Source organism: Chiloscyllium punctatum, chromosome 5 (genome assembly GCF_047496795.1).
Source record: "Chiloscyllium punctatum isolate Juve2018m chromosome 5, sChiPun1.3, whole genome shotgun sequence".
Taxonomy (NCBI): Eukaryota; Metazoa; Chordata; class Chondrichthyes; order Orectolobiformes; family Hemiscylliidae; genus Chiloscyllium; species Chiloscyllium punctatum.
This window is the reverse complement of record NC_092743.1, coordinates 45,905,368-46,027,263: the sequence shown is the minus strand read 5'-3', so window position 1 is coordinate 46,027,263 and position 121,896 is coordinate 45,905,368. Positions and strand designations below refer to the sequence as shown.

At 39.8% G+C, this 121,896-nt stretch overlaps 1 protein-coding gene across 4 annotated transcripts; it reads left to right on the top strand.

Annotated features, from left to right (window-relative positions):
• Positions 1-4,053: 4,053 nt before the first annotated feature.
• LOC140477044 (epithelial splicing regulatory protein 1-like) lies at positions 4,054-86,198 on the top strand. Of its 4 annotated transcripts, XM_072570214.1 has the most exons (16): positions 4,057-4,423; positions 4,597-4,725; positions 6,192-6,305; positions 6,638-6,752; positions 13,230-13,328; positions 13,407-13,461; positions 20,862-20,972; positions 27,820-27,952; positions 30,270-30,312; positions 31,484-31,785; positions 38,995-39,213; positions 43,745-43,943; positions 54,907-55,081; positions 67,442-67,586; positions 82,190-82,312; positions 83,964-84,112. In XM_072570214.1, the coding sequence occupies exons 1-15, from the start codon at positions 4,286-4,288 to the stop codon at positions 82,277-82,279; spliced, it is 2,067 nt and encodes a 688-aa protein (XP_072426315.1). In that variant the 5' UTR covers positions 4,057-4,285; the 3' UTR covers positions 82,280-82,312; positions 83,964-84,112. The 4 variants fall into 4 exon arrangements, with proteins under 4 accessions (XP_072426316.1, XP_072426314.1, XP_072426313.1 ...); XM_072570213.1 differs by lacking the exon at positions 82,190-82,312 and having other exon boundaries at positions 4,055-4,423; positions 43,745-43,931; positions 83,964-86,198; XM_072570212.1 differs by lacking the exon at positions 82,190-82,312 and having other exon boundaries at positions 4,055-4,423; positions 83,964-86,198.
• Positions 86,199-121,896: the final 35,698 nt, after the last annotated feature.

Here is a 121,896-nt window from a genome sequence, read left to right as displayed (position 1 = left end):
GAGATTTACTATCAAAGACACCTTGGCAAGTTATTATAGTGGATCCTGAATATAATACATTCTACAAACACAATACACCAAAGCTGGAGAGAATAGATGTTGAAATAATATTACTCTTATTTATATATAACACTTTTAAAGTAATATAAAATGCTGAAAAAATCTGGAAATGCTTCAGAAGAGTGTTATAAAGCACCACTTGATACTTAGCTGTGTGAGATATTAAGGCAGATAACAAAGACTTTGCGAAAGAGGTGCATCCTAATGGGTAAAAGGGATGTTTAGACGTTTAAAAAGGGAATCATCAAAAAATTGTTACAGAACAGAACGAGGTCATTTGAAGACTACATATCTGCACCAGCTCTCCAAATGTTCATTATGACTTAATGCTATTCTCCCACTTAATCCGTGAACCTCTGCACATTCTTTCTGTTAAAATAATATTCAATACCTGCTTAAATGTCTTAATTGAACCTACCTCCACATTTCCAAACACCTATTGTGTGAAAAAGCTTTTCTCACATCACATTTGCTACTTTTGCAAATCACTTTAAATTTGTTCTCTCTTGATTATGATCCTTTTAGTAATGGGAACAGATTCTCCTTCTCTACTCTATCTAAACATTGCATAATTTTGAAACTTCTATCAGATTTCCTCTTAATTTTTGCTCTCCATGGAAAATACTCCTAATCTAAGAAAGGAGTGGGAGAGGGGTGCTAGTGAATGGGTAGGGGATGGGTTTGAACAGTGGGGTTACTGCGAATGCCTGCCTAATAGGAGAATTGGTGAGAGATAAGTGTGTATATTGGGAAGTAGTGTAAGCAGTATCAGTGAAGTGAGGTAGCAGACTATAAATAAACTTTTGATATGTGAACCGTTTGTAAGGGATTTTGTATTGAAGTTGAACAATTATTTTATTTGGTTAATAATTATCAATCCCCACCACACTCAGGCATCCCCACCACCTGATCTCTGGCCTTGCCAGCTCCTGGAGTCCCTGATTTAATTTCTCTGATATTACACCCATGTACATCTCTGTGTCACTCAATCTGTATTTGGTCTTTCCAGTATAGAAGACACCAAACATTGAGCATCTAATATGGTGTAGCAAATGAAAGAATTAGAGATAAATCATTTCAGCTGGAAGAGTGTTTAGAATCTTCCAGTGAGGAGAAAAAGATAAAAAGAATTGCATTCATATATTACTTTCATAACCCATCAGACCTCCTGTAGAACTTTGCAGCCAATTAAGTATTTTGAAATGTAGTCACTATTGTCCTTTCTTCTTAGTCAGTCGCTCAAGATTGAGGATATTTTCTTCCACGCCAGTATTGTGGCTCCTGGGGTTACTAAATGTCCAATATTGAATCCACAAACATTGCCATGGGTGTGGCTGGTGTTATTTTGATGAGGCAATTGGGTGGGACGCTTAGGATTGTACACACTCCTCCCGATGTACTGGGCCTATGGAAGATTCTCAAAACTGCATGTGTCATTGCACATGCTTCTTCTCCCACTTGGGCAGTCTTGGATTAGAGATTCCTATATATTTTTTACGATATTATTTTTCTCAGAGAGTTTTTATGGACACTCCTGAAGTGTTTTGTCTATGCTATTGGTAGTCACTAGCCATGACAAAACTTGGATTAGACTGCTTGAATTGGAAATTTGTGTTAGGCCCACAGATGATGTAGCCTACCTGTGCAGCTAATTGATGGTAACCCATGCCTTGATACTGGAAATTTTGGCTGGAAGAGAATACTGAAATTGGACCATTTGTCTTGCCAGTGCATTTGCAGGATTTAGCAGAGGCATTGCTATTGATATTTCTCAAGGTGTTTGAGATGCCAACTTTATGTTGTTCATGTCTTTGCCTATAGAAAAGCTGTATACTTTGCTGCCCTCATGTATATTGGCAGTTCTGTGGCAAGGAAGATGGAAAATGTCATTGGTGTGATGATATAGTCTTGGTTGACCCTTGGTTTACATATGTATTGGATCTTTGGTGGATCCATTGGTGAAGATCATGGCTTGAATGCCCTTATTCAGTCGACAGGAGAAGGTGATAAATTTCTGCAGGCGGCCAAATTTGAGAAGGACACTACAGAATCTCTCCAGGGTGTTAAGAGTCAAAGGTTTTGTCTTGTTGAAGCTACCTCTCTCTATACTTTTTCTGAATTTGTCTTGCTGTGAAGATCATGTCTACTGTGCTTCTTGATGGATTGAATCCACATCTTGACTCCATTAAGAGCTTTTTATCTGGCAAGAATGGTTGAGGAAGGGTTTTGCAATGACCTTCCCTCTAGTGGATAGCAGAGATCACCCTTGTAATTTCTGCAATCAGCCTTATCTCATTTCTTAAACATGGTCACAGTTGTGGCATCTCAAAGATATGCTGGCATATGCTCCTCCTTCCAGGTGAGAAAGGTCAGGACTTCAGTGGGGTTTTCAAAAGTGTTGGAAGTCTTGTTGGTTCTCAGTTGTCAAATGGCTTTTTCAATCACATGTCAAATTGATTCTTTGGTGAGATGGTATTGTGCAGCATGCTGTGGGATGTAATGCAAAGCTGTTTCAGCTAGAAAAGTGTGGGGCATTTGAAAGTGAGGTGCGAGAGAGAGAAAACACAAAAAGTTTGCATTTATGTAATGTCTTTCACAATCTATTGTACCTCCTAAAGTGGTTTGTAGCATTTACTACCTTGTAGGGAAGCAGGAAGCGCAGCAGTTAATTTACACACAGCATGCTCCCACAATCAAGAAATGTGCTGATGACCAGGTAACTTGTGTATTAATAGAGTTACCCCTATTGTTTGGGTGGAAGAGGGGGGCAAGAATAACTCCTCAGCTCTTTTACAGAGTAATGTCAAGGAATCTATTATGTCCTCCTGAAAATGTAGGTGGAACCATGGATTTAGGTCTCCATATGGAAGATGACAGCTCTAACAGTGTACTGAAAACGTCTTGATAGTCACTTTTTTGTATTATTTCTTTTGTAAATTTCTCATCATAAACCAGAAAAGCCGCTCATTGTAGCCATCCAAGTGTCTACTACTCAAAGTAACTAATTCACCACTCCCAGACCCCAAAACGAAAACTAAAGATGTTATTTTTTTAATCTAGCTGACTTCGTTATTCATTCGTGGTTCCGATTTAATATTTTTTTAAACGGCTCCCACAGTTTGCCCACCCATCGAACATTTTTAGTGTACTGAATAATAATAAAATGGTCAGTAAGAAGCTTTGGAAATGATTTCCAAAGCGATCTCCGGGAAGTAGGCTTCAAAATTTGGGTATTTAAAATGAACACTTTTCTTTCTTCCTTATTCGGATACTTCCGGTGGGGAATAAAACAGGATTTAAAAAGAAAACACATCAAACAAAAGATCCCGTCGGTTGTGTCAATCGGCAATCATGCCCTGTGACTGATTTATAACCACCTCAAATCTGCCCGTATCCTCTTGACCTTGAGACTGTAATTAAAGGTGTGGACACACCTTCCCACGGGATCCAGTGAGGAAAGATCACGCCCGCCTCCATCATCCGGTCGGAATGCCTGGCACATTCACATTCACCCTGATCTTGCGATTCCTTCTGCACTCAAGACTTTTCCTCGACCCATTTCAGATCAAACCCCCCTGGAACTTGGTTCAATGCAATAAACGAGCAGGTTAGAGCTCACGATAAGATCCAACATCTCCGTTTTTGAAACGGTGTTCCCAAAATTGTTAGGTGGGAAGAAACGAAAACAGATCAAGTTTTGACAACTGAGACTTTTTCTTCGATACATGTTTAATTCAATGTGGATATTTAATTTAAATACCTATTAGCTTGTGTGGCAGAGAAGTGGCATGAAGTCAGCCCGAGGGTGCATCACTTTCCTGCCCACCTTGCAAACAGAACAAATATGAGCTTTCCACTGACTGCCACTGAACGCTGCTGTTCCGTTCTGTTCAGACATTGTGCCACGTACCTGTAGCAGTGCAACCAATGGCTCCTGTTCTGCTGGAGCCAGGTACGTTTCTCAACTCACGTGGTTGTGGGCAGGTAAATGCAAAACAAAACGAGCCCACTGAAGGTGGAGCAGCGTATTTGCATGGATTCTCACGCAAACAAAAAAAAGTGGAGCGACCTCCCCCCCTCCCCGCTGTGTTTTAGACGGTTGTATGGTGTCCTGGTCTAGGTGTGGGGTGGCTTCGTCTGCTTTACTGGGGGGAGGGGAGCGTTTAATTTCGGGTCATTTCTCGGGGTTTAATGGTGTTTAGAGTTTAGTGGGTCTCTTTTCCTCATGAGCATGACGGCGCCTCTTGATTATTTGGTGGTTTTGTTTGGGGCAACTGCCGGGGCACATGGGAAAAAGTTGGGATCTGATGAGAAGGAGTTGGTGCTTCTGTTGTGGCAAGTGGTGGATTTGGTCAATCAAGAGGTATGGAACCATTTTATTACTGACACTCTACTATGAAAAGCTGTGGGGCGGGGGAATAAAGAAAGAAATCGTTACTGTTAGAGATAGAGAATGACTGGTCTCCCATCCCAGTCCCGAAATGTAAATACAACTGACTCGGTTTAATAGTTCTTGTATTTGTTTATTTTCCCCAGGCGGGGAAAGTGCACAAAGTATTTATAAAGCCGAATAACTTGGAGCTCACAGAGCAATGTACGGAGCACACTGACATCACTGTGGAAGACCTGACCACGGCAGAAAGTCTGGAGCAAGTCCTTCAACAGGTGAATGTACCGCCTTCGCTGAACACTAACTTTGTCGAATTGTGTGCTATTGGCAGACGGAATCCGCGCTGCTCGCCACTGATGCTGCTGTTGGCTTGTTTTTCTCTCTCTTTGCCACTTAGACGAATTCTGATGTCACTACACCTGGGGGGGGGGAGGGAATTGTTTCGTTCTACTTTTGCAATAGTTTTAGTTTGGGAAACTTAATATTTTACGAGTAAAAGTAAAGGTAAAAATTGGCTCATTCGACCTCCTAAATACAGGACTGTAAATAGAACTCGAATAACGCTGTCAATAAATTCGATCTTCAAAATTCTGCTAATTTTCCTGAACAAGACATAGATATTAAGTTGCCATCGGGCAGAAACAAATGCAAGCTGTTTATTTACGGCATTCAGGAGATTGAGAATGACAGCTGAAGGAGCAGCTCTCCGAAAGCTAGTGCTTCCAATTAAACCAATTGGACTATAACCTGATGTGTGATTTTTAACTTTGTACACCCCAGTTGTGGGCAGGTAAATGCAAAACAAAACAAGCCCACTGAAGGTGGAGCAGCGTATTTGCATGGATTCTCACGCAAACAAAAAAAGTGGAGCGACCTCCCCGCTGTGTTTTAGACGGTTGTAGGTTGTCCTGGTGTAGGTGTGGGGTGGCTTCGTCTGCTTTACTGGGGGGAGGGGAGCCGGCATCTCCAAATCATGACTATTTAAATGATTTCAGTAAGGCGCTTGACAATGAAAAAAGTTCTTTAAAGATAATGATTGAAGTGTTTTCAGGCAGTGTGGTGCGGGTTATCTTAAATACAACTGTTGACATCTGAATGCTGTTCGGGGACTGAACAGTTAAGTGTTTGGAGCGTATTTGGAATCTATTAAATTATGTTTTTTATACCGACGTGTCTAACCCACAACACAGCTGAATGGCACTGTCGGCCTGTAGGATGAATAGAACATCACAGACTCCCAGCAAAACCACTGTGCAAGTTCCTTGGAGCACAGGACAAACTGAACCGACCCTTTCAGCTGACCCTGGTAACAAGATGACTGTCAATTTAACTGAACGCGGCAAGATTAACATACTTGGATGGCAAGATTGGAAAAGTAAAACGATTGATTGTACAATCAAATCCGTTTTTGAACATTGTTTCACATTAAGTCATTTGAGCAGAAGGGATTCCGTACAATGATCAGTAATAAAGTTTCAAACATAATCATAAAGATTACTACATAGATAGGCAGACATCAAAAGCAACACCCCTTCAGTGAACAGAAGCTGTCAATAGTCATTTGTGTTTCATAATGTTCAAGTGGACCACTTTGCGCTTATTTTAAAGGTGCGATAGAGGTGTAAGTTTTGGTGGTGACATTTCATGCTTGGTTTATGTTCGGCGGGGTGTGAGTTTCATCGTTTATTTTGTAGAATTCACAGGCAGGTGCTGATATTGATCACCTATTGTTCTTACGCAGTTCAATCGATCTGTGAGTACTGAGTTGAACATCGGAGTGGGCACTTCCTTCTGCCTTTGTACAGATAGCCAACTACTAATCCGCCAAGTCTTCCACCCTGAGGCTTCCAACAAGGTCAGCACATTCACAAATGAGTCCCTTTTTATATATAAACAAGCAAAATTTTCTAATGTCTACTCCAAATAAATTATAACATATCAACTTCGGCCTGATGATATAGGGTCAACCCTGATATCAGACCTGTGTTTAAGATCAGTTTAACCGACATGTTTAAATTGTGTAATGTTTTGCTGTCGATTGTCCCCAGTAACTTCACTGTGCTCCCTACTGGTGTTAGAAATTGCTTCTCTCTGTCACTTCTAATCTGCGAATATGGTCTTTGTTGTGAATTATATTTTTTAAACAAAGGGTTGTGATTTCCATTTCGTTCTTGCTTCCTCTGGCAGAATGTCGTGTTACCAGAGTGCTTCTATTCCTTTTTCGATCTACAAAAAGAATTTAAGAAATGCTGCCCAGATGCTCCTGTTCTCCAGGAACTTGATCTCAGTGTTATGTCCAAACGTATCCTTTGCAATTTTTATTTTGCTCTTTCCACCCCGCCCCCATCACGAGCAGGCGGTGGTTTATGTTTGGTTTCACATGCGGAAGTGAATTGCTTCGCAGTTTCCCGGCGGGGCTGTGTTTCAAAACCACGTACAAATTTTGGAACACTTGCCATCCAGAAATACCGTGCAGGAAGGAAAGAAACACAACCAGCTGGACATGGTGAAATTCAGTTTTCCTGGAAAACCAGATCTATTTAAAGAGACATCGTGTTTAGCAAAACGCGTGTCCCACTTAGTTTATAAACAAAGACGTCCCATAAAGTGTCACACTTTAGGCTAGTCATTAAGAACCCATGTGTTGGAGGTAATATATTAGCACTAATAAGGGACTTCTAATAATTGAAAACTGAGAGTTGGATAAAGGGGATGTTTTCAAAATGACAATCTATAACTAGTGGAGTGTCATTGGAATCAGTGCTAGGGCCACATTTATGGATTAGGGAAGTGAATATAATATTGCCATGATTGTGCATGAAATAAAATATGTAAGTGGGAAGGCAAGTAGTGAGGATGACAAAAACAATCTGCAGAGGCACATAGATAGGTTAAGTGAATGGGCAAAATAACATTGGAATATAGTATGGGGAGAGGTGAGTTTATGTAGTTTAGCAGGAATAATAGAGAAACTGAATATTATTTAAATGGAGAAAGCCTGCAGAAAGCTACATTACAAAGAGATTTGAGAGTCCTTGTGCAGAAGTCAAAAACAGAACTAGCATACAGGTTAAGCAGGCAATAGGAAAGGCCAATGGAATGTTGTCTATTATTTCAAAGGAAATGGGTCTTACTAAACCTATTTGAGGAGCTGGTCAGATCACAGCTGGAATACTTTGAACAGTTTTGCTTCCCTTATTTAAGGAAACACATACCCCCATTGGAGGCAGTCCAGAGAAGGTTCACCGAGTTGATCCCGGGCATGGAGGATTTTACTTATAAGATGAGGTTGAGTAGGTTGTGCTTGTATTCATTGGAGTTTGGGAGAATGAGACGAGACTTTATTGAATGGAGTAAGTTTCTTGGAGGCTTGATAGGGTAGTTTTGGAGTGGTTTCTTTTTGTGTGAGTCCAGGATTAGAAGTCATAGTCTCAGAGTCTCATAGTCACCCATTTAAGACAGTGTTTAGATGAGAATGGTGCTGGAAAAGCACATCAGGTCAGGCAGCATCCGAGGAGCAGGAAAATCAATGTTTCGGGCAAAAGCACTTCATCAGGAATAGAAGAAGGAAGCCTCCAGGGTGGAGAGAAGTGGGGGTGGGGTGGTGGGATGCTGGGGAGAAGGTAGCAAAGAGTACAATAGATGAATGGGGGTGAGGATGGAGGTGATAGGTCAGAGGGGAGGGTGGAGCAGATAGGTGGGAAGGGAGATTGGCAGGTAGGACAGGTCATGGGGACAGTGCTGAGCTGGAAAGTTGGAACTGGGGTAAGGTGGGGGGGAAGGGGAAATGATGAAACTGGTGAAGTCCACATTGATGCCCGGGGGTTGAAATGTTCCGAGGCAGAAGATGAGGCGTTCTTCCTCCAGGTTGGGCAGTGAGGGAGGGGCGGTGGAAGAGGCCCAGGACCTGCATGTCCTTGGCAGAGTGGGAGGGGGAGTTGAAATGTTGGGCCATGGCGTGGTGTGGTTGATTGGTGCGGGTGTCCTGGAGATGTTCCCTGAAGTGTTCTGTGAGGAGATGTCCAGTCTCCCCAATGTAGAGGAGACCGCATCGGGAGCAATGGATACAATAAATGACATTGGTGGATGTGCAGGTGAAACTTTGATGGATGTGGAAGGCTCCTTTGGGGCCTTGGATGGAGATGAGGGAGGAGGTGTGGGCGCAGGTTTTGCAATTCCTGCGGTGGCAAGGGAGGGTGCCAGGACAGGAGGGTGGGTTGTTGGGGGGCGTGGACCTGACCAGGTAGTCACGGAGGGAACGGTCTTTGTGGAAAGCGGAAAGAGGTGGGGAGGGAAATACATCTCTGGTGGTGGGGTCCGTTTGAAGGTGGCGGAAATGTCGGCAGATGATGCGGTTAATGCGAAGGTTGGTAGGTTGGAAAGTGAGGACCGGGGGGGGGGGTTCTGTCCTTGTTCCAGTTGGAGGGGTGGGGTTTGAGGGCGGAGGTGCGGAATGTGGATGAGATGCATTGGAGGGCATCTTCAACCACGTGAGAAGGGAAATTGTGATCTCTAAAGAAGGAGGCCATCTGGTGTGCTCTGTGGTGGAACTGGTCCTCCTGGGCGCAGATACGGTAAAGACAGATGAGAAAACATATTTCTTTTTCTGAGGATAGTGAATTTGTCAAATTCTTACTACAGAAGGCTGTCGAGGCTGTGTCATAAAGTATATTCAAACTGAGTAGACAGATATTTAAATAGTAAGGAAATCAAGCGTTATGGAGATAAGGTAGGAAAATGGAATTGCAGAATGTCATCTCAGCCGTGATCTCATTGAATGACAGATCAGACTCAATGGTTTACTCCTGTTCTTGCATTCTATGATTTTATAAGAAATTCATTCTTCTCAACTGTATAGCAACGCAAAGGTGATCATTCTGTGCACAATGTGACTGTGACAAAAACCAACCCCCATCTCGTGAGTCATCTTGCCATAAACAATGAGAGCCCCATCTGCCTTTACTTTAATTGTCTACTGTTGTTGAAGTTTAAGTGACCCTCTCCTCAAGGACAATATACAATGTTACTCGAAGTGTGTGATGATGCTTGATGAGATAATCATGTAAAACATGCCTTGTCAAATTCTAGATGTAGGAAGAATTTTCTTGACTGCCATATGCTGCAATCTGCCTAAAAACTCAGCCCTAAGGCATAATTTGTTTTGCAGAGATCTATATGTAAGCAAGCAAATAAAAAGTGCAAATTTAGAACTCTCATAGGATCCATGATGGCTGTATACAAGTGCATGCTGCAGTGAAGCATCAAGTCCTGATGACCAAATTAGTTGTGCCTATCCGATTCTGTAATCTCTTGCATTCTGGCCTCTTGAGCATCCTGGACTTTAGCTTTTCCATTTTTGGTGGCTGTATCTTCAGACTGGATCCTAGACTCTGAAGTTGCCCACCGTGCAACTTCACTTACCACTTTTAAGACATCCTTTCAAACCTTTCTTTTTGGTAAAGCCTTGCCTATCTAATCTAGTGTCTCCTTGTGTGGCTTGATGTCATACCTTGGAATGCTTTTATTCCATTAAAGGCCCTCCCTAAATATAAGTGACATGTTGTGGTGATTTCTGTTAAATGAAATTTATTTGTGTTGATACTGGGTGAAAAAAGAATGAGATTCTGACCGATATTTCCACAATCAAAAAATCTTACAACACTCATTTTCTAGTCTTGTGCATAATGACTGGATGGGTGAGAACTTCCACAATGATCCAGTGGTTAAAGGCATCATCTGGATAGTCTGCTATAGGTTTGAGCCACAATGTAGAATGAATTTTCTGATATGGCCAACATTTCTGCTATTATTCTGGGTGTTTCTTGGTTAGAGAGATGATAAATCAGCTGTGGTTCTCATTGCTGATTGTACCCAGTGACCCATATTGGAAACTTCATATGTGTGAATATTGTGTTGAGACCAGGACAAAGATAGCCAATGAGGCACATCCAAATCTCCCATTTAAAGTTACTGGCTTAGTTTCACATAACCTTTTCTGAAGTCAACTACTCATACTGGGAAACCATTTCACTGATGACAAGTCAAATTTGAGGTTCAGTAAATGTTTTGCAGTTGTATGAGCCAAGGCACTCAAGTTTCAGCAAGCTGCTTTGATTGTAAGAACGTAATCACATCCTCATTTAATGTTAGTATATTCACTTTGCAAAATCTAGGTGTCACTGGATCTAGAGCAAGAATATTGACTGTTAAGCTACCAGGCTAGAGATAATGCTGACATATGTGTACACCGTAGCTCAGCCCTATTAAACGGGAACAAATGTGGTGTACTGGTAGGATTATTGCAGCAGCAGTGTCCTTATCTCAGAGTCAGGAAACCCAAGTTCAAGTTCAAATTACTCCAGAAGTGTGTAATAACATCTCTCATCAGGTTGATTTGAAATATCTAATGGATCCTGTTTATATGCCTCAATACAGTGCAACTCTCCATTAAATTGGCCTTGAACAGCAACTTGGAATTTAACATTGATTTTGAAAGTCTCTAATGATCCAAAGTAGAGTCTGTTTTTCTTTCTATCACCCACGCATCCAGCTGCGGTGTAGTGGGTGAAGGGTTCAATGGAGATGATTGGGTGGCATTTAATTTTTCTCATGAATACGTTTTCATGTGAATGATTCACACAGATATTTTGCTGTTAACTCTTTAGCAGATCAATCAGCTCACTACTCAATAAACCTTTGTAAGAGAGCTTAAAGTAATTTATGAGAAAAATGTTTTCCTCTAATGTGTAGTCTTAAATGTTTTGAGGCAATTGGGAATCTTAATCCCACATTGGTATACTTCAGATTTTTCAGCCTATTGCCCTCTTGTTTAAGTTCACGTTTGGTCCTGTGCTGATCATTTTTAGTTTATTTTCCATTGCAAATAAATATCGTTATATTGCTGATTAAACAAAAATGTATGCATTTTTATGGTGGCTTCAAGCAAACCCCTCAAGTTTGTAAATAAATAATTTTTAGTAGATGCTCCTTTATTATGCTGTTACATTTTACTAACCAGAATCGGTGATCCAATTATTTTCTGTGATACTCAAGGTTGATTTGACTTCAGTCAAGGATATTTTTAAACAAGAAATGACAAAAGTTCCCTGGGGTGGGTAATCCCAATGATGCATTTGGGTGCAAGCGTCAATATGTTTTCGTAATGAGGAATGGTGCAAAAATTAAGGAAGAACATTTTATCTTTGCCCAGGCTTAATAGCACCCAAATTGTTTGTTAAGAAATAGGGAAGTGATACGTTTGATAGTAAAACACAAAGGATCGATTGTGCATTTTGTCAAATATAAAATATTAGTTTTCTGCCACCACAAAGGATAAAATAATGTCAAAGACTTGATCAAAGAGTGGTCTTCTTTGAATGGGAATTAGAGGATAGTTATAGTCTTGGGCCTACACAAGACATTTCACTGTCCCCCACTCCCAAATATTATCTTTTATTACCCCTTTTTCCTATCTGAAGATAGTGTGATATACTCCAATAGCAGTATGACAATGTGGACAGGTTTCTATTAGCTCATTGAAATAGGTGTTAATGCGCAAACATTAACAATGGGTTGTCAGCAAACAAGAAGGATGTTGGTTGCCTCAGTGCTGCTCATATCTGTAGTCCAAGCATGTCCAATAAGGATCCCCAATAGAAATTTGAGCATAAATCCTGACTGATATGTATTCATTAGCTCAGGGTATTTAAGTCCATTATATCTATCGCACAAATTTCTCTGTCTGCACTAATACAGATTAAAGATAAACCTGGTACCTTTCCAGCCTGAATGCTCAGTATCAATTAATAGAATAGAATAACAGTTTATTGTTTACAAAAAAAATGCAGTGAAATATTTTGTAAGTCGCCATAACATGGGGCCTAAATTAATGACAGAAGTGAATATGAAACAAAGAGTAAAAATTGATCATAATTCAATTTATTTCAATGTTGACAGTACATCTGTATATTCAAGAAGTGGGAGTAAGAGGAACAGAGCATTGAGTAAAGGAGTTGGGACATCATGTTACGGCTGCACAAAACATTGATATAGCCACATCTGGAGTACTGAATACAATTTTGGTTGCCCTGTTATAGGAAGAATGTTATTAAATTGAAAAGAGTGCAAAAAAATGAGTTACAAAGATGTTACTGAAACTGGAGGATTTGCGTTACAAGGAGAGGCTGGATAGGCTGAGACTTTTTTCCTTGGAATGTAGGAGTCTGAGGAGTGACCTTGCAGATGTTAATAAAATCATGAGGGGCATAGATAAGATGAATAGCCAAGGTCTTTTTCCCAGGGTAGGGGATCCAAAACTCACGGGCATAGAGTAAAGGAGACAGGGAAAACATTTAAATTGGATCTGAGGGACAACTTTTTCACACAGAAGGTGGTGCGTATTTGGAATGAGAAGTGGTACCGGTGAGTACAATTACAACATTTAAAAGACATTTGGACAGGGACAATAATAAGAAAGATTTAGAGGGATATGGGCCAAATGTAGACAAATTAGACTAGTTCAGTTTAGGAGACCTGGCTGGCTTGGACAAGTTGGGCCGAAGAGTCTGTTTCTATGCTGTATGACTCTATGACTCTAGATGGGACGGCTTGGATTAGAGGTTTTAATTTGTATCTATCCCATGTTAGCCAATTTAGCAGTAAATTCATTGTTTGTGTGGTGGATAGACCTTACAAAATTTGCAATCAGTTTTTCAGATGTCTAATGCGATACTGTTAGACCATTATTTTTAAGCACTTCTTTCCTTGATAATTTCTGCAGATCTACATCTTGAAAATAGATCAGACTCCTTCCAGTTTGGTGTTTCAGATATTATGACTTCAAGTGACATTATATTAACCATTATAGCTGAACCCCACAGTAAGGAACATCAGATCAGCAGACTTCTGTTTGTTTTCATGTGAATAAATTGAATTTTTAACACTTTGCTCTGTTTAGATCACAGGTTTACCAATCCAGAAAGAGTGAATCACAAATTCGAAACTGGCACTTGGTAAGTCTTCAAAATCGAAAATTATGAAGCTCAGAGACATTCCATGATAATACTGGTTTAGTGTTTACTTCTTTATGCCTTATATTTTCTGCTGCATTTTTATTCCACTGGAACAATTGGAATTAGTGGCAAAATATAAAGGTTAGGCAATTATTTAGGAGGTGGGAGTTGCATGACAAGTTTTGTATTCCTCCAGTTATCTGTACTGAAGGGTCAGCTTTTCATGATATTTTTTCAAGACGTTTAGAAATACAGAAAATGCTACCCAAGATAACTAGTTTTAGTGGGGACAGAAGCGTATAACATATCAAAACATGAATAGATTCTGGATGTAAGTTTGCTCACTGAGCTGGGAGGTTCATTTCCAGACGTTTCGTCACCGAACTAGGTAACACCTTCAATGGCCTCAGGCGAAGCAGTACATGATTCCTGCTTCACCTGAGGCCCACTGAAGATGTTACCTACTAGGGTGACGAAACATCGGGAAATGAACCTCCCAGTTCAGCGAGCAAACCTACATCCGAAACCTCAACCTGAGCTACAAATCTTCTCAAAACTCACTGTGAGTAGTTTCTGTTTCGCCATTGAATACAATTATAAGACCACAAGACATAAGAGCAGAGAGTAGGTCATTCAGCCCATCAAGTCTGTTCCGCCATTCAATCATGGCTGATAAGTTTCTCAACCCCATTCTCCCAATTTCTCCCATAACCCTTGATCCATTTGATACTCAAGAACCTATCTATCTCGGTCTTAAATATACTCAATGACCTGGCCTCCACAGCATTCTGTGGCAATGAATTCCATAGATACACCACTCTCTGGCTGAAGAAGTTTCTCCTTATCTCTTCCCTTTAATCTCAAGCTGTGCCCTTAGGTTCAAGTCTGTCCTACCAATGGAAACATCTTCCCAAAATCTACTCTGTCCAGGCCATTCAATATTCTATATGTTTCAAATAGATCCCCTCGCATCCTTATAAATTCCATCCAGAGTCCTCAAACCTCCTCATATGTTAAGCTTTTCATTTCTGGCACCATTCTTGTACACACTACAAAACCAGTACATCCTTCCTGAGGTATGGGGCCCAAAACTGTGCACAATACTCCAAATGCAGTCTGACCAGAGAGATAGAGAGCCTCAGAAGTACATCCCGGCTTTTATATTCAAGGCCTTTCAAAATAAATTCCATCATTGCATTTGCCTTCCTAACTACTGACTCAAGCTGCAAGTTAACTTGAGAGAATCCTAAACGAGAATTCTCAAGTCTCTTTGTACTTCAGACTCCTGAATTTTCTCCCCACTTAGTAAAATTTAGTAAATAGTCCATGCCTCTATTCTTCCTTCGAAAATGCATGACCTCACATTTTCTCACGTTGTACTCTATCTGCCACTTCTCACCTCCACAATGCTATCTGTCCCTCTACTTGTCTTTCTATCATCTGCAAACTTAGCCAGAATGCTGTCAGTTCCTTCATGTAGATCGTTAATGTATAAAGTGACAAGTTGTGGTCTCAATACTGAGCTTTGCGGAACACTACTTGTCTCCGGCTGCCATCCTGAGAAAGACCTTTTTATCCCCACTCTCTGCTTTCTGCCAGATAGCCAAGCTTCTATCCATGCTAGCATCCTGCCTCTAATACCTTGGGCTTTTACCTTACTCAGTAGCCCCCTGTGCGGCACCTTGTCAAAGGCCTTCTTGAAGTCCAGGTAGATAACATCCATTGGCTGTCCTTGGTCTAGCCTGTTCATGACTTCATCAAAGAATTCTGAAAGATTTATTAGGCATAACCTCCCTTTGATGAAACCATACTGACTTTGCCCTATTGTACCATTCACTTCTGAATCTAATCCTTCTCAACAGATTTCAGGATCTTACTCATGACGGAGGTTTGGTTGATCAGTCTGTAATTTTCAATCTTTTGCATTATTCCTTTTTTAAAATTCGGGTGTCACGTTAGCAATTTTACAATCCCCTGGGACCCTTCCTGATTCTAGCGATTCCTGAAAGATTACCACTAACACCGCCACTACTTCTTCAGTTATCTCCCTTAGAACTCTGGGGTGTGGTCCATCTCATTCCTGATGAAGTGCTTTTGCCGGAAACGTCAACTTTCATGCTCCTCAGATGCTGCCTGACCTGCTGTGCTTTTCCAGCACCACCCTAATCTTGATTCTAATCTCCAGCAACTGCAGTACTCACTTCTGCCTGTAGTCCATCTGGTCTAGATGATTTATGCACCTCCATAGAGATGTACAGCATGGAAACAGACCCGTCGGTTCTACTCGTCCATGCCGACCAGATGTCCCAGCCCAATCTAGTCCCACCTGCCAGCATCCATTTCATACCCTCCAAACCCTTCCTATTCATATACCCATTCCGATGCCTTTTAAATGTTGCAATTGTACTCGCCTCCACCACTTTCTCTGGCAGCTCATTCCATACACGTATCACCTTCTGTGTGAAAAAGTTGCCCCTTAGGTCTCTTTTATATCTTTCCCTTCTCACCCTAAACCTATGCCCTCTAGTTCTGTACTCCCCCACCCCAGGGAAAAGACTTTGTCTATTTATCCTATCCATGACCTGTGATTTTGTAAACCTCTATAAGGTCACCCCTCAGTCTCCGATGTTAAAGGAAAAACAGCCCCAGCCTATTCAACCTCTCCCTATAGCTCAAATTCTCCAACCTTGGCAACATCCTTGTAAATCTTTTCTGAACCTTTTCAAGTTTCACAACATCTTTCCGATAGGAAGGAGACCAGAATTGCATGCAATATTCCAACAGTGGCCTAACCAATGTCCTGTACAGCTGCAACATGACCTCCCAACTCCAGTACTCAATACTCTGACCAATAAAGAAAAGCATACCAAATGCCTTCTTCACTATCCTATCTACCTGCGACTCCACTTTCAAGGAGCTATGAACCTGCATTCCAAGGTCTCTTTGTTCAGCAACACTCCCTATGACCTTACCATTAAGTGTATAAGTCCTGCTAAGATTTGCTTTCCCAAAATGCAGCACCTCACATTTATCTAATTTAAACTCCATCTGGCACTTCTCAGCCCATTAGCCCATCTGATCAAGATCCTGTTGTAGTCTGAGGTAACCTTCTTCGCTGTCCACTACACCTTCAATTTTGTTGTCATCTGCAAATTACTAACTATATCTCTTATGGTCACATCCAAATCATTTGTGTAAATGCTGAAAAGTAGTGGACCCAGCACTGGTCACAGGCCTCCAGTCTGAAAATCAACCCTCCACCACCACCTTTGAGCCAGTTTTGTATCCAAATGGCTAATTCTCCCTGTATTCCATGAGATCTAACTTTGCTAACCAGACTCCCATGGGGAACCTTGTTGAACGCCTCACTGAAGTCCATATGGATCACATCTACTGCTCTGCTCTTATCAATCCTCTTTGTTACTTACTCAAAAAACTCAATCAAGTTTGTGAGATACGATTTCCCATGCACAAAGCCATGTTGACCATCCCTAATCAGTCCTTGCCTTTCCAAATACATGTACATCCTGTCCCTCAGAACTCCCTCCAACAACTTGCCCACCACCGATGTCAGGCTCACTGGTCTATAGTTCCCTGGCTTTTCCTTACCACCTTTCTTAAACAGTGGCACCATGTTAGCCACCATGTTAGTCATCCGGCACCTCACCTGTGACTATCGATGATACAAATATCTCAGCAAGAGGCCCAGCAATCACTTCCCTAGCTTCCCACAGAGTTCTAGGGTACACCTGATCAGTTCCTGGGGATTTATCCACTTTTATGCATTTCAAGACATCCAGCACTTCCTCCTCTCTAATATGAACATTTTTTAAGATACCACCATCTATTTTGCTACTTTCTATATCTTCCATGTCCTTTTCCCCAGTAAATACTGATGCAAAATACAGATCATTGCTGATTTTTGATTTCTGTTCCACTTCTGTAAATGTGTTCATTATTACTTAATACTCAAAAAGCAAAATTTGTCTCTTACATTTAGATGTGATCAACAGCAAAACATCAGCAATCTCTACAAAATTCCATTGTAGATTAAATGACAAGTCAATGCTGTAACGGATGAAGTTCACTTGAAAACCTCTCGGCACCACCCCCACCCCCACCCCCAAAAATAAAACTGATCAATGGAAAGTTTCAAAACTGAGATGGATAAATATATTGGACCAGAATATTCACAGTTATTGAACCAAGACAGGTAAATGCAGGAGAGATCAGCAATGATGTAATTGAGTGGTACTCATAAAAGTGGATAGATCCCCAGGACCTGATCAGGTGTACCCTAGAACTCTATGGAAAGCTAGGGAAGTGATTACTGAGATATTTGTATCATTTAATTGAAGAGGCTAAATGATCTATTTCTGTTCTGGTTTTCTTATTTGAATGTAATGAATTCATTGCTGTGATCCCCACCACAGGCGCTTGTTATGAAATTTATATTACGGACTCAAGAATGATAGATTAGAGTATTTTAACCATAGTGTGAAATTAGGAAATAAGGAGTAATAGTGAGGTTATTTGGTCTCCTATGAAGATCAGGATAGCTAGACTAAATAATGAAGAAGTCTATTAATATACTGACTTTTTTTCTCAAGGTTTGAACTTTCAAATAGTTGAAGTTATTTTACACATATATAAAAACCTGATTAGACTCCATTTAGAGTATTAAGATCAGTTCTGAGCAATATGCTGCAGAAATCTGTTCTAGCCTTGGAGAGAGCGCAAGGCAGAATCACTAGAATAATACTAGGATGAAAAATTATAATTATAAAGAAGGGTTGCACAGATTAGCCTTTTATTTCCTTGAGTATGGAAGATTAATTAATAATATAGTTGAGATGATTGTGATAATTATAAGTGTTGACATAATAGATAAGGAAAAATTACATCCTGTAGCGGAGGTTGGCAGTGTGGAGAGGAGGATGGGTGTGTTGGAGAAGACTACAAACTAATATTTTTAATTAGTATTCTACATTCATGTGTGATATTAAGAAGCATTTCCTCACACCAGGTACTGAAAACCTGAAAATCTCTTTCCCCCCCCAAAAAAAATCAATGGAATATTTCAAAACTGAAATAGATAAATATGTTGGATTGGGATATTCCCAGTTATAGATCCAATTATGGTGGATATCAGCAATGATCTAATTGAATGGTGGGACAGGCTGAAAGGCTAAGTGGCTTATTTCTGTTCTTGTTTTCTCATTGGAGCGTAATGAGCCCATTGCTGTGGTCTGCACTACAGGCTATTGATATGAAATTTATATTGTAGCCAGGTACTGTACATACATTGGTGAAGGAGTTTGAGAAGAATTAATTCCATTCCTGTTCTTGCCACTTGCTATCATATGCACTTTGCAACAGAGACAAAAAAAAGATGGCTGTGCTACTCTGGGAACATGATTAAAATGACCTGTTGTTGACATGCCCTTTTTTGCATTTGATTTCCTTCCCTTCTCTTGGGGAAGCATTGAAAATGTACTCCTTGTTAGAAGACCATAAGACCATAAGACATAGGAGTGGAAGTAAGGCCATTCGGCCCATCGAGTCCACTCCGCCATTCAATCATGGCTGATGCGCATTTCAGCTCCACTTGCCAGCGTTCTCCCCGTAGCCCTTAATTCCTCTAGACAACAAGAACCTATCAATCTCGGCCTTGAAGACATTTAGCGTCCCGGCTTCCACTGCACTCCGTGGCAATGAATTCCACAGGCCCACCACTCTCTGGCTGAAGAAATGTCTCCGCATTTCCGTTCTGAAATGACCCCCTCTAATTCTAAGGCTGTGTCCACGGGTCCTAGTCTCCTCGCCTAACAGAAACAATTTTCTAGCATCCACCTTTTCAAAGCCATGTATTATTTTGTACGTCTCTATTAGATCTCCCCTTAATCTTCTAAACTCCAACGAATACAACCCCAGTATCCTCAGCCGTTCCTCATAGAGTGGAAATTTGCTTTATGGGCATTTTGAGTCCAAAGTCAGAAAGCACCAATGCGCACTGTGAACTAAGTTCAATGCATTGTCACTGTATTATACTGTCAAATGGCGTTTGTTTGTCATTGCACAAGAAGATTGTAATTTTAATTCCAACTCTGATTCCACCTACAATTAATTATCTTCAAATATTGCCTTTAGTTCCTCCACGAATTCCATATCCTTGCCACAAGCTCCCTTCCTAGCCACATTCTGGGTTAACCAAGCTCTTGATAATTTCAACATCTCTTAGCTGAATTTTTGATCTCTTATCTTCACCATCATAATGACTGCTCACTTACACCTAAATAACTTTGCCTGCCTACACTATTAAATGTTTGTTACTGAAATATTTATTCATGCTTTACACTCATCAAATCTGGATTAATAATGGTCTTCCTACTACCTTCCCACTTTCCAGCCTTCAAAGATTTGAGTTCATTCCAACTTTTCCAAATTGTATTCCATATCCTATTCCAAGATCGGTCACAAAACTTCAGGTTCAAATCTTATTCTAAGGCTTGAGTATATTTTTAAAAGCTGACACTGTGCAGGGCTGACGGAGCCACATTTGGATGAGAATTTGAGCTAAGGTCCCGTCTGCCTCCACTCCTCTGGCATTATTTCACAAATGAGCAGAGGGATAATCCCCAATGTCTTAGCCAATGGTAATCACTCAATCAGCAAGACAAAAAAAACAGACTATCTGACCAGTTTTACATTACTGTTTCCTACAGTACAATGATAGTTTTAATAAATACTCATTAGCTGCAAAGTGCTTTGAGCAATCTGGTTGTGAAAAGTGTAATTATAAATGCAAACCTCCTTCCCTCTTTTTTTTACCTTAGCTCCTTCTCTACTTCCTCCAATTTCAAATTCTTGTCTTTGATTTTTAATTTTTTCTTGCAGAACTTCATCTCTTCCAAGCATTTCAATCTCCTAAAACCTATAAATTCTTCTCCCTTAAAATTCTCCTCAGCTTTTTAGAACCTAAAATAAATGGCAGCTGCTAACTTCATTTGCACTATCCAGTCCAAATTATTCAACATTTCTTCATGATAAAGATGCTAATTACAATATCAAAGTAATATAGCTATTGTGAAATTCATTTCTAACTCAGTCGACGTACTACTACAAAAGCAGGACAATGAAACGCTAGACATGAAGTAAAAACAAAGAAGTACTAAAAATAATCAACAACCCCTCTTTCTATGGGGCAAGAAAGAGTTTAAATATTAATGTCATTCTCACCATGGAATGCTGCTTGACCTGGGTATTTCCAGTATATTTTGTTTTTATTACATTTGGCTAATTTTGTGTACATAACATTGACTGAGTGTTAATTGATTGGAAATTAAGACTTATATTTCTTGGATTTTAAAAAGTTTACATTTTTAAAATTTTATTGACAGCAGCAAGATGGAGATCATTGATGATAATACAGTAATCAGAGCGAGGGGGTTACCCTGGCAGTCATCTGACCAAGATATTGCTCGATTCTTCAGGGGTCTGAACATAGCTAAGTTAGTATCTAACAGAATAAGAAAAGATTATGATAACGGTACACTAATACTACTTTCCAAACAATTATCCTCTGATTATGTATTTTTTGAAATGTAATTGTGGTCTTGTTCAGGTTGGTCATCTTTTTCTTTTCCTCGGTCTCCACACGTCAAATTTCATCTCCACCCTTGTTAAGATAGTATGTACACTGAACCTGTTTTTACCTCACCAATGTCAAGTGCATAAATTTTCATAGAATCATAGAATCCCTATAGTGTGGAAATAGGCCATAAGGCCCAACAAGTCCACACTGATCCTCCAAAGAGTAACCCATCCAGATTCATTCCCCTACCCTATTCTCTACATTTACCCCTGACTCATGTACCTAATTCACACATCCCTGAACACTATGGGCAATTTACCATAGCCAGTTCACCTAACATGCACATCTTTGGATTGTGAGAGGAGCACCAGGAGGAAACCTACACAGACACGGGGAGAATGTGCAAACTTCAAAAAGACAGTCACCCAAGGCTGGAATCCACCCTGGGTCCCTGACGTTGTGTGGCAGCAGTGCTAACCACTGAGCCACCGTGCCACCCTAAAAAAAATTTTAGGTGAATATTTTTGTATAGGTTTGGCTGCATGATTCCGTATCGAAGAGGCATGGATGTTATGTGTTCTCACTAATTGTGTTTTCAGGGGTGGAGGGTGTGGGAGGAAGTAAAATAGGTAAGATAGCTAATTCACCATCTTCCAACCCATGAGTTCCCAGAATAATACTGAGGCTGGGCAGGAACTGAAATCAGCAGCACACCCACCATATATAAAGAAATAATTAGAGTAAAAAGCTTTTTAAAAAAGGCATGAAGGAAGGGATACATTTTTTGAAGCTACTCTTCTTTAAACTAACTCTGATTCCAATGTTCCTTCTAAGCTAAATGGTCACGTCAGTCAGTGTGCTGATGCCATTTGTGGGGTTGATTCTGGTTCTAAGTGTCGGCGACCTTAGAAGTCTATGCAAAGTAAAATGTTATTCACTATAATATTTCCTGCTACCACCCACAACTCGCTTCCTATAGGTCATCTCATTTCTCCCCCTCCTGCCCCATCAAATCCTGCCTAAAGTCCTTGATTCACCAGGCTTCATGGGGCTTCCTCTGAGTCCCAGCAGCACTCAGAATGGGATTCTGGCCGGTCACTGTGTTGCTTCACCAGGAGCACATTGGATTTTCTGGCAGCTCCAGATGATGGGCCTCCTGTTCTTTGAGGGGTGGAAGTTCCACTTTGCATTGATTTTTACCCATCCACAGCACTTTATTGCTGCAGGCTCGACTCATTCTTCAACTGTTAGCTCACTGACATATATCCAACTCTTGTCTTCCTTCACACCACCTAGATTCATAGAAACACAGTACTCAAGAGCCAAAGTAAGCCATTGTTCCTCTGAACCTGCTCTGCCATTAAAATTATCGCTGATCTGGTTGTGGTGTCAACTCAACTTTCATGCCTGATCCCCATAATCAGACTCCTTGTCTATCAAAAAAACCAACTTTTCTGTCTTGAATGAATTCAGTGAACTAGCCTCCACTGATTTGACTGTTTCTCTACACTCCAAACTGATCTCTCATATGCTATCCTCCAAAAGTTTGAGGCTATCTGAAACTGAACTGTTCATTTCTGAGCTCATAGCAAATCCATTTCACCTATTGATGTTAGCACCCAGTCAAGCAACATCTTAATTTTTAAATATTATCGAGACATCCAAGATCTTTAGAATCACAATAATGTGAGCTACATTCCTTCCAATTCATAGAATCCCAACAGCGTAGAAACAGGCCATTTGACCCAACAAATCCATGCTGACCCTCTGAAGAATATCCCACTCAGACCACTCCCCTATCCTGTTTCTCTGCATTTACTCTGACTCATGCACCTAGCTTACACATCCCTGAACACCATGGGCAATTTAGCCTTTTTTTAATCCTTGTTTTCAAATCATTCCATTGTTTCATCTCTTCTCCGAACTCTACAGCACTCCAGGATATCTGTCATACCTTCTTAAAAGGGTAGGAAACAGACTGATCAAGAAAATTCACCTGAACACACATTAGAAATATTTCCCTCCCCTATCCTTGGCAACACAGTGGCTCAGTGGTTAGCTCTGCTGCCTCACAGCGCCAGGGACCTGGGTTCAATTCAAGCCTCGGATGACTGGGTTGTGGAGTTTGCACATTCTCCCAGATTTCCTCTGGGTGCTCCGGTTTTCTCCCACAGTGCAAAGATGTGCAGTTAGGTGAATTGGCCATGTTAAATTTCCCATGGTGTTCAGTGATGTGTAGGGCTAGGTGCATTAGTCAGGTTAAATGTAGAGTAATAGGGTCGGGGAATGGGTCTGAGTGGGATACTTTTCAGAGGGTCAGTATGGACTTGCTGGGTCAAATGGCCTGTTTCCACACTGTAGGGATTCTATGAATTGGAAGGAGTATAACTCATTATTGACATTCTAAAGATCTTGGATGTCTCAATAATATTTTGTAGATCTACTCTTATACAGATGTACAGCACAGAAACAGACCCTTCGTCAATGCCAACCAGATGTCCTAAATAAATCTAGTCCCATTTCCCAGCATTTGGTCCACAGCCCTCTAAATCCTTCCTATTCATATACCCATTCAGATGCCTTTTAAATGTTGTAACTGTCCCAGCTTCACCACTTCCTCTAGCAGCACTACCCTCTGCATGTAAAAGTTGCCCCTTAGGTCCCTTTTAAATCTTTCTCCTCTCACCTTAAATCTATGCTCTCTAGTTTTCGACACCCCCACCCTAGGGAAAAGTTCATGTCTATTTACCCTATCCATGCTCCTCAAGATTTTATAAACCTTTATAAGGTCACCCCTCAGCCTCTGATGCTCCAGGGAAAATAGCCCTAGTTTATTCAGCCTCACCCTACAGCTCAAACCCTCCAACTCTGACAACATCCTTGTAAATCTTTTCAAGTTGCACAAAATCCTTCCTACAGCAGACATCCTTCACTTTATTTGGATGTCAGTACAATACACTAAGTAGCATTTTCACTCTTTTTCTTGACTTTTGCTTCCAAATAAAGTCTTTCACTCCTCATCCTCCCTTTTGAGCTCTGCAATATTTTATTTCCCTATCTTTGCTGATATCTATGGATATTAACCATCCAGTCCTCCATTTCTTCACGAGACAGATCTCACTAATAAGTAACTCCTACAAGGTACAAGTCAGGAGTGTGATGGAATACTCTCCACTTGCCAGCATGAATGCAAGAAGTTTGATACTATTATAGATAATGCTGCAAGCTGTCACATCTGCTGCCTTCAACATCCATTTGCTTTATCACTGACACACAGTGGCAACTGTGTATCATCCTCAATATGCAGTGCAGTGATTCACCAAGGCTCATTCGACAGCACCGTCTACCACTTAGAAGGAAAAGGGCAGGAGATGGAAACCTGCAAGTTCCCATCCAAAACATACTTTTCTTCATGTGGAGCCTTTCCTTTGCTGTCAATGGCTCAAAATCCTGAAACTCCCTCACAGCACTGTGCTTGTCTGTACACTGTAAGGATGTGTTGCAAGTGTTGAAGAAAGAGCACATTATCTCCTTCTTCAAGACAGTTGGGGATGGATAACAAATGCTGGCCTAGTTAGCAATGCCCACATTCCATGAATACATAAAAAAAAGTCCACAACAGTCTGGCTGTCCACTGGAATATCAAATTTCCACTGCATACCTGCTTTTGGCTCATAGGACCTGACACCTTGAGGTTTTGATTCCGTTAATAGTGTGCAATGCTCAATTTTGTTTGAGGAGAAAATGAGAACTGCAGATGCTGGTGAGCAGAGTTGAGAGCGTGTTGCTGGAAAAGCACAGCAAATCAGGCAGCATCCGAGGAGCAGGAGAATCAACTTTTCAGGCATAAGCCCTTCATCAGGAGTGGGGCGCATTCCTGACGAAGGGCTTATGCCCGAAACGTCGAATCTCCTGCTCCTTTGATGCTGCCTGACCTGCTGTGCTTTTCCAGCACCCCACTCTCGACTCTAAATTTTGTTTGAGAATACCACGTTTCCAAATGATTTGTTTGCTGCTATCCTCTTCCTCCTTTCTGATTCCCACTTACTTGTAACTTTGAAGCCCTATTGGCTGTATACTGACAACTTCCTACAGCCTTTGATCCAGGAAACTTTTAGCTGATCAAATGCTATGCAGTGAATCCAACTGCACTTCAAGCTCAGAAATCCCTTAGTGGGAGTTGAGACAGCTGGTGTTGTTTTCTGTAAATATAGGCCCCCCAGGACTCAAATTCTGATGTTGCTACTTGATTTTGGTAATGCATTTTACAGCTCATTTTGTCTTTTAACTCTACTTAGAAATATTAAAAGAAACATCTTAGATAAAGAATGATATATGTGGTTGTAGTTCCTCTAGGCATAAATCATATCAATTTTCAGTATCTTGCCCAGATTAAATCAATCAAAGGCCAAATTCTTTACTTAAATTTATCAAGAAACCATGAAATATTAAATACTCATATTAGAATCCATGGATTCTACTCATCGAAGATTCTCTGAGCAGTTGCAATCATAATAGATATTTTGTTACTCATTTGCGGTGTGGGTAATATTGATTCAGCCAGCACTTTTTCCCCATCCCTAATTACCTTGGGGAAGGTGGGAATGACCTGCCTTTTTGAATCACTGCTGTTTTTGCTGTGCCCAGCTAAGTCTTCAAAATATGTGTTTAGCCTTATTTTATATATCTTTCTGCTACTTTACAATATTTTCATTTCTATAATTAAGATTTGTGCTGAGTATGATTTTGTAAGTGCTGAGCACTCACCAGCAACTTGCTAACTTAGCTACTCTTATGTGTATTTGGGCATTTGAGTATGATCAAGCTTCATGACCATAAGACTAATTTCTTACCTGCACCCTCTTACCCCAATGTGTGCTTCAGGACACTTTCCAGGGGAAATCATTGGACAATGATCATAGATTCATATATCTTACAGTGTAGAAGAAACCTGTCAGCCTGTTGTCTCTGCTGACATTTTTGGAAAAGAATTGTGCGAAGTCTCACATTTCCACATCTTATCCATAGCCCTGAGAAGTTCTTCATTCCACTGTTTTCTGCTCCCAAGGTCACAGTTCAAACTTTGAAAGGTCAATTTCTCATCCCTGGCAATGTGTTTGTAATCATCCACTGTAACGTGGTTTTTACATCAGACAAAGCAAACTCAGTTGATGTTCTCCACCTTTATCTGCCATCCCATTCAACTACTAACTCTGAGGTGCTGAATTGCCTCTATCAGTGTTCTGGCAGCATTCATTAAACCTCAATGCAGACTAAAGATCAAACCCGGGACCTGTTGGTATGTATGACTTGCCTCCATACTGGATTGTGAACTTACAGCAAAGCCGTTTAAGAGTCTTACATTTACATTGTTTTATCTGTATTTACTGTTTATTTTCTTTTGATTAACTCAAAACAAAAATGTGTGAAGTTATATATTTGTGATGAAATAACCCATTGGTTTTTCCCCTTGTGTGTTGTCTGTGCCATAATGTTTAGACTGATTCTAATCTAAAAAATGAATTAACAAAATCTTACATGGATTCATGCAGTTTTACAGCAAAGAACAATGTAACTCTGCAAGTACAAATTCACCCTACAAACACATATTTGTATGTGTGCATGTGGGTTTGTGTGTGTGTGTTGTGGGGGGTGGGAGGTGGGAGGTTGTGAGTGTCTATGAGAGAGAGTGTATATGCATGTGTGTGAGTGTAAAGGGGTCTAAGTTTGTGAGAGGGTGCATGTGTGCGTGTGTGTTTGTAGGTGTGTGTGTGTGTGTGTGTGTGTGTGTGTGTAAGAGTGCCTATGTGTGTGTGTAAGAGTGCCTGTGTGTGTATAGTACAATGGTGGTCACCTGTAGTGTGACATGAACCCATGATCCCATTTGAGGCCATCCCTATGGGTACTAAACTTAGCTATCAGCCTCTGCTCAGCCACTTTTTCATTGCTGCCTGTCCCCATGTCTGCCTTGGAGGTTGGTTCATTTCCAATACCTTACCAATGGTACTCAAATCCAAGTTTGATATAATGTATGTTCCTCGAGATATGATATCCTTAGTGATTACCCACAATGTGATATCACAATGACCAAGAATACATTAATTAAAATTAAAATGATTAAGTAAAGAAAAAAGACAAAAAAGCTTTAAAAAAGAACATGATAATAAATAGTAATTCATAATTATTACAAATAGGTAACTGAAATAAAACTAAACTAATCAATGTTTAGATGGCAAAGATAAGTTTCTTGAATTTAGATCTTGCAGTTGCTTATCTCTTCAGAAGTGATCTGCTGAATAACCATCTACTAATTTGCTGGAAACGTCGATGTCCTCCTTATATTGTTTACATTCACTTTTAATAACATTCACTTTGAATTCCATTAAGTTCACAAGAAAAAAACTTTTTGGCAAGGACTTGAACTGAATTTAGCTTTTAAATGTTTATTATGATCTTTGTACTACTTGAGATATAGTTTCCAGTGGTGTTCTATTTTAAGGGTGATGTGTGATTAACAGTATTACACTAAATGCTCTGCTACTTCTGAATAACATTTGTTTGAGTAAATAACTGATACTTTAAATATAGTGATTGTTTTCACTTTGAAATTCTTTTTTTTCAGGCTTAAATACCTTACACGTAATCAGTCACATTACTTGTTTGGGAGGAAATGTATTTGTTTCAAATTTTGCAATTTGTCAATGTGTTTGTCTGAGTAGTATTTTTCAGCTGTTAATTATGAATGTTCCTATTCTTATTTACAGGGGTGGTGCTGCATTATGCCTAAATTCACAGGGAAGACGAAATGGAGAAGCTCTTGTAAGATTCATTAATGATGAACACAGAGACCTGGCACTGCAAAGGCACAAGCATCATATGGGAAACAGATATATTGAGGTATCTATTATGAATTCCTTGAATCTAGGATTGCTGAATTATGGATGATCTGTAACCTGTACATTTAGATATCATACGCACTTAAAACTCTATAACATTTCTCAACATTTTCCTGCACTATTGACATTTTCAATATATCTTTCAATTACAATTAATGTTGATAAATTTCAAAATATATAGTTTTGATTTATGGGTCTTCTTTGTCAATGTTTATAATTATGAGGAATATTTAATTTAGCACAAACTGATTCTGTCTGAACAATGCTGAAAGCATTGCAACAGTTTAGATATGAAATATTCATATTTACAGAAAAAGATACATTCATGACTAACGAAAGAGTCAATGATAATCAGAATTAAGTGGGAATGTGGAGTTTAGTTCATACTCCAATCAGGCAAGATGTAATTGAATGACCACTGCTCCTAATTCGGACGTTCTTTGTACTAAATTGTATGAAATGATTAAATGAACTACTTGAAAAATAATTCACATTTATTTAGAGTAAAACTGAGAAATAGTAATTTTTTAAGGGGCACATCGTATGCAATCTATATAACTAATGATTTTAGTGAAGTTTAACGATATTATATGAGTCATCAAAATCACCAGGGCAAATCTCTACCAATCAACATCAACTTGCCAACTAAACAACCCTCTCCTCTCAAGAAATTTCAATGTCTTTACCCTTTATATTGGCATTCCTTGAGATTGTCCTGAAGAGTGCAAAACGAAATGCTTCAAAATATGACTCTTTCCAGTAACACTTTAATTTGAAACTGCAAAATGATTATTTGTATAGTGTAGTACCTTAGGCAAAGGTTTCCTTTTACTTCATCAATGAATTCGCTCAAGTTAGTCAAATATAATCTGCTTGTAATAAATCTGTTAGCAGCTAACAATGGGTTATTTGTGGTCACAGTACATGTGATGACGAGGCCTGGTGTGGTTGGGTAAGGACATGGGAGAGATGCTCAGGCTCTAAATTATTGAACTCCATATTGACTCCTGAAAGCTTCAGGGTTCCCAAGTAGAAAATGAGATGTTGATCTTCCAGCTTGCGCTAAGCTTCACTAAAGCACTATAGCAAGCCCAGGACAGAGATGTTGGCCAGGAAACACGATAGTGTGTTGAAATGGCAGGCAACCAGAAGCTTGCAGTCATTTGTACAGAGGGAACTTGGAATGCTGAACTATATAGCCATATAACAAGGCTCAAGCAGTACAATAGTAATATAGAAGACTTGGGTTTAAGTTACATCTGCTCCTGGAATGTGTCATAACATGTCACAATGTTTAAAAATAATTATAACCAAAAGATTATAATACAATTTGTAGACGATAGCATCAGGATATAGTATGGTATGCTGGTCCTGTCACTGAAAACACACAGGAGAAATTGAGATTTTTTTCAGCACAATGAGGAAGTGTCTAATTAAAAACCTTGGAGATAAATGGGCATAGAGGAAATAACTTTAGAATAATTAATATAATTTTAATGCTGATATCAAGAAGTCACTCTTCATATAATGATCAACACACAGAATGAACTTCCAGAGAAAATAATGGAGGCCAAAATACTGTATTATTTAAGAAATATTAGATGCTGCAATGGGTAGCATTCAGGATATGAAAAGTAAATGGGCCAATTATCATCTTAGTTTTGAAAATTAGCTGGAGTGTGCAGTCTATTCTTGCTGATTTTCAATATTTTACACCTAAAAAGAGTTGTAAGTAGCCTTTTCTCTCTTCTTTCTATCTAAGTTATTTGTCTTGCACATTGCTCTAGCATATGTAATATTCTTATATTATCTGAGTGCAACACAGATTAACCGTGTGGCTTCCATTTAAGATATTCAATATGTTTATTTATAGCTAAACTAATAAATACAGCAACTAAACTAATATATACAGCGCAGAATAATTTCCATATAAAGCCTATGCATCGAGTGCCACAATGCAGACAGTTTGTAGACATGCGATAACATTTGGGTACTTCATTCCTTTGTACATTAATCTGTTAAAGGGACGTCATTCGAAAGTGATATCACAACACCATGCATCATTTTCATTGTCTCGTGTTTAACATATTGTGAATGTAGCAAATAGAGTGAGCTTCATATGATAATTTGCACTTTGAAATCTAATATTTACAAAACATCTATGTGTCAATGATAGGAAAAAACATTGCATTTGAGTAGTTATAATCTCTGGGCATTCCAAAGCACTTTACAGCCAATGAAGTGCTTTTCAAGTGTACTGTATACTGAAAACACAACAGCTATTTTGCACAATATTCTCATTGTTAAATCTTCTCCAGGTATACAAGGCAACAGGGGAAGATTTTCTGAAAATTGCAGGAGGTAAAGTTGGAGCATATGTTTCTTGTATTTTGATATTACTTTGCAATCCAAGAAAGTAGAGATGCGCACTTTATGGATTGAGTTTAACATTATAAGCTGATAACATGGAGGGAAATGTTAACATCTGTATAATCAAGATAATCTGAAGCACAGGTTCAGCACTGGAATGCAGAAGTTTAATACTGAATGGCAAAGAATCAAAAGAAGAAAAAACTATGTGTTCTAATGAAATCTGGGTGGGCATTTCTGGTTTAAATTTCAATCAGGTTACTTGGATTTGAAAGTTACCAACCATCAAAACAAAAGCATACAGATTTTAGGGTTTAACTAAGAGAATTGTTGATACTAAGTCAATCAGATTGTTTGATTTTCATAAACAGTCAGGTGCTGTGTTTCCTTCTTTATCATCCTCTATTTTTCCCTGACTCCTGATTGAGCTGACGAAAGTACAGTTCTACAGGAATCTGCCATTCTTAGTTTTCTCCCTTGAGTGATTTCTAAATGTAGGGTGGCACAGTGGCTCAGTGGTTAGCATTGCTGCCTCACAGCGCCAGGGACCCAGGTTTGATTCCCACCTCGGGTGACTGTGTGGAGTTTGCATATTCTCCCCATGTCTGCATGGGTTTCCTCCGGGTGCTCCGGTTTCCTCCCACAATCCAAAGATGTGCAAGTCAGGTGAATTGGCTATGCTAAATTGTCCATAGTGTTTAGGGTAAATGTAGGGAAATGGGTCTGTTTGGGTTACTCTCTGGAGGGTCACTGTGGACCTGTTGGGCTGAAGGGCCTGTTTCAATGCTGTAGGTAATCTCATCTAAATAGCAAAATAATCATTTCATCTCCAATACAATTGTGTACCCGTATTTGCCTTTACTTGTGCACATGGAGGCTGTGTTGTGACTGGCAACCAATCACTGATCTATTGTCCCAGATTAAATTTGAAGTAGAAGATTTCAAACTTGAAAATGCTATGCATACAGAAAGCATGAAAAATGCCCCAGCTACAGACATGTTCCAAGTCTTTGCTTCAGAACCTATGATTCAAATCATCTGTTTGGCTAAATTCTGCTGTTCTGGTAACTTGTAATTATGTGATATGCTTTATGTGGATGCACGTGTATTATCTTCTTTCTTCTATCAGCCACTTACTTAAAGTCACTTCGTATCTTTCTAGGTACCTCGAATGAAGTTGCACAGTTCTTATCGAAAGAGAATCAGGTTATTATTCGTATGCGTGGCCTTCCATTCACAGCCACAGCAGAAAATGTCTTGACATTTTTTGGATCAAACTGCCCAGTAACAGGTGGAAAAGAGGGAATCCTTTTCGTCAAGTATCCTGATGAGAGACCAACGGGTGATGCTTTTGTGTTGTTTGGCTGTGAGGGGTATGCCCAAAATGCCCTCAAAAAACACAAGGATATGTTGGGCAAGCGGTACATTGAACTGTTCAGGAGTACAGCAGCTGAAGTTCAACAGGTTAGTCATGCCATACTTTTGATGGTCATGTTAATTGATTCAAATCATGGAATGAAGAATTGAAAATGTCCTGACAGCACCTTTTTCAAGCTTTCTCTTTTTCATTACCAATTATTGTCTTTGAAGTGGTGAGTCACTTTTAATAAACTCCATCAACAAAGGTTATGTGTTGAATATCAGACCTACTCGTGGCTTTCCTGTTATTTGAAGTACTACAGTGAAGCGCAGCAGGAAACCTTGTGTATTTGCATGCTCTTTTTTGATATTTCTTTGAAATCATTTGCATGTTCATGTTCTATTTCAGCATTCCTGATTTCATTAGATGGCACAAAACAGAAAATCATCATATTGTTTGTATATATTTTTGCAATGGTCATACCCAGATACAACAATGCAAATAGTCAACATGGCTTTGTGTGTGGGAAATCATATCTCATGAACTTGATTGTGTTTTTTGAAAAAGTAACAAAGAGGTTTGATGAGGGCAGAGCGGTGGACGTGATCCATGTGGACTTCATTCAGGCATTTGGCAAGGTTCCCATGGGAGATTGGTTAGCAAGATTAGATCTCATGGAATACAGGAGAACCAGCCGTCTGGGTACAGAGCTGGCTCGAAGGTGGAAGACAGATGGTGGTGCGGGAGGGTTGTGTTTTTCAGACTGGAGGACTGTGACCAGTGGAGTGTCACAAGGATTGGTACTGGCTCCACTACTTTTTGTCATTTATATAAATGTGAACATAAGAGGTATAGTTAGTAAGTTTGCAGGTGACACCAAAATAGGAGGTATAGTGGACAGCGAAGAGGATTACCTCAGGTTACAATGGGATCTTGATCAGATGAACCAATGGGCTGAGGTGTGGCAGATGGAGTTTAATTTAGATAAATGCGAGATTTTGGGAAAGCAAATCTTAGCAGGGCTTACACCCTTAATGGTAAGATCCTAGGGAGTGTTGCTGAAAACAGAGACCTTTGAGTGCAGTTTCATTGCTCCTTGAAAGTAGAGTCATGGGTAGATAGGATAGTGAAGAAGGCATTTCCTTTATTGGTCAGATATTCAGTATAGGAGTCAGGAGGTCATGTTGCGGCTGTACAGGATGTTGGTTAGGCAACAGTTGGAATATTGCGTACAATTCTGTTCTCCTTCCTATCGGAAGGATGTTATCAAACGTGAAAGGGTTCAGAAAAGATTTACAAGAATGTTGCCAAGGTTGGGGGATTTGAGCTATAGCGAGAGGCTGAATAGGCTGCGGCTGTTTTCCCCGTAGGCTGAGGTGTGACTTTGTGGAGGTTTATAAAATCAAATATAAATATAAAATATTTATATTTTATATCAAATATAAAATCAAAAATAAATAGACAAGGTCTTTTTCCTGAGGTGGGGGATTGCAGAACTAGAGGGCATAGGTTTAGGGTGAGAGGGGAAAGATTTAGAAGAAACCTAAGAGGCAACTTTTTCACATAGAGAGTGGTGTGTGTATGCAATGAGCTGCCAGAAAAAATGGTGGAGGCTGGTACAGGTACAACATTTAAAAGGCATCAGGATGGATATATGAATAGGAACAGTTTGGAGGGATATGGGCTGGGTGCTGGCAAGTGGGACTAGATTAGGTTGGAATATCTTGTTGGCGTGAACGAGTTGGACCGAAGGATCTATTTTAGTGCTGTACATCTCTATGACTCCATATGTGATTTCCTGAATGGTATGTAGTGCAAGTGAATATTTGGCAAAGTTGAGATCCATTAGGCCAACTCCATAGTTAAGAGATATTGTGTTGTACTCTAGCTGAGTTTGCAGTACTAACCCACTTAAAATTAACTGAGTAACAATCAATGATACAATTGGGAAAACCTACAGTTTAATGCCTTTCACTTATATTTGGATATTCTCCCTGAGAAGACTACCCACACCATGATCAGGCATCAACACATGTCAGAAATGGGTCTAAAATAGGAGTTGGGCTCCCTGATCCGCATAGGCAATGGACAAGCTACATATTAAAGTGGATACATCAGCTTCAATTTCTTGGTCTAACTATCCAAACTTTTTATATGCAGAATGGCCATTTATTCAATGTAACAGATAACTGATATTACCCATGGAATTTTACAAAAGCACAAAGAACAGAAAGGAGAATATGTTGGTTAGAAACCAAAAATATAAACCTGTCTCTGTCTCTGTCCATAAAAAAAACAAAGAGAATCTAATTTTAAAACCCACTCTGGTTGGCACCGAGTTTTCAGTAAAGCATGATAAGGCAGAGGCATCAAGTAATGGATTTCCCAGTAGTGCTTTATTATGAATGGTTTGGATGGATTGTTAACCTCAATACCAACCCATAATTGCTTCGCAGCTATATGAATAACAAAAATCTGCTTGGCAGTGTTACACAAAAATCTTTGAATCTTCAGGAGTACAATGCATTATTGCTATGTCGTGAATAAATACCAGAAGCATGTTAAGTACGTCTAGTGACATTACCTACTTAGCTATTCTTCCAATAAGGATACAACTAACATAGGGGAACATGTAGATCCAAAGGAACACTGTTATATATTGGCAGTACCATGACATAAAGTAGTTATTGCAGCAGTCCTCCTTCCTGCTGTAATGATATGACAAAATATTTATTGCAAAATAGTTATAGTGTATTCTATAATCAAGAATTTATTGTCATTTAGACACCATTTCAACCAGTTAATTGTTACTTTAGTTTTTTACAATGGTAATTCAAATGCTGCTGACTGATAACAACAGATTGCACTGTAACAAAATGTGATGTTCATTAAAATATTCTCCATCGATCTTGCCAGTGGATTTGGTAATAATTTAACAGCAATGGATAAACATCCTGTGCAAATACTTAGTTTTGTTACGTCTGCGGTTGGTTAGTCATAAAATCCTGACGGTATGGAAGCAGACCATTCGGCCCATTGGGTCCACACCAATTCTCTGAAGACCTCCCCATCACTGTAACCCTGCATTTCCCATAGCTTATGCACCTAACCTGCTCATCCTTGGTCACTATGGGCAGTTTAATATTGCCAATCCACCTAATCTGCACACCTTTAGATCCTGAGAGGAAACTGCAGCACCAACAGGAAACTCACACAGACATAGGGAGAACATGCAAACTCTACACAGACAGTCACCCAAGGCTGGAATTGAATCCGGGTTCCTGGTGCTGTGAGACAGCAGTACTAATCACTGAGTCACCATGCTGCCTGACTAGTGGTTTAATATTTTTTGAAATGGGCATTGCACATCTGATTTTAATGAATGAGAAGTGTGGGTGTCCCATTTAATTTCACGAGGTGACCTGAAACATTAAAGAGTGTGCCTCATATTTGTAAGAGCTGTTTTGTTTTAATGCCTTAAGAAATCCAGAAGCTGTAAGGAGAAATAAAGAGCTGAATCCTTCAGCTGAGTCAAAAAGAACAGCTATGTTTCCCCATCCATCCAACAAATGTCCCTCCATGCCAACAGATCCCTGTGGTGTCCAACCTATGCCCTTTCACAACTGAAACAATAGGTGGAATCCTTTAATTTGGCTCATGTACACCTTTGTTCATTTAGATGGAATGCCCATCGGACCTCCTGCCTGCTAGGTACTTCTGAGGGCACTGGCAGGCCTTCTTCCCAATGGAAGATTCCAGTATACCATGTCCCACTTCCCAAAAAGCTGTCAGCCTATTAGAGACAAAGAGCTTTCAGTAAATGGCAGCATCATGCAAGCAATAGTGACCGCTGTCCATACTGCAATTTCTGTAGCCCCAGAATTGATGAGCATCCCAAGGAAAAGGGAAGAGTTAGAATAGAATCCCTACAGTGTGGGGGCAGGCCATTCAGCCCATTATGTCCACACTGATCTTCCAAAGAGCATTCCCTACCCTATAACTCTGCATTTCTCATGGTTAATCCACAAAGTTTGCACACCCCTGCACACTATGTGCAATTTACCATAGCCAATTCACCTAGCCTGTACATCTTTGAACTGTGGGAGGAAACCAGAGCAAACCTACACAGATACGGGGAAAATATGCAAACCCCACACTGACAGTCACCAGAAGGTAGTATTGAACCTGGGTCCTTCAGGCTATCAGGCATCAGTAATAACCACTGAGCTACTATGCCACCCCTTTGTTGTCAGTAGTCACCCGCCCATTCCATGTCCTTGCCCTCAATCAAGCAGAAATTTATTGCCTGGTGAGAGCCCCTGCCCCTTTAACTAACAGACACTCTATGCAAAGTAGCTGAAGTGAGGCATTTGGTATGCTTTTCTTTATTGGTCAGAGTATTGAGTGCAGGAGTTGGGAGATCATGTTGTGGCTGTACAGGACATTGGTTAGGCCACTGTTGGAGTATTGCGTGCAATTCTGGTCTCCTTTTTATCAGAAAGATGTTGTGAAACTTGAAATGGTTCAGAAAAGATTTACAAGGATGTTGCCAGGGTTGGAGTGTTTGAGCTATAGGGAGAGGCTGAACAGGCTGGGGATGGGGCTAGATTGGGTTGGGATATCTGATCGGCGTGGACAGGATGGACCGAAGGGTCTGTTTCCATGTTGTACATCTCTATGACTCTATGAATAGAATAGATGCATTTAAGGAGCAGCTTGGTTAGCTCATGAGGATGAATGAAGTAGAAGGACATGCTGATCATGTCAGGAGATTTAGGATAAACTAGCTATCCCAGTGCCCATTCGTTATAGTTCAAATTTCAAAACCAAGTACATAGAGTCACTTTACTTCATCAAGACAATTCATACATGCATATATTTTAGTTAAAGTTCTCTTTGTGCAGATTTTTAATACTTTAATTTGAACAGCAAAACCTAACTCAATAAGTGTACTGAACACTATCAAAGCTTGGAGGATGATGCGACAGGATGAAGGTAATTCACAGAAACCCTCTCCTTCTACTCCTATAGTGGGAATATTGGGATTTCAGCCAGGCTTGACTGACATTGGATTTAAAATTTGGGAGTCCAGAGGTATCTCCTGTTTGGGAGATCTGTTCAATGGGGAGGTCATGATGTCCTTCGTACAGTTGCGTCAAAAGTTCGCGTTGCCTAACAAAGACCTTTTTTGATATTTTCAACTACGAGATTTCATACAAAAAAAGACCACATTGATGACTAATCTATACACGTCAGATATGGAAAGGAGAGTGCTTCAGCCAATGGGTGCACCCTCGGTCAGTACTCTCTACCACTCACTAGATAATAAGGTATCGAAGGACATGGAATGATTATATAAAACCTGGAATCAAGAATTAGAGATGGAAATCTCCTTAGGGTGTGGAAGGATATCTGGGGAAGTGCTAGGAAGATCTTACCTGTAATAAACTCAGGCTATTTGATTGAAGATACTACATAGGGCTCATATGGCAACAGAGCGACTTGCAAAGTTCAAGGCAAGAGCATCCACAATGTGCCCTAAATGTAAAATAGAAGTTGGTACTCTCAGTCATTGTCTGTGGACATGCCATAAGATTTGTAGATATTGTGACAGTATAGCGAATGCCTTGGCGAAGATTTTGGGAACGGAGATTGGGTTGGACCCAGTGTTGTCTCTCCTTTTGGGCTTTCCAAATTTTCCTTCTCTCGATGCATACGGGAAGAAACTATTTACTATCCTTTCTGTTTGTGCGAGGAAAAATATTTTGGTAAGTTGGATATTGGAAAGCCCCCCGGGACTTTTGAATTGGCATCGGATTGTTATGGAATATATTTGCCTGGACTTCCTTACGAATATGGTGCACCAAAAAAATGGAATTATTTTACAGAACATGGCAGCCCTTTTTGAACTACACCGATGCAGATGTACTGGCCATAGTGTTTAGGGTCTTTGTTTTGCTGTAAGGATGATGTTTGTTGGTTCAGGGGCACCTGAACCAAAATACAGGTTTTGTTGGATGTGGTAAAATTTTAGTTTGAATGTGTGTTTATTTATTTATTTACTTTTTTTTCCCCTTTTTTGTTGTCAATAATGTACGACACTGTAGTCTTTTTTTTATACGTAGAGTTTTCTTTCTTATATCTTATTTTGTGTTTCGGTAGTTTGTAGAATAGATTAGTAGTTAGTTTTCTTAATTTTATATTGGTGCTGTTATTATATTATAAAGTGGATACACTATTTTGTATTAATTTTGTAATTTACTTAAGAAAAACTAAATTTTTTTTACGAAAAACATCTACTGGGAATATATTAAAAACATGACTTGAGCATGCTTTTCTCTGACACACTTGTTTTGGTGTTCAAGTTTGGTGCCATGAGTAGGAGGTGCCAGTATTGGACTGTGGTGGGCAAGGTTAAAAATCACACAGCGGCACTGCTGTTCCTTCATCAGGTGGTTGTGATGGGGTGGGGGGTGGGGGGGGCAGCGCTCCAGGGGCTGGTGCTTCCAGGTGGACCTGTTGGTCTGTGGCCTGGTGTTGTGTGGTTTTTTGACTTTCAAGTTTTGTGCAATAGCAAATAATTACTTCCTTCAGTATCACACTTAGACTTCACAAAATCTGTATGGCACTCATTAGAAACCAAAGGCAAATTATGTGTGAGGAGAATAGCTTGAAAGTTCCAGAGAGGAATTGTTGCAAAAATTTTAAATGTGAATCAAACTTGAGTGGTCAGCAAATTCCACCAATAAAATGAAGTTGAATGAGAAAAAAGAATAGGCTGGGGTTGTTTTCTCTGGACCATCAAAGGCTGAAGGGTGACCTTATAGAGGTTTATAAAATCATGAAGGGCATGGATAGGATAAACAGACAAAGTCTCTTCCCTGGCATGGGTGAATCCAGAACTAGAGAGCATAGGTTTAGGATGAGAGGGGAAAGATATAAAAGAGACCTAAGGGGCAACTTTTTCATGCAGAAGGTGGTACGTGTGTGGAATGATCTGCCAGAGGAAGTGGTCGAGGCCAGTACGATTGCAACATTTAAAAGGCATCTGGATGGGTATATAACTAGGAAGGGTTTGGAGGAATATCGGCCAGGTGCTGGCAAGTGGGACTAGATTGGGATATCTGGTCGACATGGACGATTGGACTGAAGGGTCTGTTTCTGTGCTGTACATCTCTATGACTCTATGAGTAGTTATTGAACTAGTTTTACCAGTTTCAGAAATTTGAAATTTAAGGGAATTTTCTTTAGGTTAGGGAATATATTTGCTTTAGAAACTTAATATCCTTTTTTTATGTTTAAATTTTCTACAGGTTCTTAACAGATATACATCCACTCCTCTCATGCCCATAGCTCCTGCTCCTATTATTCCTATGATACCCCAACCATTTGTGCCATCTACTAATCTGCGTGACTGTATTCGTTTGCGAGGCTTACCTTACGCTGCTACTATTGAGGACATTCTACAGTTCCTAGGTGAATTTACTTCTGATATACGACCTCATGGAGTGCATATGGTGTTAAATCAGCAGGTAAGAAAGTAAATCAAATTTTATTGAGAATCTCGCATTAATTTTAGGATGTTGTGGTTCTGTTCGCCGAGCTGGGAATTTGTGTTGCAGACGCTTCATCCCCTGTCTAGGTGACATACTCAGTTCTTGGGAGCCTCCTGTGAAGCGCTTCTGTGATCTTTCCTCCAGCATTTGTAGTGGTTTGAATCTGCCGCTTCCGGTTGTCAGTTCCAGCTGTCTGTTGCAGTGGCCGGTATATTGGGTCCAGATCGATGTGCTTATTGATTGAATCTGTGGATGAGTGCCATGCCTGTAGGAATTCCCTGGCTGTTCTCTGTTTGTCTTGTCCTATAATAGTAGTGTCAAACTCATTTTGCTTGTCATCTGTGTGTGTGGCTACTAAGGATAGCTGATCGTGTCGTTTCGTGGCTAGTTGGTGTTCATGGATACGGATCATTAGCTGTCTTCCTGTAGTAGTGTTTTGTGCAGTCCTTGCGTGGGATTTTGTACACTACGTTGGTTTTGTTCATGCTGGGTATCGGGTCCTTTTGTCCTGGTGAGTTGTTGTCTGAGAGTGGTTGTTGGTTTGTGAGCTGTTATGAGTCCTCGTGGTCGTAGTAGTCTGGCTGTCAGTTCAGAAATGTTCTTGATGTATAGTAACGTGGCAAGTGCTTTGGGTTGTGGCACGTCATCATTCCGTTGTCTTTCCCTTAGGCATCTGTTGATGAAATTGCGGGAGTATCCGTTTTTGGCGAATACATTGTAGAGATGTTCTTCTTCCTCTTTTTGCAGTTCAGGTGTGCTGCAGTGTGTTGTGGCTCTTTTGAGCATTGTCTTGATGCAACTTCTTTCGTGTGTGTTGGGGTGGTTGTTTTCATAGTTCAGGACGTGGTCTGTGTGTGTGGCTTTCCTGTATACCTGCAGCACACCTGAACTGCAAAAAGAGGAAGAAGAACACCTCTACAATGTATTCGCCAAAAACGGATACCTCTGCAATTTCATCAACAGATGCCTAAGGGAAAGACAACAGAATGAGGACATGCCACAACCCAAAGGACTAGCCATGTTATCATACATCAAGAACATTTCTGAACTGACAGCCAGACTACTACAACCACTAGGACTCATAACAGCTCAAACCAACAGCCACTCTCAGACAACAACTCACCAGGACAAAGGACCCGATACCCAGCATGAGCAAAACCAACGTAGTGCACAAAATCCCATGCAAGGACTGCACTAAACACTACATAGAACAAACAGGAAGACAGCTAATGATCCGTATCCATGAACACCAACTAGCCAAGAAATGATACGACCAGCTATCCTTAGTAGCCACACACACAGATGACAAGCAACATGAGTTCGACTGGGACAACACTATTATAGGACAAGCCAAACAGAGAACAGCCAGGGAATTCCTAGAGGCGTGGCACTCATCCACAGATTCCATCAACAAACACATCGACCTTGACCCAATATACCAGCCACTGCAGCGGACAGCTGGAACGGACAACTGGAAGCGGCAGAGACAAACCACTATAAATGCCGGAGGAAACAACACAGAAGCGCTTCACAGGAGGCTCCCAAGCACTGAGGATGTCACCTAGACAGGGGACAAAACGTCTGGAACAAAAATTCTCAGCTCGGCGAACAGAACCACAACAACAAGCACCCGAGCTACAAATCTTCTCACAAACTTTAATTTTAGGATGTTAGTAGAGGTATGTTAAATCTGATATATGTCAAGAAGTACACTCATTCAACATTAGTGAGTGATAAAATAGGATTACTTCTGCAATTGTGATCTAATGTTCTTTATCTAGATAGATTTTGTCTGGCTTATTCAGTTATGGAAAGTACTAATTGCTTGAAAATGTCATGCAGCAAACATGATTTGGAGACACCGGTATTGAACTGGAGTGTACAAAGTTAAAAATCACACAACATCACGTTATAGTCCAACAGGTTTATTTGGAAGTACTAGCATTTGGAGCACTGCTCCTTCATCAGGTGATTGTGGAGAACAAGACTGCTAGAAGTCTTATTCGATGTCTGTGCAAGACACAGAATTTAAAGCAAAAGTTTCCAGTGTGATGTAACTGAAATTATATATATTGAAAAAGACCCGATTGATTGTTAAGTCTGTCAACTTTTAGAATGACCATTTTGGTATCAGGTCTGTCATATGCAAATCGCAAAACTTTTTTTTATAAGTTACATTCTCCAGTGCACTTTAACAATTGATGTCATGTCGGCCCAGATAAGGTATTGAAGGTGTTAACTCCCTGTGAGGCTGTCTGTGCCACAATGGTCAGACTGATTATAATCTAAAACACGGATTTCCAGAATCTTACTTGGATATATGCAGTTTCTGAGTAAAGTAAAATGTAATTTTGCAAGTACAGATTCACCCCACAAACTTCTATGTGTATGTGCATGTGGGTATGTGTGTTTATGTTGGGGGGGGGGGAGGAGGGGGGAGGTTGGGGGGTGGATAGTGAGGGAGGTTATGAGCGTCTGTGAGAGGGTGTGTGTATGTGTTTGATTGTTTGTATGTGTTTATGTGTTTGACTGTGAGTGTAAAGAGGTTTAAGTCTGTGAGTGGGTGTGTGTGGGAACGTATGTGTGTGTATGAGAGAGAGTTTGTATGAGAGTGTGTGTGTGTCTGTCTGGCTGTGTTCATCTATCTATGTGTGTGCATAGTGGAAAGGAGTCACCTGTAGTGTGACATGAGGCCAGTTGAGGCGATTCCCATGGGTACCAAACTTGGCGATCATCCTCTGCTCGCCCACTTTTTCCTGATGAAGGGCTTTTGCCTGAAACATCGATTTTCCTGCTCTTCGGATGCTGCCTGACCTGCTGTGCTTTTCCAGCACCACTCTAATCTAAACTCTGGCTTCCAGCATCTGCAGTCCTCACTTTTGCCCACTTTTCATTGTTGCCTGTCCCGAAGTCCACCTTGGAGTACGGTCACCCGAAGGTCTGAGGTCAACATTTCTGGACCGCTGAAGTGTTCGCCGACTGGGAGGGAACACTCTTGTCTGTTGATCGTTCTGCAGTGTCCATTCATCCATTGCTGTAGCCTCTGTTTGGTCTCGCCAATGTACCATGCCTCAGGGCATCCTTGCCTGCAGTGTATGAGATAGACAATGTTGGCTGAGTCCAAGGCGGACTTCGGGACAGGCAACAATGAAAAGTGGCCAAGCAGAGGCTAATAGCCAAGTTCGGTACCCATGGGAACAGCCTCAACTGGGACCTTGGGTTCATGTCCCACTACAGGTGACCCCATTGCACTACACACACACACTTAACCTCCACCCCCCCCACACACACATACACACACATGCACGTAAAAGTTTGTGGGGTGAATTTGTACTTGCAGAATTACATTTTACTTTGCTCAAAAACTGCGTGAATATCTGTAAGATTCTGAAAATCTGTTTTTCAGATTAGAATTAGTCTGACCATTGTGGCACAGACAGTCTCACAGGGAGTTAACACCTTCAACACTGTATCTGGACAGATAATTCTCAAGTGCAATTGTTAAAGTGCACTTGAGAATGTAACATTTTTTTTAAAAGTTTTGCAATTTACATATGAAAGAAGTTAAAAATCACAACACCAGATTTTTAATTTTGTATACCCCAGTCCAACACTAGCATCTCCAAATCATATGAAAGAACTGATACCAACATGGTCATTTTAAAAGATGAGAGACTTAACAAATAATCGGATCTTTTTCAATATATAGTTTCAGTTGCATCACACTGGAAACTTTTGCTATAAGTTCTGTGTCTTACAATCTTATTCTCCACAATCACCTGATGAAGGAGCAGTGTTCCGAAAGCTAGTGCTTCCAAATAAACCTGTTGGACTATAACCTGGTGTTGTGTGATTTTCAACAGTGTGATTTAAGCAGAAAACATATCTCAATTTGTGGAAGACGCTTGGCAGGTCTTTAGAGTCAGCCTTTCTGTCTCAGCCTGAGGGCCAACACAGCCTCAGTAATTTAGTGGTCATAGTGATGGACTGGTAAATAATTTTCTTTACAGGTTTCCTCTAGTTTGAAGAACCCTTGTGTTCTTCCTGCTTTAGCATCTTCCAGTTCCTCTGGCTGGGCTGCAGGCAAGACTAATTGGCAAGTCCCCAAATTGTCTAATAATGGATGAGTCAACCAGGGACAGACCAGAGAATTGGTTGCCTCCAGTATGATTACAGACATGGATAAATAAGTATCAGCAGGGTTCAGGCCCACTTATGGTTTCAACTTCTGAAAATCTTTAAAGGAGGTAAGATTCCACTGTATGGAAAATGTCTCCCAATTGGTAAATATTAGATAGAAAGTACAGACTGACAAATTACCCAAAAGAACAACTTCTAACAAAATTAATTTTCTTCCAAGTAAAGAGTAGATTAAAATAGGTCTGAGTTTATTAAATTTCTTTTGTTTTCCTAGCGTGTGTTAATAAAGCTGTACTAGATCAGGGATTTCTTTCTGAGAAGGGAGATCATTGCCAGACTTATTAACAGGAGCACAATTACCTCTTAGGGCCGTCCTTCAGGTGATGCCTTTATCCAAATGAAATCATCAGATCGAGCATTCCTGACTTCTCAGAAGCGTCACAAAAGAACAATGAAGGACAGATATGTTGAAGTATTCCAGTGTTCAGCTGAGGAAATGAACTTTGTGTTAATGGGTGGCATTTTAAATCGAAATGGCTTGTCCCCACCGCCATGTAAGTTACCATGTAAGTTTGCTTAGCTCTTGATGGTGCTCTACGCTGCTTGCTGGTAGGTGCTGGAGCTTTATGACTCTTTACATTCCTGGTTCTTTGATTCGGAAGATTTGGTACTATGTTCTGAATTTCAGTAGCCTGACTTGTACTAGTTCGTTCTGCCTTGGTTGTGGTTGGCTAAATTTGAGAAAATGTTATTCACATAGGCTAGCCATGGAATTTGACATAACATGTACATTATTTAACTTTGTTCTTGCCAATTCAAATCAGGTCAGTTATATTGTTAAGTTCAAATACAATCATTAAAAATCATGATGACTCATTGAACAATCTTAATAGGTTAACAACTATTTCCATGAAAAAAATTAAAAACACAGAAATAATGCAGAGTGTTAAATATAAACAAGTGCTTTCTGACAAAAAAAAAATAACGTGCTGGTGTTAAATTTTATCAAAAGATCCCTAGCTGAGTTGATAACTGATTTGTACTAATGCACCTGGTCTCTACCAAGTAATCTTAATGTTATCCTCCTCCTCTCAGTACATACTTTCCAGAGATGAAGTGACAGTGCTTGACAGGCTGAACTCTCCAGCGCTGAGTATCATATTGGAACTACTGTACTATAATAGAGTATCAACGTGCCAGCAGTACAAACATCACACACTAAATATATTGCCACTAGTACTCTACAGCCGGAAGTTAATGGTGAATGGAAAATCAGTATTGCAAATCTTTTGGTCACAAATAATTCTCCTACAATTGCCTCAAATTTTATTCAGAAGTCTTGTTCAAAATGGGTGTTCTACTTGAATGAAACTTTTCATATCACTCAGAAACTTTTAAATTCTTTGGTGACATTTGTAACAGTTAAATGTTAACTTCCAAATTGGTCTTAATTTATGTTTACAGACACTGATGTTTTAATTCCATGGCAAACCTATAACTAGTACATCTTTTATTTCTGACTGGGCTTTTGCAATTCTCCTTTTTGAAGCAAAGGTAATCTTCTGAGGTAATGATTGCAGTGAGGGTTAGGTTGTTTCGTAGCTGTTCGGTGAAATAGCAAGAAAGTATTTAGTTCAAGATGGTCGGTGTAATTGGGAAGTGTGGGTGAGAGAGACTTCCCACTGTGGGACTGGGTAGGGGAGTCCAAAACTAGAGGGCATGGGGTTAGGTGATTGGGGTAAGATTTAAAAGGGACCTGCAACTTTTTCATGCAGATAGTGGTGTATGGAATGAGCTACTATAGCAGGTAGTGGAGGCTGGTACAATTACAACATATAAATGGCATCTAGATGAATAGGAAAGGGTTTAGAAGGATATGGGCCAAATGCTGGCAAATGGAACTAGATTAATTTCGGATACCTGGTTGGCATGGACCGCAGGGTCTGTTTCTGTGCTGTACATCTTTATGACTATATGACTGTTAAGGAATCTCATGTATGTGATTTCAGCAATTAAACTCATCCATAAGTATTACAGAAACATCTTGTTCTTTGCCAGTCAAATTAGCTTGCCAATGTTGATGCCTATTTTTCATTTACATGATTCCCATGGTCAGCATCATCCAAGAGCACTAGCTGTTATGTCAATCATGATGATAGCTGGCTTCCTCAACAGTACTTCTTTTTAATTTATTCTCTGTTGCTAAGTTACAAGAATGATTATCTAATATTTACTATTGGGTTGTCAGAATTTTTGTCCAATAAATATTTGGAAGACAGTGAGTATTATTTTCCATCCTCACATCAAACCTCGTCCCCTCGATACCAACTCAGTTCCTCTTCTTGGCAACAATCTGAGTTTAAGCCAGTCTGTTCACAAATTGGATGGCATGTTTAAACCTGAAATGACCTTCTGACTTCAGTCATGCCATCATTAAGACTGCCTCTTTTCACCTCTATAATATTGCCTGACTTTGCCCTGCCATCTCAGCTTATGTCCTGTTGAAACAAACAGTCATTCATTCCTTTATTACTTTGACATGCAACCATTCTGCTACACTCCTGGCTAGTCTAGTCTCCCACATTCTATCCTTAGTAAACATGAAATCATTCAAAACTCAGCTGCCCATGTCATAATCAATAAGTAGTCTCGCTGGCTGACTTTTGCTCACAGTCAACATCTGGATTTTAGAATTCTCATTGTTGTTTTCAAATGGGTCCACGGCCTGACCTTCCCAGTCAATAAAGGTCCGGGCTCCTATCATTCCAGCCTGTTGAGAATGTCCAATTTAAATTGCTGCATTATCGATGGCCATGTTTTTAATTGCCTAGGCCCCCATGCTCTGGAATATTTTCCTACATCTCTTCATCTTGATTTCTTCTTTTTAAGAGAATTGTTAAAATGTTCTTCTTTGACCAAACATTTGGTTATCTGACACGATACATCCTTATGTGGCCCACTGTTATGATTTGTTTTATAATATTCCCCTGAAGTGCCTTGACACATTCCATTAAGGCACTATAGTAAATGTAAATTGTTAGAAATAAACTAGATTGAAGCCACTAAGTGAATGGAAAAAGATAGAAATATAACATTTTTGTTAACTTGTTTGAATCCTTTATATCAGGTTTCTGACAATCTGACATCAGAAATTGCGCCAACTAAAGTGACAGATGTCATTCTCTGTGATGAACTGTAATGCATTAAGTCTCTTGTCGTCCTTGATTTCTCTACATCGTTTGGCACATTGGTTACACCAGCTTCCTCAAATATCTTTACTCCATTTTCCAGTTTTGTGAAGTGCAATCACTTTGTTCTATTATTGCTATCTAAATTGAATATTTTAACAAATGACATTCTACTCCCATGCTATTTGAAGTCCTCAAAAAATGTATTCTTGGCCCAATTCTCTTCCTGATCAAAGTTCTTCTTTTTGGTCCCCTTAAATCTCCAAACATCGAGTCATCATCTACCTCGACACCAACTGTTTGGATCCCTTTATTGTATCTGTTCTAGCACCCAGATTTGGGTGACCTATTACTTTCATCAGCTAAATATTTAGGTCAGATCATGCACTCATTGTCCTTACAATGGAATATTAAGAGCTTCCAGCAATTAATTCATAGAAAGAATGGACACAATACAAGCACGAACAGTTAATATTGCCTATAAACTATGTAAGTAAGTATAGACAAGCAAACTTAATTCATGCTTCCAGTCAATGACCTGACATCACTGTGACTTAGTTACTAAACATGTGTATAATTTGTATAGTTAACCCTTTACTCCATACTTTCTGCTGACTCCATTTCTCTCTCTGTATTGCCCCACTTGAACTGGACTTCAATAGAATGTTATGATTAATCTGTAATTACCTTACAATTAAGAAGCCTGCCAACATCCACCTCCATAACATTATGCACTTCCTTCCCTTTCTTGGCCAATCTGCTGTTGAAACTGTTCAATATATTGCCTTGTTACCTTCGCACACTCAATTGTTCAAATTAGAGGCTGATCTATTTTTCACATTGTGTTCAGTATTGGTCTCCATACTTAAAAGAAATACCTGCAAATTGATGGGGTGCAGCAAATGTTTGCCAAGCTTATTGCGGGGATGGTAGGCTTGTTATGAGGGAAGAATGGGAGTTTAGATGAATGAGACCAAATCTCATTGAAATGTACAAAATTCTCACGGGGCTGGACAGACTGGATATATGGCTAATGTTTGCCCTGGCTTAGGGGTGGGTGGACGTCATGATCTCATGATACACAGTAGATATTTTTGGCAGAGATAAGGGAAAATTTCTGCATTTTTAGAATGGTAAACCTACAGAATTGTCCATCATAGAAGGCGTTTGAGGCAAAATCACTGGATATTTTAAAATGTAAAAAGATTTCTAGAGGCCAAAGGTGTCAAAGACTAAAGTGAGTAAGCAGGAGGATGGGATTGTGATAAAGGATCAGTCTTGGTTGTGTTGAATGGTAGAGTGATGGGCCTCCTCCTGTTCCTATTTTCTATTCTTTATGATATTCAAATACATTAGGATTCCTGAATCCCCCATCATCAACACCCTGGTGGTTATCATTGACTAGAAAGTGAACTTGACAAATCATATAAATACTGTGGCTATAAATGCAAGTTAGAGGCGAGGCCTTTTACATGAACACACTTGTTTATCATCTGCAAGGCATTCATCAGTCGAGTGATGGAATGGTCTTCACTTGTCTGAGTGACTGCAGCTCCTACAACACTGAATAAGTCCAAAACTACATAGAAGAAAGCTTGACAGTCACTGCATCTAACAGTTTAAACATTCACTACCTCTAATATCAATACACAGTGGTGAAGGAGTGTACCTGAAAAAGAAAGCAACCTTGGTTTCAACCTCTCACTGTCCTTAAATGTCATGCACAGTTTCTAAGCCAAATAATGGTTTCCTGTATTAAGAGAGCTTGAAAGATTCACAATCAGGGCAACCGCTCTGTCTCACCTACCATGTTTTAAACATGTAGGATGCAAACCGTCTGGTTCTAGAGATTTGTCACTCTTTACTTGCATTACTTTCTTCATTGTTATTTTGCAAAACTTGAGTTGAGTTCCTATCTGTTATTCAGTATCAGTTCATTTGGGATGTATGGTGTGCTATTCTCTTCCTCTGAAAAGAAAATTATTTAATATATGCAAGGGCCTGTGCATGGCATTACAGTTCCTATTATTAAATTATATTTTCCACATAGAAAATAAAATAAAGTAGGTTTTAAAATCTCTCCAGTGCAATCCTTTCTTTTTAATTTATAGCCTATTCTGGTCTTCAGTAAGCCACCAATTTCTTTAAACTAGAGGTTCTCAGACTAGGTTCTGCAGAAGTCCTCAGAGGACCTGTGATGCAGTTGACAAGTGGGCAATCATTCAGGCTGCCCCAGTCAAGCGTCAGCAAGTGAATTGCAAGTGACGGTATAATCTGCTCCGCCTGTTCTCCTGCTGTTCCCTTTTTGTGCTGAATCTAGCATTCTGCTGTCCATGTAGTGTGCTTCCCCAGTGCTCTGCTCTCCTCCTGCTCCCTTGGTGTTGTCGAGATGCTCTTATCTCTATGTACTTTCAATGAGGATAGATAGACTTTACAGAAAAATCAGGTTCAACTGTTCCACTGATCTTTGTAAGTAAATGCTATCTGTTTTCCCAAAAGTTTTATTAATATAGCATTCATATACAGAGGTTTCATGTTATGAATTCCATTATTAGAGTTGAGGTGGAGTTTCTGTTTGAAATGGTGTCCTTCAATCTAAAATATTTGAGAATTATTGTTTTAAACATCGTAAAATCAAGCTGGAATTGGATTGTGAACAAGAGAGTAGGAATTGACAGGGAAATTGAGGGAAAGCAAGGGATGGCCCATGTTTCACTGATAGTTCAAAGATCTCGTGCAGGCATAATTCCTTTTTTTGTGCAGTGACAATTCTATGAAAATGTATCTTAAAGATATTGGCGTATTCTGATAAAATGTGCAGATGTCTTCAAATAACATCAACATTTAAATGATACTAACGTATCTCTGATTTCATTAGCCACAGTGAATCAAATGTAGCAATGTTTTCCCCTTCCCTCGATGTTTCATATTTAAAATAGTCATCTCTGCCCTGTTATGATCATGCCTGAACGATTGCACCATCACTGAAGTCCCACGATTCCAGTGCTTGTAACTTCTAAAAAATATTTTCTCATGCTCCAATTTTGGCTGAGCTAGACACTGTGATGCAAGAGCTAGGGGGAAAATGGATTATTTGTGCCAGGAAGCAGTCATACCCTTAGGGTTGGGTTGACTAATTTGGTTAGTATTCAGGCAAAGGGCCTTCAGGGATACAAGTGCATCAGACTTTGTATTATACAACCAGCTAATGGTACAGGGAATCACTTAGGAGGATGGAGTAAGAAAGAATGTGAAGGTATTAGGTGATAGTATAGTGAGGAGGATTGACAACATTCTCTGGAGCAAAGTACATAAGTCTAGAGCATAATCTCTGCATTATTACATGAGCCATGTGAAATCCCTTAGGACAAATCAGAGAGATGAAAGCACAGTTCAGAGACTGACTTAGGAGAAGTGGGCACTATTGCTGGGGCAAATGGGATTTAAACCAGTGTACCTGAGCCGTACTTGCCAGCAGTATAATTAGCAAAGTAGAAAAGATTTTAAAGAGTAATGGAGCAAGGATTACATTTGAGAAGATATGGTAAATCAAAATGTAGTGTCAAGGCCAAAGGAAAATGTGTAGGAAATTATAAACAGACTGGGACAGGATTGCATAATGAGTATGAACCTAAGAGTCATCCAACAGTAAGACTAAAATTTACAAAAGGAGTAAAAGGATAAAACTAAAATGTCTATATTTGAAAGATATTTGAAACATTCAGATAGAGTGCGGAAGGGCCAGTGTTGCACTGGGGTGGACAAAGTTAAAAATCACACAACAGGTTACAGTCCAACAGGCTAATTTGGAAACACTAGCTTTTGGACCATCGCTCCTTCATCAAGTGGTTGCACTCAGACAGATTAGATGAGCTGATGAGAGTGCAAATAGCAAAGAATAAATACAATATGGTCGCCATTAAAGAAACACTGCTGCAGGATGACATTAATTGGGACACAAATCTTTGAAAGGTACATTTAGGAATGACAGGAAAATAGGAAAAGATGGACGGGGGTTGCTCTGTTAATGTTAGCACAATGGAGAGGGATGACCTATGTTCAAGAAACCAAGGTGTGGAAACAGTTTGTAGAGAAGTGGGAAATGATAAGCATAAGAAATCAGTTGTGGGAGTGGTGAACAGGCCCCTTGATAGCAAGCACTGAGTACACTAGGTATAAAGGAAGAAATTTTAAGAGCCTATCAGAAAGGCACAATAAAAAACATGGGAGACTTTGGTCCATGTATCAATCAGAATAGTTAGATGGGCAAAGATAGCCTTATTAAAGAGTTCATAGACTGTCTTCAGGATAGTTTCTTAGAGCAGCATGTTCTGAGGCCAACCAAAGAGCGGTTGGTATTGTCCAATCAAATAGGATTAATTAATGATCTCATAGGGAGGGTACCCTGATGTAGTTTTACACTCAGTCTGTAAAAGACAGGAGTGGATCTGAGATTAGGAAGGGCAATTATGCATAAATGAAAATAAAGTGGCCAACATAATTGGGAAATTAGGTTAAAGAATAGGTCAATAGAATTGCATTGGCAGACATTTAAGGAGATTTCAGAATATAAAGAATTCTAAATGAGTAAGAAAAGTTCCAGTTCCTCAATTCATGGTTAACTAGAAATGTAAAAGATAGAGACTGAATGAAAAGTAATACAATTGTGCAAAGATAGGTAACAGGGACAAAGATTGGACAAAATATAAAATAAAACCACAAACCTAATTAAGGAAAACTTAGATCATGAGTGAAAGCTAGCCAGAAATAGAAAAAAAAGATAGTAAGAGTTTCCATGAATATTGAAAGATGTGAAAAGCTTTAAAAAATTGAACACTCTTGCTATAAAATGTGAAACATGAGCATTGATAGTGGCAAATTAGAAAATGTCAGAAAGATTGGGCAGGTATTTTGCATTTGTCTTCACGAGAGAATACAGATACCATTCTAGAAGCAGCAATAAATTGGAAAAGGAAATAAGGAGGAACTCAGGAAATCACAATCAGAGATGTGGTCGAAAGTCTTAAAATAAATAGATCATAAGATAGTTGATGCATTGCTTTTAACTTTCCAAAACTTCCTTAATTTTGGAAGATCCAATGAGATTGTAAGATAAGGAATATGACTCTTTCATTCAAAAAGGAGGGAGACAGAAAGCAGCAAATTGTAGACCAATTAGCATAATGTCTATCATAAGGAATGTGTTATGAACTATTAAAGAAGTTTTAACAGGACACACGAATAAGTTCAAGATAATCAGCAGAGTCACCACAGTTTTGTGAAAGGGAAATTAAAATTGACCAATCTATTGGAGTTCTCTGGAAAAAGGGGAACTGTACTTAGATTTCTACAAGGTATTTGAAAAAGTTTCATGTCAAAGTTTATTGCAGAAAATAAAACCTCATGGTGTGAGGGTAACTTATTGGCATGGATTACCGTCGAACAGGTTGCACCGAGTGGGTGTAAATGAGCCTTTTCAGATTGACACAATTCAATGAATAACGTGCCATAGGATTGATGCTGGGACTGTAACTGTTTACTGTTTTTGTAAATTACTTAGATACGTAATATTGGTCATCTTATTTAAGGAAGTAGTTCAAAGATAGTTTACTAGACTAATACCAGGAATGGGTTAGTTGTCTTATGATGTAAGATTACACAAGCTAGGCTTGCATCCACTGGATAGATAGATTCACTTAGAAAAGTAAGAGATGACTCAGTTGAAATATATAAAATTCTGAAGAATATTGATTGGGTAGATGTGGGAAGGATGTTTCCTGATATGGGAGAATGTAAAACTAGGGATCAAAGTGTAAAGTTACATGTTTAAAACAGAAATGAGATTATACTTTGCCTGAGTGTCATGAGTCTATGGAACTCTTTCCTGTGGCGGAAGCAGAGTCCTTGATTATTTTTTAAAGCAGAGATAGTTTTTCATTAAGCAAGAGTTTGAAAGTTATCAGGGTAGGCAGGAATGTAGATTTGAAGTTACAATCAGATTATTCATGATCTTATTGAATGTTGAATGAGGATCGAACAACAAATGGCCTACTCCTGCTCTGGATTCATATATCATATGTAACGTAATCACAAATTTAAATACCTTATCTATGTCAACAAAAAAGTTCTATGAATTAAATTCGTTAATATTTCTCAATCTTTATTATCAAACCAAATCTTCTCCAATAAAGATGCATAATTGGCCAATATACACAATCAGCAACATATAAGCATCAGTGCTTATCTCTATCAATATTTCCAAAACTCAAACACAAATGCACTCATTTCAGGTAAAGAGGAAGTAAAAACAGGCTTTTAGAAAACAAAAAAATCTGTTTGGCCAATGGTTTATTCTTGAGCACAAAAGGATAAAATGTATCACGTACTAGAGTCAGTTGCTCCTTTCTGCAAGTATGGTCAAACTACAAATCTCACACAGTCTTGCAGACACAGCTTGCTCAGAGAGTACAATCTTCACATGTTCTCTCAATCACTCTTTAAAAGGAACAAATAGCTTTCTCCCTGAATTGACACAGAGGGTTTATTTTCAGAAATGGGCAGCTTGTTTATAGCAAGGTTTTTTTCTAACTTAGTTTGTTCATAGCAGGTTTCCTCCAACTGACCAAATTAAAAGAAGAACCTCTCCAAGCCGGTCAGTATACAGTCCAGCAGTGGTCTTCACCAAAGAAACAATTATCACCAGTCAAATGATTTCGAGAAAACTTTGTTTAAAATAAACCTCTAATGTTCATGGTGAAGTTTCAAAGACCTCTTTTAAAGAATTCACTTAAGGCATGTCCAATAAGTTTCAAATGAATTCCTATTTCTGCAATCCTCTAAATCTCGAATCCTCCAAGCTGTATTAATTACGAAGCTTCTTCAAAACAGTGTTTAACTTTATTTCATGTCATCACATCTAGCATTCTGAACAATGTTAAAGTTTATTGTCTCGGAGACCCACTGTTAACCATGAAATTACTCCAATAGTATCCAATCTAATCTTCATTTTCATTACCAATAGACATCCCAACCAATTGTCCAGCATGCTTGTTCCCTCATTGTTTATTGGCAGCAGTAGTTTTTGACAGCTTCAAATTTTTGCCTTTCCCAAAGAGGCTTCTGCGTATATTTAATAAGAGTATGCACTAAATACAATTTACTCAATTACCTTCATATTCACTGCAAAACACTCGTCTTCTGTCATTAGCTGTCTGTGGCTCTGTATGGCTCTACATATCAAAGAAATATGGCTCTGAAGAGAACAAAATTTTGAAGGAAAATAATCTAAATTCTCTGTCTCAATTTTATACAAATTTATGAACTGATTCTATTTGATGATTCCGTTTGTGTGTAATTTGGAGTGACATGATGATCCCCAGAGGGATTTACATAATTTTGATATGGTCTAAATGAGAACTGCTTGACAAGTACTGAAATGTGTTGGCTTTACAAAGTAGCACAATGATAAGAATGCATCTTAACTGAGTTTCATTAGATTGGGCACCAAATCCTGGAAAATAATTGATGGAGCTTTGAATTTAGCTGTTTGTATTTGCTCACTCAGTAGTGACCATGAAGCAGACCATGTTTGCTTTAAATGTTAAATCTGAATTAAGACTTTCAAGATATACAGAAAATATGTTAGCAATTAGAGAAGCAATTAAAAAGCCTTTTTAAGAACAAAACATGTCCTTTAAAAGATGATATAAAATGTTAATATAGGATTTCAATTTTATTAATCAGAGTACTTCCAAGTTATCTATAAACACTGAAAGCTTTTTTTTGTTCATGAATCCATTTATTTGTACGTCATGTTACTGATACTGAGCCAAGTAAGGATGTTAGGGCCAGGGACTGATAGCTTTGTGAAACTAATAGGTTTTCGAGAATGTTCTTGAAAAGATGTAAGAAAAATTAAGTTTCTGGTGGAATTTCCAGACATTATGCCTAGTTGGCCATAAACCTTTCTTCCAGTGTTAGGATGAAGGTAAAAGAGAAATTTTGAGAGGCCAGAATTGGAGTAACATAGAGCTCTTGGAGGTTTGTAAGGTCAGAGGTGGTGATGGAGATGGTGAATGTTGAGGCCATGAAGGGATTGAACATGACTCTTGCATAAAGGTCTAGTGACTTGGTAAAAGTACTAGTGTTTTCCTTGTCGCCTAGAAACCCTACTGCTGTGAACTATTGACTTCAAAAGGGGTATGGGAGAGAAAAAAAAATTCTTGGATATTCACGAGGTGGCTAACTATGCAGTATGGGCAAAGTGATCTAGAAGTTTATGGCTTTTACAGCTCTTAACACATGAGCAAATATTATGATTTCTCTCTGTTTTCCTGTCTAGGCTTGTCACCCTCAACATACAATACATTTACAACACCGGCAACTATTATTTCAGCCGAATCTGCAGCTCTGTATCAGCAACCTATGTTCATCAGTCCCCGAGCTCTCCCACCTTCTACAGCATTCTACCCAGCTGGTGCCCAGTTCTATATGAACTGTTCTGCATTATGTCCAAGGTGAGAATTTACGTTGAGAATTTGTGATAAAGCAAATGGTGTAATGTCCAATTAATGAGTCACTTAATCATGTACTGTAGAATGGTTATTGCAAAACCAGAAAAAATAAGTTCCTTCTTCAGTGACACACTCAATTCAGCTGTTGCTGTTGTTTAGACTTAGTCAAAGCAATTTTCCCTGAACGAATAGTACATGTGTTCAAGCCATGTTCCAATGACATGAACACAATCTAGGCATATATTTCTGTGCAATACTAAACAAGTACTATACTGCTGAAAATGCTTTTCTTTGGATAAGACCAATGCCTGTTCTCTCCTCTGGATGAATGTAAAATATGACTCAAAAAATAGCAACGAAATATTCCTTGCACCCTGGCTATATTTACCATTCAGTTAACATCTAAGGGAGAGGATCTGGACATTTATTTTGTTGCTGTTGATGTGAGTTTGCTGTATGTAAATTTGATGCCTTGTTTCTTTGATTACAACAGTGACTGCACCTCAAAAATCTTTCATTGGCCATAACGCACTTTAGGACATCTTAAGTTCAAGTAGAGTGCAAGATTAACTGATATTTTTTCTTTTTTTTTCTTATGCAATAGTGAGGAAGTACACTAGCTCTGACAATGTGGAAGCTATATGGGAAGAGCTGAGAAACACTCAGGGCAAAACACATTAGTGGGCATTGTATATAGACCCCAAAACTCTAGGGTGTATTAGGGATGACATTAAATAGGAAATAAGAGATGCATGCAATAAAGTAACATCTTGTATTTATGTGTGACTTTAATATTGAAATAGATTTGGCAAATCGAATTGATAACAGTACCATAGAGGAGGAACTCCCGTATACAGGATGGTTTTCTAAACTAAAATGTTAAGGAACCAATCTATTAGAACAGGCCAGATTAGACTGGGTATTGTGTGATGAGAAACGAATAATTGGAAATCAAGTTGTGTGAGGCCCACTGGGGATGAGTGACCACAATATGATTGAACTCCTCATCAAGATGGAGAGTGATGTAGTTGATTCTGCAAATAGGATGCTTAATGTAAAAAGAAAGCGATAGTGCTAGGCATGTGATTTCCAAAAAAAAAGTCCAACCAATTAACTTAAACCACATGACTTTCAAGAAATATCTTTAAATCAGTATTTGAAGGGAAATGGTGTGGGGAAATTGATCAGATTAAAGGCCAATAAATCCCCAGGCCCTGATAATCTACATCCCAGAATACATAAGAAAGTGGCACCAGAAATAATTGATATATTGATGTTCATCTTCCAAGATATTATAGACTGTCAAGCAGTTCCTACAGACTGAAGGGTAGCTACTGTAATTCCTCTATTTAAGTGGGTGGCAGAGAGAAAACCAGGAATTCTAGTCCAGTCAGCCTGACATCAATAGTGGGGAAAATGCTAGAGTACGTTATAAAAAACCTAATAGCTGAGCATTTAAAAACAGTGGTAGGACTGGATAAAGTCAGCTGTGTTTACGAAAAGAAAATCGTGTTTGACAAATCTACAAGAATTCTTTGAGGATGTAATTAGTAGAGTTGATGAAGCGAAGCCAATGAATGTTGATTACAGTATTTGGTGTTTCGAAGGCTTTTGACAAAGTACCACATAAGAGATTAATGTGTAAAATTAAAGTGCATTGAATTAAAGTGTCTTGAGATGGATGGAAAATTGGTAGGACTTGGCAGAACAGGAAACAAAGCGTAGGAATAAACAGGTCTTTCACCAAATAGCACACAGTGACTGCAGTGAAGAATACTGCAGGGATTTGTGCTTGAACCCCAGCTATTCACAATATATATTAATTATTTGGATGAGGGAACTAAATGAAATATCTCCAAATTTGTAGATGACACAAAGTTGGGTGGGAGGGTGAGCTGTAAGGAGGATGCAGAGATGAAATGTGATTTTGACAAACTGATCGAGTAGGCAATGTAGTCAAATGTGAGGTTATCCACTTAGACAGCAAAAATAGGAAGATAGATTATTATCTAAATGGCTGTAAATTGAAAGAGGAGAATTTTCAATGAGGCCTGGATGTCCTTGTATACCAGTTGCTGAAGTAAAGGACACAGGATGCAACTGGCAGTAAAGAGATCAAATGGTATTGTTATGGTATTGTTGAAATCCCCTCAAAACATTTCAAGAAGGTAGCCCAGACCCTAACTTTTCTAGTTGTTTTAAGCAGGTGTATGGTGGATATTCCAGGAGTGATGCAGCTGGTCAGAGCACTCGGTTTTAAATAAAACAGAATTTATTTACAGATGACCGAATGAAACATAAGCAAAAGGAAACAGAATTTAGAATAACGACTATTTGAAAACCCGACCGACATGATATCCCTCGCAACTCAACAAAAAGGTGTTCCGATTTCCTGCAACATCCCATAAACACACCCCTTGGCCAAAAAAGTAAATTCAAACACAAGTTCTTACAGGGGAGAGAGATTGCAGAGACGATCAGCCAGGGATCATTGGCTAAAACATGGAACCTCTTCCACTGCAGCTTCTCAGGGTCCCCAGCTAAAACTAAACTAAACTAGAAAAATCCTCGAGTTGGGAGAATGGCCACTCCCCTTTCATTGTACAAGTGTTTACAAAGAAAAACCTTTTTCCTGATTATTGCCTTAGGTGGTATCTATTAGCTATAATAAGCTGCTCGTTGGATGCTGCCTGAACTGCTGTGCTCTTCCAGCACCACTAATCCAGTATCTGGTTTTCAGCATCTGCAGTCATTGTTTTTACCTTTATAATCAAAACGGTCTAATCCCAGACAAATCAAAACATCTGCCTTTCACACGCACTCTTAAAAAAAACCAAGACAACATAATCTTGTTAAAAGAGCAGCATCGTCACAGTATGTTGACTTTCACAGCAAGAGAATTCGAGTACAGGAGCAAAGATGTCTTGCTGCAATTATACAGGGTTTGATGAGACCACAACCTGGAATATTGCATGCTGTTTTGGTCTCCTTATATCAGGAAGGATGCTCTTGGTGCAAACTGATTCCTGGGATGGCAGGGCTGACATATGAGGAGAGGTTGAATTATTAGAATTATATTCACTGGAGTGAAGTGGAAACAAAGCTCTAAAATTCTACAGGTAAATGCAGTAAAGATGTCCTCGATGGTAGGGGATTCCAGAACTAAGGGTCACGTTCTGAGGATACTGTGTTAACAATTTAGGACTAGATAAGGATAAAGTTCTTCAGCTAGAGAGTTGTGAGCTTGTGGAACTCACTATACAGAAAGCAGTTGACCCCAAAGAATTGTATGATTTCAAGAAGGAATTAAATAGAATACTTAGTGCTAAAGGGATCAAAGAATATGAGGGAAAGTGGGAACAGACTATTGAGTTGTTAATTAATCATGATCATAATGTGTCTGTGTCTGTATGCTTCTTTGTTTGTAAATAGCGCACCCAGCTCAAGTCCAGCATTATTTACAAAAAAAGGATAATCTTTTGATGGGGGTGGAGGGGGGGGTGGAGGGGGGTGGAGGTGGCGGTGTGTGGGGGAGCTGCCAAACAGGGCATAAATTGATTTAATTGGCTTTGTTCTTCTTCTAGGCAGTGCATTCTTGTGGAATTTTGTCTTATGAGCAGACGTAATTCTGAACTTGGTGAATGGAGTGCTTTTTCTATAGGCCTACAAGGCAGGAATCCCAATTTGGGTCACTTTCCAAAGTTGTGATCTTGCCTCCTACCTGGGAAATTTTGGGAATGCTCATGCAACTGTCAAAATAGACAAACAGTCATTCAACTTCACTTGGGGGAAAGCCTTTAATTCTCTTAGGCGCTCATAAAACTGTTAAATCAAGTACCGTTATTCAAATAAAAGCAAATTACTATGGATGCTGGAAACTGAAACCAAAAGAGAAAATGCTAGAAAATCTCAGCAGGTCTGGCAGTATCTGTAAGGAGAGAAAAGAGCTAACATTTCAAGTCTAACTGACCCTTTGTCAAAGCTGACAAAGCAGTTAGACTTGAAACTCTTTTGATTACAGTTATTCAAATTTTTACTTGGAAATTTAATTCCTAGTCAGTGGTCATAAACTTGTCAAAGTAAACCAATATTCAAAAATGCTTCCAGAAGACATAATTCTCTTGTGAACTCATTAAACTGTTGATCAAGACAAACTCACATTGAAGCAATTCAGACTTTAGCCAAGTATTCATAATGTGATTCAATTACATAACTAAATTAACAAAACCTCACGTCAAAGGGTGAATATGTAAACACCTTTGAAGTAATTGAACAGATACTAATCTGAGTGAAAGGTTGACTCAACTCTTTCAGACAAAGAAAAGGTTCAAGCTTAGGTGTAATTGACAAGGTGGAATTAAAATTCCACGTTATTCAAAATAAAAGAGCACATTATCCAGTGGATAATTTAGTGTTACTTGTCCAAATACTTTTTGACAATTATGACCATGTTTTAAACAAAGCCCTACCAAAAATCAAAAATATTGACAACATATTTAACTTGTCATATAGCAATGCATTATGATGAAAGTTGACAACTTCTTTTGAATGCAAAACTAGAATGTCTCCCATGATTCATGACTCCTGAGTTGCTGTGAACAATGTTCCATCAACAGGCTCAACTTCCTGAAAATGCAAGCAGTCTAAAATGACTACCCCAGCAATGTGACCAAGGTAACAGACGTATCCAGTAAATACCCAGTGATGGAAATAGGGGTAGGAATCCCCACACCATTTTAAAGGCCACTAACCTCCATTCTGACACAGATGCAGACATGAAAATTTGGTCCTTATATCTGTATTAAGCATTTGGGTGTAAGCTAGGAAAGGTTAAATGCATTTTAAAGCTTTGTTTTGTATTTAACATCATACCTTACCTCCGACCTGTACTGAACCAGATGGAATTGTTTCCTCTCCAGTCAACATGTGATCTTTTGGATTGGAGGTGTCAATGCTGTGCACTTATCCCCACAATTAACTGAACTGAGAGAGTAACCACAATCACTTTATGTAGACTCGTTCAACCAGTAGTTTGTTTATTATTTTAATTAACTTGATTTGGATTTTTACACCTTCCATACATGAAAATGAAAAAACAATCTGTAATATAAACTTCAACTAGAACAATTAGTTTTATGCATATATCTCTGTGTTAGTGTATGTGTCAATTTTCCTGATAAGTTGCATGACCGTCTGCATTTACCAACTGCCATGAAGACACATTGACTTCTGTTTCCAGAAATCACTGCCTTGCACAAACCTTGCAGGTCAGCGCAGTGGCAGGAAAAATTAGACAGAACAGAGTTACATTTGTGCACCTCAGAGTATTAGCTCCAGTATTTACTGAAGTGTTTACAAGACTCAGCCACTGCTGGCAACTTTTGACTGGAAGATAGGACTGCTAAAATTAAGCCAAAGATTGACTCTCTTATATAAGTAATTTATTGTGACACACCTATTAAATTAGCTTGCCATTCAGCATTTTAAATAAAGAAAGAAACATACGAGTTAATTATTTTGGTCTGACTGTATCAGAATCTGGCTTAACCAATTAATGACCCCGTTATCTTGAATTAAGATCTTGAAATTCATGAACATGGAAAAGCAATAAAAGTATTTATAAAATTAGAGCAAGTTAATAACTAAACTGCAACCAATAAACTAACTGTGTTAGTTTTATCATAATGTCAAGAATGTTTTGACCCTTCATACAGTTGTGAACTACTTGCTTTACACTTACAAGATCATATATTATTGAGCATTGGTTCAGATTATCCTCAGCTCCTAATCTCTGGAAATAAGCAAGCAGCTTTCCTCAGTAAACTGTTTTTGTGTAGATGATTATTCTTTAAGTTGAGAGAATGTAATAGTTGATAAGTTTACTAAAGCTCAACATGCATGGAATGCTATAGTACAGGTCTGTACCTGTATAGCCCACAAAGTGACCTCAGTTATGTCAGTGTTGGGAAGCATCCAATTAGAAGCCAATAGGAAAATATAATGCAATTGCACAACAGTACCTTCTAAAGGCTAGTAATTGAACCAGACCAATGTGGCACATATTGCACATTCAGTCCTGAGGAAATTTTGCTGAAGGGTTGGGTGGTTGGTGGTTGATAAATACAGAAGAAGAGGAGAAAATAATATTTATTGTACAAAAATAGATGAAAATGCTGTGAAGTCTTTTCCAATGATTATAAGATATATGAGCAGAAGTAAGCTATTTAGTCCCTCATAAGCCTGCTCTCCTATTCGATGAAATCATGGCCAATCTGGTAATCCTCAACATCACTGTCCTGTGCCTTTTCCCCATATCCCTTGATTCTGATTAAAAATCTGTCCGTTTCAGCCTTGAATATCCTTAGCAACCCAGCTTAAACAGACATTTACAGTAAAGAATTCCAGATTCACTGCCCTCTGAGAAATGAAATTCCCCCTTAAAAGAGTAACACCTGATTATTTGAGATTATACCCTCTAGTCCTCGAATCTCTCACGGGAAAACTTTTCCAAATCTACACTGTCAACTCCCCTAAGAACCTTACATGTGTGAATAAGTCAGTTGTCAATCCTTCAAATTCCAATGCGTACAGGTCCAACCTCTTCAAACTCTTTTCACAAGACAGTTCCTCTATACCTGGGGTCAGCATAGTGAATCTTCTTTGCACTGCCTGCATTGATAGTATATCTTTCCTTAGAGAAGAGGCCCAAAATGGTATTCCAGCTGGGGTCTCACTAGTACCTAGTACAGTTTGAGTAAGGCTCTATTCTCCTTGAAATGAAAACCATTTCTATTTGCCTTCCCTTTATCTGCTGACCTCATATGCTAGCTACTTGAGAGTTATGCAAAAGGACTCCTGAATCGCTCTATTCATATCTTTCTATGGTCTTTTTCCATTTAAATAATATTCAGTTCCTTTTCTTCCTGCCAAAATTCACAATGTCAAATCTTTCCACATTACATTCCATCTGCCAAGTTTTTGTCCACTGCTTAAACTGTTTATATCCCTCTGTTGAGTCTTTAGTCATTTTCACCATTTGACATCCCATCTAATTTTGTCATCTCCAAATTGTCTACATTCACTTTCCTCATCCACATTATTAATATTTTATAAATAATTGTGCTCCCAACTGATCCTATGATACTGTCTTAGTTACAGTTTGCCATCCTGAAAATACTCCTCTTATTTTATAAGTATATCTTCTATTAGTTGAATGATCCTCTACCTGTGCTGATATGCTAGCTCCAATAGCATGGGCTCATCCTATTAAGTAACCTAACGTGCGGTGCTTTATCAAATGCCTTCTGAAAATCCAAGTATATCATAATCCCTCCTTCTCCTTTATGAAGCCTGCTCGTTATTTCCTCAAATAATTTAATACATTTGTCTTGCATGATTTCTCCTTTGTGAAGCATTGCTGACTCTGCTTGATTATATTACATAATCCTAAATGTTCTGCCATTGCATCCTTTCTACCAGAAATCATCATTTCCCAAGAACAGGCATTATCCTAACTGGCCTATAGTTACCTATTGTCAGTTTTCCAGTCCTTTGGGACTTGTTGGAATCTAAGGATTCTTGGAAGATTACCACCAGTGCATCCAGTATCTCACTAGCTACTTCCTCCAATATCCTAGGATGCAACCCATCAGGTCCAAAGGACTTATTGGTGATGTGCCCAATGGTTTCCTGAGCATTTGTTTTCTCTCAGGTTAGTTATTGAACCTATTTCCTCTCCTCCTTCTGCCCCTCAGTATTTAGTAATTTTGGAATACAACTGTGAAGCCTGATGCAATATATTTAATCAACACCTCTGCCATTTCCATTGATATTTCCCTGACCTCATTCTCTAAGGAGCCTATGTTCACTTTGGCTTCTGTTTTTCTTTAATATTTTAAAAAGATCTTGCTGTTTGTCTTGATATTATGTGCAAGTTTACTTTCAAAGTTTATCTTCTCCCTTTTTTGTTGATTATATGGTTTTTTCAAATTTTCCCAATTCTCAGCTTTGCTGTTAATTTTTACCACGCTAATACAAACAGCATAGAACAGTGCAGCATAGGAACACAGGCCCTACAGCTCACCATGTCTGCATTGACCATAGAGCCATTCTGAACTAATTCTATTTCTTTCAGTTTGATCCTAGCCTTAACTTCTCTGGTTAACCATGCTTAGTGCTTTTTTCCTTCCCACATTCCTTTTTTCTCCCTGGGGTGTAATTTTTCTGTGAGCAACACACTATTTTCTCGACATCTTTCTTTTTTGTCTCAACTCTTTGCTGCTAAATGCTTGTCCCCGCCCACTCCAGCTTGCTCTGCTCTCATTCCTTTGTAATTGCCCTTGTACAAGCTTAGCACAGTTCTTTCCAACCAAAGATCATTCCCACTGAATGCTAAATTCTACCATATTATGGTCACTCTTTCCAAGAGAATCGTTTATTTTGACATCATTTATTATATTTGCCTCAGCACACATCACCAGATCCAAAATAACCTGTTCCTCTTTGGATTCACAGCACTTTGTTTTAGGAAATGGTGTCAAACACACTGTCTATAAATTGTTCCTAATGTCTACCTCTACCACCACTTGTGAAGCATTGCTGACTCTGCTTGATTATATTACATAATTCTAAATGTTCTGCCATTGCATCCTTTCTACCCCCTCCCCGCCCCCCCCTCCTCCCATGCCACTCACTATCCTGACTTAGGTATATATTGCTATTTCTTCAGTGTCATTGGGTCAAATTCCTGAAATTCTCTCCCTCAGGCCATAGTGGGTCAACCTACTGCATGTGGACTGCAGTGGTTCAAGAGGCAGCTCACCATTGCCATCTCAAGAAAGCTCAAGATATGCAATAAATGCTGGCCAGCCAGTGACACCCACATCCCACAAGTGAATTAAAAAAAAACTTACAAAGCCTCATAACTGTTGGACAGTTGCAGGGACCAAGTCTCCTCCATTACAAACTCCAGGTCTCATATATGCCTCACCTGTAGTTACACCTTCCTGTTCCTATTCATCAACCAGTTTTGAATTACTTAGTCTGAGCCCTACTGCCCTCTGGAGCAAAGTGCTCAGAGAACTTGTCCCTCCTCTGAATGCTGAGAATGTCTGCAATGTCTACAACTCAGATTCCAATTCCTCTTCTCAGATCTGAAGATCTCTGGGCTGCAAGCACTTAGTACAGATATGTTCACTGTCAATCATATTGTTGTCCAGCAGCTTCTGCATGTTAAAGCCTGCTATCATATTTGATTTAATTTCCAAATTAATGCCTCTGAATTTTCAGTTCTTGACAATTACTGAAATATTTTACTTATAAAAGATTTTTAAGAAGTTACCAGTATCAATCTTATTCTTATGCAGCTATTTTTAAAAGAGAAGAAGAAAAACACTGGAGATTTAACCACAAACTGAAGACATTAGTTTTATTTTAAAGACTAGAAATATTCACCAGTCAGCTTCTTTCCCTGCACTCAAGTTGCATTGTGGATTGTACATCACTCCACAGCTGCATACTGTTTTGACATTTCCACTGAAACATTGCTTTGAATAAACCTTAAATACTTCGTTGAGTCAATAATCAATAGTTAACTAACAATAATTACAAAAAAAGGTTTGCGTATAATCACTTTTCAGTTGCGTAGCTGAACTGTATTGTTAAAACCATATCCAAGGAACCAAGACTCTGTTACTTTGCAGCATTACATTCTTTTTCTCTCTTGCTCTCTCTCCCTCTCTCTCTCTCTCTCTCTCTCCTTTTCATCTTTTTATCTTTTTTTTTTCAAGATGATGCATTCTTCATCATCTTGACGTCATGGGGAAGCTGGAGCAGTGTGTTGGCAGTGAGTCCTAGCTTGTAGGCCCGATGTGTGGACTCCTGAATGGCAGCGGGGTGTTGGTTGCAATGATGGCAGAGCGGAGACTCCTGGCTGCAGTAGGCCTGGAGTGTGGACTCTTTTGGGAGCAGTGGGTTTCCAACTACAGCGGTGTCTGTGCCTGGAGCGTGAGCCCTGGCTGTGTAGGCCCAGAGCAGACACCTTGCAGAAGTCCTGAAACTGCGTTTGGGACCCCAGTCAATGAAGATGAACTCTAGTTAAGTACTTTCTTTTTATCCTTTGGAGCCGGATTGTAGTGACAGAACATTTTTAAGTGTATCAAACAGTGGTCAAAGAGCTTTTTTGGGAATAAAACAAATTACAGCAATGTAAATATAAGCGCATTCAAGTAACATTTCCACCTTTTGCAAATTTAGTTATTTGACAGGATCCATCAGTGCAGGCAGTCTGTCTTTTACTGGCACAAAGCACAACTCTGCCCTCAGGTTTCAATTCTGCATAAACCCATCACCAGCTGCGTCAATGTAGAATATTAGGCTGAGCCTGTTTTCTCAAATTCTGATATGATACCATGAATACAAAGAATTGGGATCCAGGTGGCAACCTGCAAATAGAAACCACAGGAATCAGTGCTGCGATTCACCATTGTTTTCAATATACCTACATGATTTGAATGAAGAATGTGAATGCACTATAGCCAATTTTGCAGATGATGCAAAAATAGGTGGTGTGACAAGTAGTGAGGGAACACAAAGAGTCTGAAGAGAAATATAAACAGGTTAAGTGAGTGGCAAAAACCTGGCAGATAGAACATAATGTGGGAAAATGTGAGGTTGTGCTCTTTGGCAGGAAGAATAGAGAAGCTGACTATTATTCAACTGAAGAAAAACTGAAAAAAGCCACAGAACAAAGTTATTTGGGAATCCTGATCCATGAATCTCAAAAAGCTAGCATCCATTCAGCAGGTAACAGGGAATGCAATTGAATGTGGGCCTTTGGAGTAGTATAAAAGCAAGGAGGTTTTGCTCAAACTATACAAGGCACTAACCAAAAAAAACTGTAGTCAGACCACAGCTGGAACAGTCTTTTGCACTTTATTTAAAGAAAGATATACTGACATTGGAGACAAAGCAGAGAAGGTTCACTATGTTAATACTAGGTATTGCTTTCTGAGGAGAGGTTGAGTAGGTTAGCACTGTACTTGTTTGAGTTTAGAAAAATGAGAGTTGGTCTTATTGAAACATACAAGATTCAATAAGAAAGGGGTTTGACAAGGTAGACCCAGAGAATTTGTTTCCCCTTGTTAGGGAGTCTGGGACTGAGAAGGCATAATATCTGAATAAGGGGTTCCACATTTAAGACAGTGATTATAGTGATGAAATGATGTCAGCCAGGTCAATTTCATAGAATATGAGTTCCCTAATTGGGGCTGTTAACCTGGTCTAATAAGTGAGTCCTGGCTGATAAATATAAATGCAAGTGTCAGGGGTTTTCTCACTCAAGAAGTTGGGTCTGTGCCAGCTGGTTCAGTGTTACGTACTATATACATGTAAGTAAAGGGTGACTGGATACTAGCCTTCATGGAGTTATTCCAGAGATGAGGTGGAATTTCTTCACTCAGAGGGTAGTGAATCTGTGGATTTTGTTTACTGAAGAGCTGTATTCCAGGCTGTGATAGATAGATTTTTAATCAGTCAAGGAATCAAGAGTTATGGAATAAAGGCAGGAAAGTGCAGTCAAGGATGATCAAATCAGTCATAATTTCATTGAATGGCAAAGCAGTCTTGATGGGCTGAATGGCCTACTTCTGTTCCTACATTTTATAATCTTTTGACTTTAACAAAAAATAGCCTGGGCAAAGTAAAAGAAAGCTGTATAAAAACAAAAATGCAGGTATTTATTAGAAAACTTTCCAAACTACTCAGTTAAAAATCAGATCTATCATAGTGCTGTTACATAATTAAAAGCTAGAAACATAGTTGATGGAATCATTATTTAACAGGATAAGTATTTTTACAATTCAAAATGTTTAATCTATTGATTCTTAAAAATGCTGTGTCTCTGGGTGAATTGTTTGAGATTTGTAGCAGAATTGCTGGATATTTTGGGTGAGTTCTCAATAGTTTATACCTGCATTGTTACTATGCATAATCACCTTTTCCTGACTGAATAGGAAACACTTTTTTTAACAGAAATCATACACAATATTGTGGAATAAAAGAAGTATAAATGCTGTGAACTTGAAGTCAATGTATAATGTTGTGAATGACTGCGACCGAACAGGAAAAGAAAAGGCTTAGCATTTCAGATTTAATCTTTAGTCAGAACTGACATAAATAGCAAGGGCATAAATGTGGAAAATAAATATATTGCTATTTATTTTCATGAGAAATAATAGTTGAAATGTTAACCCGTTTCTAAGATGTCAGTCTGCCTGACGATATTTTCTATTTCTGTACCAATGTATGCTTCATGTAACCTCGTGAAGCATCTTTAATCTTTACTTGTCATCACTTTATTTCTAGTCCTCCTGGTTCCCTAACCAACATTGGCTATTTCCCATCGCCGACTGCCACTTTGCCAACCCAGCATGGCACCATCGTCAGGATGCAAGGACTAGCTTATAACACTGGAGTCAAGGAAATCCTTAATTTCTTCCAGGGCTATCAGGTTAGTAGCTTCATTATAAAAAAAGATCAGTGTACATATTTTAGACTGAGATAGACAGATTCTTGATCAGTGGAGAAATCAAAACCTACAGGGAAAGGAAAGGAAAGTAGACTTGAGGAGTGTCAGATCAACCATGATCCTATTGAATGATGGAACAGATTCCAAGGGACCGAATGGCCTACTGTTGTTCCTGTTTCTCATGGTCTTTCAATTCATGGGACTCACATTCAGTTATGTAAAGATAAATTTAATTGCTTCTGCAAACTAATTACAGGAAGATGTAGAATCTCCATCCCATAATTGGATCTATACAAAGTCATTGCAATGTAGCTAGTTGTACAAAATATGTTGAAACAATTTTATTGGTTGGCATTGGTTTCATCCTCAGTTTATTTTGAGATAACTGATCTCAGTTGACCACAGTAGGGTGTGTTTGATCTATAGTTTATACCTGCATTGTTACTATGCATAATCACCTTTTCCTGACTGAATAGGAAACACTTTTTTAACATAATCATACACAATATTGTGGAATAAAAGAAGTATAAATGCTGTGAACTTGAAGTCAATGTATAATGTTGTAAATGACTGCGACCGAACAGGAAAAGAAAAGGCTTAGCATTTCAGATATAGTCTGTACAGTTGAGTGACCTGTTAACACACTCAGTCCTGGAGTATTGGTGATAATAACCAGTTGGGTGGGGTACTAGAGGTTTGCTAGCTCTAGTGCAGCCGAATTGTATTAAGCTCATTAAGGAAAAGCGGAACAAATTGGGGACAGACAGAGCTGGTGAATCGTATTTGCCTTTTAAAAGTGTTCATTGGATGATGTGATATGGTAATGGGTTTATTCACTGTTTGACTATTGGGGCATGAACTCTTCACAGATTTTGAAACTGTAGCTTGGATTTGATTGTGCTGAAACTCTTTTGGCATTTTCATGAGCAAACTTTGGAAACTAGTTGCCAATGTAATAATCAGATTTTGTTGGTGACAAATGGCTTCTTAAACATTTTTAGAAATAGAATATTAAATTGCAACAGAACAAGAAACATTATAGCATTAGTGAACAGACAAAGGATAACCAAAGATTACCGGTCACAATGCTTGGATTCACTTAAATCTCTAATGACCGGTGATATATGTTACATTGGTATGTGTGAAAGTCAGTCAACAATAACTGTAGTAATACCATACCTTTTAGCCTGTTTACAGAAACATGATCATGAAATTGATATTTGCTATCAAAGTAGGATAATTTCATATTTACAGAGTACAACGTTATTGGAGCAGTATACTCTACTGATTACTTATGGCAACATGACTGCATGCATTATGTTTCTCTTATTTAAGAATAGGGTGGAATCCTCAATGAATCCAGTACTACACGTCTTAAGATTAGCTCAAACTGACAAAGAAAGATGCAGATGTTAATTACTATAGTGTCTCATTGACCCACAATTCAGGTGAAATAGCCACAAGAATACCAATTATTGCTAATAGCCTAAGTAACAATTCTTCATAGTGAATGTTGACTGACTTTTGGGTTTGTTGATATCTTATTCCAAAGTTTATTATTCAAATAAGCATTTCCAACAAGTTACTGGAAATAAACTAGAAGCAGAAACACCTGCTGACTGTCTATGTGTCACATCTGAGACCAAATATTGTATTTCTTTTGCACTATGCAGGTGAAATTACCTTGTATAAAACAGAGATTCTTCCCTGGTGTGTATTATACAGTGTCACCTCACGCAGTGCACATGCTCACTCTGTTTCTGATGTTGTTTGTGTCATCACTCTCACCCCACCTTTAAGAATGAAATTTTTTGATATACTTCAATGATAATATCTTGTTACTTATGTGGGATAGATTATAACATACTCATTTAATAAGAGGAGAGCAATGTCAGCCATATTATCTCCTCGCTGGACTGGCTGATCATGAAATGTGAAATGATTTTTTTCAATGATTTACATTTTATCTACCTTAAGTCAAATGAGTCCGCAGTAAGCTGACAAGATGGATACAAAACTGGCTTTGTCATAGAAGACAGAGTTGGGGTGGAAGGGTATTTTTCAGATTGGAGATCTGTGACCTGTGGTTTTCTGCAAGGATCAGTGCTGGGACTTTCTTGTTTGAAATGTATACAAACAACTTGGAGGAGAATGTAGGTGGCCTGATTAGTAAATTTGCAGATGACACAAAGACTGAGGGAGCTGCGGATAATGAGGAGGATTGTGAGAAGATACAGCAGGATACAGATAGGCTGGAGACTTGCGTGGAGAAATGGCAGGTGGAGTTTAATCAGAACAAGATGATGCATTTTGGGAGATCTAATGCAAAAGGGAAATACATGGTAAATGGCAAAACCCATAGAAGAATTAACATATGAAGGGATCTAGGCATACATGTGTACAGTTCCTTGAATGTGAAAACACAAGTGAATAAGGTGGTCAAGAAGGCATATGGGATGGTTGCCTTCATTGGTTAGGGCATAAGTATAAAAATTGGCAAGTCATGTTGTTGTATCATAGAACCTTAGTTGGGGCACATTTGGAATATCATGTACGCTTCTGATCACCACACTACCAGAGGATGTGGAGGCTTTGAAGAGGGTACAGAAATGATGAACAGGATGTTGTTTGGTTTGGTGGGTATTATCTATGAGGAGAGATTGCACAAACTTGGTATGTTTTCACTTAAATGTGAAAGGATGAGGGATGAACTGATAGAAATTGATAAGATTATGACAGGCATGAATAGAATGAATATTTGGAGTCATTTTCCCAGGGTAGAAATCTCAATTAGTAGAGGACATAGGTTTAAGGTAAAAAGGGATGGTAAAGAAATGTGAGATGCAGGTTTTTTTACACAGAGTGTGGTAAGTGCCTGGAATGTGCTGCCAGAGAAGGTAGTAGATGAGGATACAAGAGCAAGTTTAAGAGGCATCTTGGTAGACATATGAATAGGCAGGGAATAGATGGATGAGTAGATTAGATTACCTACAACATGGAAACAGGCCCTTCGGCCCAACAAGTCCACACTGACCCTCCAAAGAGTAACCCACCCTATATTTACCCCTGACTAATGCATCTAACACAATGGCAATTTTCCTCCCAATTCACCTAGGAGAAAACCATGGCACCCAGAGGGGACCCACGCAGACTTGGGGAGAATGTGCAAACTCCACACAGTCACCCGAGGTGGGAATTGAACTCAGGTCCCTGGCACTGTGAGGCAGCAGTGCTAACCACTGAGCCACTGTGCCGCCCCAAGTACTGCATCGTGGCAAAAGGTTTTTGATTTGGAAGGGCATCATGTGTCGACACAGTCTTGGTGGGCCAAAAAACCAGTTCCTGGCTGTACTGTTCTTTGTTTTTTATTACTGGGGTAATATTTCAAACAATCAGCTGAACTGAAAAAGTAACAAATGAAGTGTGAAGGAGAGTCAATAAATAAATTTGCTGAATGCATCTATGTAAAGGCAGAGAGCCTAGGAAAGACACAAGTTCAGAGGGAATGAACAAGTAAGATATATCTATGGAGGAAAGATTTTTTAAAAAAGGATTTTTTTCCCTTGTGTGTGAATCCAAAACAAGTGGGCTCTTTTTTAAGTTTATGTCCAAGCTTGATGGCTTGCAAACTGAAGAAAGTTATTGGAAAATGATAAGACTGGCACAGGATAGAAACAATGAGAAGACTGAGTTAAGGATCTATCTTGGAGGACACAAGAAAATGATGTTGTACAAACCATATTCTCTCCTCTTTCACAGTTCTTTGTCAAAGTATTTTGACATATTAAAATGCTTAAACTGCCACCCCAATCTCATGATAATTAGGATTTAAAACTATGTTTGGATAATTTCTTAGAATTCCAACTTTCTTGAGAATGGGAGCTCACTTCACTTTACTGGTAGCTTTACATTCATTGGCTCGTTATATCAAATCTTCTTTCCCATGCTGAATTGTCTTTTTTTTTACAGTTTTTCTGTGTTGTGCATGAGAACGTTTCTTGGTTTGACCTAGTTAACTTTAAGAATAACACTACTTATCTCTGATAATGTTTGAGGCTTTCAGGGACTAGCAACTGGAAATAGTAAATCCAGGAGAAATACTCTGTCATAATGTTTCTTGCCCTCTGGAGTAATTAATTCCCATTCTTTTTCTTTAAATTCAGACACTACTTTGTCATCAAGATATTGCCTTTTTAACACAATCTTTGAGCCACCATTACTCCTGACCTCCATTTGCTTCCATATTTGCAAGATTTTAAATGTAAAAATCTAAACAAATCTTCAAACAGCAACATATATGAATCATCCTCCTTGTATTTATATGTGGGATAATTTTTAACATTAAATTCATTTCCAAATTGTAAACTTTACATTCTTTTTCAGGAGACACTCGTTACTAAGGGGATCAAGAGTTACAGGTGAATTCAGGAGAATGGGGGTTGAGAAACATATCAGTCATGATTGAATGATGGAGTAGAGTTAATGGGGCCAAATGGCCTAGTTCTTTTCATGTATCATATGGTCTTAACAAACGGCTTATACAAAGGTAGTGTTATTTAGTCAAGGTAGATCCTCAACTGCTTTAAAAACTTTTGTTTTCAGGTTACATTAGTAAGATAAAATATCTTCATCTTTCTAGATAACTCATGAACTTGTTTAAATTTCTGTTGCTTTTTTGTTCACCCACCCAGCATCCGCATTTTTGTTTAGCAGTTCTTTTTGCACAACTGTTAAAGCTTTCTGATGAGTGGGTTGATTTGATAGAAGTGTATAAGATCCTGAATAATCTTGATTAGGTGGATTTAGAAGGAATGTTTTCCCTTGTGGGTGAGTCCAGAACAATGGGCTCTTTTTTCAAAAAGAATTAGGAGTCACACTTTTAGGCCAGAACTGTTTTCTGAGGGTTGTGTGATTTCAGAACTCTGCACCAGAAGGCACGTTCAGTGGGATCATGAAATATTTTTACAGTAGAGGCAGATAGATTCTTATTCTGGAAGCGGGTTATGTGGGGGTTGGGTGTGAATCGGAATATGGAATTCGAAACACACAATCAGATCTTATTGGATGGTGGAAGGGCTGAATAGTCAACTTTTGTGATAATTTTGTCTTTCATCATGTTCATATGTCCATCATTTTGAAGTTTTAATGTATTATTGAAGAATATACATCAGCAACATCTTTATTGATGCATAGCCGAATCTTTGGTTTCTATGCAATCCTTCTCTTTTATTTCATCATTAGCTTGGAAGATTGCTACTACCTGTCCTGAAACCTCTCAATCAGATTCTGCAAGCATATTTAAATCAAACAGGTTCAATTTGGCTCCAACCCTTAACCACTAATTGACAGTCTGAGGTTGGAATGTTCCTTTAAAATCAACAGCTTGAGCTTTTTTAACTCTGAGCAAATCAAAGATTGAAAATATTCATTTTCATAGCAGGAACACAGGAAGTCTTAGATTTTTACACATCACTTGATTCTCCCTTGAATGTTTTTAGTTTCAGCAATTTCATTGATCTTTTCTGAAACCATTTGAATGATAACACCTTACATCCAGCCAGGTTATATCCCAATATAAAATCAGCATCTTTCACGGGCTACTTAGACACAATCCCCATAATTGTAGTTCTGGAAAAATGCTACATGTTAAGTTTGATGTATGCAATAGAGCAGTTAAACAACTTCCATTAGTACACTTTATCAAATTTTTAATAGCTAATTTTCTGACCTGAAATCCCCTTCACCTGACTTTATCAACAATTGATCATATTCCATATCTGTAAGAATATTAATTTGCTTGCCTGTTTTTATTGGACTACTTATCTGATCTCACAGAAATTAGCTTTCATTCTTATGTTTTGTCACAAGCTCCCCCTACAGGTACAGCATGCCCTCAAGACATACTCTCACAAATGCAACTGTTTTGGCTTTTATTTTGCAACACTTAGTGCTTATATACAGTATTAAACAAAATTAACATGCTGATCCACGTAAGTTACCCTTATCGTCAATTCTGTCTTTTTCACTGTTTTAAGGAATACATGTCTTCGCTTCTGCTATTTTCCTCACTGCAACCAATATTCTGTTCATTATCAGATTGCTGAGCTCTCCAGTTTCTGAGTGGGTTTGCAATCAAAGGTTTACAGCTGCTCATATGTTTGAGATCATTCATAATCACCAGCCGTTATTGCAGTTTATACAATTTTTGCTGATTTTAGAAGTGGTATTGATTTCTATGTGGGATTTTGTTCCTAAAAGGATGCACATTTTTTCACATTATTCCATAAGCATTACCTAGCTAAGTGTTTCAAAATCCTGTTCAACCTTCACAGATCTTTACCACTTATCAAATATCATTTGAGAAAATGTCACAGGAGTTTGATTCTGTTCTTTAAATTTCTAAACTTTTGCCTTTAAACTTCCAGAATTCACTTGTGGGCATTGAGAACTACAGTTCTTACTGTACAATAAACACAAGACAATATATTTGAATGAAATGAGTATACTTCTAATACTTTGCCCAGAAACATAATTTGCAATGAAACTATCCAGAGAAGTGGTAGATGGAATAAACTGTGGGAAAAATGTGAAGTTATGCGCTTTAGTGGGAAGAAGAGAGGTGTAGACTATGTTCTAAATGGGAGAAGGCTTTGGAAATAGAGTCATAGAGATGTACAGCACAAAAACAGACCTTTGGTCCAACTCATCCATGCCAACCAGATATCCTAAACTAATCTAGTCCCATTTGCCAAAATTTGGCCCATATCCGTCCAAACCCTTCCTATTCATATACCCATCCAGATGCCTTTTAAGTGTTGTAATTTTACCAGCCTCCACCACTTCCTCTGCCAGCTCATTCCATAGACGCGCCACCCTCTGCATGAAAAAGTTGTCCCTTGGGTCCCTTTTAAATCTTTCCCCCTCACCTTAAACCTATGCCCACTAGTTTTGGCCTCCCCTACCCTTTGGAAAAGACATTAGCTATTCAGCCTAGCCATGCCCCTCATGATTTTATAAACCTCTTTAAATGTCAGCTCTCAGCCTCCAAAGCTCCAGGCCAAGTAGCCCCAGCCTATTCAGCCTCTCCCTATAACTCAAATCCTCCAACCCCACCAACACCCTTTGTAAATCTTTTCTGAAGTTCAAGTTTCATTTGTAGCAGTTAGACCAGAATTGAATGCAATATTCCAAAAGTGGCCTAACCAATGTCCTGTGCAGCCTCCCAACTCCTATACTCAATGCACAGTCCAATAAAGGCAAGAGTGCCACAAGCATTCTTCACCACCCTGTTACAACATAGAGAAGAACAGCTGACATTATGCTTCTCAATCCCATTTTCCTGCCTTCTTCCTGTAACCCTTGATTCCCTTACAAATAAAAAAATCTAATAATCAGAAACTTGTACCCAAACATTAATTCTGTTTTCTCTCCACAGATGCTGATAGACCTGCTGAGTTTCTTCAGCAATTTCTGTTTTTGTTTCAGATTTCCAGCATCCTCGGTTCTTTGTTTTTGTTTTTGTTTTTTTTTAAATAGGAAGCTCTGTTTAGTCGTGTAAACAAAAGCAGAATACTGCCGATTCTGGAGATCTAAAATAAAAATAAGTTCTGGAGAATCTCAGTAGATCTGACTGTTCCTCAGAATCATTCTGTAGTAATAGTTGGACTCTACATCAACTCTATTTCTCTCTCCACAAATGCTGCCAAACCTGCTGACCTTCTCCAGCACTTTCGGCTTTTCTATTATTAGTCTCAGTCTTCCAGTGTTAGTACCACAGAGTATTAAGCTCAAACCTGTCTTCTTCATAAACTCTATTTGCCCAGTGTATAACATGAAGAATAAATTGACTCTGTCAAGAAAGTTTGGTAAGCTTTCCTTCTGGAGGAGAACTGTGGTGTCAATTCACTGCAAGCAGAAACATGGTCTTGGAGAGAGGGGTGGGACATAAAAAAATTTACTGATAAACAGCAAAGTTAACTTTGAGAAAGTGAGGACTGCAGATGCTGAAGAGTCAGGTCTGAAAAGAGTGGTGCTGGAAAAGCACAGCAGGTCAGGCAGCACCCATGGAGCAGGAGAGTCAACATTTCGGGTATAAGTCCTTCTTCAGGAATGTGGGTGAGGGGAACGGGGTGGGGGGGAGGGGGTGGAAGGGGGTGCATCGGGGACTGAGAGATAAATAGGAGAGTGGGGTGGGACTGAGAGGGATGGTAACTGGGAAGGTGATAGGTGGATGCAGGTGGACGTTGATTGTGATAGGTCAGAGGGGAGGGTGGAGCAGATAGGTAGGAAGGAAGATGGACAGGTAGGACAGGTTAAGAGAGCAGTGCCAAGTTGGAGGGTTGGATCTGGGATGAGGTGGGGGGAGGGGAGATTTGGAAACTAGTGAAGTTGATGCTGCTGCCATGTGATTGAAGTGGCAGTGGAGGACCCCAAGATTTGCATGTCCTTGGGGGAGTTGGGGGGGGGAGTTGAAGTAGTAGGTCACAGGGTGGCAGAGTCGTTTGGTGCCGGTGTCCCAAAAATGTTCCCTGAAACACTTCACGAGTTGGCATTCTGTCTCCCTGATGTAGAGGAGACCACATCGAGAGCAACAGACACAGTAGATGAGGTGGGTGGATTTGCAGGAAAATCTCTGCCAGGTGTGAAAAGATCCTTTGGGGTCTTGGACGGAGGTGAGCGGGGAGAGGTGGGCGCAGGTTTTACACCTTATGCAGTGGCAGGGGAGGTGCAGGGAGTGGAAGGTGGTTAGATGTGGTGTGGGGGGGCATGGACCTAACAAGGGAATCGCCGAGGGAATGGTTTCTGCCGAACACAGATAGGAGTGGGAAGGGAAAACTATATTGCGTTCTGCAGAGACCATTCCCTCCGTGACTCCCTTGTTTGGTCCTTGGTGGTGGAGTCTGACTGTAGGTGGCGGAAATGGCAGAGGATAATATGCTATATCTGGAGATTAGTGGGGTGAAAGGTGGCGACCGGGGTAAGGGAGTGTGTTTAGGGGGTTCTATTCTTATTGTGGTTGGAGAGATGGGGTTTAAGAGTGGAGGTGTGGGAAGTGGAGGAGATGCACTAGAGAGCATTGTTGATCACGTGGGAGGGAAAGATTGCGGTCACTGAAATAGGAATCCATTTGGGATGCCCTGGAGTGGAATTGCTCCTCTGGGAGTAGATACAGTAGAGGTGGGAGGAAATGGGAGGAAGGGGTTTGTGAGGAGGTGTAGTCGAGGTAGTGTGGGAGTCAGTGGGTTTGAAATAGATGTCAATGTTAACTTTGAGTCTAATGATATTAATCCTGATCCCCCAACAAATGACTAAAGCAACTCACAAAGAAGATTAAAACAAACCTTTAAAATGCAAATCCGGGTATGACTGTAGAGTCTAAAAAATTATTTTGGATGGAGCCTCTGACTTATTTCTGTAGGTAACAACATGATTTACATAATTTTTCCAAAAAAGTTTAATTCTCATTAATCTACTATTGTAGTGACCATTTATTTTCAAAAGTATTTGTGGGTACATAATTCAGACATGTCCAATAATTCTTTACAGTTAGGTCTCTTCATGAGCACTCTGTTTTCTGTGCATCTCAGTGTCAGTAATATTGACGATATGGTTTACTCTGTGATATAATGTTCACCCCTACAAATCAATCATGCACACAATTGTGGAGTCATGAGGCTTCTTTGAAATCTCTGAACTTGAGCAGTGCAGTGCTAGAACAGTTCGAAATCTGGCTTCCTCTTGCCATGATTTTTGCTCATAAGAATATTCCAAGCAAAATCTTCTGATAGCTGAGTACTAAATGGTATTGGAACCATCAGTTGTGAGGGAATCTAAATTTTCTTTTGATGTCTTGTACTAGTTCTGGAAGCCCATGAGGAATAGGTAACCTGAATGCAAAGAGGAGTTAGGAATGTAATTAAATTATTAAAAATTGGAAAATAAAAGCTGCGCTTCGTAATATAAAATGTGCAAGCATGGATTTAGAATGATCATTAATGAAAACTAATATGGAAGTGTTTACAGTTTATACACTGTGACTAAATCTCGAATGTTATCACTATAAACTTTTTCTCAACTGTGTATGTGCCAGATGATATACTAAAAGATAATAAACTTACATTGAAGGAGACAGTACAGATTACTAATCCTCAGAAACCTACATTTACTGGTTAAAGGCACAACTTAGGTGACATGTGACATGGAGGAGATGAAACATTGGTCTTGGATGTATTGATTGTTTCAGGTCAAATGCTCATTTTCTAATTAATTCATCAAAGGCAGGGCACTGTGCCCTGGTGCTTTTTTCCTCAAATAGTTATTTTCTTCAGAGTGCCATTGTTTTTCAGAGCATGTTGCCATGCCATTGAACAAATTACTGCCTTGTGATTATCCGTATATGTGCCTTTTCCAAAATTTAACAGATGACCACTTTTATGGTTGTTCATGTGGAACACTAAAAATTCAATTGATGAGTGAAGGAATACTTAACTACTAGAGCTACAATCCTAGTGATGCATCTTGTAGGAGGTAAATTAAATTCATTTTAACTTCAGAACAGTGTTTTTAAAGCTCACTTATTCACCTTCTGTTACTGAATACAACATTAAAATCTTAAAAGTCCTTGGGCCAGAAGGGTAACCTTGCCAAGGTTTCAAGTTGCAGACTGCTATTCAGTGACTATGTTGGGATTTATGGGGATGTCTGTTAAGAGCAGGACCGTATTCAGCTATTAATGAATTTGACTGCATGAGATCCGTCTGCATCTGAGGATGCATCTGGGTGAACTGGGTGGAGTTGACCAAGAGGTGGCAAGCATCTGTTGGTCTGTAACTATGTAGAAATGACAATATTGAGGAGAGGTAAATTAAGTGAAATATTGATAAGTGCTTCTTGCTTAGATGTGTAATATTGATAATTTCAGCCATTCCAGCTGAGCACAATTTCTCAATCATATATTTTGATCTTACCAACAGAGGTACCTATCCACTTATTTATGTAGACCTGATTTGTATGCTAGAAATTCTAAAAATGTCTATGCTGTAGGTGCATGATTTTCCATTTTCTCTCCATCAGTTTCTAGATGAAAATAAATGCAATTCAATCTGGTACATTTCCAATGACTAATCTATTTCAGTGGCAGCTGGTGATATTTTTGACAAATGACAGATAGCTGTACATGCATAGTCAATACAGCATGTTACCATGACAATTATCCCTTCCTATAGACTTCTAGCACCAACCTGATTTATAAGTGATTTATACTGCTATCAAGCACAGGAAAATACTTTGTTACAAATGTGCATTTTTTACAGAGTTTTTGATATTACTGATGTATATGTGATTTTCAGTGTGTTTAAGTAAGGGCAAGTTGTAGGTTTTTAAATCATTTTTTCCCATACAGCCATTCCTTAATCAAAAATCTGCAGGTTGATTTAGAACTTATTGCTTACTAATGTTTACTAATGACCTATTCTTTGGAACCCTGGCACTCTAGTCTTTTGTTGCTTATCTGAGCACTTGGGCTTTTACAACTCCACCTCCAATTGCAGTACTAGTTGATCTTCAGGGAAAGCAGCTGCAATTTCAATTAATAGTCTCCACCACTATTCTGTTACCTCCTGAATCCTTCACTCTCTCCTTTTTAAACCGCAAAAAGAGCAGAGACTCCCTTATGCCTACCTCAGATTCAGATTTCAGATATCCAGGTTGTGTATCTGAAGTATCTGTTGGACTATTTGCAAGTAGAAAGGCCTAAGGCCTATTTTAGACTATTTTCCTAAGCTAGGCTGTACTAAATGCTGTTACTGGTGTTGGGCTTCAGTATAAGAAGGTCTGTTATACTATTTAAACAGCAACATCCGGGGGCCGCTGCCAGAAACTTAAGTATTGTTTGAAACACTTGCCTGATGGTGTAGACTAAAGAAATAGAGTATAAGTGTGTACAAAAATGTGGGGAACTAGAAGTGAAAGCGACCATAAAGTTTTGAATTGCAATTTAAAAACTAAATTGATGCACTTCTATCCTTGAGAAAGGAAACCTACTGTTCATATAAAAGCAAAATACTATGGATGCTAGAACAGTAAAACAAACAGACAATGTTAGAGAAACTCAACAGGTCAGGTAACATCTGTGAAGAAAATTAAAACGAATATTTTGAGCTTAGTATGACTTCTTCAGAACAAGAAAAGGTGAGATGAAGAAATCACACCAGACTCAAAGCATTAACTCTATTTCACTCCACAGATGCTGATAGACCTGCTGACTTTCTCTAGTTTCCTTTGTGTTTAACTTACTGTTCTTACCCATCCTGCCTGTTGTGTGTGTGTCTTTAGTCCCACACTAATGTATTGTGATTCCTTAATGTTCTCTGATGGAACCTCAATCCAAACTGCTGCCAATAATTCATGATGATTTATGATACAGGGTAAATCCCACCCACCCCCCACTAATTTTAAACCAACAACACAGAAAAGATCTATCCTGTGCAATAATTTGCGAAAATTTGAGTGGCCAAAGTAAAAATTAACAAATTTGTTTCTTAAAGTAAAGCAGAGAATAATTAACTAACAAGTATTTACAACTCCTTCCTCGAACCTATCTTTTACTTGCCCTTTTATAATTCTAGTCCAATGAAACACTCCAGTCAAGACTTACTGAAAAATTCAAATTTCAAAACCAGCCAGCTGTCAAATCTTCTTTTTGTAGATTTGCTGTCCAGGTGAACATTGATGTTTTTCTGTGTGCAAATTCCTTCTCTAGACAGGTACCTCTCAGAGAGTTCTGACTAGCAACCAAAGCCTACAATGCTTTGGCAGTTCTCCCTCAACTGTTCAATTTTTCCCAGTCTTATATCCCTAAAGCATTGGATTGTGTCATTGGCTTTTGATATTGTCAATGTACTAAATTTAAACTTGATTGGAGTTTGGTTGTTTTGGGGGTTATAATTTAAACTGATTGGCCTAATTCAAATTGGTTTTTGTCTCCAGGCAACCAGATCCCTGGCTGCTGGACTACATGTTCCATTGTATCTTAATCAGAACACTTGGTGCTGTCAGGTAGTTCTGCTAGCTTTTAACTCTCTTAAAGGTACAGTGCACCCACATCTTCATAACACCTCTACCCTTAAGAAAAAATGAACCATTATAATGAAAATATGGCTTCATTTCTTTCTATTCTTTAAATATATCACCCTAACATTCTGATAACTTTAATCTAAGTTCACCTTAACTTCTTGCCATATAACTGTGTGTGTGTGTGTGTATGTATGTTTATATAACATCTCATCTAAACTTTATCAGTTAAATCCGTGATAATGCATCTGGGATTATGTTCTTACAATCTGCAATGTGTATGATTTTTAACTTAAAAGTCTATAACATAAGACTCCAACTAAATAATCTCATATTCTTGCCTATAAAGCATTCTAAGAATGTAAGCGGATTGTGATCCCTGTACACAACCGTCTCTGACACTTTGTTCATGACATACATATTAAAATGTTCTAAGGTCAATACCAAACACATTAGTTCTTTTTTGATCGTGGAGTATTTCCTCTGGTGGATGTTGAGCTTCTTCGAAAAGTAACCAACTGGCGGTTCAATCCCATCCTCGGGTTCCTGTAGGAGTATAGCTGTAACTCCTATGTCACTAGCATCGATGGCAACTTTAAAAGGTTTTGAAATGTTTGGTGTAGCTAAAACTGGTTTGGTGGTTAATATCGATACAGCATCCATTCATGGTGATTAAGGAAGTTCAGTAATTACCTGGCACAATACCTAGATTTCAACAATGAATTTTTAAAATCTGGTTAAGAAACTGGTGTTTATTTTTGGAGAGTGTATTCATAACTTGAGATAATTGAGTACTTTGAAGTCTCAAAGTAACTAATGTCATTCAGAATGTTGTTCAGGGGCCCTATAAATATTCCCATGCAGACATAGTGGATGTAAATCCAAAAATCAGGCTAGTTAGGGTGGCATGGCAGCCCAGTGGTCAGCACTGCTGCCTCACTGTGCCAGGAACCTGGGTTCAATTCCAGCCTTGGTCAACTATGTTTGTGAAGTTTGCACATTCTCCCCGTGTCTGGGTGTGGGTTTCCTCTGGGTGCACCAGTTTCCCGCTACAGTCTGAAGATGTGCAGATTAGGTGGATTGGCCATGCTAAGATGCCCATGGTGACAAGGGACATGCAGACTGGGAAAAGGGGTGAGTCTGGTGGGATGCTGTTCAGAGGGTCAGTGTAGATTTGATGGGCCAAATGGCCTGCTTCCACCCTCTAAAGATTCTATAATATTTGAACTAATTTAACCTGACTATACATCTGTATAAGGCCTGGCTTCTGGACAGTGTTGCCAGTAAAATATGGGGCTATGGAATATTGTTAGGAAGTCATACAGATATAATATGTCCTAATTCTGACATTTCACCTATTCTTATATCTTCACTCAAAAGTTACTGTCTGAGAATTGAGAATTATTGCAGTTATTGCAGCAAAGCACAGCAGCATTTTAATTTTCTTTTTATTTGATGAGACAGAAGTTGTTTGAGTTTAATAGATATTTTATATATGTTCAACCTTGTATCAGTATCCAGCTGAGGAATGCCAAGGACTTGTACATGCGCATGACCAAGCCAGGACAGTGTTCACACATCCCAAAGAATGGGTCTGTATATAAATGGCTCATGAGCTAGACTTCTTATAAGAGAAGGTAGGTAAGGAAGTACTATGTCCACCTAACTGGGTCACTTGACCTGTATTAAGGATGCTTTCACAAATCATGTGGTGTTGGGAAACCTGATGGTGTACGTGTGTGTAAAGCATTGTGGATCAGCTGTCTGCTTTTTTTCATTTGTTTGGGTTTAAGGTTTTTCAAATATTTTTGTTGCTGCACTACATTAGGACATGTGTTTAAGTATCTGTTTCAAAATATACAGTTTCCTTTTTAAACCTTTTAGATGCTTCTAAATTAACATTAGTCACTGTAAAGTAAAATGTGAAGAATTTATTTTGAAAGCTGATCAGCAAAATAATCTTGAATACATTGGGTGTGGTCAGTTTAGAGGTACAATGGGAAAATAAGTCAGAATCCTTTGATTCTGTAAACTACTAGAACAACAACTAGGAATTTTCTCTGTCTTCTGATATTTATTGCTCAGTCAAACTTGCCAAAGCTGTTTGTGTACATTATTTAATTGCTGATCGTGGGACTTTGCTTAATGGAATTTAGTTTCCATATTTCCCTAATATTAAGACAGTAGCTACACTTCAAAACTGACTGTGAAATGAATTGGATATCCAGTGCTTCCATAATACATGTTTTTTTTCTGTGTACACACATATTGAAAAGATAAACAATTGCTTCAAAATCTTTACTAGTTCCAAGGAGTTGCACAGGCCGTTTGGAATGGCTTGGTCTTTGGCTGTCTTCTGTCACTCGAGAGAAGTGATATGCTTTACTTTGACTCCACAGTTTCTATTGCAGCACTTCTAGGATGAGCAATATGGCAAGCATAAGTCTTTATTTTTTAAAGTATAGCTGCCTGAGATAAAAGTAAGATGGCACTTGCACAGCACTGGCATATAATACAGAAATGCTGTATGAACAATCCTTATATACACTGTCTCTGAATGTTCACTTAAAATTCACTTAATTTTAAAAATCCCATTTCTTTTGTATTAGCTTGATTCTGATCTTGCAACCTATTTGATGTTTACTTGAACATTTCCCTGTTGTTCAAACTTTAGAGTTCTAATATGGGAAATGTGTAATTCAATCACAGCAGTTACTATAAAAATCATTAGCCATATTCAATAGTGATATTATAGGGCATTTTAGCCTACCCACAAGATCTCATTCCATGCATGATTCTGTAAATTAGGAGTTCCTCATTTTGTTTATTGTACAGTAAAGATCATTAGAAGATACCAGGCACTTTCATACAAAGAATACATCAGAAGCATTAACAGAGGCTTATTATTACCAGCAAGATTAAATCTGAAGCTCAGTCTTGGGATGTAACTGTGAAACTGTTTTGAGTTTGTCTTTCTTTCACAACTTCTGACTATGATTTTCCATCCTGACATTAAATTGTTGTGATTCCCTGTATACGTAACAGATACTTATCCATATGAAACACAATTGCAGCAGCACTTTGAAACAGACGTAGGGTTTATTGGAGTGTTCTAAATTAGCAACAAATATGGACAATAGCAAAATGAACCTTAAGGTGATGGGAATTGCAAATAACTGAATAAAAGAAACCTGTCTGGTGCTGGGTTTTTGTGTTGAATGGCTCATGTTAATGTGGGTTATGTCTCCAGTTATCTATTATTACGTTCCATTTATTTATTTGATGCAGATTCCCCCTGAGTCCGTGCTGATCATGTCCAACTTGTATGGACAATCTGGCGATGCTTTTGTGATATTCCCATCATTGGATGCTGCCAAGCAAGCTGTGGTAGAGAAGAACCACCAACACATTGGCAGTCGCTATGTGGAACTTTATTTGTTGTAAAATCTGATATGGCATACTCAATATGAAAACATAGATCATAAGCATGCAAAACTAATAGCATTTATAACAAAAATCAAGAATGAAGATGTTTCTTAAGATAATTTTTTATAACCACAAAATTAGAACTGTTCCATGTTCATTCTATGCTAAAGGTTAAGTGAAGCTGGACATTGAAAGAATTCACAATATCACCAAACAATAATTTGGTTTAGTTAGCACAACCAATAAGGCAAAGGCTTTTTAAAATTAAAACTTTGATGCCATTGTGACACATACATACAGGGTTCTCCACTTCAAACAATTTTGTTATGGATGATGTATATAGTAATGATCCAAGCTGACCCTTGCTATTGTGCAAAATATATTCGGCTCATCCATGCCAGACATTATTGTAACACCTCAACCATGCCATTTCCAAGTGATACAATAATACACTTGTGCAGAGTACTTCCTCACTAATTATTGCTGTAACATTCTGCAAGCTTTTGCATGTCACTTACTGTAGCTGTTTTATGGGAGGTCTGCTTTGACCTATTACACAGCAGTACAGGAATCGTCCATGCCAATCATTACCATAGCTTGCTGGTAAAGATCAGTATACTTAGTGTATACTTAGGGCTCTTCTCTATCACTTCCTATTGTAACATTTTTTTTAAAATGGCTCATTTATTAAAATCATTGCTGTACATAACATAAAAGATTCTTTGACTCTGGTAGTACACATACAGGATGATCCCAGAATAAGTGTTGGAATGGGTGACATTATCAGACACTGCTTCATCATTTTTCTAATCCAAATACAAGCCTCATATCTGCCAATGGTTACCCTGACAGCCCAATTCCATGCCAATGTTTTTCTGCTGTTGAAAGTTTATTTATCCTGCTATTTAACATTTAAAAGATTTAGTCTGTGAACTATCATTTTCTTTTCTAAGTATCATAAATGTATCTTTTAAGTTAAATGAAAGTCACAAATATAAATTTTATATGTATGAATAGTTTACAAACATAGTTCGCTCTATTAAAGCTGTGTGCCTCTTAAAATAATCAATATGAAGTATTGACTAAAATGTTCCAGTGTGCATTTTTTATTATCTTGGAACTTTGGTAGCCAAAATTATATACTAACACGCACACACTTCTGACTGGAATTTTATCCTAGTTACAGTCAAATCTGAATATCAATGTCAGTACAGACAAACAAATGAAATGGCCAAAGACATAGATAGTGTTAAAGCATAATTGTTTGATAGTACAAAGCTTAAACATTGCTAAGAAGAGACATAAAGCCAAAAAAACCTTTGACCTTGTTCTCATCAGGACTGGAATGTGAGAAACCAATTTTTGAAAGGGAACATCAATTTATACAGCACAAGCAACAGTGCACATAGGTGCTATTTGGTTGGCATGGAGATGCAGCTGGATCAGTTAACTTAGTTTAGTTCACTGATTAACCACAGATTAGGCAAGTAGACTATGATTAGTCAGTTTCTGTAACAATGCCTCAATTAAAAAGATGCAATATCGGCATTAACTCCTTTTACCTGCACAGAACAGGGTCCTGTGTGTGAAGGTATCTACCTTCTATTAAATGCAAATTAAATACACTGCAAACTCAACTGATAATTTTAAATCCATGCTAACAGTGATTCAGCCAATTACCACCCACAACTCATATTGTATACATTAGTGCTCCAATTTTAATGTGTCCTAGTCCTGATGAGTGCTATATGGGATGCTTTGCCTTGATCTATCTTTTTAGCAAATGTATAGGCATGATTAGATTATCAATTATTAACTAATAAATATTATACATAAAATATTGTCAATCAAATATTACCAGATAACTCTGATATAAAATATTAGATATTAATGTCTATGAGCAGTAAAATGCTGAATAAATATTTTTATGTGGCAAGAATTAGCGTAAGGAGTGCAATACATGAGGACAATTCTGCAAGTTACAATATGTGCAACCAGTATCCTAATGTTTGATTCAATGAAATGTCAAAGGAATGACATTTTAAAGAAATACTGTAAATGCGTACAATTATATATTTCAGTACATTTATATATTAAATTCAGTGTTAAATAAAATACTTCAAATATATTTGTATTGTTCCTGATCTTTTATTAGTCATTATAGATTTAGAAGTCAAATTGAATCCTTAAGACTGTACAGTGCCTAAGTGGAAAATGAGGTGCAGTTCCTCCAGCATTCATTGGGCTTTGCTGAAACACGGCAGCATGCCTAGCCCAGAAATATTAATATGGGAGCAAGATGGTTTACTGAAATCGCAAGCAACTGGAAAGTTGGGCCATTCTGTCAGAGTGGAAATATTCAGCAAAGCTGTCACCCAGTCTGCCTTTCATCTTACCAATGTAGACAAGACCGCCTTTTGAGTAATGAACACAATAGACTATATTGAAAGAAGTACAAGTAAATCCCAGCTTGAGGCTGTTTGACACCATGGACATTGAGGAAAGAGAGGGACAACTGTGAATGTTATACTTCCTGAAGGCTGTGCCTATGTGCAAAATGAGGTGCTATTCCTCCACATTTGAGTGACTTAACAAGAAATTTTTCTCTTCTCATGTCATAGAGTCATAGAGATGTAGGGCATGGAAACAGACCCTTTGGTCCAACCTGTCCATGCCGACCAGATCGCCCAACCCAATCTAGTCCCACCTCCCAGCGCCCGGCCCATATCCCTCCAAACCCTTTCTATTCATTTACACATCCAAATGCCTCTTAAATGTTGCAATTGTACCATCCTCCACCACATCCTCTGGCAGCTCATTCCATACACGTACCACTCTCTGCGTGAAAATGGTGCCCCTTAGGTCTTTTTTATATCTTTCCCCTCACCCTAAACCTATGCCCTCTGGATCTGGACTCTCCGACTCCAGGAAAAGACTTTGTCTATTTATCCTATCCATACCCCTCATGATTTTGTAAACCTCTATAAGGTCACCCCTCAGCCTCCGACACTCCAGAGAAAACAGCCCCAGCCTGTTCAGCCTCTCCCTGTGGCTCAGATTCTCCAACCTTGGCAACATCCTTGAAAGTCTTTTCTGAACCCTTTCAAGTTTCACAACATCTCTCCAATAGAAAGGAGACCAGAATTGCACTCAATATTCTAACAGTGGTCTAACCAATGTCCTGTACAGCCGCAACATGACCTCCCAACTCCTGTACTCAATCCTCTGACCAATAAAGGAAAGCATACCAAACACCTTCTTCACTATCCTATCTACCTGCGACTCCACTTTCAAGGAGCTATGAACTTGCACTCTAAGGTCTCTTTGTTCAGCAACACTCCCTAGGACCTTACCATTAAGTGTATAAATCCTGCTAAGATTTGCTTTCCCAAAATGCAGCACCTCGCATTTATCTGAATTAAACTCCATCTGCCACTTCTCAGCCCATTGGCCCATCTGGTCCAGATCCTGTTGTAATCTGAGGTAACCCTCTTCGCTGTCCACTACACCTTCAATTTTGGTGTCATCTGCAAACTTACTAACTGTACCTCTTATGCTCGCATCCAAATCATTTATGTAAATGACAAAAAGTAGAGGGCCCAGCACCGATCCTTGTGGCACTCCACCGGTCACAGGCCTCCAGTCTGAAAAACAACCCTCCACCACCACCCTCTGTCTTCTACCTTTGAGCCAGTTCTGTATCCAAATGGCTAGTTCTCCCTGTATTCCATGTGATCTAACCTTGCTCATCAGTCTCCCATGGGGAACCTTGTCGAACGCCTTACTGAAATCCATATAGATCACATCTACTGCTCTGCACTCATCAATCTTCTTTGTTACTTCCTCAAAAAACTCAATCAAGTTTGTGAGACATGATTTCCCACGCACAAAGCCATGTTTTTTCTACCCCGAATCAATCCTTGCCTTTCCAAATACATGTACATCCTGTCCCTCAGGATTCCCTCCAACAACTTGCCTACCACCGAGGTCAGGCTCACTGGCCTATAGTTCCCTGGCTTGTTTTTACCGCCCTTTTTAAACAGTGGCACCACGTTTGCCAACCTCCAGTCTTCCGGCACCTCAACTGTGACTATTGATGATACAAATATCTCAGCAAGAGGCCCAGCAATCACTTCTCTAGCTTCCCACAGAGTTCTCGGGTACACCTGATCAGGTCCTGGGGATTTATCCACCTTTAACCGTTTCAAGACATCCAGCACCTCCTCCTCAGTAATCTGGACATTTTGCAAGATGTCACCATCTATTTCCCTACAGTCTATATCTTCCATATCCTTTTCCACAGTAAATACTGATGCAACATATTCATTTAGTATCTCCCCCATTTTCTGTGGCTCCCCACAAAGGCCGCCTTGCTGATCTTGGAAGGGCCCTATTCTCTCCCTAGTTACCCTTTTGTCCTTAATGTATTTAAGAAAGTGTTAAGAAATGCTGGCTTGAAAAGCTCACAGGTACCCACACTCTTCTGGATACTTGTTTCCACCTGACTCCATCCCTTCTAATTCCACTTCTTGTGTGTTCACTCTGTCCTATCCATTTTGACATTGAACTATATGAACTCATCAAAGAACTCCATTTTATCCCATTATACCCACAGGTCAATTAAATTTGGATATGACCTGAAGATGAACTCTTTCTATTGCCTTTGCCTCTGTGCCCAGTTCTGTGTCGTCTCTTCACACCAGTGGTCTCCAATACTTTTCCTCCACCTGGACCATTTCTTCCAGTTTCTTACCTAGCCTTGATCGTTTCATCAAGACTGTCAATGTGACAGTAGCCACCTTAATTTTTTTACTCACCTTATCAACTCTAGTTGGTCTCCCTCTGAACCTTCTGCCCTCCATTCTCTCCAGTCTAACTCTGAACTTTATTATCAAACTTATGATAAGGGTTGATCTCTTGTTAACTGGTATGCCAATCTCTTCCTTGCCAAGGCTAAGAGCCACTGTCACACACTTCCTTCTGTCTCACCCTGAACTATGGGCTTCACCACCGAACACAAAGCTATTATTTCTAGGACTGTCACTGACCTCAACTCCTCCGTAGCTGCTTCCCATCTCAGAGTCCCCCAAACCACTCAGTCTGCTTCAACTTTCCACCAACAAGACTGTCCTTGAAGATTCATTGTTTCATCCTATTCCTTCCCTGTTGGATGTATTTCTTCAATCTTGACTCCAACTTTTCCACTCCTTCCTTGAAAAGTAGCATGAACAGTCACCATCACCCTCCACCTGGCTGAGATCATCCCTTCCAAATAAATAAAACCTTGCAGATTTGCTCTTATCAGAGCTGAAAAATGTTCTGCTGCTAACACCTGCTATTAATATCTAAAGTTCATCTATATCACTCCACTGCTACCTTAAGCTCTTCTTTTGTCTTTTGCTCTGGATGACTTTACCATCTGCTGCACTTGCCCCTCCTCCACCTTTGTTAACAATATAAAAACCATTAATTGCTAGACCCTACAGTTCCAACTGAGGGTCATATTGGACTCAAAATGTTATCTGTTTCCAAATGCTCCAGACTTGCTGAGTTTCTGTTTTTCTGGCTATATATACAAGTTTGTTGATGACACAAAGTTAGTCATCATCATTAGCAATGTAGATGGAAACATAAAATTACAAAGAGAATTTAATCAAATGATTAAGCAAATTTGTGGCAAATTGATTCTAATGTTAAAAATCACACAACACCAGGTTATAGTCCAACAGGTTTATTTGGAAGCACTAGCTTTCAGCACACTGCTCCTTCATCAAGTGGTTGTGGAGAATAAGATTGTAAGACGCAGATTTTATAACAAAAGTTTACAGTGTGATGTAACTGAAATTATATAGTGAAAAAGACCTGGAATATTTGTTAAGTCTCTCATCTTTTAGGATGAACATGTTGGTTTCAATTATTTTATACGTAAATCGCAAAACTTTTTTTTTTAAAAAGTTACATTATCAAGCGAACTTGTAACATTTGGTGTCATGTCGGTCCAGATAATGTGTTGAAGGTGCAAGCTTCCCTCTGTGAGGCTGTCTGTGCCACAATGGTCAGAAAGATTCTAATCTAAAAAACAGATTTACAGAATCTTACATGGATTCATGCAGTTTTTGAGCAAATAAAATGTAATTCTGCAAGTACAAATTCACCCCACAAACGTATATGTGTATGTATGCGTGTGGGTGTGTGGGGGGCAGAGGGATTATGAGTATGTGTGAGAGATTATGTGTATGTGTGTGAGTATGAGTGTAAAGGGGTATAAGTCTGTGAGAGGGTGTGTGTGGGAGTGTATGTATGAGCATATGAGAGAGGGTCTGTGTGAGTGTGTATGTGTAGGAGTATCTGTGTGTGTGTAGGTCTGTAGGTCTGTGTGTGTACATAGTGCAATGGGGTCACCTGTAGTGTGACATGAACCCAAGGTCCCATTTGAGGCCATTCCCATGGATACCGAACTTGGTTATCAGCCTCTGCTCGGCCATTTTTCGTTGTTGCCTGTCCCGAAATCCGCCTTGGAGGATGGTCACCCAAAGGTCCGAAGTTGAATGTCCCAGACCGCTGAAGTGTTCTCCAACTGGGAGGGAATATTCCTGACTATTGATTGTTGTGCGGTGTCCATTCATCCATTGCTGTAGCCTCTGCTTAGTCTCACCAATGTACCATGCCTCAGGGTATCTTTGCCTGCAGCGTATGAGATAGACAATGTTGGCTGAGTCACATGAGTACCTGCCACATACATGGTGGGAGGTGTCCCCACGTGTAATGGTAGTGTCTGAATCGACATTCTGACACATCCTGCAGCATCTACCATGACAAGGTTGTATGGTATTGTCCTGAAAGCTGGGCAGTTTGTTACAAACAATGATCTATTTGAGGTTTGGTGGTTGTTTAAAGGTGAGAAGTGGAGGTGTGGGGAAGGTATTGGCGAGGTGCTCATCCTCATTGATAATGTGTTGCAGGCTGCGAAGAACATGGCGTAGTTATTTGGCTCCTGGGAAGTACTGGACAAAGAAGGGTACCCTGCCGGTTGCAGCCCGTGTCTGTCTCCTGAGGAGGTCATTACGGTTCCTCGCTGTGGTACGTCGGAACTGGAGGTCGATGAGTTGAGCATCGTACCCCGTTCTTATGAGGGCATCCTTGAGTACTTCCAAGTGCCTGTCACGTTCCTCCTCATCTGAACAGATCCTGTATCTGTGTAGGGCTCGTCCATAGCAGATGGCTGTTTTATGTTTCAGGTGGAATCTGGAGAAGTGTAGCATCATGATGTTATCTGTGGGTTTGCGGTAGAGTGAGGTGCTGAGGTAAAAACAATGACTGCAGATGCTGAAAATCAAATACTGGATTAGTGGTGCTGGAAGAGCACAGCAGTTCAGGCAGCATCCAACAAGCAGCGAAATCAACGTTTCGGGCAAAAGCCCTTCATCAGGAATAAAGGCAGTGAGCCTGAAGCATGGAGAGATAAGCTAGAGGAGGGTGGGGGTGGGGAGAGAGTCGCATAGAGTACAATGGGTGAGTGGGGGAGGAGATGAAGGTGATAGGTCAAGGAGGAGAGGGTGGAGTGGATAGATGGAAAAGAAGATAGGCAGGTCGGACAAGTCAAGGAGACAGTAACTGGGCTGGAAGTTTGAAACTAGGATGAGGTGGGGGAAGGGGAAATGAGGAAGCTGTTGAAGTCCACATGAGGTGCCCATCCTTGATGACACAAAGTTATCTTGCATGGTGCACGGTGGCACAGTGGTTAGCACAGCTGCCTCACAGCGCCAGAGACCCGGGTTCAATTCCCGCCTCAGGTGACTGACTGTGTGGAGTTTGCACGTTCTCCCCGTGTCTGCGTGGGTTTTCTCCGGGTGCTCCGGTTTCCTCCCACAGTCCAAAGATGTGCAGGTCAGGTGAATTGGCCATGCTAAATTGCCCGTAGTGTTAGGTAAGGGGTAAATGTAGGGGTATGGGTGGGTTGCGCTTCGGCGGGGCGGTGTGGACTTGTTGGGCCGAAGGGCCTGTTTCCACACTGTAAGTAAGTAATCTAATCTAATCTAATCTAATCTTTGTGTCCAAGAATGAGAAAGATAGTAGAGAGTTGTGTGATTTTTAACTTTGTACACCCTAGTCCAATACCGCATCTCCAAATCATGATTCCAATGTAGACAAATATAAGATCATTCATTTTGGAGCCAAAACGTATAGAACAGAGTACCAGTAACAGTTGTGATTCAAGGAAACTAGGCTGGATCCAGGTGACGAGTAGTTACTTATCTCTAGTAGAAAGTACTTATCTCTAAGGTGTTTGTAACAGATGGTCCATTTTGCAGGAGTCAGCTGCATCCTGCCTCATGACTGGAGGAATAAATGCACCCAGTCATTGGCACTCCTTGAGGTTCTTATTAGTGGCCCCACATAACTTCCTGTGCATACATTCTGTATGGTTCATATAGCAAACTAGATGAGGGTAGCATGTGGGCTGGTGTCCACATGTATAGGAGAATACCTATCTCTAACCACTCTGTTAGATCTCATATTATCCAACGAAAGTCCGAACCATGGGGCAGTGTCAGGTAACCTTTATTGCAGGTTTAATTTTTAATACAGCTTAATTTCTCCAGAACAATAAGGCATACAAAAAGCTTCAGAATGTCTTAACTTATACAGTTTAAATTTAGAGCCCACATGTCCCTTTCCCCCCCCTTGTTTGCTATTGGTCAGCAGCACTGAGTTATCCCTTTGTTAACAAACCTCTGGTACAACATCTTATAGAGTTCAAGCTTGTCTCAGCAATTTCAATGTGTTTCCAATTAAGCCATTCATATCACTAAACAATAAAAACAGATGGACAGACTTATGGTCCACCCTTTCCTTCATAATGTTTCCCAGACACTCTCATCTTCTCTCTTGAGGCTTTTCACAATGGACACTATGTTCAAGTAACACTTGCGAGTTGTACTGTGTTAACTGCAAATTAATTGAATAATTGCCCATTACTTCAGGTCCTTTTAAATTCCTCAATACAGGAAATATAAAATAATATTGATTTTTGATCAGTTCCTACAAAGTTATGTGGTTACACCTAATGTTAGAATTCTTTAGCTAACAAGTTGTATCTTTGATAAAGTTTCCCATGGTAAGCTACTGCACAAAATAAGGAGGCATGGGGTTGAGGGTGATTTAGCAGTTTGGATCAGAAATTGGCTAGCTGAAAGAAGACAAGGGTGGTGGTTGATGGGAAATGTTTATCCTGGAGTTCTGTTACTAGTGGGATACCACAATGATCTGTTTTAGGTCCACTGCTGTTTGTCATTTTGATAAACTACCTGGATGAGGGCACAGAAGGATGGGTTAGTAAATTTGCGGACGACACTAAGGTCAGTACAGTTGTGGATAGTGCCAAAGGATGTTGTAGGTTACAGAGGAACATAGATAAGCTAGAGAGCTGGGCTGAGAGGTGGCAAATGGAATTTAATGCAGAAAAATGTGAGGTGATTCACTTTGGAAGGAGTAACAGGAATGCAGAGTACTGGGTGAATGGTAAGATTCTTGGTAGTATAGATGAGCAGAGAGATCTTGGTGTCCATGTAAATAGATCCTTCAAAGTTGCCACCCAGGTTGCTGGGGCTGTTAAAAAGGCATATGGTGTTTTAGCTTTTATTAGTAGAGGGATTGAGTTTCAGAACCACGAGGTCATGCTGCAGCTGTACAGAACTCTGGTGCGGCCACACGTGGAGTATTGTGTGCAGATCTGGTCACCGCAATATAGGTAGGATGTGGAGGCTTTGGAAAGGGTTCAGAGGAGATTTACTAGGATGTTGCCTGGTATGGAGGGAAGGTCTTACGAGGAATGGTTGAGGGAATTGAGGCTGTTTTCATTTGAGAGAAGAAGGTTGAAAGATTACTTATTTGAGACATACAAGATAATCAGAGGGCTAGATCAGGCGGAAAGTGAGAGCCTTTTTCCCAAGGTAGTGATGGCTAACATGAGGAGGCATTGCTTCATACTGAGGGGTGATAAATATAGGACAGAAGTCAGAGGTAGTTTCTTTACTCAGAGAGTAGTAGGGATGTGGAAGGCACTGCCTGTAGTAGTTGTAGACTCGCCAATTTTACGGACATTTAAATGGTCATTGGATAGGCATATGGACGAGAATGGAATAGCAGAGGTTAGATGGGCTTCAGACTGGTTTTGCAGGGCGGCGTAACATCAAAGGCTGAAGGACCTGTACTGCACTGTAATGTTCTATATTCTAATGTGTTCTTTCAATTCACATTCTAATGTCTGTTAATTTCTATACCTATGATTCAATTTCTCCCTCTAATGATATGGAGCTGCTGTTGCTGTCTGCAACTGGTTTGAATCTTTTCCTGTAATGCTTTTAGTGACTTTTTCATATAGGTGGATCTATAATTACTTCAGAATTTCTATCAATGATCATCTGAATTCTCTTAACTAAAACCTACTCTTAATATTGTAACAGATTGATTAAGTAACTGAAGAGAAACAACTAATTAGTATGAAATGTTCTTATCTATGTCTTATGCGTAAACACTGCAGCTGGATATTCTATCTCAGTTCAGTAATCCTGAGTGTACAGAGATACTATTCTTCTCCTTGTGAAGACTACATTAAGCAGATGTTTTTCCCAGCCATGTTCTGCTGTATTAGCCATGGCATCCGTTGGCCATTTTGTGCCATTCAGTCATGGGCAGCCCGAACACACACTTTTTCATGGCACAGATCATTATCTTGATGGATGAAACAGAAGAAATGGTATTCCATACTGTTACAAAAAACTACAGCGCACTACTGCATGGATAGCTGCAAAGCCTAATTACACAAGCACTAACGGTGTTGAAGATAATCCACTGCAAATGACCATATCTCTGAATATTATGACTTGTAAACAGACATGAAAGACTAAGAGAATGAGGCTGGCCATGTACAACCCATTCACAATCATACTAATGTAGGGTTGTTTCCTCTGTCCAGACCTCATCAACTCCTTCACATTCATTCCTGTCATATCTGGAAATGCACTTCTTTAATATTTACACAGGCAGTAAAGCATCTTCCAGTCAAGACAAGAAGAAGAAGAAACAGAAACTCTGCTTAGCTTCTTGGATTGTATGAACTTGACTTGATAAGGATAACAACTCCTGAACCCAGCAGAGAACAGCTCTGTTTGACTTGTGGCTAGCACTGTAAGCCAATAAAGCATTCAGCAAAGTGCCACATAAACAGGCTACTACACAAGATTGTACTGGGATTAACGTATTAGAATAGATTGAGGATGGGTTAACACAGACAACAGACAGTTGGAATTAATAGATCAATCATAAAGTCTCAGTTATTTATTATGCATATCAGTGACTTGGAGAAGAGGCAAAAAGAGAGGCATCCAAATTTCCTGGTGATACAGAAATAGATGGTAAGGAATTTTGTCTGAGGACATAAGGAATTGCAAAGGTTATCCATTGGTTGAGTGAGTGGACAAACAAATTTGCAGATGAGTTTAATGTGGGAAAGTATGAGGTGGTACACATTGGTTGGAAGAAACAAGAGGTAATCTATTATTCAAATGGTGAGAGGTTTCAAGAAAATGCAGCACAGAGGATCTGAATGTTCTTATGCAAGAAATACAAAACATTAGCATGCTGCTGCAGCAAGTAACCAAGAAGATGAATGTAATTTTTGGTCTTCATTGCTAGGAGGTAGAGTTTAAAAATAGGAAAATCTAGTTATAACAGTAATGGGTGTTGATGAGGCCTTACCTGGAGTACTGTGAATCATCTTGGTCCCCGTATTTAAAACAGCATATACTGGTACTGGAAGCAGTTCAAAACAATTTACTAGATTGATTCCTGGGATGCAGGTGTAGATCTATCAAGAATGGCTGAATAGGTTAGGCCTTTATTCATTAGAGTTTAGAACACTGAGGGACAATCGTACTGAAACATTCACAACTCTGAGAAGGCCTTTTATTTACTTGTGGGACATGGGTGTCACAGACTGGCCAGCATTTATTGTCCATCTCTCGTTGCCATTGAGAAGATGGTGGTGAGCTTCACAGGGTAAATGTTGAGAAGCCATTTTCACTCAAGTGTGGAAATCTTGTACCTGGGGACACAGTTAAGAATAACAGGACACTCATTTAAAACTGAGATGCAAAGGAATTTCATCTCATGGAGGCCGATGAATGCTATAGGGTTTCACAGTGTTGTGGAGGCTACCTCATTGAAAGTATTTAGAATTAGATTTAGGTTCATGTCATATATACTCAAGTTATAAAAGAACAGGAGTACAGTGAAAAGTGTAGAATGTCATCCACATGTGGCACCATCTTAGATACAAAGTACCCAGTTACAAAAAAATAGAAAAAAATAAAGAAAAAGTTACACTACATGACACACAGCGTAGGTTAGAAAAATAAGAAATAAAACTACAAACATAGAGATTGCAGTCTTTCTGTAACAGCTTCCAAGTGGTCTGACCAGGCTCCACCAGTGCCCAGCCAGTAGTCAACTTCATTCCAGGCCCGCTGTCTACCGTCCCAGTCTGCTCTGGGTCTCTGGCCATCCACTCTGGGCTTCTGGTCACCCCTGTTCCCAACGGTGGCCACCCCCACTCTGCTCCAGACTGCTGGCTGCCCTTGCTCTGCTCCACTCTGGGCTGCTGCTTGTCACCCCTCCACACACACACATACACACACAACCCCAAACCAGACTGCTGGCTGCCTCTGCTCTGCTCTGGGCTGCTGCTGCTGGTCACCCCTCCCCACCATGGTCCCACACTCCCACTCAACCCCACATTGAACTATTGGCTGCCCCTGCTCTGCTCTGGGCTGCTGCCACTGGTCACCCCTTCCCACCATGCTACCACACTCCCCACACAACCCCACATTGAACTGCTGGCTGCCCATGCTCTGGTCTGGGCTGCTACTGCTGGTCACCCCTTCCCACCATGCTCCCACACGACCCCCACATTGGACTGCTGGCTGCCCACACTTTCCTCCAAGCTTTTGGCTGGCTCTGCTCTGGACCACTGGCAGGAGAGGAAAACAACAGAAGAGAAAAAAAAGGAATGGATTGCACCATTATCCTGGATTCACTCATTAATTTAAAGAGAAGGTCAGTAGACGTCTGAAAAATTGAAGAATTGAGGGCTTTGAGGATGAGAGAGGGGTTAAGGCATGGAGCAGATAATCCATCATCTTAAAGAATGGTAGGGTAGTCTTGAGGGGCTGAATGTCCTATTTCTACTTCTATTTTTTATGGTCTTATGGTTTTAATTGTTTTCAGGTTAAATATACATTTAGAATATATGGCGGTAATACCCCTGCCCCTTCCTACCGCATGACAGTAAATGCTTTGACTTCTCACCGTTTGTGTACTGTCAACATGAAAAATAATTTTCCTGAAACATAATGAACGTCCCTCTAAAAACACTATAAATACACCCCCACCTTTCTGAAGATGCTATCTATTGTACATCCTGTCCATTGTTCTCAGTTTAAAGGCCTCCAAACAGTGAAATAGTGATAGTGGATTTTGTTGGCTTGGCTTTGCAGAAATAGTTTTGATAAACTCTTTGTGTAGTTTGTAAATGTGATCTACTTTGCCAGAGGGCTACAGGATTCAGAGATTATATTAATTACATCAATCATTAAAACATTACTGATTGGCAGTAAATATGGGGTTTGTTACAGCATTTGTTCAAACAGACTGTTAGATATGTTATTGAAAGTTTTCACAGTAAATCAGCAAGGATCCGGTGTAAATTAAGTCAATTTTGAAAGGAATGGGCTATGTTTGCTTCTTGTCTGGGTTGTAGGGAGTGCCTCTCTGTTTTGTACTGTTGATTTGGTACAGGTGGTAAGTACTGGCAGCTATTGAAGTGCACAGAGTAATGCTGCAGAATTACCTTTCACTCAAACCACTATGGGACTGCACAATACTATGGCAACCCAAAATCTATGAGATCAGTTAGCAACTCCTACTCAGTAAAATTACCAAATGCTGTGATGCTGAGCTTCTCAGAAAGCAAAGTTTGACAATCAGTTCATTTCAGCTTTAAGGCAGCATTAATGGGCTTGAAGCATTTCAAATCTCAGAAGTTGAGATGGGTGCCGGTCCTGGAGACATGGGACAGTCTCCTAGCTATGGCAGGGCTGAGTATCGGCGGCAATGAGGTGACGGGGACCCCTTCAGTGTGCTTCCTCTTTGGTGTCATATCCTCGGGGAATGATTTGGCAGTTGCAGAGTGTGGCAGGGCCTGTAGCCAGTTAGGAAATCAAGAAGCTGTGTATGGAATAAAAAATGAAATTTGTCTGAACTTTGTATGATTTATTTCTTCTTATAATTTGTGTAATTAAAATGGCGCCAGTTTATGGCAATTTATACACATTTTACTGTATTATCATAAGTATATGTAAGAATAAATTACCATTAATATTACTAATCTGTCAAAGAATTCTGTGACCGCCCCATTTGCTCCTGACTCATTCTAGAACCATAGCAGGTTCTGATGCTAATTTCATATCATACCTTTTCACTTCAATTGTTAATCTAATCCAGAGGAAAGTATCTATCAGGATTGCTCCCAATTAGTTAATGACCCTAACGGAAACACCACTTGGGTAAGGTTGGAAAGAGAGGAATAGGAGCAGGACAGTAGGATGTATAACCATTTAATTGCTGATTGGTACCTCAACTTTACTTATCTGCCTTCACTTTATGCCTTTCAATGTTTTTAATCTAACAAAGAAAATTGACCTCAGTTTTCAACACTAAGTTTTGATTAGTATTTCCAATTTGTACTATGGTCACCCAATCACAGACTGAGTACAAAGTTCAAGCTAGGAGTTCACTGTTGTGTTCTGTCTGCCATTGTAGTGGTTCACAGGACTGTTCCAGGTTGCAGTTCTTCTTTTGTTCTTTCTTCTTTTCATCTCCAACTACTTTTGTATTTCTAGCCAATAAATTCAGAACAGAATGCAATGCCATAAATTTGAATTGGCTGAAAGTAAACACTATGGACTTGTGATTTATTTGGAAAAGTTATCACAAATATGTATATATGTAAATAAAATCAAATATTTTTCTTCTTTATGTGGGTGCAAATTAATTATAGAATGTAAATATATGCACAGTACTGTGATACCATATTTATATGCATGTACAAAAAGCTAATATGTTGATTAATGCAGGGATGTTAGATTATAGGTCTGTCTGAATTGCTGGCTTTTGAATTTCTGAAGTTGGATTGCATTCAAAGCAATTTCAATATGTTTACCTTAAAACATTTCCTTCACCATTTCATTACACAACTGTACTTGTATAGGTGTGAGTTGATAAGCGATGTTTTCTATGGTTGTGGAATGGAATGCAGCTATACAAATTGAAAACATGACTGTAGTCAGGCTTTAGATGGAGTCTTACAAGCACCGTATTCTGTGAATTTAACATGTTCAAGAAAACTTCAAATGTTGATTGATGTTGATTCTCTTGAAAATGGGAAATTTCAAGAGAATACGATGTGCGACCTCAAAGTGATCCATTTGTGTTCCCAGCACCCTCGGGCCACAGGTGGTAGAAAGGAAAGTTAAAGCAAAACAGAGTTGTTTGCTAAATATCTTTTAACTCTTTCAAGCCTGTTTCACCACTTCTATAGTACGTTTGAAAGCAACACTATTTTAACTTCTTATTGTCAGCTTCCTGTCTATAGTTGTTAATTTGTGCAAAAAACCCATAAATTTTATGGGTTATTTAGACTGAAGTGCCAGAAAGTGGATATTTTCTCATTTACAACAATAAGTTATATTTATGTGACTCCTTTAATGTAACTAATCCTCTCATGGTACTTCACACGATTGCTTTATAGCACATTTTGACACCAAGCCACATAAGGTGTGTTACAATCTCTAATGAGGGGTAACATTTTAAAAGAAGTTAATTCCATAGCAATCAATAGAAATAGCCTAACTACAAGAATTCATGTTTTAAGATCTTTAGTCTCGCAAACATAATAAAATCACCACAGACTAAACAGAAATCTAGGCAATTAACGCATAAACTTAAAAAAAAGTACTTCCCACCACGACCACAACATACTTTATGATATGTTTTTGCCTTGCAGCATTCTACTTGCGATCTGTTGTGGGGGGAAGTGGAAAGGGAGGGGGGAACAGTGGCTCAGTGGTTAACATTGCTACCTCACAGTGCCGGAGACCTGGGTATGATTTCACCCTTGGGCAAGTGTCTGTGTGGAGTCTGCACATCCTCCGTGTCTCTGTTGATTTTCATCAGGGTGCTTTAGTTTGTCCAAAGATGTGCAAGTTGGATAGATTGACCATGTTAAATTGCCCTTAGTATCTAGGGATATGCAGGCTAGGTAGATGTGAGGAGACCAGAACTCGAAAAGTGCAGTTACCTCAGAAGGTTGCAGAAATTACAGTGATAAGTAGGGGGTAAGTCTATGAAGGGATTTTGAAGCACGGATTAGAATTTTTAAACTGAGACATTAGCAGACCAGGAGCTCACTGAAATCAGCCACTGTAGAGGTGAGCATGATTTAGTGTGACCGCTCCCAATCTCTAACACGTGATGCTTTACTTGGCTGAAATTAAACACTGGATAAGCAGATATTTCTTTCAAATAGTTACCAGGGAGAGTGAAGACATTATCTTCATGCAGGTTAAGAAGGACAAGGAGGGAAAGTTTACCATGGTCACCTAGGTTGCATTTGTGACTGAATCCATTTCAGTACTGTAACAGGAGCCGACACTTGGTTGGATGAAATCAGATTGCAGCATGCTGTCATGCAGAGGGACCTGGGAGTGCTCGTACATGACTCATTCAAAGTTGATTTGCAGGTGCAATAGGTAACCAGGAAGGCAAACAGAGTATTGGCTTTCATTGCTAGAGGAATTGAATTTAAGAGCAGGGAGGTTCTGCTCCAATTGTATAAGCTGTTGGTGAGGCCACAGCTGGAATATTGTGTGCAGTTCTGGTCTCCTCACTTGAGAAAGGATATACTGGCTTTGGAGGCAATGCAGAGGAGGGTCAGCAGAGGAGGTTGATTTTGGAAATGCGGGGGTTATGCATTGAGGAGCGGTTGAGTAGCCAGGGACAGTACTTGCTAGCATTTGGAAGAATGAGAGGGGATCTTATGGAAACATATGAAAGGGATAGATAAGATAGAGGCAGGCAAGTTGTTTTCACTGGTGGGTGAGACTGGGACTAGGGGACATGGCCTCAAGATTAGGGGGAGTAGATTTAGGACAGAGATGAGGAGGAACTGCTTTTCCCAGAAAGTATTGAATCTATGAAATTCTCCGCCCAAGGAAACAGTAGAGGCAGCTTCATTAAATATATTGGATGGGTTTTTGCATGGTAGGGGAATAAAGGGTTATAGGGATAATGCATGTAGGAGGAGCTGAGACGATGGATAGATCACTATGATCTTAATGGCGGAGTAGGCTTGACAGGCCAAATGGCCCATTCCTGATTCTATTACTATGATTCTATGCTTCAAACATGAATTGTAGGAAATTTGCTCATTTGGGAGATGAAAGTCATAAAAAAAAATTGGAGGGAAAGGTAGGTTGGGGATAAGTGATATTTGCAAAGGTCTAAGGTGGGCTTTGAAGAGAGGGCTGATGTTTTGAAAGGTATAGGGGCAGAATTTATCATATTACATTATGAAATGATTTAAACAGCATGCAATTGTTAAATGTGTGAAATGAACATGTTTCACTGTTGGAATACAGGGCAAAATATTGTTTAGAAATCAAGAATGGTCTTTAAACAAAGTTGAGAAAACAAGAATGATCTAGACTTTGCTCTTCAGTCAGATCTCTTTTTTTCCCAATATAAGAACACATGAAATAGGAGCTTAAGTAAACCGTACAGCCGTAACAAGCCAAGACTGCTATCCAATTCAATCATGGCTGATCTCTACTACCATAGATATTAATGTGGTGCATGTGTCCATAAAGCCTTAGATATAGTGCCTCATAACAGATTGTGTGCAAAGTTAAAGCTCATGAAATAAAAGGAGTAGCAGCAACTTGAAAACAACATTGGTCGAGTGACAGGAAACAAGAGTAATAATGAATGAAGGTTTCCCATTCAGGCAAAGGTTTAATATAGACCTCCCTTGGGACCAGTGTTGGAGCCCTTGCTTTTCCTGATCCACATTAATGAGCCAGACCTTGAGATACAGGGCTTCATTTCAAAATTTGCAGATGGTACAAAGCTTAGAAGCATTTTAAACTTTAAGGAGGATAGTGTTAACTACAAAAGGACATAGACAAGTAGAATGGGAGATAAGTGGCAGGTGAAGTTTGATTTGGAGAAGTGTGAGGTGAAAATATTTCGATATAAGAACATGGAGAGGCAACATAAAATAACATGTACATCTCTATAGAATGTGTAGGAGCAGAGAAAATTGGGCATGTATGTACAGAGCCCATTAAGAGTGACAGGACACTCTTTTTATTTCATTCTAAGGATATCAGCTTCACTGTCTAGGCACTAGCCCTGACTGCCCTTCAGAAGGTAGTGGTGAACTGCCTTCCTAAGCTGCTGCATTCTCTTCATTGTAGGCACAACCACAATTCGCATTCCAAGATTTCAACCACGGATACTGAAGGAACTTTGATATATTGTCAAGTCAAGATGATGTGTGGATTGGAGAGGAAGTTGCAAGTGGTAGTTTTCCCATCTATTCACTGCCTTTGTCTTTCTAGATGGCAATGATTGTTTGTTTGGAAGGTGCAGTCTGAGGAACCTTTGTGAATTTCTGCAGTTCATCTTTTAGAAGATACACACTGATGCTAATGGGTATTGTTGGTCGAGGGAGTGGATGTTTGTGCATGTGGTGCCAAACAAGGGCTTGCTTTGTCCTGGATGGCATCAAGCTTTGGGGAGTCAGGAATCCTACTCCATTTACATGGTGAGTCCAGTTCACTTTCTTGTCAATGGTAACCACCAATGTGTTAATAGCAAGTGATTCAGCAATGGTAATGCCATTGAATGTCGAGAACAATTAGTCAATGCTTTCTTTTTGGAGATGGTTATTGTCAGGCACTTGGTTAGTTGCCAATGATCTTCCCAAGCCTAGACATTATCCAGGATTTGCTTCTTCTGAAAACAAACTGCTTCAGTATCTGGGGAATGGTGTTGAATGTTGTGCAATTGTCAGCAAACAGAACAACCGAGAGACAACAGTTAAAAAAGCATATGGTGTCCTAGACTTTACTATTAGGGGCATAGATTGCAAACACAAGAAGGTTATGTTGTGTTTGAGATACTAGTTTGGCTTCAGCTGCAGTATTGCATTCAGTTCTAGGCACTGTAATTTAGGAAGAATATGAAGGCAGTGGAGAGGAGGTTTATAAGAATGGTTCTAGGGATGAGGAATTCTCATTAAGAAATTGATTGAGAAACTGCAATTTTTCTTGGTGAACAGAAGGCTGAGCTGAGATTTAATTGATGTATCCAAAATCATATAAAGACTACAGAGTAAATAGGAGTAAAATATGGGCACTTGTGAATACACTAAGAAAGAGTAGGCACACATTCAGAGTAACTAATAACAGAAGCGTAATGGATGTGAGAAAAAACCTTTCCATGCAGCGAGTGGTTAGGCCTGTAATCCACCACCTGCCGTGTATTGGAGGGAAGTTCACTCAAAGTATTCTGAAGAGAATTAGATGGTTAATTCAAAAGGAGCAATGTGCCAAAACATGAGGAGAAGACAGGAGTAAGGCATGAAGTGAGATGTTTGTTCGGAGAGCCAGTGCAGACATAGTCTTCGTCTGCATAGTGTTAATTATGTGATAAGGAAACATCCTTCTGTTAAGTTGCAAAATTGTGCAGCAGCAACAGAGGTTATTCCCAGTCACATTGCTTTGCCTCCATTTGAAAATGTGCTAAACTGTGAGTCTGTCAGTGACTCAGAGTCTGAACTATTAAAAGTCAAAGCCAATTGCTGCAAGCAACCTGTGTGAGTCAGGACTAACCTACTGCCCACTTCACATAGGATTCTGCAGAACCTGTCTTTCCACCCTATGCTGTGAATAGGAATTATCTGGCTCGTAATGAGACAGAACTTGTTCACTAGAGCACCTTCGCTTGTTATTCTGTTGCTCCTGAAGGAGTACTTTGACATCAAGCCACAGGTGTGTAATGAGAGCTTCAAGCTTATTCTAGTTTGCTTGGGAAATGTTTTTCATGCAGCTCCTTCGCAATGTCAATCAAAATATAATCAGGTGCCTGAGGACAAAAGCAAAATACTGTGGATGTCAGTGGTATGAAATAGAAATGGAAAAGGTAGGAAATATTCGACAGGTTAGGCAGGATCTGAGGAGAGAAGCAGGGTTCATGCTTCAGATCAGCACCTTTTTCATCTGAATTGGAAACAGTTCAAGATGTACCAGGTGTTAAAGCAGTACAAAACTAGAAAAGGTGTGGTTTGTTGGAGGGTGGAGGTGAAGAAAGAACCAAAAGGGAAGATCTTTGATAGTTTGGGAATTGGCATTTTTCCATTCTTCCAAGGTGACAAGGATATGATGGGCCAAGTGACCTCCTCCTACGCCAAGAATCTTTCTTTGTTTGAATGAAATAGCAAGAGTTTACCAAAATGTGGTTACCAAATGATTCCTAAACTGGGTGTGCTTTAGATAGTGTTTGTGATCTCAGTAGGAGCTGTCAAGCACTCCCTTCCATGGAATGGTTAAAAAAAAAGGCGAATTGTTCTGAGCTGCCACTCATAAACCTGTTAGTGACAGTCCAAGATTAGTGTTGGAAAAAGCCAAGAACTGCTTCCTGCTCTGTTGATGATTAAACAGGCTTTTTTTCTGCAGACAGCTCTCCTTAACCTGCTTTTCAGTTTTCTACCAAAACCTTCAGAAAACCCAATTCATGCCACAGTATAGACTCAAAGGTCTCATGAATGGACATTCTTCATTTTTAAGGTATTGGCAGATTAATCAGCCTATTCACAGTGAACCCAGGAGGTAGAATTTCTTCTTTTATTCATGAAAGTTACTTTTAGTATAAAACCTAATTCCATTTTTTAACTTCTACTTTCAATCAATTAAAAACTACTGGATAGCATTCAGGAGCAGAAAATGACCCTTTAGTTCATCCAGTTAAAGTTTTGTTTAGTTCATAGTCTCTAATTGCATCTGCTAATTAAAGTCAATCAATATATTGCATGCAATTCCAGTCTCCTTCCTATCAAAAAGATGTTGTGAAACTTGAAAGGGTTCAGAAAAGATTTACAAGGATGTTGCCAGGGTTGGAGGATTTGAGCTATAGGGAGTGGTTGAATAGGCTAGGGCTCTTTTCCCTGGAGTGTCAGAGGCTGAGAGGTGACCTTATGGAGGTTTATAAAATCATGAGGAGCGTGGATAACATAAATAGACAAAGTTTTTTCTCTGAGTTGGGGAGTCCAGAACTAGAGGGCATAGGTTTAGGGTGAGAGGGGGAAGATATAAAAAAGACCTAAGGGGCAACATTTTCAAGCAGAGGGTGGTACATGTATGGAATGAGCTGCCAGAGGAAGTGGTGGAGGCTGGTACAATTGCAACATTTAGAAGGCATCTGGATGGGTATATGAATAGGAAGGATTTGGTGGGAGATGGGCCGGGTGCTGGCAGGTGGGACGAGATTGGGTTGGGATATCTGGTCGGCATGGATTGAAGAGTCTGTTTCCATGTTGCACATGTCTATGACTCTATGACTCTATAATACAGATTGCGAATCAATGCCAGGAATTTTCTGAAATAAAGAAAATCCGAAGAAATTCAGCTGGTCTGACTATCTTTGGAGACAGGATCAGAATGGATGTTTAGAGTCCAATATTATTATAGAATCCCTACAGTGTGGAAACATGCCATTTAGCCCAAGTCCACATCAATCCTCCAAAGAGTAACCCACCCAGACTCATTCCCTTAACCTACTCATTCCCTTATCCTATGTTTATCCCTGACTAATGCACCTAACCTACATCTCCCTGAACACTATGGGCAATTTAGCACAGCCAATTCACTTGGGCTGCACATCTTTGGATTGTGGGAGGAAACTGGAGTACCCAGAGGAAACCAATGCAGACACTGGGAGAATATGCAAACTCCACACAGACAGTCACCAAAGGAGGGAATCAAACTTGGGTCCCTGGCATTGTGAGGCAGCAGTGCTAACCACTGTGCCATCCTGTAAGGTTATATTAGGTGAAGTTGACATAAAGGTTGCCTTCCGAATTGTTACAGAAGAAGACCATTCAGCCCACTGTGTCAGCACCAGATCTCCAATGACCATTATGACTTAGTGTTCTCTTTGCTAAAGGAGTCATATGCTTTCCTGATTTATCGCAGTTCCAAAATTTTCAAACTAGCTACGCGCATATTTTTGAGAATTTCAAACTGTTGACATTTTTTTGCCTTTGTGTGAAAATTTATCGATGAAGAGAAGTTGGTTTCCTGCCTCTGATTCCCAAAAAATTAATGTTTCTAACTTGCATGCCATGGAAGAGAGGTATGAAACAAATGTAATGGGTGAATGTATTTCAAGCAACCTATGCTTTCTTCTCAGGTAAAGGTTATCTTGAATTACATTTTGGAAAAGTGTGTAAATGTTATTAAAAAATGATCATTTAAATAGTTGAAACAGAGAACTAATGTATTCTTTGAAAATATATAATGGTTCATTGTTTTATTCCGAAGTCCAATCACACATTCTTAAATATTAATTGGATTTTGAACCAAATACTTGGAGCAAAGGAAAACAACTCTGTTTAGTTAAGCTTAAGAGTTTAAACTTAATATTTCAGTCAAGTTGCACCACAGTCAGAAGACCATGAGAAATAGGAACGGTACAGTAATACGTTATTCAGTTCCCTTGATCCTGCTCTGTTGTTACATTCGAGTCGAAAGGGGTGGTGCTGGAAAAGCACTCCAGGTCAGGCAGCATCCAAGGAGCAGAACGTTCAACATTTCAGGCATAAGCCCTTCATCAGGAATCCCTGACCTGCTGTGCTTTTCCAGCACCACTCTTTTTGACTCTGACTCTCCAGCTTCTGCAGTCCTCGCGTTCTCCCTGTTACACCCAAGTTAATGGCTGAACTACCCCAGGCATCAATTCCTCTTTCGTGCCACCCTTCATAGTCCTCAATTCCCCTGTATTTAAAAAATCTATCTGCCTCCTTTTTAATAAATCCAGCCTCCACAGCCATGGAATCATACACTTTGACAGTACAGAAGGAAGCCATTCGACCCATCATGTCTGTAACGGCTATCCAGCTAGTCCCATTCTCCAACCTGATTCTCCATGCCCTCTAAATTCATCTCTTTCAAATGTATAATGACAAGTTATAGGAGCAGAAGAAGGCTATTCAGCCCATCAAGTCTACTCCAGAATTCAGAGATCGTGGCTAATCTGATAATCCTCAAAACCACTTACCTGCTTTTTCTCCATAGCCCTGATCTCCATACTGATTATTTATCATCCATCATCCAGCCATCCATCCATCTATCCTTTTAATATATTTAATGGCCCAGCCTCTAAAGTCATCTTTTGGAAAGAATTCCACATATTCACTCCCCTCAGAGAGAGGAAATTCCACCTCATGTCTGTCCTTACTGGGTGACATCTTACTCTGAGATTATACCCTCTGGCCTGAGACATACCTACAATGGGAAGCATCTATCCTGTCATGTCCCTTCAGAATCTTGAGTATTTCAATAAGGTCACCTCTCAATCATTTAAACTCCAATGAGTATAGGCCAAGTCTACTTAACATCTCCTAAAAACTGATGTTAATGCCCTTGACAGTCAAGAGGTGGTGATTAGATCGTCTCTTATTGGATATGATTATTGCCTGGTATTTGTGCGGCGTGAATGCTATTGCCATTTGTCATCCCAAGCCAGGGTATTGTTCAGGTCTTGTGTATTTGGATATGAGCTGGTCCAGTATCTGAGGAGTTGCAAATTGTGATGAACATTTTGCAATAATCAGCAAACTTTTGACTTTATGATGGAGGGAAGGTCATTGTTGGAACAGTTGAAGATGGTTGCACCTAGGACATTACCCTGAAGAATTCCTACAAAGATATCCTAGAGCTCAGATAACTGACTTCCAACAACCACAACTATCATCCTATGTACCAGGTATGACTCCAACCAATGTAAAGTCCTCTATTTGATACCATTTTTTCCAGTTTTGATGAGGGCTCCTTGATTCCACACTTGGTCAAATGAAGCCTTGACAGCAACAGCAGTCACTGTCTCCTCAACTTTTATGTGACATCTTATTAAATGCCTTCTAGAAATCAAAATGCACTACATCTACTGGTTCCCCTTTATTAACTCTGCTTGTTATATCTTCAAAGAGCTCTAGAAAACTTATCAAGGATAGTTACCCTTTCACAAAACCATAATACAATGTTGACTCTGGTTTTTTGGTTTTTTGAAATACCCTGCTATTTACTCCTTAATAATAAACTTTAGCATGTTCCCAATGTCAGAGGTTAGATTAACTGAACTGCTCCCTGTCTCCCTCCATTCTTGAACAAGATTGTCACATTGGTTTTTATTTTCACTGGAATCCCCCTGAAATCCAGTAAGTTGTCTTTATCCCAATGCCTCCATTGTCTGTACAATCGTTTCCTTAAAATTGTTTCCACACCATCAAGGCCTGGCAACTTGTCCAACTTCAGTCCCATTAGTTTGACAAATATTTTGTCCCTTTGATAAAATATGTCATATCCCTTTTCTTCTAACTAGCACTTTGCTTATATAACATCTTTGGGATAATTATAGTATCCTCCACCATGAAGATTAATGCAAAATATTTGTTTAAATTACCTGCCAGTTCCCCATTATTAACTCCCCATTCACATTCTGCAAGGGTCCCACACATTTTAGTAATTCCCTTCCAATGTCTCTAACTGTAGGATCCTTTTTTGTCTTATAATTCTTGCCAATTTACTTTCACAATCAATTTTCTCCCTTTTTATTAGCTTTTAAGTCATCATTGCTGGTTCTTAAAATGTTCCCATTCCTCTGGCCTGTCACTTGCATTGTTGATCTAAGGTTTTGATTGGATAATTGACTTGACCACTGTTGTTAACAACTTTGCTTCAACTTTCTCATTGAGTCCTTCTTTTTGATTGGAGCAAACTTTTGCAAAGCCTTATGAAATATCTGCCACTGCTCATTTACTGACCTTTGTGTGTCTATTTTCCCAGCTTGCTTTTGTCAACTCTTTCTTCATACATCTGTCATTACCCTTATTTAAGTTGAGGACATTGGTTTGAGCCTCAAGATGTTCTCCCTCAAACTAAATTTGAAATTCTGTCATATTGCAATCATTGCCCCCTACAGGATCCTGAAATATGGATTTCTTCTTAGTCTGACCTTATTACTCATTAATAGAAGTAAATTAGCCTGGTCCTGGGTAAGTTGTGCAGTGTACTACAAAACAATCCCTGATGCACTGTGCAAATTTATCTTTCATTACCCCATGTCCATCTGATTCGTTCAGTTGAAATTCTATTAAAAATGCTGTGTGCATTCAGATACATAGCCCTAGCTTTTGATTTTTTGCTATTATTATTTTTCTGCTTCTAACTTCCATTGCACTCTTTTATTTATATTTTATGTCACATTTTGAATATTGTTTTCCTCTTCATTACTCTGCATCTCTGCTGTCTTGTTTCTTTTTAGTTTTAAACTATTTTTCAATTGAACCCTTCTCCCCCACCAATAACTAGTTTAAAGTTCTATTTACAACTTTAGTTGTACAATTTGCCAGGATACTGGTCCTAGTGTGATTCAGATGGAATCTGTCCCAACAGAACAGCTCTCACTTTCCCCAGTACTGGTTCCAGTGACCCATGAATTGGAATCCATTTCTGCCATAACAATCTCTGAGCCTTGCATTAACTTTCTAACTTTATTTATTCTACACCAATTTGCATTTGATTGAGGTAGGATTCCAGAGATTGTTATCTTTCTGGTTGTCCTTTTCAATTTACCAAGCTGTTCAAAATCCTTCAGCAGGACTACTTTCTTAATTGCACTTGTGTTGTTATCCTGAGGAGTATAATTGCCTCCTGAATCACACTATCCAGTTACCTCTCCCCTTTCTCAATCAATATGTAGGTGGTCCTATTACAGAGGGGGCAAAACTCAACCTCCTCTTGGGAAATATGGCAGAGCAAGTGACTGAGGTGTTAATGGGGGAGAACTTTGGGACCAGCAAGTAAAATTCTATTAGTTTTAAAATAGTTACGGAAAAGGATAGGTATAGTCAACAAGTTAAAGTTCTAAATTGGGCAAGGGCAATCTTAATGTTATTAGTCAGGAACTTTCAAAAGTTGATAGGGTGAAGCTGTTCATAGGTAGAGGGACAACTTGCATGTGGGAGACTTTCAAAAAAGAGACAAGAGTTCCAGGCTAGTTCCTGTTCGTGTGAAGGGCAACACTGGCAGGAGTAGGGAATACTGGATGATTAGAGATACAGAGGCTCTGGTCAAGAAAAAGGAGGAGGCATATGACAATTATAGGCAGCTGGGATCAAGTGAATCCGTTTGCGGAGTACCTGTACAGGGGTATAGGAGTACATTTAAGAGGGAAATCAGGAGGGCAAAAAGGGAACATAAAATAGCATTGGCAGATAGGGTACAGGAAAATCCAAAGAGATTCTACAAGTATATTAGGGCAAAAGAATAAAAATGGAGAGAATAGGGGGATGGGTGAGATCCTAAGCGGATATTTCTTGTCAGTATTGCGGTGGAGAAAGGCATGGAAGCTAGGGAACTCGGGGAAGTAAATGGTAATGTCTTGAAAAGAGCCCACGTTATAGAAGAGGAGGTGCTGGAGGTCTTAAAACAGGTAGATAAATTCTCGGGACATGATAAGTGTATCCCAGGACACTGTGGGAAACTAGGGAAGAAATTATGAGACCCCTAGCAGAGACATTTGTTTCATTCACAGCCACAGGTGAGGTACTAGGAGACTGGAGGGTGGCTAACATTATGACATTATTTTTAAAAGACTGCAAGGAAAAGGGTGAGCTATTGACCGGTGAACCTAACATCAGTATTGGGCAGGATATTAGAGAGGATTCTGAGAGACAGATTATACATGCATTTAGAAAGATGAGGCTTATTTAGGGATAGTCAGAATGACTTTGTGCGTGGGATATCATATCTCACAAAGTTGATTGAGTTTTTTGAACAGTTAATTAAGAAAACAGATAAAGGAAGAGCATTGGATGTTGTCTGTATGGACCTTAGCAAGGCCTTCAACAAGGTACCACATGGTAGATTGGTTAGTAAAGTTAGATCACATGGGATTCAGGAAGAGCTTGTAAATTGGATACAAAATTGACTTGACAGTAGGAGACAGTGTGTTGATTGTAGCTATTGTTCAGACTGGAGGTCTGTGACCAGTGGTGTACCACAAAGATCAGTGTTGGGTCCACTGTTGTTTGTCATTTATACAAATAATTCGGATGAAAATATAAATGGCATAGTTAGTAAGTTTGTGAATGACACCAAAATTAGTTTGATTTATTTATTGTCACATGGCATTTATTGCAAGTATAGTGAAAAGTGTATTTTAGCATCACAACTCTCTGGCAGTATACTGGACATTGAAGATTACAAAGCGATCTTGATAACTGGGCCAGTTGGCCAAGGAATGTTGGACGAAGTTTAATTCAGATAAATGAAAGGTATTGCATTTTGGTAAGACATATCAGAGCTGGACTGGCACAGTTAATGGTATGGCTCTGGGGATGTTGTCGAACAGATGGACCTAGGGGTGAAGGTACTCAGTTCCTTGAAAGTGACATCACAGGTAGACAGAGTGGTAATGAAGACATTTGGAACACTTACTTCGATTGGTCAGATCATTGAATACAGGAGTTGGGCTGTCATGTTATAGTTGTACAAGACATTGGTGAGACTACATTTGGAGTACTGTATACAGTTCTGGTCATCTTGCCATCTGGTCATAAGAAGGATGTTATTAAACTGGAAAGGGTGCAAAAATATTTACAAGGACCTCACTGAGACTGGAGGGTTTGAGCAGTAGGGAAAGGTTGAATAGGCTGGGACCTTTTCTCTGGAGTGTCAGAGGCTCAGGGATGATCTTGTAGAGGTTTACAAAGTCATGAGAGGCATGAATAGGGTAAATAGACAAGGTGTTTTCCCTGGGTTGGGGGGAGTCCAAAGCTCGAGGGCACAGGTTTAAGGTGAGAGAGGGAAGATTTAAAAGGGACCTGAGGGGCAACCTTTTCATACAGTAGGAGTGCACATATGGAATAAGCTACCAGAGGAAGTGGTAAAGGTGAGTACAAATACATTATTTAAAGTACATTTGGACAGATGCGTGGATAGGAAAGGTTTAGAAGGATTTGAGCTAGATGCAGGCAAATGGGACTAGTTCAGATTAGGAAACTTAGTTGGCATGGTAGAGTGGGCAAAAGGACCTGGTTCCGTGACATCAGACTCTATGACTCTATCACGCTATCTTTTTTTTTATTTCAAAAATATACTTTATTCATAAAATGATTTGATGGTCTGTACATTTGGTCATGCCATACATATGTCCACATTTACATACACAGATTCGAATTTATCCTTGTCATATACAGGTCTGTGCATTTCTCAATCTTATACATATATTTGGCTGAGGCATCAGCAGAGCCCAAAAAAACGTCCGCATGGGCCCCCTGTTCTTCTTTAGGCAGGCCGATCTTACACGGTGGTCTTTCCCCACCGCGCCTTGGCAGCAGCTGCCCCAAGCTTCAGCGTGTCCCTCAACACGTAGTCTTGGACCTTGGAATGTGCCAGTCTGCAACACTCGGTCGGGGTCAACTCCTTCAGCTGGAAGATCAACAGGTTTCGAACCGCCCAGAGAGCGTCCTTCACCGAGCTGATGATCCTCCAGGCGCAGTTAATGTTCGTTTCGGTGTGAGTCCCGGGGCACAGGCCGTAGAGCACGGAGCCCCACGTCACGGCGCTGCTCGGGACGAACCTCGACAAGCACCACTGCATTCCTCTCCAGACTTCCTCTGCATAGGCACATTCCAGAAGGAGGTGTGTGACAGTCTCGTCCCCCCCGCGGCCACTTCGAGGGCAGCGTGCGGTGCGGCAGAGAGTCCGGGCGTGCATGAAGGATCTCACAGGCAGAGCCCTTCTCACCACCAGCCAGGCCACGCCTTGGTGCTTGTTGGAAAGTTCTGGCGATTAGGCATCCTGCCAAATGGCTTTGATAGTCTGCTCAGGGAACCGCTCGATAGGATCCGCCCTCTCCTTTTCCCGAAGGGTCTCAAGGACGCTACATGCTGACCACTTCCTGATGGACTTGTGGTCAAAGGTGTTTTTCCTCATAAATTTCTCCACGAAGGACAGGTGATACGGAACGGTCCAACTACTCGGAGCGTTCCGCGGCAGCGAGGCCAGGCCCATCCTTCGCAACACCGGGGACAGGTAGAACCTCAGTACGTAGTGACACTTGGTGTTTGCGTACCGGGGATCCACGCACAGCTTGATGCAGCCACACACAAAGGTGGCCATCAGGGTGAGGGTGGCATTGGATGTGTTTTTTCCCCCATTGCACCGGTCTTTGTACATTGAGTCTCTTCGGACCCGGTCCATCTTTGATCTCCAAATGAATTGGAAGATGGCCCGGGTGACTGCGGCGGCACAGGTCCTGGGGATAGGCCAGACCTGTGCCACATATAGCAATGCTGAGAGTACCTCACACCTGATGACCAGGTTTTTTCCCGTGATGGAGAGCGACCGTTGCCCCCATCTGCCTAGTTTCTGTCTCATCTTCCTGATCCGCTCCTCCCAGGTCTTGGCGCACGCCCCAGCCCCCCCGAACTAAATACCCAGCACCTTCAGGTGGTCAGTCCTGACAGTGAAGGGGATAGAGGATTGGTCGGCCCAGTTCCCGAAGAGCATGGCCTCGCTCTTGCCTCGGTTTACCTTGGCCCCCGAGGCCCGTTTGAACTGGTCACAGATGCACACGAGTCTGTGCACGGACAGCGGATCCGAGCAGAAAACAGCGACGTCATCCATGTACAGGGAGGCCTTAACCTGCAGGCCCCCGCTGCCAGGAATAGTCACCCCTCTCAGGCTCGCATCCTTCCTGATGGATTCGGCAAATGGCTCTATGCAACACACAAACAAGGCGGGTGAGAGGGGGCATCCCTTCCTGACTCCAGATCGTACAGGGAAGCTATCTGATTCCCACCCATTGATTGAGACTGCACTGACAATGTTGGTGTAGAGCAGTCTGATCCAATTTCCGATTCCCTCCCCAAAGCCCATTTTGGAGAGGACATCCCTCATATATGTATGCGATATCCTGTCAAAGGCTTTCTCCTGGTCCAGGCTGATGAGGCAGGTGTCCACCCCCCTGTCCTGCACGTAGGCGATCGTATCCCTGAGGAGTGCAAGACTCTCAGAGATTTTCCTGCCCGGTACAGCACAGGTCTATCACGCTATCACTCTTGATGTGTTGTGGTGTCCCCAGCCTCTGGCACCAACACATCAACTCTGAGCCAAAGTTGTCAAGCAGCCAACACCTACCACAGATGTGGTGACCATGGGTTGCATTGCTATCCATGCACCGGCACATACCACAGTTGCTGTTCAATACTTCCCCATTTCTATTATATTGAACGAATTTTTTAAATGTCCGTCCCATCTCTACTGTTCAGTTGTAACAACATCTCATGACTTAAAGCACTTAGCCAATCAAAAAGACTTAGAAAATATACCCATCTGCCCATTTTCCTGTGATGTCACAGTTCTACTCTGAATGGTAGAGTTCAGTTTCTGGTCAATGAAAACTCCCAGGAAGTTGAAGCAGAGAAATTCAGTGATGGTATTACCACTAAATGTCAATAGACAATAGACAATAGACAATAGGTGCAGGAATAGACCATTCTGCCCTTCGAGCCTGCACCAGCATTCAATATGATCATGGCTGATCATCCTTAATCAGTATCCTGTTCCTGCCTTATCTCCATAACCCTTGATTCCACTATCCTTGAGAGCTCTATCCAACTCTTTCTTAAATGAATCCAGAGACTGGGCCTCCACTGCCCTCTGGGGCAGTGTATTCCACACAGATACCACTCTCTGGGTGAAGAAGTTTCTCCTCATCTCTGTCCTAAATGGTCTACCCCCTATTTTTAAGCTCACAAAAAAACAGTTAATAAGTGCTTTGGCACATCCTGAGGTTCAGAAAGGTGCTATACAAATGCAAGTTTGTCTTCTAATTCTGAAAACACATTCACAACAGAAAAGGAGAACAGATACATTTTGTAGCTGGGCCTTTTGGATAGGATTCAGACAACTTCTGGCCTTTTAAAACTTAATTTTACACTATTTGGGCAACTTTTTCACACAGAGGGTGGTATGTGTATGGAATGAGCTGCCAGAGGATATGGTGGAGGCTGGTACAATTGCAACATTTAAGAGGCAGTTGGATGGGTATATGAATAGGAAGGGTTTGGAGGGATATGGGCCAGGTGCTGGAAGGTGGGACTAGATTGGGTCAGGATATCTGGTCGGCATGGACAGGTTGGACCGAAGGGTCTGTTTCCATGCTGTATATCTCTATGACTCTATGGCTCTAAATAAGTGGTGGACAGTGAAGAAGATTAGAGTACAACAGGACCTTGATCAGATGGGCCAATGGGCTGAGAAGGGGCAAATGGAGATTAATTTAGATAAATGTGAAATGTTACAAGGTAAGGCAAATCAGGGCTGACTCAGGGCAAGAATATTGCCAAGGTTGGAGGGAGAGGCTGAATAGGCTGGGGCTTTTTTCCCTCGGAGCATAGGAGGTTGAGGGGTGACCTAATAGAGGTTTATAAATTCATGAGGGGCATGGATAGGATGAATAGCCAAGGTCTTCTTCCTAGGGTAGGAGAATCCAGAACTAAAGGTGAGCTCTTTTAAGTTGATAGGGGAAAGATTTTTTAAAATACCTGACGGGGAATTTTTTTACGCAGTGGGTGGGGCATGTATGGAATGAGCTTCCAGTGGAAATGGTGGAGATGGGTATATTTGCAATATTTAAACAGCATCTGAATTGGTACATGAATAGGAAGGGATTAGAGGGATATGGGCCAAATGCTGACAAATGGGACTACATGAGTTTGAATACCTGGTCGGCATGACGAGTTGGATGGAAGGATATATTGCAGTGCTGTAAGACTCTATGACTCTGAAAGTAATTATTTAGGCTTTTCAATGAAGAACAATAATTTAGATAAGACATTTGGAGGACAGGCAATGCCTGCAAGCTAATACCCTAAGAATACAGGCCAAAATTTGAAACAAATTGTTATTTGGACACAGGGATTGTTCTTTGACTGTTTGTGATCTTTTAGCCATCTTCAGTCCAGAGTATTGAGGCCAATGTTCATACCTCTAATTTTCAGGATGAGATCAACTAACTTATGTAATGGAAGGGGGTCAATACAGGAACGTTTTGGGCTATTTAGCATCCTGCCTACCAGCAGTCACCATTTAGGTTTGCACATAATTAAAGACCATTTGGGTAAAGTGCTCTTGAGCTTAATCGGATGTGGACAATGCTGGCTGGGCAAGCATTAACCAACCATCACTAATTACCCTGGTGAAGGTGGTGATCAGAGGCCTTCATTAACCATGGCAGTCCTCGAGAATAGGGACTCCTAAATTGCTGTTAGGAAGGAATTTACAGGATTTTTGAGCCAGTGAATGAAGGAAAATCCATATAGTTTCAAGTCAGAAAAGTATGTGGTTTGATGGGGTATTTGGGCAAAGATCCAGAAATTGTATTACACAAATCAGGGTATCAATGTTTTCATTGAAACATAAGAATAGAAAATCTAGGAACAAGAATAGGCCATTCAATATGACCTGTTCTGCCTTCAATATAATTAGGGCTGATTATCCAACTGTTCCCACTTTCTTCCCATTTCTTTTGATTATTTTAGCCCAAAAAATTATACCTACCTCCTCCTTGAAAACATTGAATGTTTTGACCTCAACTGTTTTCTGTGGTAGAGAATTCCACAGGCTCATCATTCTCCACATCTCAGTCCTAACGCCCTATCACATAACCTTCAAGTGTGACTCTGGATGTGGACCTGTTCAGGAACATACTTGCTGTACTTACCTGATATAATCCTTTTAGAATTTTATGGGTTTCTTTGAAATCTCCCCATTCTTCCAAACTGATCTAATCTCTTGCCATTCATCAATATTCCTTTACATCTAATTATGGTTACATGAGTTAATGAATGTTGCCAGAAAGCACTGGTAACCATATGAGTGCAAATATAAGCATTATAAATGCTGTTAATAATTTTAACAGCATGCTGTCTCTTGTATGCAGGTTTTGGGGTGCATTGGCGTCATCTTGGCTTCTGAACCAGAAACTCCATTTTCAAGTCTCCCCTTTGGAGCTTGATGGCTGGGATGCTATATTTGTAACATGACCAGGCAGATTGATTATCTTCCTGAGGACAGTGAGAAAGTCTCCTTGTCAGCCATGTTTGATGTAGAATGGCATCCTTCAAGATCTAGTGACAGGCTAGCAATCTAGCTGTGGAAACAAAAGTAAGTACGCATTTTGTCAGCCTCATATGCCAATATGTGAGAGTATAAAACTATTTATTTTTCAGAACCCATCTAATTTAACCAATGGCACCACCACACACCAAAACCGCTTCATTAGTGTCAGCTGCTTGGAGTTCCCATTCCTTCTGGCTCCACTGTTAGGCAAGATATATTTTTTTAAATGTAGCTTTTCGGTGAGATGCATTCAGGGATCAATGAGATTCTGTGTTCAGGACAGACCAATTTCTGAAACAAAAACACAAATTGCTGGAAAAACTCAGCAGGTCTGACAACAATTGTGGGGAGAAAACAGAGTTAACGTTTCGAGTCCGAACACTTCTCATCAGAATTTCTGATTTATGTCCTAAAACAGGAGTTCACAACTTACTGGCACATTAAAGAAGCAGGTGAAGGCGCTGGGAGGCTGTGGGCACATATTGGGAGTAAAGGGGGAGTGGACTAGGGTGTCCTGGGGAAAAGTCTGCAGAATGCTGACAGGGAGGGGAGGGGAATATGGTATCCCACAGGAGGTGGCAGAAATAGCAGCTATTGATCCTTTGCATGTGAATGTTGGTGGGATCCTAGGTTAGGACAAAGGGGACCCTATCACTGTTGTGGGAGGGAAAAGACGGACTGAGGGTCAAGGTGTGTGAGATGGGTCGGACCCGACTGAGACCCTTGTCAACTAAAGTGCTGTGGAATCCTCAGTTAAAGAAGAAGGCAGATATTTCAGAGGCCCCCTTGCCAAAGTTGACATCTGGTGGTGTAGGGAAGATCACCAGATGAAATGAGGTTTGTGACTGTTTTGGACACAATGACCTGATGTTCCCTGGTGGGGGTTGAGGTCCAGGAGGAGATAGGAGGATGTATCCAAGAGCTGGTGCTCAGCTTCCGCATGTGAGACAACAAGAGCACCACCCTTGTCAGCAGGCTTCATGACAAAGTCAGGATTGGATCTGAGAGTATGGAGTACAGTCAGTTCAGAGGAAGATAGATTGGAATGGTTGAAGAGGGCAGAGAAATTGAGGCAACTAACGTCATGTTGACAGTTCTCTATGAAACAGGTCGAGTGCAAATTAAGGGATAGAAGGAGAGGTCCAGGTGGAGGGAGAGTGTTGGAGGTGGGTGAAGGGGTCTGTAGAACGGGGAGAGGACTCCTGGCTAAAGAAATGTGAACAGAGGTGAAGGCGACAGAAGAAAAGTTCAACATCATGTCGTGTCCAAAATTTATTAAGGTGGGAATGTAGAAGGATTAAACGGAGACCTTTGCTGACCCCAGAACATTCAACATCAGAAAGTGGAAGGTCTGAAGGGATAGTAAATACACAATAGGAGGTGGGGTTGAGAGAAGTGCTAGAGTCAGAGGGAAGGGGAGGGGAGGAGGGTTCTGGAAGGTCTTTAGTAACTCTAAGTTGTTGCGTCTTATGTTCCTTGAAGTCTGAAAGGAATAGAAAATGATTCTCATTAGAATGTTGAATCAGCCAGAGGATGAAGTGGAACTGGGGTGTAGTGCAGCTCTGAACCAACATGAGGTAGTGCTGATGGAGGGAGAGGTTGAAAGTGTGCATATGACAACCAATGGCACTGAGTGTAGATCTCAGGATGGGACAAGGACATTGGATGTGTTCCATATTAGGACACAGCAGTTTGACTTTGTGAATTGTCCCACCCCTGCCTTCACTCTCATTTTTCAGAACCACGTTGTATTACACTCATCAAAGTAATCACCTTGAGGAGAAAAAGAAAAAAATGAAGATGTAAAAGAAAGCTACAGCTAGATGGCTAGAAAATATTGGAATTACATCAACAACTTTAAACTCTGCATTAATCACTGACAGGACATTTACCATGTGTATTTGTCCATATTTTATTGATTTCTTCCTTCCTTTCACATAGTGGAAATTATTTCAAGGCATTTCTGCCCAGTAATGCCTTGAGTAAGGCATGAAAAGTTAAGTGTTTTTATGTTTTGTAATTATATAGCAGAACTCAGTAACATTTGTAAGTAATGGGAAGAATAGTAATAGAGAGGACCACCCACTGAACCTGCATGTCTGAGGAAGTTGTATTTGGTTTTAGGCTTGGTGCAGATGTTCAAGACGAAACTAAAAGATAACTGCTTGTTGTATTAAAACAACATTTAGGCTGGCTAAGTAAAAAGAATGAACAAATAAAACTATGCAGAAAGGAAAGGCGTTACCTCTCTCACTCTCTGCATTAATTGCTATGTTTTCAGAAGAAGTATGCAGTCTCATTGCCTGTAGTAAGTCAGCTCACTCCTATTGATTTTCAAATGGTTGTCACTGTGATTATTCCTGCTCGTGTAGGAAGAAAAGAAGAAAATCTTGGTCTCAAGATTTCACTTCTCTTGTTCAAGCACAGGTCGATATAGTTCTGGGAAATTAAATCAGTCAAATAACTGGGTAATCACAATCAGGAAATAGCTATTATTGCATGTGAATATAGAGATACAAAATGAAGACTTGAAGGTCTGGATAAAGACTGGGCACTCATGTTCTTCAGTGTCATGTTGTATAAGGTACTGGTGGTTAATGGAAGGAGGAAGAGCACCTTCTGGGCAACTTCACCACTGGTGGCAAAAACGTAGAGAGAAGCTAATTCCAGAAAATTAGCTCCCAAGTCATAGCTGTAATGACCCGTTCAGAGTAGTCAATGTAAAAATGTACTGCAGTCCCACTCTGCTCACACCTCTAGCTAGATTTCTCATATTATCCATCCATCACTGACCTTCAATAACAATACCACACTTCACCACATTTCCTTATCCTTGCACTCACACATTTACTATCATCCAAACCTTAATTTGTAACAATGATCATTTCCATCAAGAAAGAATCTAGACACCTTCCATTGAATGGCATTATCATCACTGATTTCACTGCCTTCAACCTGGGCAGGGAGGTGCGGGGCAGAGAGAGTGGTATAGTGGAAGTGGACTAATAATCAAGAGCCCCAGTTTAATACTCTGTGGTTTGGGTCCAAATTCCACCATGACAATTGATGGAATTCAATATACAAATCTGAAATTAAAAGATAGTAGCAGTGACACTGAGCACAAAACCACTGTGGATTGTCAGCAAATCTTAAAAAAGGGAGAATCCAAACAATCTGTCTGCAGATTGGAGGGTGGCTAAGGTTGTACCACTTTTTAAGAAAGGTGGGAGAAAGAACGCAGGAAATTATAGACCAGTTAGTCTGACCACAGTGGTGGGAAAGATGCTATTATAAGGGATGAAATTATGACACATCTGGATAGTAGTAACAGGATAGGTCAGAGTCAGCATGGATTTATGTAGGGGAATTCATGCTTGACTAATCTTCTGGAATTTTTTGAGGATGTAACTCTGAAGATGGACGAGGGAGATCCAGTAGATGTAGTGTATCTGGACTTTCAGAAAGCTTTTGATAAAGTCCCACATAGGAGGTTAGTGAGCAAAATTAGGGCGCATGGTATTGGGGGCAAAGTACTAACTTGGATTGAAAGTTGGCTGATAGGAAATAAAGAGTAGTGATAAACGGTTCCATTTCGGAATGGCCAGGCAGTGACCAGTGGGGTACCATAGGGATCAGTGCAGCTTTTTGCAATATATATTAATGATATAGAAGATGTTATTAGTAATAACATTAGCAAATTTGCTGATGATACTAAGCTAGGTGGCAGGGTGAAATGTGAGGAAGATGTTAGGAGATTACAGGGTGACCTGGACAAGTTAGGTGAGTGGTCAGATGCATGGCAGATGCAGTTTAATGTGGATAAATGTATGGTTATCCACTTTGGTGGCAAGAACAGGAAGGCAGATTACTCCCTAAATGGAATCAATTTAGGTAAAGGGGCAGTAAAAAGAGATCTGGGTGTTCTTGTGCACCAGTCAATGAAGGTAAGCATGTAGGTATAGAAGGTAGTGAAGAAGGCTAATAGCATGCTGGCCTTCATAACAAGAGGGATTGAGTATAGAAGTGAAGAGGTTCTTCTGCAGCTGTACAGGGCCCTGGTGAGACCACACCTGGAGTACTGTGTGCAGTTCTGGTCTCCAAATTTGAGGAAAGATATTCTGGCTAGTGAGGGAGTGCAGCGTAGGTTCACGAGGTCAATTCCTGGAATGGTGGGACTACCTTACGCTGAAAGACTGGAGCAACTGGGC

What these genes read in the sequence shown, in the direction of transcription:
- LOC140477044 (XM_072570212.1), top strand. Translation starts at nt 4,286, where the DNA reads ATGAGCATGACGGCGCCTCTTGATTATTTGGTGGTTTTGTTTGGGGCA. An exon ending in TGGATTTGGTCAATCAAGAG is followed by an intron (nt 4,424 to 4,596) that starts GTATGGAACCAT and finishes TATTTTCCCCAG; the next exon opens with GCGGGGAAAGTGCACAAAGT. An exon ending in AAATTCGAAACTGGCACTTG is followed by an intron (nt 13,462 to 20,861) that starts GTAAGTCTTCAA and finishes TTTTATTGACAG; the next exon opens with CAGCAAGATGGAGATCATTG.